Raw genomic sequence first — 107884 nt, forward strand, 5'->3', positions numbered from 1 at the left:
TGGTGGCCGCCTTGGTCAAAGCGACCATGAAGTGGTTGAGTTCAAAATTTACGGTGACAGAAAGAAAAGTGCCACCAAAACCTCATCCCTAGATATGGGGAAAGCGGACTTCAGGCTGCTCAGGGAACTAGTCAGCAAGGTCCCCTGGGAAACTGCTCTTGAAGGCCTCAATGTCCACCAGTGCTGGTCATTCTTTAAACGATGCCTCCTAGAAGCACAAGATCAAGCAATTCCTAAATATCGCAAGTCAGGCAGGCGGGGCAGGAGGCCGGCGTGGCTGACCAGGAACATTCTAATGGAGATTAGGCGGAAACAGAGAGTGTTTCGCTACTGGAAGGAGGGCCAGGTGTCATGGAAAGAATACAGGGATGCCGTTCGTGTTTGTAGGCAGAAAATTCGTGTGGCCAAAGCACACCTAGAGTTGAAGCTGGCTGTGTCTGTGAGAGAAAATAAAAAGGGCTTTTTCAGATATGTGAATGGAAAAAGGAGAACTAAAGAATACATAGGGCCGCTCCTTGATAGGGAAGGTCTCCTCACAGACAATGACATAGGCAAAGCAGAGACGCTTAACGCCTTCTTCGCCTCTGTCTTCAATGCCGATGATGGGCTTCGGGACCCAGGGTGCCCTGAGCTAGAGGACTGGGACGGTGGGGATGACAAACTCCCAACCGACCCTGAACGTGTGCGGGATTTGCTACTCCACCTGGATCCCTACAAGTCCATGGGTCCGGATGGGATTCATCCCCGGGTGCTGAAAGAGCTGGCGGACGTCATCGCGGAACCTCTCTCAATTATTTTTCAACGATCCTGGGAATTTGGAGAGGTCCCGGTAGACTGGAAGCTGGCAAATGTTGTGCCGATTTACAAGAAGGGTCAGAAAGAAGACCCTAGCAATTACAGGCCTGTCAGTCTCACGTCAGTGCCTGGTAAAATCATGGAGAAGATGGTTCTCGAACTTATTGAGGTGCACCTGGGGGACAAAGCAGTCATTGGTCCCAGCCAGCATGGGTTTGTGAAGGGCAGGTCCTGCCTAACTAACCTGATTTCCTTTTATGATAAGATCACCCGTATGATGGACCAAGGGAAACCAGCTGATGTGATTTTTTTGGACTTCAGCAAGGCTTTTGACACGGTTTCCCATAGGATCCTACTGGACAAAATGTCCACCATACAGCTAAATAAAAACATCATACGATGGGTGAGCAATTGGCTAACGGGCAGGGCCCAAAGGGTTATGGTAAATGGGGCTGCGTCAGGCTGGCGGGCGGTCACCAGTGGGGTCCCTCAAGGCTCCATTTTAGGGCCGGTACTTTTCAATATTTTTATAAACGATCTGGATGTAGGAATAGAAGGTATTTTGAGCAAGTTTGCTGATGACACCAAACTTGGAGGAGTTGTTGACTCGAATGAGGGTGGAAAGGCCTTGCAGAGGGATCTGGATAGGTTAGGGAGCTGGGCGATCACCAACCGCATGAAGTTCAATAAGAGCAAGTGCCGGGTCCTGCACCTGGGACGGGGAAACCCTGGCTGCACGTACAGACTGGGCGATGAGACGCTAGAGAGCAGCCTAGAAGAGAGGGATCTGGGGGTCGTGGTTGACAGCAAGTTGAATATGAGCCAGCAGTGTGCCCTGGCGGCCAGGAGGGCCAACTGTGTCCTGGGGTGCATCAAGCACGGCATCGCTAGTAGGTCAAGGGAGGTGATTGTCCCGCTCTACTCTGCGCTGGTGCGGCCTCACCTCGAGTACTGTGTGCAGTTCTGGGCACCACAGTATAAAAAGGACATGAAACTGTTGGAGAGTGTCCAGAGGAGGGCTACGAAGATGGTGAAAGGCCTGGAGGGGAAGACGTACGAGGAACGGCTGAGGTCACTGGGCCTGTTCAGCCTGGAGAAGGGGAGGCTGAGGGGAGACCTCATCACAGTCTACAACTTCCTCGTAAGGGGGTGTCGAGAGGCAGGAGACCTTTTCTCCATTAACACCAGTGACAGGACCCGCGGGAACGGGGTTAAGCTGAGGCAGGGGAAATTTAGGCTCGACATCAGGAGGGGGTTCTTCACAGAGAGGTGGTTGCACACTGGAACAGGCTCCCCAGGGAAGTGGTCACTGCACCGAGCCTGTCTGAATTTAAGAAGAGATTGGACTGTGCACTTAGTCACATGGTCTGAACTTTTGGGTAGACCTGTGCGGTATCAAGAGTTGGACTTGATGATCCTTAAGGGTCCCTTCCAACTCAGGATATTCTATGATTCTATGATTCTATGATCTCTCAGCCTTTCTTCAGAGAAGTGTTCCAGCCTTTTGGTCATCTTTGTAGCCCTTCTCTGGACTCATATGTCCATGTACTTCTTGTGCCGGGGGCCCCAGAGCTGAACGCAGTACTCCAGGTGGGATTTCCTGAGAGCAGAGTAGAGAGGGAGAATCACCTCCCTTGACCTGCTGGCCATGCTTTTTTTTTTGATGCAGCCCAGGATACAGCTGGCTTTCTGGGCTCCAAGTGCGCGTTGCCAGCTCATGTTGAGCTGGTGCTCTGTTGTGATAGTATTTGCATCATGTGTGATACACAAAGATGAGTCAATAAAGGGTACCTGACAAGTTGGAGAAGATTCATTTCTTCCACTTTCTCCTACCAGCTGATCATCCTCTCAGAAGGTTCACATGGGTGAGCACTACTTGTGAACTTAACTATACACAAAGTTGCATTAGAAGAAAGATTACTAAGTCAAGGAATTACATTTGTGAACTTACAAGAGGGATGAATTTGGCCGAGTGTAAGAAGCAATCTTTCAGCAGAATTATGTATTCACTCTTGTTGGCAGTTTTCCGGTAAGAGAAATTTGCAAGAGTAGTTTACATCCCTAAAGGAAGATACTACCATCACTGAAATTACACAAGCTACCAATTTTGTCCAAAGACTGTTAGGAAGAGTCTGACATGAGACAAAACAATATTCTGTAGCTAAAATGTCCTGTAGCTTTGCCAATTCTTGTATTGAAAATTTCTGTATCAGCATTTTAGTTGCTTCTAAACTGGTTTTGTGCTCTCACAGCATAGTAGGAATATGCACAATACACTTGTGCTCTGTATGCCCCTTCCTACTGGCTTTTGATTCCTATCTGTTCCAGTACAAAGCCATCATCTGTGTTTCCAAAAATCTGTGTAACCCACCAGAGAAGGCTTCATGAAGCAGAGTCCAGTTATCATGATGAACAAATGCATTATGACCTTGGCTTATCTTTACCAACAAGCTTTTATGGGGGTGCTGTGAACAAGCTAAATTCATAAGGAAAATGAAAAACAAAAACAAAAAAAAAAAAGAAAGATGGAAAAAAAGATGAATAAAGCATCATTGCTATTAAGACAGTACTAGGTTTCTGATGGATTTGAGAAAAATACTGACAGGAGGTATAAAACCCTGGTGAAGAGTCAGAAAACAGCAATCCAGCAAGACAGAGGATCAATTAATACCAAGAAATACTGGAGGCTTACAATTCCCACATCTGTTTGATGACCAGCTGGCCAGATGAAGCTTTCTAAAAGTAAAGCCTTGTAGCATGTTAGTCATACCTATCTTCTGTGAGCATTAATCAACAAATAATTGTTTTTTAAGGTGTTCAGAGAGATGATTAGGACCCTGGTTTGAGGTTTAGCTAACCAAACAGACTGAGTAGCTATTGGACATGACATGAGACAGTGTAAATATAACAAATAAGAAAGTGAGAAGCTAATATTTACAGATATCAAGATGAGTGATGTCTGGACTTCACAGGTGATTAAGGAGGAGTTATATGGTTACATGATGGCTAAATTCACGGATAATTGGAGGGGAACAACAAGGATCTTTTTTGTGAGTAGGAATTGCAAGCCCAGCAGCATCTACGTAACTGCATCAATAATACCATGTAAAGTCAAAGTTACTTATGTAATGGTATCAGAAATACAAAGGGTTTTTTTTCTTGAGAGATGAAGGGTAGAGAAAGGGTGGGGCCAAGGTGGATGGGGGAAGAACAAGCATGGTAAAATCAAAATTAGGTGTAGTAAAAGGGCTAGTTTTATGCAAACAAGGTGTTGGTCAGAGAGCTCATCTGACTGAGCCCTGCACCCAAACTGCAGACTATTTAAATCTTATTTCTAACTTATTTCTAATCTTATTTCTGCATGAACCTGATCAGCTGGAAAGGAAAAGAAGGATGTTGTTATCTGTGTTTACTGAGTGATGTTTGTGTGTATGTAGGTGATCACTGATACCGTCCTGTATCCATTCCAGAACTGAAAAAAATCCATGATACGATTTACAAGCCTAGCACACATATACCGTACCTGTTAAAAACATATCTTTTGAATAACTCCTGGAAAGGGAAAGCATCTGGGCAAGATGTGAACCTTACATCAATTAAGTGATCTAATAAATTAGATCTGGGTAAATCATTTTTATTAAAAAGATGGATTCCAGCCAGCTGCACAGAGTTCCAGAACACTGGCCAATGCCATTGCCAATACAGTTTGAAAGAATGCAAGCAGCTGCTTCAGAATGCATTCATCACTGTGATAAACTTGCATCCCTGTAGTTTTCCATCTCCCATTTGTTGCAGTTGGAGGATCTGAAGGATCTCAGAAGGAATCTTTTTCTACCATCACTATGGGAACCTGGTACTCTATGTCATTTCAACACTTAAGTCAGAGGAAATTAGCTAAGTATTTTCCTGTATTTTAAAATTAAAGACAGTTTAATTCCTCTTTTTTTTTTTTTTTTTTATTTGTGGACAAAGTTGGCAGACTACAGCTGCATTAAAGATATTAGTACAGGACCACTTTTTTAAAAGCTTTGTGTTCTTACAGAGGGCAAGATTCATAACTGTCATTCATTTCTCAAAATCTCACATTTGTATACCTTGACATCAGTAAAATTAAAAAAAAATCAAAAAAATAATATTAAAATCTAGAAATTAAAAATCTAAAATTAAAATCTAAAATTTAGATATGTGGAGTTGTCCATTTTCATCAATGGGAAGTGTTGAAATTCTTTTTTCTTGAAAACTTAGGTACCTAGGTCAACATGGGCTGAGGAGGCTACCTAGATGTACAATTCCCATAATACAAAAGAGAACTGGGTATTCAAGAACCTTGGTAGTCAACCTGTTTTGAAAATCTGTCTTTTAGGTAAATTGGTCTACCTACAGAGAGGTAAGATGGGGCTGAGAAAGGGAAATACGCACTACTTCTTTTTAGGAGGTTTGTGACGAAAGCTGAGGTGTATGGAGTAAAAATAAACCTGTATTTCAATGCCAGTTTCTTGACATTGCTTGGGAGACGCAGGTCTCGCAGTTAAAATCCAAATACTTATAAAACTGTTGTTCAAGCCGCAGTGTTTTCTGCTTGTCAAATTCTTAATTTTTTATGGCATTCTAATGGCATTGAAGAGGTTAACAATATCTTCTGTCTACCCTTTCATTAATGCCTATCCTTTCATTAAGAAACAACACTCATTAAGAATGGTGTTACAGTTTAATATGAATAACTTTCACCATTCTCTTTTATTTTTAAACAAATAGTTTCATGATATCTGAAAGTATAATTATTTGCTGGGCCAGATAGCTTTCTATGTCAGAACTACTAGAATAAATTATGCCTAGCTCCATTTTCATCAGTCTGAATGTAATAATCTACTCCTTTAACATGCAAAAGATTATCACCTGATATGCAACCACCTTAGCAGTTCCAACAATACAACTTCTTCCTGCTGCAGATATAGGTACATATAAGACATGTTTGGTATCCTCCTCCCAAAACTGAGGCTTACTTCTACAATGTCTTCTTGAAAATCGTTACACAATGGCACTGGTTAAAACCTCTCTTGACTCCTTTGGCTTGTATTCTTGTGGAGTAAGTCTTTTCCGATAGGCAGGGATGCCACCCACTAGATCAGGTTGGCTAAGGCCCCATCCAGCCTGGCCTTGAACACCTCCAGGGATGGGGCATCACTGATTAAGATATTGGAAAACATCAGTCCTCAGAGACGCCTGAGGGACACTACTTGTCACCAGCCTCCACCTGGACATAGAAACATTGACCACTATGCTCTGGTTGCGGCCATCAAGCCAATTCCTTATCCACCAGATAGTCCACCCTTCAAATCCATATCTTGCCAATTTAGAGATTAGGATGTCATGTGGGACCGTGTCAAAGACCTTACAGAAGTCCAAGTAGATGACATCTGTTGGTCTCCCCTTGTCAACTGATGCAGTTACTCAGTCATAGAAGGCCACCAGTTTGGTTAGGCACAATTTACCGTTGGTGAAGCCATGCTGGCTGCCCCTGATCACCCCCTTGCCCTGCACGTGCCTTAACATTGCCTCCAGGAGGATTCGTTCCATGATCTTGCCAGGCACAGAGTTGAGGCTCACTGCTCTGTAGTTCCCCGGGTCTTCCCTTCTACCCTTTTTAAAACTGGGAGTGATGTTTCCCTTTTCTCAGTCACCAGGGGCTTCACCTGACAGAAATGATTTTTCAAATATGATGGAGAGTGGCTTGGCAACTACATCAGCCAATTCCTTCAGGACCCTGGGATGCGTGTCTTCAGGGCCCATAGACTTGTAGTTTTTAAGTTGCGTCAGGAGGTCCCAAACTTTGCTCTTTACTTACAGTGGGAGGGACTCTGCTCCCCCAGCCCCCACCTAGAGGTTCAGAGACTCCAGAGATGTGGGAAGCCTGATCACTAGTTAAGACCGAGGCAAAGAATTTGTCAAGTACCTCTGCCTTCTCCACATCTGTCATTACCAGTTCTCCATCTTCATTTGCAGAGGCGATAGGTTCTCTTTAGTCTTTCTTTTGCCGCCAGTGTACCTGTAGAACTTGTTATTCTTGTTATTCTTTGCATCCCTCGGCAAGTTTTGTTCTGTCAGTGCCTTGGCTTTCCTGATCCCATCCCTGCACATCTAGACAGCATTTCTGTACTCTTTCTAGTGCACATGGCTCTGTTTTCACCATCTGTGCATTTCCTACTTTTGCCTAAGTTTGACCAGCAGGTCCTTATTCAGCCACACTGGTTTCCTACCTTCCCTGCTTGATTTATTACATATGGGAATAGAGAGCTATTGTGCTGCAAGGAAAATATCCTTGAACAGTTGCCAGCTCTGATCAGATCCTCTGTCCCTAAGGACCAGGTCCCATGGGATGGATCTCATCCACTAATTCTTTGAACAGTTGCAAGTTGGCTCTTCTGAAGTTCAGGGTCCTGACTTTGCTCTTAGCTAAGCCCATATGCCTCGAGATCACAAACTCAACCAAGGCGTGGTCACTGCAACCTAGGCTTCCTCCAATCTTGACTTCTTTAATGAGCTCTGCTGCTTTGGTGATTACCAGGTCAAGTAATGCCTCTCCTGTGGTTGTTTTGTCTAATACCTGGATGAGGAATTTGTCTTCAATGGACTCCAGGAATCTCCTGGATTGCTTTTCTTCTGCCATGTGGCTTTCCCAGTAAATATCCAGGTGGTTGAAATCCCCCAGGAGGATGAGAGCCTGTGAGCGCAATGCTTCCTGTAGTTGGAGCAAGGCCTCTTCAAAAGACTCTTCTTGGTCAGGCGGCCTGTAGTAGACCCCAGCCACAACACACTTTGTTGGTCTGGTTCTTAATTTTTACCCACAGGCTCTCAACCTGGTCTTGGTTGTTTTTTAAAGGGAACTCTTCACAATCTATCAGTTTCTTAACATAGAGGGTAACACCCCTACCCTTCCTTCACTGCCTGTCTCTCCTGTAAATTTTGTAGCTCACAAGCTTCACTGCTTGTGATGAGCAGTGAAGACACAGCTCTCTGTTATCTGTGCAGCTGATGATGTTAGTGTTGTGCATCTGTATCTTTGCAGTATGTATTCAGATTGGGTTTTGTTGGACTTGAGAAAAAGAACAACCGCAGACGTATTTATTAGGCTGGGATGAAAGATACCTCATGGATATTAGACTGCACCAAATTTGCCTCTGGTGAACAAAGAAAAAGAAATCCACTTGGTCCCAGGATTCAGCCACTCCTTACCATTGCCTGCCCTCAAGTTCTGTATTATCCCGCTTGCAGACTTCCTGTGCACACTAAAATACATCCAAATAAAAGCACTCCTGTAAAAGTCACATGAGGAAGATCCAACTCACATGTCATTGTCTTGCAAAAACAGTATGGTCTTCAGGGAATTAACAATTAAGGACCCAAATTTGAAATATAGTGGTATTGTATTAAAGCTGGTATTAAGCCTTGAAACTGTCTTCCTGAGGCTGATAGAGGTTGGAAGAAACATTGCTAATTCTGACATTGATGGGGTAGGAAACACCCTACTGCATGGGAAAAGAACATTTGCGGTCAATTAGCAAAGCCAATATTTAAATCAATGATGCTTCTTCCCTGATTGAAATTGGGATAAATAGTTGTTTTTATTGAGGTTTAAATTAGGGGGTTACATTAGTTCACCTTCAGCCAAAACTGGACACAAGCAATTCAAGTCTGGCTAGATTCCCATGATGTATAAAGTGTAACAGTTGATAACGCGACACATCCCTTCACAATAAGTAACAGACATCAAGAATTGGTCTTGGGAAGCCAACAGAAAACCTGTTCCTATTCAGAAATGAATGCTCTTTTTGTTCTTTGGGGGTTCGTATGCATTTCAGTGAAGGCAAGGGGAGGGATATTTCATTTGGGTGAGCAGATTCCCGGGAATCATCTAGGAAAAAGCAACAACTAAGCTCATCTAGGACTACTTGGTACATCTGACATTGATAATGTGAGGAAAAATCTTGGTTATTCTACTTGACAGGGAAAGGGGTCATAGCTGGATCCCAACTCATGAGAAAGAACATTTAAGTGCTGGTGTGGAATAGGAATTGTTATAAGTGGAAGTTTCCAAACTTTACCTTATAATTGTAGCCACTAGATAAATACCTTTGATCAGACTGAAATCCAAAGAGTATAATTATGTACTGACAAAGTTTTTATTTGAAAAATTCTAGTTATTGAACTGTTGCTTAATTTTACCATTTAGTTTCAAATTCATTACTCAAATGAAAAATAACTTTTTAAAAACATTTAGAAAATGGATTGAAAATGTAATGTCTAACATTCTCATATAAAATATTTACAGTTTTGCTTCATATTTTAAAGAAATAAATTATGCCATGGGTTCTGTTTTGCTAACAAACTCACTATCATGAACAATCATTCTTGAATGCTTATCACAATAGCTGGATTCACTGAAGTCAATAACAGCAAGAATGACTGCTGATCATGTGCTGGCTGGGTGACCCACTCTCAAGTTTCTCATTTTCATTCGTATTCTATAAATGGTTCCAAAAGTGATTATGACATTCAGGTTTTTTATGATCCAGGGTGGACCATGGCTTTCTAAAACAAATCCCTATGGGTTTGATTTCTCAAGCACTGTATTTCAGTGTTAGCAGGCTCTAGTTAAACAAAATGAAACTGCTGTATGGCAGATGCTTTAGAAAAAAAATCAGTCATGTATTTTGGTACATGAGGAGCGATTTTTTCTTAACACTGTTAAACCCCACCAGACAAGATTAGTGAGATTTTTGTTATGTATTCCTCAAATGCTACAATGTTTTTCAAAATCTTCCTCAGAAGATCCATTTCTGAAAATTCTGCCTCAGGAATATTTGGCATGAAACCTGTGGTAGACTTTTGGAGACAAAAAGCTGCTCCATTGACCATAATATGTTTTGTGCTATAACCATGTATAACAGTGAAATGGGCTTCCTATGTACTTCTATGTTTTCAACTATGGCAGTGAATTTATTTGAATGTTCAAGCTAGCCCCTGATTGCTTTGGGACTTCTACAGGACACCATGCAACTATTAGCCCAATAGAGGTTCACATCAAGCTCTGGAACACAATGTAATACAGCCATGGCAAATATGGTAAAAAGCCCGGGCTGATTTGGTCCAAGTGCAATGCTAATTAGCCAGTGTATCACCATGACTTTTTTGTTTCTGGAAACTAAGCTAGATCTTTCCATGGCACCCCTTCACCCTGCAAACATCACAGATTATTTGGTAATAACTCAGGCAAGGCTCCACGGTATCTCAGTGGCCTGTATGGACATACCTAATTCAGCACATCTAGGTTGGAGGAAGGGCTTCTCATCAAGTACATATATGAAACAATTTGTAGTGTGAATAAGTTAATGCTACTTATGGTAATCTTCAAAGTTCTTCAGCTTCAGTTCATGTATATTTCACACTAAGTTTTGAAATATCATCTGAAATTCACAACTGCTGGTGTGCTGGTTTTAAGTAACTAAGCAGCTGACTATTTTGATTTTTAAAAAAGCACCACCACCACAAAAAAAAAAAAAAGTAACAAATGTCAGCACAAAATCAGGATCTGAAGAACCTGATCCTGCAGTGAAGCAAACAGAACTATTCAGATGTCATCCACACCAGTAAAAATCTACTTCACATTCAAAGTGGTTTTCTTCCTATAAAAGTTATTTATTATTAATATCGCAGCAGCTTCTATAAGCCTGATCACAAAGCAGGATTCAGTGGTGTTAGGCATGAAACAGAATAAAAGACTGTTATGCCCCAAACACGTTGCAACTAACTGAAGACAATCAGTGTAAATGTGAAGATAAGAACATACAAGGATTTTGGGGATCACTTACACCTACGTTCCAAAAACAACTGAATAAATTTTTGGAAGATAAGGCAAATCTGATGGTGCCATGTAGTGTTATAAATGTAAGCCTTTTGTCTAAACATACCCCCAGCATATTATGGCCTAATACAGCAAGACTTCTTATTCACATCAGGTTGAAGTTCAATGGTTTTCTCTTTCATTTTATCTTCGTGTTCCTTTAAAATCCTGGGAGAAAGAAACAGTACTTTTGAGAAAAAATCAATAAAACCCAGAAGAGATCAAAACAAGAACATCTCCCCGAAGTACAAAAAATATATAAAATTGTCCAAAGTTTAACAGAATGGCATATTTATATGAACTAATAAACAAACAAAGTATAATTATGGTGGCTCCATGAAAAACTTATTTTTTCATTTAGCTAGAAAAATGTATTTGGTGCTGATTGTTAGCATTTGCTATATTAGATAGATTCAAAGCAGTAACTTTCATTTGTTATTTTTGAGGCTGGAGCAAAACAAAAACACAACTGGCTATCTAGATGTTCATCAATTACCTGACTCATTGCCAAAATTTCACTAACTTCAACAATGTTAAAGATATGCCCCTTCGTTAATAGCGTTTTCACCTGTATAAATAGTTCAACAGGGACAGATTTAACAGTAGTTTTACCCCCAGCCTTTATATCACAGAATCACAGAATATCCTGAGTTAAAAGGAACACACAAGGATCATTGAGTCCAGCTCCTAGCTCCACACAGGACTACCTAAAAATTAAACCATATGTTTAAGAACAGTGTCCAAACCTTTCACAGAATCATAGAACGGTTTGCATTGGAAGAAACTTTAAAGATCATTTAATTTGAACCCCCTCCTGCCGTGGGCAAGGACACCTCCCACTAAATCAGGTTGCTCAAAGCCCCATCTAACCTGGCCTTAAACACTTCCAGGGATGGGGCATCCACAACTTCTCTTGGCAACCTGTTCCAGTGCCTCACCACCCTCACAGCAGAAGAATTTCTTCCTTATATCTAATCTAAACCTACGTTCTTTTAGTTTAAAGTTATTACTCCTTCTGCTATCACTGCACTCCCTGATAAATAGTCCCTCTCCTCCTCTCCTGTACCCCCCCCACCCCCCAGCTCCCCACCCCCACCCCCCTTAGGTATTGGAAGGCCAGTATAAGGTCTCCCTGGAGCCTTCTCTTCTCCAGGCTGAACAAACCCATCTGTTTCATCCTTTCTTCAGAGGAGAAGTATTCCAGCCCCTTGATCATCTTTGTGGCCCTCCTCTGGACTCATTCTTATACATCCATGTACTTCTTGTGCCAGGGGCCCCAGAGCTGAACATAGTACTCCAGGTGGGGTTTCAATGAGAGCAGAGTAGAGAGGGAGAATCACCTTCCTCAGTCTGCTGGCCACACTTCTTTTGATGCAGCCCAGGATACAGTTGACTTTCTGGGCTGCAAGCACACATTGCTGATTCATGTTGAGCTTCTTGTCAAGCAACACCCCCAGGTCCTCATCAGGGTTGCTTTCAATCCATTCTCCGCCCACCCTGTATTTGTGCTTGGGATTGTTTTGAGCAAATTTGCCGATGACACTAAACTTGGAAGAGTTGTTGACTCTGTTGAGGGTGGAAAGGCCTTGCAGAGAGATCTGCACAGATTGGAGAGCTGGGCAATCACCAACCACATGAAGCTTAACAAGAGCAAGTCCCGGGTCCTGCACATGGGACAGGGCAACCCTGGCCATATGTACAGGCTGGGGACGAGACGCTGGAGAGCAGCCCCGCAGAGAGGGATCTGGGGGTTGTGGTTGACAGCAAGTTGAATATGAGTCAGCAGTGTGCCCTGGCAGCCAGGAGGGCCAATTGTATCCTGGGGTGCATCAAGCATGGCATTGCTTGTCAATCGAGAGAAGTGATTGTCCGGCTCTACTCTGCGCTGGTGCGGCCTCACCTCAAGTACTGTGTGCAGTTCTGGGCACCACAGTACAAAAAGGACATTAAACTGTTGGAGAGTGTCCAGAAATTGGCTACAATGGTGGTGAGGGGCCTAGAGGGGAAGACATATGAGGAGAGGCTGAAGTCACTTGGCCTGTTCAGCCTGGAAAAGAGGAGGCTGAGGGAAGACTTCATCGCGCCCTACAGCTTCCTCACGAGGGGGAGTGGAGGGGAAGGCGCCAATCTGTTCTCTTTAGTGACCAGCAATAGGACCCAAGGGAATGGTGTCAAGCTGAGGCAGGGGAGGTTTAGGCTGGATATCAGGAAGAGGTTCTTCACTGAGAGGGTTGTTGCACACTGGAACAGGCTCCCCAGAGAAATAGTCACTGCACCAAGCCTGTTGGAGTTTAAGAAGCGTTTCAACTGTGCTCTTAGTCATATGGTCTGAATTTTTGGGTAGACCTGTGTGGTGCCAGGAGCTGGACTCAAAGATCCTTATCGGTCCCTTCCAACTCAGGACATTCTATTATTCTATGATCTCAGAGAACTTGTAAAGTGTAAGGTTGCAGAGGTGAAAATAATGGCTATCTTTAAAAGGGAATAAAGGGGATCTAGAAGACGCTGTATATTATAATACAGTATCTGCAAAAATAATCCAATGAGCTATTTGGAAAAATATGGAAGGAAAAATAGTGAGTAGTATTAGTAAGAATATACTACCTGAAAGGAAGTTGTGGGGAGCTGGGTGTCAGCCTCTTCTTGCAGATAACCAGTGACAGGACTAGAGAGAACGGCCTCAAGTTGCACCAGAGGAGGCTTAGGTTGGAAATTAGGAGACATTTCTTCTCAGAAAGAATAGTCAGGCATTGGAAATTAGAAAATTCCATTGGCAATTGGAAATAGTCAGGCCCAGGGAAATTATGGCATCACCATCCCTGGGGGTGTTTAAGGAGAGGTTGGACCTGGTGCTTAGGGACATGGTTTACTGGGTGACATTGGTAGTAGGGTAATGGTTGGATCAGATGATCTTGAAGGTCTCTTCCAACCTTAATGATTCTATGATTGCTCCAGCTCAGATGCAGGACCTTGTACTTTGCCTTGTTGAACTTCACAAGGTTTGTACAAGCCCACCTCTCAAGCCTGTCAAGGTCCCTCTGGTTGGCATCCCTTCTCTCCAGTATGTCGACTGCACCACGCAGCTTAATGTCATCAGCAAACTTGCTGAGGGTGCACTCAATCCCACTGTCCATGCCACCAACGTAGAAGTTAAATAGTGCCAGTCCCAAGACTGACCCCTTAGAAATTCCACTTGTTACTGATCTCCACAGGGACATTGAGCCGTTGACCGCAACTCTTTTTGAACGTGACTATCCAGCCAATTCCTAATCCACCAAGTGGTCCATCTGTCAAATCCATGCCTCTCCGGTTTAGAGACAAGGATATCATGGGGGACAGTATTAAATGCTTTGCACAAGTCCAGGCAGATGATGTCAGTTGCTCTTTCCTTATCCACCGATGCTTTAACCCCATTGTAGAAGGCCACCAGACTTGTAAGGCAACTTCTCGAACTCCAGTAGGCATGGTGCCATAATCACTTTGCCAGGGAATTTGTTCCAGTGCCTGACCACCCTCTCAATGAGGAGCCTCTTCCTAATATCCAATCTGAACTTCCCCTGACTATGCTATTTCCTGAGTCATATCACTGGTCACCAGAGAGAAGAGATCGGTGTCTTCCCTCTCAGCTCCCCCTTGTAAGGACATTGTAATACTGCAGTGAGGTGAGCCTTCAACTTTCTCTTCTCTAAGACGAACAAACCAAGTTACCACAGCTGCTTCTTTTACATCTTTCCCCTTTAGACCATTCACCATATTTGTTACCCTAGACATAAAACTCTAATAGTTTTACATCCTTCTTATATTGTGGTGCTCAAAACTGCATACAGTGCTCGAGGTGAGGCTGCACCAACACAAAGTAGAGTGGGACAATACAACTTCAAAAATCCACCTCTCAATCTCTTCAAGCCCTGAGGCAGACAACTGCAATGAGCAGAGGAAAGAAAAAAGTACATCCAGTGCTCTGCTTCAGGGACTCAGCAGCTTTCATTTCTCCAAACCTCCAAGAACTTCCTGCAAGAGCTATCACAACACCCAAGACCCTCAGTTTTCCTAGCATCACCTCAGGTGTTTCTGGGTCCATGTAAAGCCTCATTAGTTTACATGAAAATCTGTGTGAACCTGAGTGACTGCTCAGTTGGAACACAACAGGGTCAGGCTACAGAACAATTTAAAAGGAACAAAGAATTCATCACCATAAGTTCCTATCAAACTAATTTAGCAAAGAAAATTCACTCAGTGACAAGGAACAGTCAGGCATGTTTAGAATTCCTAGATTGTATTTTCTTCTTACCTAGCTAAGTGAAGCATAGACTTTTTGGTATTGTGCCCAGAATATGCACTGCATTCATAGAAAATTAAATTGTAGTCCTAGGATCAAAGAGAAAGACTCTTTCAATTAATTTTGCACAACTTCTCACTCACTTTAAAAAAGCCACACAAATACACTGAAATATTCAAATAAACCAAAATACATCATTTTAGAAAAAAAGAAACATCATTTTTATTATACATCTAACAGTAAAGAATAACAAAAGAAAACAAGTCTAAGTGTGCCCCCCCTCCAACTATATGTGTCTCTTAACAGATATTTGTTCTGTACTGTATCCTTCACTGTAAGAACCTGATCTCTCAAAAGCTGAAATGCAAACACACATTGCAAGGTAATGAAGTTTTGAAACTTTTCCTTGTGATGATGAGGCAATTAAATCATCACTGAGTGCCTGAAAATGCAGGTGAAAATAACTCCAGCAATTTTATTTTTTTAATCTCAGAAAGCTTCATCAGTAGCGTTTCTGCACTCAACAGTTTGAGACTAATATTTTCCAGCAGTCAAATGACAAGCTAAAAACCTCAGCAAAAAATAACAACTAATTAATTCTATTGCATTTTTTGTACTTGTGAAATTTTTCTGCACCTTCTTTCCCAGACAGCCTGCACTTTTGGTTTTGCAGCTCGGGGAGCGTTGCCATTAAGATCAGCGGATAAAAGGATCAAACCCTAGCAACATTATCCGTGCTTCGGGTGAAGACTTATCACAATAAAATCAAGAGGTCATCTGCACAAAAGCCTGACCTGCAATCAGTGATGGCAACTGATTTGGGAGGGAATGACAGATTATCCACTTCAAAGCAGGTATCTGACTTCTTGCACAAGATATTATTCTGAAGCTCACCTACCTTCAATGGTATTATTACATGCCCTTTTTATGTATCTGTATTTCCACCTTCTATTCACTTTCCACTTTTCTGTGCATCTTCTTGCTATTTATGACAGTGACTTAAAATTCAAAGTAGTAAGTCAGTAGCTCAGGAAACAAAAATCATGTATGCATATTTTATGCACTTTTTTTTTTGGCTTTCTAACATTGTGGAAACATTAAGTTGAATGCTATTATGGTGATTGACTTGCGTAATTTCCATAACAATAAATATGGTATCTTATTTTAGCAGGTGTAAAAAAGGATTCAGTGTTACCAAATGTCAGTTTCCAATATGTTGTAAATATATATATGGTTTAATCTCATGAACCAAACCTATGACACATAAACCAAACTAATGACTACAAGCGCGTTTAACCACTTATAGTCATTTCTGGGTGGTCAGAAAAGCACAAACCAGGAGAGGAGAGAAATGAAGAAATGTTAGTTCTGAATGTTGACCTGCTCAAATTTCTTACTGGAAACACAAGCAGAAGCTTGAAATCAAATTTACACTCTTTTTTTTTTCTGTAAACTTTCTTTCCTTTTTTTTTTTTCCTGCTCAACTGATAAGAACTCAAATAGAAAAATCACTGTGGTCAGTATCTAACTAATTTAAGTCAATGATGTAGAAAGTGATGCTATTCCTACATCTTTCTTCCCCGCAAACAACAGATTTCACATGAGGAGAACTCTCAGTGATGACACACCTTATGCTGGCATGAATCTGAATGGAGTTTTTGACAACTGCTGTGTGGCAGAGCAATTTTTTTCAGAGATAACAATTTAAACTTAATAGATATTAATTGGCTATTTCTGTCAGTCTGTCAAACAGATCCTTCTCTGGAGGAGAAGTCAGCCTGGAAATGCTAAGTGTCATCACTCAGAATGTAGCAAAAGGCAGGACATATAATTAACCACTGCAGAAATGTCTTCCATCTCCATCTAGGGAGTTAGCCGTTGAACCTGGCAGACCACTGGCAATTAATTAAAGAGCTATACATAAATCAGAAAATATCCAATGAACAAGGAAGAAAAGGAATGATTATCAGTGGGAGCTGGGAAATTTCTGTGCTGTAAATTAATATATTTCCAAGAAGAATATGCCCTTCATTAGCAATATTTGTATACCAATGGTACTGCCAGGTTAATAAAGGAAACACTGTATGAAAACATACAAAATTTTTACAGTGAGGGTGACAGAACACTGGATCTGGCTGCCCAGGGGGGTTGTGGAGTCTCTTTCTCTGGAGACTTTCAAAACCCAACAGGAAGCGTTCCTGTGTGACATGATTTAGGTGTTCCTGCTCCAGCAGGGGGATTGGACTAGATGACCTTTCAGGCTCCCTTCCAATCCCTAACATTCCATGATTCTGAGAATAGTCCTCATCCTATGAAGCTTACACAGTCTGCACAGACAAGACTGGCAAAGGCATTATCATATTGTTTTATAGCTGCGGAATAGAGATACAGAAGGACTTATTGGCCCATTTAAGATAATTCAGGAAGACTGTGCTGGGCCAAAATAAAATCATGCTGCCTGAATGCCTGTATCATAAGCCATTTTATTTGAATAATTAGCAATGATTACACCAATCCACTCAAATAGAGGATTGGCTGTTCTGGGATTATCCATATTATGATCTGAACACACTCTGTATTGTTGTTGTCCTCATATGAACTCTTTCTTGATCAGTGAATCAAGCTAAAGAGAGATTTATTAAATGGAGATTTCATTCTGGATCTTCTATTAAAAAATAAATAAAATCAAATAGACTGGCCGTTTTCTGTCTATTTTTCTTTATACTTGCATTAGCTCTCTCAAGAGAGTTTCAGGTGTTTTCCATCAGGTCAGTCTTGAACTACATGTAAACATTTTGTTTTGTGTCTGTGTCTTTTCCCTGCAAAGTTATTTCTCCTTACCATCATGATACCTATCTTTAATTCATCTAACTACAGATCAGCTTCATCACAGCCTTGTTGTTCCCTACGATACTGTCCAGAATCCCCATTCTCATTCTATTCTCCTTTTCCTGGGGTATCACGCTGCACCTACCAGTCTTCTCAAATGATGAGGAATAGACAGTTCTCCCCTTCACGATGCCATTCTTCCTTTTAGTAATGAACTGTGACACCTGCCTTGCAAAGAAGGTTTGTGACATAAATTGTAATGGGAGCCCTTGGGGTCCTGCCCGAATTTATAGTACACTGACTTGTAAGATCTGGGACTAAAGCAAAGCTTGAGCTAAAACAGCTGGGCAGGAATGGCCTTTGAAAGTACACATTACTCTGACTTCAGAAAAAGTTAGGTAAAAATGATCACACTCTGTGAAACCTTGGAAAAAGTCCATGGAAACTGATGGATTTCTGGGTGGACAAGCTCATCTGATTCTTTTCCTGCATGACCAGGTTCACATAATATCATGATCATTTTCACATAATATGGTTATGCATATTTGTATCAGCTCAGCATCTAGCCCCCTGTATTTTGGGCAAATATTTGTGAGCAATTCATGGAATTATTCATAAAATAAACAACTTAATTGCATTCACTAATAGAGATATTTTTATGTGGTTTCACAAGAATCACACTGCCATTTATCAAGAATTAATATTTCATTAAAATATGTGGTTATTATTAGCTCAGTGAGCACATTGTTATAATTTAATTATGTCTATGCTGCTTTTAAATTAATCAATTGTCATTAATTATTCCTTGCCTTAGTTCCCTCAAACAGCACATTCAAACATTCAGATGAGTCATTCAAATCCACTCATTTGATTATAACCATATTTCAATTGAAAACTATTTTATTTTACTCCAGTAAAATATTCTATTTTCTTGCGTAACACGTTACAATTAATGGCCTGGTGGGCTGCGCATTCTGTATGTTGGAATGATTCATCTTAGTTTCACTTGTGCAATATTTTAAGAGAGTTAAATGACATGTAAGACACCTACTCTGTCCATTTAGCATTTATGTGTCACTTGTTTTTTCACAGAAGTACTCCGTGTTACACTCTGGAATCCCTCCTAGCCTACAAGGTCTCAATATTAACTGCATTTCTATGCTGACAAGAGAAGAAAAGAGCTTTCTTAATGGAAGAAAATTTGATAAATTAAGTTCAAGGCTGATATTGCTCTCCTATATAAACAAAATAATGGGCGTGAACTTAAGAGGTATGCTTGTAAATGGCTGTATGAAGAATCAACATGGGATAAAAAAAGATCTGGCTCTCAATCTGTCAATTGCACAGAGGTGCCTGGCAGCATTCTTTCCTATAGAACAATTCAACTGCATTTCAGAACTTTTTAAATAACTCTCTTGACCACCAGCAAGTAGAGCTGTAAATCTGTTTTCAAAGGAGAAACAAGTACATACATGAAACCCAAACCCAACAGATTGTTTAATTTAGCTATATTCCTACCACTTCAGTTAAATTCTTATGAACACTGATCTGACTTATTTCTAAATAAATGACTACTCTGGAGGCATTGGCATCCAAATTACATGCATTGTATACAGAAATTCAAAAGAAAAACTGATGGGCATAGTATACAGGAATTATAAACAGGTATCTTTGCAGTCCCTCGATGCTATCCATGTGGCCTATGGATAAACCAGTGCTCTCATAGATGCAGACTGTTAACTCTACTAATTTTCTCTCTCTACTGGATGGAAAGATACTAAAAGTAAACACATTTTCTACTCCTACTATCCATGGGAATAACAGATGGTCTACTGTGGTATTACATGAGGTAGGAGGGAGAAAAGGTCCCCAGATTATCTTTCTGTTAGGAATCAATCCACAGAGGAAAGAGAGAAAAAAAAAAGAGAGAAAAATAGAAGGGGGAAAAATAGAGAAAAAGAAAGCACAAAGAAAAAAGAGAGGGGAGAGGAGAGAGGAGAGGGAATGAATTCTTAAATATCTTTGGCACCACTCACCTTTTGTTTTTTCATCTAGATGATTTTATAACTACTATAATTATCAGTACTAACATTACTGACACCTAAATTGACAAGTATTATCAGGTTCCTCATCCTTAAAAATACCTGTCTGATTAAAAATAATCTGTGCTTGTATGAATTTAGATACCTTCAGACTCCATTTAAAAGCCTTCACCTTCAAGTTTTGTAAGGACTTTACTTCTAAGTATAGTACCTTAGCAAGATGCTCTCCCATTCCATTAGGGACCTCCCGTTCCTTTTCATTATCAGTTTTATTACCCAGCAAAAGCACAGGTACATTCTCCCCTGTTCCCTCCTGCAGATTGAAGAATAAATATCAAATGAAGCATTTTCCTTTAAAAAAAAATGCAGACCAAGAGCATAAGAAGAGACAAATGTCACAGTGCAAGAAAAAATTTAAGACATCACATAGTAGCGTGGTGCTTTACATACAAACATATCAGGAATTAGATTCAGATAAAAGGCACAAATAAGACAGACTGCTAGAGATTGCACCAATTTTGCATTTTTTAAAACAGGCCATCATAGAAGCCTATCAGTCTCTATAGTAAAATGAGATAGAGAAAACTATCATGTTACACAGGCTTTGACATTGTTAATAGCCACTGCTTTTCTAATTACATGGATGGGAAACTAATGACAACTGGGTACAGCTACCCCAAATAAATTACAGAAAATAGTACAGAGGTACACAGAATAGGCACAAAAATACCTGGAATAGGCACAAATTAAAACTCAAAATGAAAATTATTAGAATTACCACAACAAATACATTCATATAGTGGTCCAAATGCCACAGCAGGAAATGGACTTGGCTGTGTGTCTTCAACTTAGCACCAATTTGTATAAAACAAAATTAGTCAGTAAAGGTGAGTGAACTAGTACAACTAGGAAAAAAAAAACACTAAGATTTTGACCATAAACTTTAATTTTTCTTAATCAAAAATGGGAGTGCTCCTCTAGCTTTTATCATACTGAACCATAACAGCCATTGATTTGTTAAGATCAGATATTAACAAAGGCTAGCTCTTACAAAATGCATGCTACTACTCTTACCTCAGTAGAGCTCCTCAAATGGGGATTAACTATGCCCATTAGGAAAGATTTGAAAAATTAAGTCCTTAACTTGCAAAAGCACCTACTGGCTTTTAAAGAAAACAGTACATTATACTAGAACACAGGTCTAAATGATCTTGGCAGGCCAATTTGTTCCCTGTTTTTTCAGAAGCAACACTTTACAATGATAGTCACATTTTGTTCTCTCTAGCAACACAGTCCTTAATGGCAGCAGCCTAGGTTTTATTTTTATTTTCCTTTGGCCCTAAGCAAATTCAGCTGCTCACATTCTCCATATGTTTTCTGTGAGCCACAGAAATATACCGAGAGAAAAGAAAGAAAATTAACAGAAGCCACTCTGGCATATGGGCTATGATTTTTACTAATGCAGTTGAAAGGATGATCCCCAGGAAACTGAACTGTCTACTAAGAACCAGTTTTATAGTACTGAATGTAGATACTATATAAACTATGGGTTTATATAGTAACTATAAAGTTTGTAAACTATAAGTTTATAGTTTGTTTATTAAACTGTTAGTGATCAGACCATCATCATTGAAGCAAAGCACCTCCTAGTGTTAGTGATGTGCATCATCAGCTAAATAACCTTTATGAAAAAGTAAAGGAGTCCGTTTTGGACTTTCCCCAGCCCTCATTTTAAGTCCTTAAAATCTTGGAACTGTGATTATTGTTATATATACAGAGTTTCTAAAACAGCTTTATTGGCAATTGTACAGACCAAAATCACTAACAAAAATGTAATTGTTACAGTGCAAGAAACAGACTTCTCTGTGCTTTGCCCTGCTAATCTTCCCTGTCTGAAAGAAGGAAGAGAATAGTGACACCAAAGTTTAGAATTAATGTTATGTCACGTTACCTCAATGCTTATCAGCCACTGCTTGACAGCTGTGAATGTGTCTTTTGCTGTAATATCATACATTACAATGACACCATCAGCTTTTCTGAAAAACTGCTTGGTAATACTTCGGTACCTGCAAGTATGAATCTGTTTATACATCTCTTCAGCAGAAGTAGCAATGTGACAATGTTAGTAAAATTGTACGGTAATTCACCCCCACCCACCACAAAAGGGGGATGTTGCCATACAGTTTCTTCTAATCATTTAGTCTTAATATGGGTTAAAATGACATCAATTTTGTTTACATATTAATTCTAAAATTCCTTAAACTTGAGAAGCAAGGAGCTGTGATACCATTCTTCACTGAAGATACTATTTGAAAGGTGACGCATATCATGAACTATAGTAAGCAATACTATCTTCCTGACTCAATCAGCCCCCTTTTCACATTCAGCAGAAGATTTACAGAGGCTACTACTACCAGAAATGACTGCAACAGCAAATAAGTTCTTTGCAAAAAATATTTCGGAGAGAAGGAGCTTGGAAAAGTACCCTCTGCCTTCTTTAATCAATTCTGGGTTAGTCTGGATAATCAGCTACACATCTTAACTTTCCTTACCCTCTTTCATTTTAAGCATGGAGAAGAAATTTCTCTATCACAAAGTGTTCTGCCTTAAAGTAGACAGATTTCTGTTTGTTTGTTTTCCCACATTTTCCGTAGGAAACTCAAAACGTTATCATCATCCTTGCTTTTAGTAATAGAAAACCACAGAATGCATGAGGAGATACCACTGAAAATTTACAAAACCTTGGAGATCTTGAACCAGAAAGGGATTACTTGAGTGAGAAAAAAATATATATATATATATTATTTATTTAAACTATCTAGGCAATTTCTGCTATAGAAATAATTCCAGATACATTTTAAATTCAGCCTTCCTCCTGAAGAAGTCGTACCATACTACACTTTCAAGAGCTATAGTAAGAATTTCTTTTACAGACTGACCGTGTTTGAATGGATAACTCAGCACCAAATTAGCACATTATTGTTGCCAGGGAAGGATCTAAACTGTGAATTCACTGGCTTTGTTAGGAATAATTTCTATATTTGATCCTTTCATGAAAAGCAGAATTATGTCCATGCTTACTGATCTTTAAACAGATGTTTCAAGGAAGCAAAACATTCTGTTTCTCACCGTTCCTGGCCAGCAGTGTCCCAGAGTTGTAGTGCTACCTGGGTATTATCTACTGTGATGGTTTTCACACTGTAATCCACACCTGTGACAGAAATACACAATAAGTTGTCTCTTTAAATATTCAGTATGACCTTTGAGAACACATTCCAGGAAATAGCAACAATTCCAGAAAGGTAACAACATAAATATCACATTAAAACTTACGTCCATGAACTACAACTAACAGGCAAGAGCTTTTATTTGCTGGAATTTCTTCAGTAATAAAATACTGAATGTTAGCAGAGTAATTTAATTTTATAAAAACTATAAGGTAACTTTCCAAATCAGGGTACATGAGTCAAAGGTTCCCCTGATAGTCCAAAGCAGTCTGAGCTATTTTATTTCAACTCCAGTCTGAGCTGGAATTCATGCTTTATAACTTCAGTAGTCTGAAATTTCATCATTTAGTCTGCATCTAGCCATGTAGACATCTTTTACAGTTAGTGGAAAAACACAAGGTACCACACTGAGGGGACAGTGGAACTTAAGCTAAATGCTGAAGATAGATGGACTGAATATGAAGAGAGGAGGTTCTCCGCAGAATAGAGAAGGAGATGAACTTACTAAGTTAGGTTTTGTCCCCTAATTTTAATGTGGATAAATGGATGTGAGATAAAAATATCTGAAGTTTTAATGAATCTTCTACCAGTTCCTCCATCATCTGATGATCTAAGTACCGTCTCGATATTTATAACAATAACTATAATCTTAATCAGTCACTGCCTCCTCCTAATGACAATGTGCACTCTATTGTATCCCACCGTACTGTATCACAGAATCATAGAATAATTCAGGTTGAAAAGGACCACACTAGGTTCAACAATTTCTTTGTGTTCATCTTCCATATCCATGGGATTCTTTACCACTGCCATTAATGAAGAAGCATCCAAGCCTGAGTTTGTTCAGTGCGTAATCAAGAAATATGGATGGAGGATATATTCATTGCTTGTATCCCAAGGGAAGAAATTTGAACTATTCTGTAGAAATGTCATAAAAACAAAAACGAACAAACAACAACAACAACAACAAACTTCTATCCAGGTGGTTTGCTTTTTAACTGTATTTTCAAAGCCAGATAACAATCTACAGCTGTGAAACTGCTTGACGTGAAAACTAAATCAAAGCTATACTTGCTTGTCATTGCATTTGCATGATCACTGTATGGCAAGCCAAAAGATGAAAATGTCAGGTACATCCCTATGCTTTTTCTCTGAAAGGTCCAGGCAAGTGCACACGGTGTAAGACCTCAGAGTCTAGGAAAGCATATCAGTATTACCCTTTTGGGTGATATTCTGTAGTGTCAAAATGAGTTAAAATCCCCATACTAACATCTTAGATCTTCACTGACAGTAATGTGAACTTAGACATTTAACATACCAATAGAAATTTAAACTCAGATGCCTTTATCTGCCCCATAAGTCAAGGGAACTACAGGAACTGGTCACCTGAATTTTCTTAGCTTGTCACAAATGCAAGATAAATACATTAATTTAAATATATTTTATTGCTAAAAAGTTTCATTTTCTATATCCTGCAGGATAAGTAAGGCATAAATACAGGCTAAATATAATGAACCGCTCATTTACAGTAAGTCAGCTGCATTGCAAAACCCACTAGTTTTTGTACTTTGATTCTGTGTTGGACTTTTGAAAGTTTGTTTTAAAACTTCAGGCAATACAAGTACAACGTAAGCATTTAGCTTTGAAAATATTGGTCTACTATATGTCTTTGGGGCTTTGTATAATGCTAAATCTTTAAGGATAATTCAGATATTTTACTTTCACTTTAAAAGAAAGTCATATTATTTGGATTGATAGAGATGGGATATGGAGGTGGGATAGTACAGTACACCGCAGTCCACAGGACAGGATATCAGTTTCAAAACAATGACATCTACAATGAAATTCTAGCTTCGCTGAAGTCAATAGGATTATCCTACAAAGGCAGGCTGAGAGAGTTGGGGCTGTTTGGCCTGGAGAAGAGAAGGCTCCAGGGAGACCTTAAAATGGCCTTGCAGTGCCTAAAAGTACGCCTACAGGAAAGCAGGAGAGGTACTCTTTGTCAGCAGGTGTAGTGATAGGAGGAGGAGTAATAGCTTTAAACTAAAAGAAGGTAGGTTTAGATTAGATATAAGGAAGAAATTCTTTTACTGTGAGGGTGGTGAGGCACTGGAACAGGTTGCCAAGAGAAGTTGTGGATGCCCCATCCCTGGAAGTGTTTAAGGCCAGGTTAGATAGGGCTTTAAGCAACCTGATTTAGTGGGAGGTGTCCTTGCCCACAGCCAGGGGGTTGGAACTAGATGATCTTTAACAGTAATATAATACTTTTATAACTATTTATTTCACATATTTATTATTTTTATTATTTATAGTATTTATAGTATTTATTTATTATTTTACTCTAATAACAGTAATAATGTTTCTTAGACTTACCTATAGTGGCAGCTGTGCCTGGGAAAAAACGATCTTCACAAAATCGCCTTAAGAATGAAGTCTTTCCGACGCTTGAATTGCCGACAAAAATTATCTTGAATAAGCGGTCAGGGACAGATTTTATTCCCTCCTCCTTCAAATAAGAGCAAAAATTAGTCTTCAACTGCTCTTACTATAAATACTGTTGTCTCCAGTTTGCCTTGTTTTAAAGGCTAACTGGGATGGGAAAAGAAGAGATTTTTATCCTGTCATGTTCTCTGTAACTTATAAAGCAATATTCTGTTTCCTAAAATAACTCAGGGTTTTGGTTGTTTGCTATGCATTATTCCAGATCACTTGAAGCACAGTGATTTGGACCGAGATCTGGGGGTATAGTGAATATATACCTTGACATGAAACTGCATTGAAAAATGCATGAAATCACATTGGCTCAACATTAGCCAAAACAAAATAATTTATGTTTGCCCCTGCAAATCAAAACCCATAAACTTCACAGAACTCTGCTCAGTAGTTTCATCCTATACCAATGACACAGAGGAAACAGCATATCTTCACCTACATAAAAGAAGCAAAGTCATAATTTCTGCATGTGTCATCTACCACCAGACTCTTCTCCCTGCTCTATTATGGAGCCAAGAGCTTCTGCAGAATTACTGTACTTCTACATCTGTTTAAAATTACAGGTGGGGCATGGGGGGAAAGAGATAGACAGGAAGATAACTAGGCCCAGTTAAACAGGTTGTTAACATTCAGCTATGTTTCTGTCATTTAGTTTTTTAAGCAGGAGGAAAAACAATTTGTTCTACCTATCCATGTGCTGCTTACTGCAGGCTAAGCTAAGTGAATCCAGTGACTAGTTGTTCTCTGGCAAGTAGGTCATTACTCTCAAGTCCATTCTTTTTGTACATAGATCAGGAGTTGCTTAAAAAAGAACTGTAACACCAACTGGTTTGCAGGGAGTGCCCTAGCTGGCCTCTTGCCCTAATGTGCGCAAAGATGGGAGGGAGATAATGAGTATGTTCTTAATGCTGCTAAAGAGGAGAAAGGCCTTGGGTGCTTCTGGGTTTTGGCTTGATTGGGAGAAAAGGGGAAAGGAGAGGTCTGCCAGGTATTTGACAGGTAGAATCCCTGAGTCTGCTGATTTGAAGAACACATCAGAACTGGATTCCTTGCCTGACAGTCCTTTCAAACAAGACAATTGAAAGCCTTGCATTGCAAATTTTTTCTACAAATATACTGAAGCCTTACAAAAAAGAAGCAGAAGCAATACATGGAAAAAAAAAAAAAGAGCTGCTGTCCTCCTTTATATGAAAAAATTAATTCACTGCTGTAAATTTTGGGAAATTTATACAGAGATTCTTTATCCACTTCTTTTATATTAAAATGCCAAACTCCACTGCAACTGTAGGCTGCTGGTAATACACTATATAAATGTGCTATTTAAAGCACATTTTCAGCTCTGCTGAAAAACATTCATAGCTTGTAAGTCTTTGTGCTCTGGGAGATAGAACAAGTTAACATACAACCATCAGCTTAGCACCCTTTTCACGGTACTTCTGAGAACAATAACTAAATAAATGTACTATATGACCTGAAATAACTTGTCTGTTGTATGGTCACTTGTGTGGTCATACACTCCTCAGTAGCATTAAGATTCAAAGACCTGAACACTGCGTACAAAGAGATGAGATAGATTATAGTCTACTTCAACAAAGTGCTGATGGGAAAATGGAAGAGCAATAGAATGTAAATTTTCTTCAGATTACAATGCAGTCTGAAAACAGCTTCCCTAGCTGTGTCTTCAAGTGGCCTTCATATAAAGTGTAGCCAGGTCAAGCAACATACCTGGCTTTGTGCAATTTAATACGATTGTGGAAGACAGTACATATAAACACAGTGGTTCATATTCCATATTGAAAGAGCAGAGGGAGAGGAATTGCATCTCAGAGAGAGGCTTTGGACAGAAGGTCTTATTTTAATTTCCATCACGATTCTTCCACATTTCTGCTTATGCTAACTGTAGCTTCTTTTTCACAGTCTTCCATTAGAAACATGCTCTACCTGACTGTTATCTCCCAAAATAAAAGAGCTGTTGCTGCAAGTTCTTAGACATTTTCAGAAACCACTTTCCATAGGATAGAATTGGACTTGTTCATTTTTGAAAGAAGAAAAAAAGTTTACATTGGTTCTATTCTCCCTTAAGATGCAGTAGATCATAAAGGAATATAAGCTAAGTGAATGTGAATGTTTGGTGAATAGGAAGTTTAATGCCAGCAGCTAGGAGCCTGAGTTCAGTATAGTAAAGAATGAGATCATGGAATGCAATAATACAAAGCCATGTAGACTACAAGAACAGATGGCGATGAATTGAAAAATAAAGGTCGTCTCAGGTCCTTCCTCTTCCTAGTGCAAAACAGAGAAGAACTGGACTTCATATCTGAGCGAACTACATACAAAATAATTTTATGGAATCATTTCACCACCACTGCACAAGTATTTCTATATCCTACAGGACTTTAAACTGCAGATCCTCCTGAACAGCAAGACATGAGGGGAGAGAAGGACTGGATGCAGAAGGAAGGAGCCAGTCTAGTTTAAATATGTCCCCGAGACTCACACCTCATAAGTCATGATGCAGCAAGTGGGGATTTACCTTTCTGAAGTTTTCTTGAGCTCCAGATGAAAATTATACACAGAGCTAACCTGAAAAAAGTAATACTGCTCCTCCCAGCCCACTCACTCTGTCAGGAGAGGAAATCAGTGTGCTAGCACTGGATGTAGAAAGATCACTTCTGATGTCTAAATCCCACTGTCAAAGAGTAGTGGGTCCCAAGAGCCATCATTTAGGAAATGCAAACCTGTACAAAAATTAATTAGACTAAAAGTTGTGACATGCAGACACACAGCCTGCAAACTGCTCCAAGCAATGGAATGTTGTCAATTGAATAGTTGCTGGCAGCCTTTCCTCTTCCACTGTATCTGGAGACAAGCAATGTTTCAGGATTGATTCTTTCAGCCTTGTCAGCAGGACAAGAGGACCATGCACATATTTCAGTGCCATACAGAAAAAGAGTTTATCAGAAAGGAATACCCTGATGTGTTTTTCTTTTAACTATCTTTTTTTAAAAGAGCAGCCAAAAAAAAAACCCCACAATCAAATTAAGTATTGGTGTAATGTGTTGACATTTCATAGAAACAAAGCTATAATGCCCAGTTCTAAGCGATCTTTGGAAATAGCCTTCCTGTTTACCCTCACATTGCTTCTTTAGAAACTGAAATTAAATGTTTTCAACAACCAGGCAGGAGACATTTTCTGGTTTCTTATTTTCTCTCCCCCCCTACTTGTTCTCATCCATTTGTGGGATTTTTATTTTATTTTTTAAATAAAGAAACAAGATCTGAGGGAAGGCCCATTTCATACCCATGCTTTCAAAAGGCATGACTGCTAAAACAGAGCAAAATGACAGGTTTGTTCTAGCTGGACTTGATGATCTACCTGGCTTTTGCTATACCAAAGTCCCATGATCCCATACTTTGAAAATGCAATACAAAATAAATCATAAAGCAAGCAAAAAGTATGCGTTGCATTAATCATTTCAAAGGTTGGAGCCCTGTTCTGTGCCCTATTTTATTATTATTATTATTAAAATGTACCACTTAGAAGTTATTATGCAACCATGGCATAATTCTATCATAGTTTTTGAGATACACTTGCTTTTTCTAAAAGAACTATATAATTATGACCAAACATACCTATTTTTCCTATGCCTTAATCTTTTTAATATGTGCTTCAAGAATCTAACAATGAGTAATACTTAACAATGATACTAAACTTAGATCACAAGCACAGCTAGCTCTGAAGCAATAGGAGTGCAACAGGGTTTTAGAATACAAAGAAAAGTACCTTCAAGCATATTGTTTTACAGATTGTTACAGATTGTACAGATTGGCAAATTCATTGTTAACATGCACATAAAATCTAGAGTTGGAAAAAATCTGGATTTCAATTTGCCAATTAAAAGTCTTCTCAAATAATAAATAAAAAGTAAGGATATTTATCTCATCATTTCTCTGGTAATGTAACAGCTACCAAAGCTGACTGAAAATTATCAGATTATACGAAACACCACTTTTTGACCAAAAAAAAAAAAAAAAGAGCAACTTCTCTATTTAAATGTCTAAAAGACAGTTGCTTCATTTTTGGACAACTGCTACCCTTCGGTGGATTTCTTCTGTCATTAATTAGAAGGCTTAACTTCACTTTTCCTAAACAGTCCTTCATAATTTGTTTTCTAATACTCAACAAATCTGTCCAGAAATATGTTACTAGTTTGCTGGCTTTTGCTTTTACAGGCATAAAAAGATATTGCCTACAGTTACCATTTCTTTAGGCCAAGGTTCCCTTCTTTGCACATTCAAAATTAATCCTCAGTACATTTCCATCTCCCTGTTCATGCAATGGCCTAATCTTTTGGACTTTACTTACAAAGAGAAAACTAAACAATTTTAGATTCTAGGAGTAATATGTTATGGTAACCCCTTCAACACCATTTCATTTCATGTTTTCCAAGGTCCTTTGCTCCCTTACATTTGAAAGTGCTTCCTTCCCTGCTGGCTGCCCTCTAGAAGATGGTGGTGAGTGTTCCATTGATGGTTCTGTGTTTTTCTTATCTAATTCCATCTCAAAAGAAGTACTCTCATCTTCTGTCTGTTTGCTCAGCTGCTTATCAAACGACTTATCAAGAAGCTGGGGTAAGTGATCTTCCTCAATTGATATTATTCTTTGGAGATGGGATGCTTTAGACATTCCTCCAGTGGCTCCAGCATCAGGCTCAACAGAGGGAAATCCATTCAATCCAGCAGAATTCATTCTTTTTGATGAGTTATTGAAAACATCATCTTCAAATGAATAGCTAGACAGAGAGAAAAAGTAAGTATATTACAAAAAATATACCGGGCCTAGATTCCTATTGTTTTTTTCCTAGTATAACTGAATTTAATTTCCCATGTTGTTACTACTCGCAGCAGGCATACTTATTTCAGTCTAGCATCTACTGAAAAGTCAGTTCATCACACAAAGTGCATGTATATAGTGTGCTTAATAAGTACAAGTATCACGGGGAAAGCTAATAACTTCCAGGGGAAACCTGAACCAGAATAAGAAACATAAGTTTAGCCTCATTTCTAACCTCATGGAATAGCTACAGTAAATTTCTCTATTGCGATTTCCTCATTCACACACACAAACATCTGCCTATTCTGGAAAAATAAAACAACCACTCAGTCCAGACACTTTCTACGTGTGATTTAATTCTCTCTTTGCAGGTAGGAGGGAGCTGGGTTTGTTTAAAAGGGAGGAGAAAAAAAAAGGCTAAGTGGGGATTTTACAAAAGCAGAAGGGTAGCGAAAAAGAGTCTTCTCAGGTATGTGCAATGACTACAGAAGCAAGCTGCAGTAAGCAGAATGCTGATCGGATAAGGGGAATGACATTTCCTCATGAGACTGGTGCAGCAAGGGAACAAGTTCCCCAAAAGGCTTCTGGAACTCCATGCAGATGTTCAAAACTCAACTGGATAAGGTCCTAGGCAACCTCATCTAGTTCTGGAGTTATTCCTGCTTTGAGAGGGAGGTTGGACTACAGACATCCAAAGGTCCCTCCCCATCTAAATTTTTACATGATTTTTGGGCCATGATTGCTTTTGCCAATCACACTCCACTTCTTAGTACTGAACTTACAAAAGTTAATTTCTGCATCCTGTTTCTCCCTATGTTTCATGACCTTGGGCTTGTGAGGATATTGTCTTAGCTGCTATTTCCAAGTGACACAGCAGTCTTCTTTTTAGCTCCTTTTGCCTCAAAAGAAATATGATAGTATTTCACTGAGATCACCCTCGTGTTCCTCTTGATTTCAAGTTCGCAGTCACACAGATGAGAGCTGATTCCCCATTTTTCACTAGTTCAACTTCCCATACTTTACAACTGGACTACTTACTGGTCGCTTACAATGAGAAGGGAGGAAGCATACACTTTCAAGGACCTCCTAAGGACATTGTACCACATCAGCACTGAGTAATGGGTATGCTTCTGTGCTTCCCATCACCCACAACTGCAGAAGTCTCTTGCCTTTGGAGACTGGACACTTGTTTTAGATGAAAAATTGTCTCTTTATTTCCAAATTTCTTAGAGAGCACATCAATCTTAAAATAAGACACTTTAAAAATACATGCTTTGAAAAGTCCAAATGCTTAGTAATATCGGAAGGAAATAATACTGGAAAAAATTATCCTACACCATTATATAAGCCTAATATACTTAAATAAGAATTAGGGAATAAATGAAAAAGTTCTTACCTATTAGGCAGCACATTGCCTTCTATGTATTTCCCAATGACAGACCCTGTTCTTTGCTTCCAGCTGGCTTTTCGAGCACTTGTTTTGCATTGCTGCACAAATATAGAATACTTTTACTAATTTACTCCTGCTCATTATGGTTAGCTGTCTTCATTACTTATGCTGAAATAATGCAATGAATATGACAGAAAAAATGTAGAAAAAACATCCTAGAGGCATAAATGCTTTAAAATTCTGACTGATAGATAATCAGAACATGGAAATGCCAGACCCTGCAAGAATTAATCATCTCTGCAAACAAAGTGAACCACAATAAAGCTGCAAAATGACATGAAAAATATCAGTAGATCTATGGCAATTTACCCTAGCACATTCTTGTAGGGATAAGAACACAAATAACTGTAAACTAAGTGGTCTTAGTCTCCTGAAGCCACGGTACTTCTGGAACTTCTTAGGGGATCATTCTCTGCTGCTGGATGACAAGCTAATATGATCTGCTCTTTTCCAATACTGACAGATATTCAGGTACCGATTCAAGTACTCAGATGTTGTACTGTTCTGTGAATGCTTCAGATCAGCTACTCTTGACTGAATATTTACCTCAATGTAATTGTTCCATTTTTAGTTTATTTCATCCTCTCATGATTGCAACCCTAGCTTCTTATAAAATAGGTTCATCTTCCTTAAGATAGCTCCACCTTTATAATTCCAAAAATGTAGCTCTTAAAAATTGTTCAGTACATTTAAAAATTATATGCTCACATAAGAGAGAACACAATATAAATTAAGAATGGAGCAAAAAAAGGAGTAGCACAAGTCTATCTCCTTCACAGCCTTTTGATACCCATATTTCAAGGCTGTTTTTATATGTATTTGTTCAACACTGGGATTGAAAATAATAGTATTTACCTGTAAAAATATGTCACGTTCATCTTTGAGATGTTTGTTCCTCTCCCTGCAAAGAAGGAACACAAAAACTGAGGCCAAGTATATAAAACTTCTGGATTTTCTACTCAACATCAACAGACAGACTGAACAGCTGACTGTGTAAAAAGCAAGAAAAATGCACTTTAATTTGGCATATCTCCACCCTTAATCATGCTCTATTTATATTCGTACCACAGTCAGCTCCCTGTCTGGGCTACTGAGTCTTCGGTGGGGCTATACCAATCAAAGCCAGCTGGCATCTGGCCCTCATTCTGTACTGTATCAAAACAAATGCTTTAATACATCAAAATCAGTTCTAGTCAATATGCTTTTACTTACTCTCAATTAGAATATTTAAAGCTTTTCACAGTATACATGACTTCTTAATGAGGAGAGGGTGTAATGAACACCACCTCTGTTCATCTGGTGAGATCTCTGAAGGTCAGTTACATCCCTCTGAAAGTTATAGTTGTGTCTGCCTGGGATGAAACTTTCTCCACAGCAGGCCATATAGTGCTGAGCTTTGCACTTGTAGCCAGAACAGCACTGGTAGTGCACCTATATTTTGTCTACTGCTGAACTATGCTGGCACAGCATGAAGGCTGCCTCTCCAACTCCTCCCAACGCACAAAAGCCAGTAGACTCAGGATGGGCAAGAGGTGGAGAGGGGACATAGCCAGGACAGCTGGCCTAAACTGACAAAAGGTATATTTTGTATGACGTCATGTTTAGTAATAAAAGCTGGAGAAGGGGAAGCAGAATCTGGGGTTCTAGTTATGAAAGTGCTTGTCTTCCCGAGCAACTGCTGTGCATATTGAGGCCCTGCTTCTCAAAACATGGATGAATATCACTTGCTGACGGGAAGTAGAGAAAAATTTTCGTCTCTTGCTTCTGCATGGCCTTCACTTTCTCTTTTTCTGTCATTAAACTACTCTTATCTCAATCCATGGGCTTTTCTTTTGTTCATCATATTTTCTCTCCATGTTCTTCTAAGAGGGGGAGTGAGAGAGCGGTTTGGTGGAGCTTAGCTGCCCATAAGCTTTTTAATCATCACACAGCCATGGAAAAGTCCTTCTAGAAGAACATCCAGCTTCATTCATTATGCAGAAGACATGAAAACATCAAGAAATGTAGACTCCAGGCATTCAGCCAGCTCTGATGAAATCTGACAATACACCTGCTCAGTACATCACTCTTTGTCTCCATCTATTGCTGTCCTGGCCAGAGAAGAGACTGAGGTGCCATTGCAGCCTTGGTGAACTGATAGAATGTTTCTGTCTATTGCCCCTTTACTAGTAACAGGCAACACCATCCCACATGGAGCAGCCTACAGGAAACAGGCTGCAAATTCCTCAAACTTTACCATGGGAGCATTTTAGGTAAATTTTAAATCAGAGCTCCTGAACTAAACGTAGTGAATGAAGGCCTACAGGCAAGTACAATCTATAGACAGTGAACAAACAAAACTAAAATTGCTGCTTATTAAAAAAAGGGTTACAATTGTCTGAACACAACTCCAAACTTTGAAGTCTTTCAATACACAAATGTTACAGAGAAAATTAGCTGGCTATATTTTCATGTAATTTTACAGATAAACATATTTGGGTAAGAGTCTTCATTTTGGCAGTATTTCCATCACTTTAGAAATAACAGAAATTTTTATCAAGCTTCAAGTCTCCAGTGGCCAGGCTCCTGCCACAAAGCCAGCTTAGAACAGTTCATAGTCTTGTTTTGTTTTACATTTTACTTATGGAAGGAGCTTGTCCCAGTTACCAAATTGCCAAAACAAAGAACATCTCTCACATTTACTGTCTTCTACTGCCCTAAGAATAGGGTTTAAAAGCTAGATTGCCTTTTGTACCCATCTTACTACCTTTTGTTTCATTATCTTATGGTGAGATGACCTTGGCTGGTTGCCGGCTGCCCACCTAGGCAGTATCTCACGCTCCTTCCTCAACAGGACAGGAGGAGGACAGAATACGATGGAAAAGCTCATTGGTAGAGATAAAGGCAGGCAGAGCACTTACCAATTACTGTCACAGGCAAAAGAGACTCAACTTTGGGAAAACTAATCAAATTTATTGCCACTTAAAAATAGAGTAGGATGGTAAGAAATGAAGAAAAAAATAAAAACACAGTCCCACACTCCCCCTTCTTTTCAGGTTGAAACTCACACCTCCATTCATGACTCTTCTACTTCTTCCCAAGCACTGCACAGGGAATGATAGCAGGATAATGTGGTCAATCTACACCAGTTCCTCTCTGCTGCTCCTTCCTCCTCACACTTTTCCCTTGCAAGGTGGGGTCCTTCTCACAGGCTAGTCCTTCACAAACTCCTCCACTGTGGGTCCTGTTTATGGGCTATGGTCCTTCAAGAAAAGATTGCTCCAGCATGGGTTCTCCATCAGCTGCAGCTCCTGCTGGAAAATCTGCTCCTGCATGGGGCTCCTCTCCATTAGTCACTGATTCTGCAAGCAGCCTGCTCCTGTATAGGCTCTACATGGACTGTAGGGGAATCTCTGTTCTGAGGCCTAGAGCACCTCCTCCCCCTCTTTCTTCACTGACATTTTGTCTGCAGGATTGTTTCTCACACATCTTTTTTCTCATTCCTCTCTCTACTGCTGCACTTTATTAAATATGCTTTCCAAGGGGTACCATCAGCTTGGCTACTGGGCTCAGCTGTGTCCTGCAGTAGGTCCACTAGAACTGGCTAAAAACAGCTGTGTCCATCAAAGGGAAGGCCCTGGCCTATTCTTACAGAGGCCACTCTGTAGATCCCATTGAGACACATAAACTGAATACATAACCTACTATCATTTCATCCCTTAATGTACGTCTTTAGAATGATGTAAGAAGTTCTTGAAAGTAAGGTTTGCATTACCTTAAGAAATCCAGCTGTTTCAGAAGTCCTGACTTCTCTCTCTCTAAGGTTTCTGTCACACGGTATACTTCCCTGTAATGTAAAGAAATATGGAAAATTTTTCTAACCATGGTAGCAAAATGGCTAAAAACACCTATTGCTTCCCTCGAGGAGTATCCACATTTCAGACTTCAGCTTCTCCAAACCTGTAGACTTTTTTCTGTATGACTGGTTACTAATTTAAGAAAAGAAGTTTATTTAGCATAAGGCACACAGAATCACAGCTGCTTAAGTTAGCAAAGGTAGAAGTAGGGGTTCTTTTTAAAAAAGATAGAGGGTTTATAATTTCTTCATCCAAGGACCTTAATATATGTTGATACTGACACATCATTCAGAGAAGACATACAGCTGAAATCCTTATTCATGGCCACTGAAGACCATGCAACGTTTTACATTTTATCCAAAATTAGAGTTTATCTTCCTGCTGGGACCACAGGTCATGCTCACATCTCCAATCCCTAAAAGTTATTTTCAGTTCTTGACTTAAATAGTTGTACAACCTTAAACATTGAATGCAGAGTATCAGATATTTGTACTATATTTACACCATTTGCTTTAACTTCATGCAGCGGTGTCTGGCCTTAAATGTGTTCTGCTGTTCTGTGAAGTTCTTCCTGTGTGCAGTCTGAATATTACACCTGCTTCAACAACTCAGGTCTTACCAGACTGATACATATGTTTAAAACAACACTGCGGGTACAGTTGAGTAGGGCTGAGATCTGGTTCCATAAACTACTACTGAGTCCAAAGTACTTTGCAAATGTTGTAGTAGTATTCAGCAGTCTGACCACTGGGCTGATTTTCTCTGTAGTTTTAAAACCAGATCATATCATAGTCTTTGCTCTGGATCTGAAAATAGAGGCCTCAAAAAGGAAACAAACCGCCTTGAGGAGGAATATTTCTACTGCCAAATCACACATCAAATATGCAAACCTAAAAATAGGCTTCTAAAAACAGTGCCAGTTTTTAAACAATCATTTATCAACAATGTTCATCATTTATACCTTCAAGAAAAAATAAATTAGTGATAACTAACTAGAGTTTGGCACGATGCTTAATAGAAAAAGAATATGACATTTGAAATGTGCCAAATAGCCACAACTCTGAGTTACATACTTGACTGATGAAATTTATTTCTTCTAGCAAGATATGCACACCACTGTACGTCATCCATATGCTCTCCACTGGCAACAAGAGAGTTTTACAGATCCCTGATCATTTTTGAAAAAACATTTTCTATTAGAAGGCCTCCAATGAACCCTTCTGCAAATTATAACTTCAATGTAATGTATATTTCCCTTTCTGCAGAAGGCTGGAACAAGACAGGTTGATCTGTCACTTAAAGGCCATTTTCACCCTTCAAAATATTAATCATAAGTATTTCTTCTTGAAAAATATTTTTACATTCAGCATCTGAGATCCAAAACATTTCAACAGAACGATGGTTCTGGATCACCACAAAGCCTTGTGTGAGCTTTAATTTAGCAGCATAAGCTGCCTTTTATCTTGCTGGCCAAGCTCCTTGGTCAAAAATGATGTACTAGACTTGCTTTTGATGGACAGAAGAAGTACGTCCTAGTTGTCTCATAGTCACAATATGTTTGGAGAAGTGAACTTCAGATGGATAGAGCTTTGAGGAGTATGGATTAATGTGCCACAACTAATTTTAATTTCACTGGTATTTCAAAACTAAAACATACTTTTAAAACTAGTTTAGGTGATTTTTTTTATTATTCTAAGCAACCTCAAAAAATGGGGGAATGAGGAGAACATTCACATTTTGAAGAAGCAGCAAAAGATTCTGCAGAAGTCAGCATGCTACAACAAAAAACATGCTGAGTTACATGGGGAGATGTGACTAGAACTGGCTTTGTTGATGGTTTCTGCTTATAACACAAGTTCAAATCACAACACTGAGCACCCTGAGAAAGAAACTCACCGGCATGCCAAGCAAAAGCACTAGAACCACAGCAGTTGATGACTTACATTTCCTTTTCCTCGTGTAGCCTTGATGCTTCCTCCTGAAGAACCTGTAACTGTTGTTGAGCCAAGTGCAGATCATGAGAAGTTCTCACTAGGTCATCCAGCAGCTCCTGGTTAGTCAGCTTCAGCTTGGTGTTCTCTACTTTGGTTTCTTGTTTGCCACTGAGAAGTTCTGTACATTGTTGCTCCAACTGGGGTGGAAGAAAAGAGAAGAGAAAGTATTATAACTAACTGAGGCACTTTGGCTTTTCAATTCAAGTCTTAGAAGTTAGCTGAATAGGGAAGCTATTTCTGCCAAAACCATCATGTGAATGTAGTACATATGGTGCTCTCCATAGAGACATAGTTATGCCATACTAAAACAAAACCTTTCTACTCTATCCTTGAACTTCATCCATTTCAAAAATGCACCAGATCAAACTGCAAAATGGTGTAATTAGCTGCTTATCAGAGCTGCAAATCCCTCCCCACCCCCTATTTATTTTAGGTGCAAATGAACAATGAAGCATTTATACAGTATTATACAGTTGGGGGTTGTTTTGTTCTTTATGCCTTTCTTAACAATCCTATCATTTGATTTGCATTTCTGAATGCTTCTGAATGCTGATGTGTTCTTATGGACCTCTCACTCAGATTTCCAAGATTGAACTCCCATCAGCACAGAATTCATCATTTTAAGTGAGAAGCAAAGTAACTCTCCTGCACTTTCCTTGGCTCCCACCTACCTTCTTTACCTAATACAAGTCTCATTACCCTGGATGCTATGCTGGACATGCTCTGTCTCCAGTGCTTCCTTCTGTGTCACATTTGGGAACACTGATGAGAATACCTTGTGCTGTGTCTAAGTTACGCAGTATGGGAGCAAGCTGACAATTCAGGATCATGGTAGCCAGCAAAAAGGCCTAGGGAAAGGAACCTTGGCCTCCAGAAGACCAGTCGATATGGAATCAGATCAGTATTTCAGTCATGTCAGGCAGATGACCCTCAAAGGGAGCCTCCCTCTGGCTAAGTCAGCAGAAACAACACTGAATTCATCTGTAAGTTTCCTTTCACACTTTTGATAATCATTTCCACCACAGGAATAATTTAAATATATTGGGAGATTAAAAAAAAAAAAAGAGAGATTTATTAATGTAGTTTGAAAAAAAAAAAAAAGTATATTCCCAAGAGGTTCTTTCATATAATCAGGTGTGGCAATTTTAATTAAACCATGCTACCATTACCAAGAATAGATTTAATTGTCAAAGTATATTTCCATGCAAGAGGAGGAGGTGAAAGTGACACAGTGCTTTCTGTATTAGGCAAACATTAGACAGGCAGAAGCTAACCTAGCACACATTGATATCTAGATGAATGAAGAGTAATATCAGAAAATGGTGGGGTTATAGTATTACAAAAGCAGATCTGAGGAAGGATGAGAGTCCATCTCAGAGGTGATTATTAGGAATTAGAAAAATACATGTAAAAAACACTGTCTATAACACTGAGTTAAGCATTCAGAGTAGGCAACTATAACAGAAAATAATCAAATACTGATCATACAATAAGAAGCAGAGAATTCCATTTGTACAACATAGACTCCCTTCCATAAAAATGTAATTTTTATAGTAATAGGAAGATCCTGTCCTTCCAAAGCACTTTTGCTGAGACTTAAGCAAATTCATAAGGGTGCAGAGGATATTATAAATAATAGAAAATACAAATAAAATTTACAAACTGTAATACTATCAATAACAATACAATATATAGAAAAAAAGAAACCATAAAATTAGATTAATAATAATAAAGAAAATAACGCAGAATTGTTTTGTTTTCCAAGATATATAAGGTATATATAAGATAAAACTTTTTGATGTTTCATCCAGTGTTATGTGATCAGACCAGGCTTAAAACTGAGTGTAAACATTTGAAGAGTTTCTGTGTTTTTATACCAATTAAGAACACAAACATATTAGACAACCACAGGAAAAGGCTTTTACAGAGCTGCTGGTTGATAATTGAGCTTTAAACATTTAAAAGAAAAAAAAAAAAAAAGGAGAATATTAAAATCATTACAAAATTACAATAAATATTTTCTTATAGCTTTTCAGTTAGCTTCAGACTGAAAATGCCTGATCTGTCCCCACATACATCTTCAAAGGACAGGTTATTCTGCTCTAGTGCTGCAATGTGGCAAATGTTTAAATGTTTGCTCATTTAAATTCCAGTGCTACCTCCTTTTCCCTTTTCTAATTTACTGCCCTTGAAGGGGTTGAAGGGACTTTACAGCAAGTTTACACATGAAGAAATAGTCTGCTTTCCCCAAGCAGGCCATGCACTTTAAGAAATAAAACACAGCATGCTTTTAATAGGGGAACTTGACAAGCTGTTGTCATACAAGAGAACTAATGACAAGAGCAGTGGGCTTGATTTTATTTTCTTAAACACATCCACAAGCAGGCATGCCAGTGGCATTCAAGAAGATGCACTCCTGTAACTATTAGAGAGAGGTGTATCAGGCCCATTTGTTTAGAAGAGAGCATTTCAAGTTTGTAGTGCTGAATCCTCCCAAACAAGCAAAGAAACAGCTGGTACAAGCTTTGAGTAAAGATACAAGCTATAAGAGCCTGTTTCTGAGCTGTCTGGGCATTAGCACATTGCAGGCAGAAGAATTATGTTACATTTCATAAAACTAACCTAGTACCTGAGGAGAATACCTGGATCATTTTTTTTTCCATTTTATTATATAAAAGGAAAACTGCTCTACATATATAGGGTAACATTTTCCTAAGCATACACATAGAAATCTAGCAGCCATAACTCCATTTTTTAAATGCACTCAGGTAGCTACACTCATGACATAAAAGCAACAGAAGGTTACAGTTAGACAGAACCACATCACACCAACTTATATTTTTGGTACCTAAAATGGCACCTAAAGAAAAATCATATTAATAAATTTTAAAAAAAATCATCTTAAAAAAAAAAAAGATAAGATAAAAATTGAGGATATCTGTTAATACCCTTTTCTGGTTTTGAACCAATTGTTCCAGTTCTTGTTCTTTCGACAGGAGCTTGCACTCCAGCTCTTGGCTGTAGGACTGAAACCTCTCTGTGTCCTGCAAAATTCAAAGAGGAAACAAATTAATAGAACAGCACAATTTCATCAGCAGGAAGAAACATAAGGAATCAGCTGTGAAAATAACAGAAAAGCTTTTAGCAGTGAACATGACTAGCTACTGATATAACTCAATTTACGGATGGTATCATACATAAAACTAGACTCTGAGCTTCTGCAAACTGGTGGTGTTCAACAACTTTAATGTCTGCAGTTACTAGAGCAAGCACTGACGGCACATGAATCGGCCTCAAGCCACTACAAAGTGGAAGCAGAACTCTTCTGTCTTGGACACTCAGAGCATATATCCATGAGACTTAGGAGCTTAGCCAACCTAAACCAATGAAGTTACAATATAGCTTCCCGTCTCCAACAACACTTCTTCCTCTCCCACAGTAACATTCATGCTCATTCCTTACAACAGTGAGCTGTTTCAGAGAGCTAACCAAACAGGAGATTTAAAAACATACAAACAAACAAAAGTGAGTAGCTTTCTGTATTTTTGGTTTCCTGAACCAGACAACTGCTGATACAGGAGAGTGATGAAGGGATGAGAATAGAACCAACAGATACAGAACCAAGATGGACCTATTTAAATTGTTATGGAGCCATACTGTAGGTCAAATACAAGGTATCAGGACTGATACAGGAGATAAAGGCTATTGCTGCACAGCAACACAGGTTGAAGTAAAAGAAACATTAACTGCTACCTTTAAAATCTATCACTAACAATTTCTTTTGCCAATATTCCACTGATATAAGCAAGTGATCTGGGACTCAAGCTCTGCAACATATTTAGCAATTATATGAATCTGTCAACTGTTCTGCTATTTAATCATCTTGCAATCACTGTCAATTCCAAGTGCCAATCAAGATTACTCCTTCAGACACTTCTTAGCTGAGACAAATCATCAGGCCACCCCTGAGTAAAATGGGGTCCCAGGCAGTTCATATTAGCTCAGAATCTATCCTATTCCTCTACAGCATGCTTCTACCCCCTAAACTCCTCAGGAAGATGCCTCCAAATAAAAATTCCCACAAGAAGACAGTAAGCACAAGAGTGGTTCCAACATGCTGCTTTATTTTGCCCTTTAGCAGTACATATAAAAGGGTAATCAAATGCATGTAACTGGCTTCTTATGTGGAAGAATATATACCCAAGTGAAAAAGACAGACTAACAGATCTTGATACAGATTTCAGTCAGCAGGGTACTAAGTATCTTAAATAGCTACAATTTGTGCTTATTTGTTATCCTAACAATTTCTTTAAACGTATTCTTCAAGAGATATTCTATATTCAAGCCATAATTCCCTTTTTATATGGCATCAATGCATCTCTCCTGGCAGTACAGTCTTTGTGAGACTTTGCATTAGAGAAATAACTTAACAATCAGATCTCCCCACATTAGTCATGTCAAAAAACAATACTTCTTGAGTATCATACTGATATCAAGTCAGAAGAACATATAGTTCTCTCCCTTATAGAATAATAGAACCAAATTTGAAATATTTCACTATGTTTAGTTAGATATAAGGTAGACTAGAAACTTTATATGTCTAATGCTACCTTACTCTCTCTAAAGAATCAATCTTATCTGTAAGACCATACAGAATTGTATCCCAAGACAGGGGAAAGCGGGGCAAGATAACCTAGGCCTGAAAGATGTGCCTATAAAAAATAGGTGAGGAACTCATGGTGTGCACGAGTCTTTTGATGTGTAAATCACTTAGTTTAGTATGCATGTCTAAGCTGGAACAACAAGATAAGAAAGAACAAGATGGCCTGAGCATATGCAACAACTAGGTTCAAGCAGCAAACATAGTGAGGAAGACTACCGACAACCACCAAAGATCACCAGTGCAAACAAATGTGCATGTCTCAGGAACATTTACATATTTTAACAAATTATGGGAAATAGTATGAATATGTTGATTATTTCTCTGACATCTAATTAATATGCACGTTCTAACTGTATATAACCCTTGTAGCTTGGACGATTCGGCATGCACACAAGATGGAGCGATCTCCTGTGTGCCCAGTGCCACAATCAAAGAATGCCTGCTTTCTAAAACTCCAAACTGAGTATTAGAGAGTTTCTTTGACCGACTTTTACAGTATCAGGACAACCACTAGTGTGAAAGCTGACTAAGCCACTAGCGTGAACATTGACTAAACTGTAAATAGCTTCAGTGGGAAGCTTTAATGGAACAGCTTGAAATAAATGGCTTTGGCTCAAAAATACAACTAATTAGGAGATCCAACGATCATTGCTTACAGAAAGAGTCATATTTTTTTTTTTGGTTGGGTTTTTTTTTTTGGGTGGGGTTGGAGGGTTGTTGGTTTTTATGTTTTAGAATTTTCAACACAACTTCAGTTATGGGGTGTTAATAGGGTATAAACCAATTCTTCCACCAGCAGGCAAAGTTGCAAATACTTGTTATTCTTCAATTGATATGCAAACTTTATATAAAGGTTTCATCTCATCCACCACTGAAAACTGCTCTCAACGTGGAATGTAAAAACTGAAGTTTATGAATCATGTTCTTGCCTTTGAGGCAAATAAAGACTTAGAAGACTTAGAAGATCCTTTAGACAACTGATTAAGACACCTTTAGCTAAAAAAAAAGAAAAAAAAAAACACTTTATACATTTGGACCACAAAAGGATTTCTTTAGATATCATATCTGATTGAGAATTGAGGTGATCTTTGATGAATATCCACTAGTTTGGGCAACATTTTGAGTACCATAGGTTATATGAAAACATATATTGTTTTCATTGATACAAGTGCTTTCAAAAAAACAAAAAGGCATGAAACACTGGCTTACGATTGGTTGTCCCAGAGCTGCTGTGGAATCTTCATCGTTGGCATACTCGAAACTCAACTAGACAAGGCCCTGAGCAACCTGATCTAGTGTGAAAGAGCAGCTGAGGTGCCCACCCAAATGATTCTTAGGTGACTGTTTCCTGCAGCGTATTGGGACTTCTTGTTAGTTTCCTTGTTCGGGGGGGGAGGGTGGGGGGTGGGGGGAGAGAGACGGGGAAGAAAAATCAAAAGAACAGATTATTAAAAGCAATAGGTGAGATTTAAAGTAGACTTTTCAGAAGAAAAGGGAATTCGATGTTAAGTGTTCTGGAGGAATTATGGCACTGACAAAAGAATCTGACATAAGATTATCATGCAAACAGGTGTACTGGTTTCAGAAATTACCATTACTTGAATAGCTGTTGTTGCAGTTCAGTGAGAACTTATCCCCTCCACAAAAGGAGAGCTTGCAGAACTCAACAAGATTAGTGCTGCTGTGAACAACCTCAGAAAACATTTTTGCTAACTGTATCCAGCAGTTGGATCTGTAGAAGCATCGATAATACAATGAAGCAGTAGTTCCATGGACTTTCAAAAGAAAATCAGCTGCTACTGTATGCCAACCACTGAGCACAGTACACTGATGTTCCTTTCATCAAAGTCATTCAGTTGGAAGCTGTAGAGCCTGGATCAGATCAAAAGCATCAGTGAGGAAAATGCTGTTTTTTATAACTCTGTTGTGAAACACATTTTGTGGGCTCTTATTCCACACCCAGAATGAGTATTAAACCACTGGAAATAGGAGCAGAATTCAGGCCAACAGTAACAACAGACACTCACTTTCAAGAGAAACTCCTCTTTCTCCTTTTTGATTTGCTGTTCCATTTCTTCATAGAGATTTTGAATTTCTTCATCAAAAGCTGCAGTTTTTCTAATAAGAGATAAAAGTATACCGAATGTATGTAGCATTACTTTTACCTTTTACTTTTATTTTTTTTACTTTTGTAGCATTACTTCAGGTTACGTCTCACAACTACCAAATAAGCCCTACACATTTTTGCCTTAACATAAGTCCCCAGAGAATGTACTGAGGGTAAGAATATAGTGTGGTGTTCACGTGCAGGAAAGATCACAGATCTAAAAAAAATAACAATCAAACAAACAAACAACAACAGCAATGACTAAAATCATGAGGAAAAAAAAGCTTCAACAGCTCAAAGGTTACATAAAATAAAAAAGTTACACAAAAAAACTACATAAAGCTACACATCTGATGTTTCCATATAAAGCAGCTGTTCATTATGCAGTTTTAATGACTACTAAATCTAAGATTTAAGGAATAGAACTCCCTAGTGACACTAATAACTATACCGGAGTCTAAGTTTGCCAGTTAAAAGCGTTTCCAATGCAACATCACTTTTTACTGTAGGACTGCGTTGTTCACCATTCAAGAGCATTAAATGAGGTACTTCTATCATGACTAAGAAGTCTTGGCTAGAATGGACTTCCTGAAAGTCCTTCTTGAAAGATGCCTTACTTCCTTTCTAAGAGCTTTGCAGAAACAATTTTTAAAGCTCAGCTAAAGAACAGACATAAATATGCTATGCAAATATGTATCTGACAGTAGGAAAAAGGAAGGAAGGACAGAGCTCACTTTTCACCATATAATATAACAATCTCACTGCAGTTTGATAGATGAAGAATTACATCAAGTAGATGCTTCAGTTTGGACCAAAAGAATTAAATAAATAACTACTGAAAGGGCTGTTCCTTTGTTCTGCTGCTATGCTATGCTATGTTATTTTCATTAATCCAGAAACTGAAAACCATAAATCACTTTGCATCAAATTCAGGGCACACCCAAGAGTGATTTTTAATAGAGACTAATAGGATCTTTACATGACATTACTACATAGTTCCCCCTTATCCCTCTTGCTAGAGGTGTTCCTTCAGCAATCTGGAGAATGCATCCATTACAAATAAAGAAAAGAACCTTCTAGGGCATTCACATTAACAAGAGCAATACAAAGAATATACAGTAGGAAAAAAAAATAAAACATTAATTTTTTACTTTGGGGAACCTACTATACTTTTCGTACCTAACGCTTTACAAAGTCTGTATTTTCAATTATAAAAAGCTTGACTCACTTCTCACATAAAGCTGAAAAAATTCAAAGCAAACTGGAAAAAACTTACCTAGGCTAAAAGAAGTGAGAAACTTCATAAACAAGTCTTTCTTTCCCCCTTTCAAATATCACAACACTTGACATTGCCAGCTTGCAATTTTTAGTAACAGATAGAAATGAGGGTGGAAGGTGTTTTCTCAGGATTTACAGCAGCAATAAACGTATATTAACCCATACCAATTTGAAAAAAGAAAAAGAGAAAATTTGCTGTCATCTACATTTGTGTAAACTCAGACTAGATGAGAAAAGCAGCCCAGATGACGGCCTCTTCATGTGACTGCAATGCTCCAAACAGGGAGTGCTGGAAAATCCAGACAATTTATTGTTTTACTTCCCTGTTCTGATCATGTTCTGATCTCAAATTTTATTTTCTTTAAAATAAGAAAATGCTTCATAATAGCATTTTTCAATGACATAAAATTACACATATTCATAAAAATTATTTAGAAAGGTATGGTAGACATGCTAAGATCATAATTTAAAAGATCATATTCATGCAATCACTTTGATCAGAACTAGATTGACTATGTAATGAAAAACCCTGTAACTTTGCACAGGCAGAACATACTGCTTAGAAGTCAGTATTTCCATGACAGCAATAAATACTTTCTTTGCTTCTGTGTGACAGGGAGAATAACTTTAGTCCCATATTAATAAACTGCTGAAATCCTCTCGTGTTTTGAAGCATAGTTTTTGGCAGCACCATGAAAACCGAAGTCACAAAAGTATTTAGGAACAAGATGTTTTTATTTATGAGAAGGCAAGGATAGAGAAAGGGACAAAGGTGGATGTGAAAAAGGAAAGTAGGGTGGATAAATGGCTAAGTCAAGAGGGAGCAATATGATGGTCATTATATTTATCTGGTCAAGCCCTGTGTCTGTTTATCATAGACTATCCTATCCTCTTATTACATCCTATTTCTAAACATTCTCTGTGGGAACTCAACATCTATTCCATGTGGGCGTTAATCATTAGCACACCTAAAGCTAAACTAACCAGCAAGGAGGAGGAGATCTGCATCTGGAAAGTCTCAAGGTCTGAGCTGATGACTGGAGGTACAGGGACTAGGGTCCTGACATGGGCATTAGATGGACGTGAAAAGCCCTTTGCTTCAAGGATCTGTGGTTGTTACAATGATTGTAATCATGAGTGAGCAAATTAACACGTTGTGGTAGCAAACATCAGTCAACGCGAACAGGGCAGTGAGTAGGAGACTCACATCTGGAAAGACCCACGGGCTGAGCAATGGGTAAGGGGCCCAGGATGCAGGCATGGACATTAGGTGGACCTAAGGCCCATGCTACTATTGAAAGGATATGTGGATGCAGGCTTGTTTCTGAATAAAATCAGTGTGGGGGAGGGCAGCATGTGTGTATATTGTCCCTAGTAAAATTTACTCCTGATCAGGAGGGGAGAAACATCCTTCATGTTTATGTGAATGCTGCTTGTGTTTACGGGGGTGCCAGTAGAGGCACTGCTCTCCAATCAGTATTAGTCTGTGTAGCCCCCATGTGTGTATCCGCACATATGTTTATTGAGGACATATATACTCAGCCTCACTACTGGCTGGACCTACAAATGGGAACAGCAGCAGTGTACTTTATCTGTTTGACCAGGACAGGGTAAATAACCTGGGTCTCTTAGATTCAGGTCCCCATAACATGAATAGAAATATGCACGTGTGAAAGCTCCAGAAGAAAAGACAAAATCCAAGGACAAAAGAACGGCATATGTTGATAGCATAGATTGACAGTGCATAAAGATCCCAGTACATGCACGTGAAGGTTCTCAGGAAATCCAGCTCAGAAAAAAAGAAATAAATCTAAGACAAAAGCACAGCCTACATCTAGGAGAGAAGACAAAAGGCTGAGAGTAAACTACAGTATTGCTTAATGACACACAGAGCTGAGGCAGGTAGGAAAAATGAAAGTCCATATTCATTCTCAACTTCCAAAGGGTGCTTATTGTCATCAAGCACAACACAAGAGAGATGATGAGACCTCAATAACCAGCATCTCTTATCTTCTGTGTCCCCATAGTAAATCCTGACCATTCTATGCAGACTTTGTGCTTAGAAATATGTGGGTATAAAAAAAAATCCCCTTCTGTATGGTCTTATCTTGAGCTTTGCTCTTATTTGTGCTTTTTTTTTTTTCCCCCAAGAGAGGTTATTCATACCCACTGTTATCTAAGGCAGCACTACTACTGTGACAGATCTGACTCCTTCCAGCTATTCATTACAAACAAAGCAAGGATTTATGTGCTGACATCAGAGGTGTTATCAGGAGCAATAGGAAGAAGAAATTAATGCAAAACTGTTTTTACTACAAAGACATAAAGATCCAATGCATTTTTAAGGTAGAGATTTCATGTAAGTCAGAAAAGTCATGTGATGCTAATGCTCCATGCACTGCACCTCTGTGATGGTTGCTGCTACTAGATAGAAATATTGATTTATTCAGCTCCCAAACAAACACAGACAAGATTCTAGAAAACAAAAACAAACAAAAAAAAAGAAACAAAAACTACCACACTTGATCATTAACAATCTGTAGGCTAAAACAGACAACATAACTCTCACTATGCTGTTTCCAACAGACAAGGTGTCTCAAGGCTTAAAAATCACGCTTGAAAATTCTGCAATCAGTATCAACTAGTTTGTCTTCAATGGCCGTGTGTTCTTCCTTTTTCTTCCTTCAGAAGCCTTGTCACATTCTCAATATAACAAAAATAGTGATGAAATTTTCAACAAGTATATTTGCCTGTATTGCTCAATGCTTATAAATATATTATGTTCTAATACCACTAATATACAAATGTCAGACAACTTTATCTCAACATATTTTTCAAACAATGATACCGTGAATGAAAAAAGATACTGTGTACAATATCTGCTGGTCCGAAGATTGCTCTCTCTATGAATCTAAAATATTATTGCACTGAAATTTAACAGAGCAGACAGAAAAGCTACTGGAAGCACAGCCTATACTGCTCTGGTTCATACCATATCCCACAAAAGTATTAAAACAATTCAGAAAGTGTAAGAGCTTCCAGATCTGATCTGAAAACCGTGAGTTATTAATATATATGTAAATCATATACATATAAAATTATAAAATTGATATAAATAAAAATTATAGGTGAACTTCAACTATAATCTGCGTAAGTATAAATCTGACTGCCCTCTGGAGTCAAGCTTATTAACTAGATGTGAATTGCTTAGTATTGTCTTAGAACTGCAATGAAGTAAAAGACATCTGCAAAAGAATTTCAGTCAATACAATCTGTTAACAGGAAAAGAAAAGCTAATTTCAGATAGTTCTGCAGTATATATAATTTTACTCTTCACAACTAACAAAACATCATGTTACAGGATCTCTTGTAATTATAGCCGTCAGTTCTCCTCTGAAATACTTCACTTATTTCAAAGGCTTAAATGTAGGTAGGCTAGATGTAATACTACACAAACTGACCAAGAAAGAAAAGCACTAACTTTTTTAGAGCCCATTCCAACTCATTCTTTTCATTATCTGCATCCTGGAGCTGGGAAAAAATTCTGGCCAGGAACTCTTCAAAACTGGAAAGTAAGTGAGATTCATCTTTTCTCAGCTGCAACCAAAGCTGCTTCACATCACTTTCACTGAAACAAAAGATAATAAAAGACTGCTATAAGAGAACATTCCTCAGTCTACAGTAAATGTTTGCCGCATCCTAGTAACGGAAGGGCAGCTTCAAGGCATTACTAGTCAGAACACAAGGCTAATTAAAAACAAGGGCTGTTTAAGCAGACTCAGAATGGAAAAGGATGAGGTAGGTGGGTAATGATAGCAATCACTTTTATTCCAAAATATTGATCATAACATCAGGTCATGCATGACTGCAAGGAATCACAGAAATTGCTTGTTTGTTGGGTGCCTTGTTAGACACTTCATCTAACCAGAAATTGAGAAGAAAGGAGATAAATATCTCATCTGTCTCCTGTGATTAGTACCATCCTATCACTTTTATTAGAAGCAGAGAATTTTCCACCAATCCAGTAGGCAAGGGACAGTGGAAAAGCTAATCAAAAAAATTTTCTCATGACAAATGAATGAAACTCAGGCTCCTAAGTTACTAAGGTACTATAAATTGCATTTGTAGTGTCTTCTTTCATTTTTACTTCATTTTAATTCCATGGTAGTCTGCTAAAAAAAATAATAATAAAAATAAAAATAAAATCAGGACACATCTTAAAAAATTTGAATTAAAGATTTTGAAACAGAATGTTTTCCTTCTGTAACCATTCTCGAGATAAGGGGCGGGGGGGGAATGTTCTACTGTGAATGATACATTTTTTTAAACACTTTGCTGAAATTTCCCTGAATAACTTCTTTTGATTGTTTCTTCCTGAGTCGTTCTCTTCCACATGCACTGTTAGGCTGAACCTAGACAGCTATGAGTGCTATATTTAAAGGACAAAATGAGGATGAGGATAGAAAAAGTACATAACAATCTCTTCATATTGAAAGCCTTTCAGGATGACTGCCAATCAGCTCTTTCCTATAACAGGCAGTCAGGTGAACAAAAGCACTGATAAGCATTTCTATTTCATGATAAGGATCACTGATACATCTCTTAGAGATTTTTATTATCTGTCCAGATTCTCTCCAATTTTTGTCCCTGTGCTTTCTTTGATATAGTACATTGATTGTGATTAACCAATGAACATCAGACCAATGCACAAGAAACTCTTTCAGCAGTGGATGTTTTTGGATTCTTTGTTTCAGAGGACATCATCCTGGTCCTGGAAGAGGTAAGTGTCATCATAGCAATCACAATTTACAAATAAATGCAGAGCAGAGCAAACATTCTTGCTTATGGTTAACTGGTGCACTTTAAACACATTCCTTATCAAAAAAACAACAACAACAAAGCAGTCACCATGTACTGGTTTTGTTTTTGAAATCAGTAGCACCTGTGAATTCTCAAACAACATACTAGTAATTATCTATTTTCAAAATCCATGCTATGTCAGTATAGTTTTCATATGGAACAGACATGTTTCACATGACTACAATGCAATAGCTTTGCTCTTGGAAATTTTGGGCTGAATGTCATTTTATCCTTTCTAACAGCTAAGAAAATTAATTTTTAAAGAGTCACCATGTTAATGAAAGGCCTTATTTCTCATCATTTCTCTTGAGTTCCATTAAAATCAAACCACAGAGTTGAATCATAAAAGATTGTGTAATCCATTACTATTGCTGGGAAAACTCACTCCTCCAAGACCTTTTTTGCTCCAAGCCGATCCATCAGATTTGAGAACTGGAATTCCTCATCATCATCATCTCTCACAGTCTCTTTACTTTTAGGTAGGCAGGCTGTTTCAGCTTCTGATTGTTGCATTTCTTTATTTAAAGCAATCTGCCCCAAAAGAAACTGGCCTAAGATTTAAAAATTACATAGGTTATAAGTTTAGCATTTTCAGAAATCACTATAAGAAGTAATGTCATTGAAGAACATAACAAAGATCAAATTAAACAGTAAATATAATTTTTGAGGAAGGAAAACCCACTTGTTTACGAGCAAAGGGAGTATCATGAAACAACTAAATCATGAGGCCTGACAAGAGGATACCTGAGGTCTGTGCCTGGTTTTGTCCTCAAAATTCACAAACACACTGAAAAAGTTCAGACTTCCATAAACAAAAGACATAAACTGTGGCAACAACCACTTTATAGATGTTCTGGTCTCCTAGATATGCTTAAAATTTCTTAATATGCTTCAAATTCCTGCTTGTAACTGCATATCAAAGCTAGATTTTTTTTCATACTCATTTTTCCCCCATTTGACTCACATGTATTTTAATTCCTCTAGACTTCACCCCTACATTCTTTTCTTCCACCTATTCAGGATATTTCTATTAATAATAGCAAGATTCAGGTATTCCTGACTATTGGCACCACATCATAATCACAAGGGACTTGTATGAAAGTCATGAGACTTTCTCATCAATTATTCACCATCCAGCAACACATCATGTTGAGACAAGGAACAAGATAAAGGATGTTGAATATATAGGTCTTAGCTAACACAATTGTATGTTAATGACACCAAAGATAAGGGAGTAAAAGACTGTATGCATAAGATAATGGAACCAGCAAGAACTGGCTTGACTGCTGAAGTCTTTCAAAGAAAGGAAAGGTCAGAAGTTTAGCAGCAAGGAAGACTTCTGGCCTTCATTAAAAGACCACCGGAGTATGCCAGATGACCACCCAAGGACTCCAGTACGTATGCGAAAAGGTGTGGGAAGCTATGTTAATGATTATTCGCATACCTGATGAATATGCAAGAGACTTACAGGAAATGAAATGAATATGCATATATCCCACTAATATAAACACGCTGCCAGTAAGCCTTGGTGTGTGTGTGGGTTGGGTGGAGCAATCCTACACACATTTGGTGCCATAATAAAGAATACCTGCTTAATAACTTTGGTTATTGAGTTTTCACTGCATCAATGTTACCTTGGATTTGCTCTAGTAAGGGCAAATACTAGAGAAGAACACTATAGAAGAGTTGATTACAAGAAATAACCATGGTTTGACAAATGAGTTGTTTCAGTTTAAATCAAACATGAGTTTAAGCAAGAATACATATTACTGAAGTCAGCTGGGTTGAAAGGCTCAAGTAAATTAACAAACTGTGAAACAGTCTAAATTCTCTTCTCAAAGTGGGAGGGTGTGGAGGGGATAGTATGTAGAAAAGTACTCTGGATCCAGCGTATCGATCTCAAAAAGTAGGGAAACTGAGACCCTACAATGAATACATTAAACAAAAATGCTAGCCACATCTCGGAGATAAAGAGGGTAGATATAAAAACAAGAGAGTGAAAAATCTTAAGAACTGCAAAGACTGCTAAAAAAAAAGAAAGAAAGAAAGAAAAGGAAAAGGGTTTTTTCTTTTGTAGCTTTTTGTTTTGTACCTTCTGCTACATTCATAAAAAGAAAACTAGGAAGACAAGAGGTATAGTAGCTGTACATCAAGCATCATGTGTTATGTTATATTATATGATGTTCATCCACCCAAGGACTCCAGTACGCATGCAAATAGGGGTGGGAACCTATGTTAATGATTCTTCGGAGACCTGATGAACCTATGTTAATGATTATTCACATATCTGATGAATATGCAAAAGAGTTACAGGAAATGAATATGCATATATCCCACTAATATAAGCACACTGCCAGTAACCCTTAGTGCGCGTGTTAAGTGGAAAGATCCCACACGCACCCGGCACCGTAACAAAGAATACCTGCTTAATAACTTTGCTTATTGAGTTTTCACTGTGTCACTGTGCCATGACTTCCCATCTCACACAGGAGAGAAACACCCTGGAGCCCTTTGATGAGAATGAACTTTTGTAGACATCTTATAGACATTGTTTGACCACTTCTTCATATATCCGCTGTATCTGGGGAACAGTTTCCCTGTGCGCATCGTAAGTGTACTGTTAGGATAAAAGATTCAGGTGGAGAGTAAAGAACCCGAATAAGAGTCTATATAGGAGACATGCTTTCCAAACTCACTGAATCCTGTGGTGAACTCCTTTGGGGTAAGTGAGCCATTGCCATCCGCATCCAACATAACAAAAACTTTTTCAAGCTCTTCCAGGCTAAGAGGTAACTCAGGATACAGTCTCTGAAATGACAAAACATGCTGCGACTTCACTTACTACCACAGGATAAGAATGGAAGCTATAAACAAGACAAAAATCCCTGTAATATAGGCCATATAGGCCTTTTTTTTTTTTTACCCAGAAGGAAAATTCAAATACTTCTCAAAGGCTGAAACAACATTAACTTTAGAAGGTATGCTCTTACGACTTCACGATTTGCCTTTATGAATTCTTTACAACAAAAAAGTGAGAACAAGCAAGTCCAGAGAAGGGCAACGAAGCTGGTGAGGGGTCTGGAGAACAAGTCTTACGAGGAGCGGCTGAGGGAGCTGAGGTTGTTCAGCCTGGAGAAGAGGAGGCTCAGGGGCGACCTTATCGCTCTCTACAGGTACTTTAAAGGAGGCTGTAGCGAGGTGGGGATTGGTCTGTTCTCCCACATGCATGGTGACAGGACGAAGGGGAATGGGCTAAAGTTGTGCCAGGGGAGGTTTAGGTTGGATATTAGGAAGAACTTCTTTACTGAAAGGGTTGTTAGGCATTGGAATGGGCTGCCCAGGGAAGTGGTTGAGTCACCCACCATCCCTGGAGGTCTTTAAGAGATGTTTAGATGTAGAGCTTAGCGATATGGTTTAGTGGAGTACTTAGTGTTAGGTCAGAGGTTGAACTAGATGATCTTGGAGGTCTCTTCCAACCTAGATGATTCTGTGATTCTGTGACTCTCCTTGTGAAGCGTATTCCTATCTCACAGGGAAGAATTAGGACTTAAAGTGGAGTCCCAGCAACCTCATGAAATGCCCTGATTATCATGCACTTGGGCAAACCTGCCAGAAGAGCTGAATGCCTGTTTGCATGTCACGGTGTCAGGCAAGAGACTCTCTGACCAAAAACATTAGAGAAAGAATAGTGTCCTAATTAAAGCTGCTTTAAAAAGTATAAATAAAAAAAAAAAAAGCAAAAAAGCTACAGAAGGAAAAAACCTGCTGCTCCTGTAATCACTTTGTTTACCATCTGTCTATTCCTTCAATAGAGCATGCTCATACCAAAGAAGATGAAACTTCATTAAACCACCTTCAAAAAATCACCTATTTTTCCTGAGAATCTAAAGACAGGAAGAAAACAAAACCAAAACCAAAACAAAACAAACACACAAAAAACACTTTTTACTTTAAATTTGGCCCAGCTGGTCTATCTTAGGGCTAACATAATGGTTCTACTGTACATCTTTTAAAAGCACAGACAAATAGACTGACAGAAATAGGAGGAAATTGGAGTGGCATACAACTACAATCCCTATAACTACAATAGCAAGGATTTGCACTGGAAGGCAGCACTAGGAAGAATAAAAACTTTCCTTATCTTGGAAAGCAATATAAACTGGTGAAGTCATCTACTTTGTTAGTATTTTAATTTCTTCCCTGAACTCCTATAGTATATACAATATATTAAAATTGCAAGTTGATAAAATTAATCAGAGCAAAAGTCCTACTCTGTTCCACTGTGGAAAGGGCTTTAGGCACAAAGAAAGTGTCTCCTTTAATCCAAGAACAACAGAAACTGTTATCCAAGGTAGCAGGCCATGCAGTCAAGGTAAGGGATGATTGTGTTCTTTAACTAGGTCTTCCCTGCTTGCAATGAAGGGTTTATGGTATAGATTATAAACCTGTACAAGCTGAAGTAAAGAGCAGTAAAAGGAATTCCAAAGTGATTCTGAGAAGGTAAAGCAACAGATCTTCTAAAGCACAGAACTTAATCAAAGATACACCTGACTTCTCAACAGTTTATTGTATAAACACACTCATCTTCACAAAGCTTTAGACTTTTATCACCTAGGTCTAAATGGAAAATTAAAACTTAGCTTCTTCTGTAAAATCCTAACAGCCTACTTGGCACTGATGAGGGTGGTGTTTCAGACTAATTACTCTTTTAACTCTCAGAAAGAACAGAAACTCAGCTCCTATTACCAGATTTGGTACCTATTACCTCCTAAGGACCTGATAAATGAGTGCTTCTTGAGAGCTGTCTGGCCTCTACTGTTAACTACAAGAAAGATGCCACAATGAGAAAGCTGTCCAAATCTCCAAATAATCATTTTTTTTTTTAAATTACTGGAACTAATGTATAAAACTTTGGCTTATATTTTTTATTCACTGTTACTGTATCACTGTAAAGTCAAACAGAGATGGGTCTCAATGCAGCTTTTTGTCAATGGAGTTGCATTGATTTCAGCTGATTTACTCCTGATTTACTAAGGTGTTGACTGGTACAATGATAATCCCAGTATCTTCAAAAGGTCTGTACTTGTAGCTTTATATTTAATTGAATCATCAGAAAATAAAAGCAAACTTAGAGAAATCATCTCAAATGTTCTGAGCATCCGTATTTCTGTATTTAAATGAACCAGACACATACGCACAGAGGTTGTCAGATATAGAGTAAACAAAAAATCAGGGTGAAATAAAAGAAATACACTGTATCTGTTCTTTTCAACTCTTTTTCTGTTGCACCTTTCGCAACATCTGTTTTAGAACCTGCAAGTACAAATTTACCTACAATCCAAGCATAAAATCCAGAATCAAAGAAAGAAATGTCTTCACAGTCCTTGCAAAAACAGACATTAAAACTTTATATATATATAAATTTATATATATATATTACTAGGTGAAAATATATGCCATTCAGTTTTGGAAAGACAATAAAATGAGAATAAAATAAAGGATGTTCTCTGTGGATTGGGATTTACCAAAATTACCGCTAAAAACATAGTTATTACTTTGCATTCAGTTACTTCAATGAGATAATATATATTGGAAAACCCTATAGCACAGCAAGCATCTGCACTCTTATCTTGCTCAGCTTCACAGAATTAGCACAAGTCTTCACAAAATTCAGCAACACAACTGGACAGAAAGTTATTGACAGGTACTATTGAGCAGTCTACTGTGAGGTTTTTGCTTTTTCAACACAGGCAGTTAAAAGTCTCGCACTTGCATATACTCAGACATGTTTTTGTTTCTGAGAATATGGAAAGCTTCTTTACCTCATTTTAGATACTTCAGTTCGTTGTAGTTTGTAGTGAATTTATTTTGCTACCGCTCCTCATTTCTATTTCATCTATTAGTACTAAAGTAAAAATGGATTACCACAATGAAATTATGCTTTGCATGTCATGCATGAGTACATTCATGCTTTTTACCATATTTTTTTCATTGTTTCTACCTTCCCTGCTTTCAAGTCTTTTTTTCAAGTCTTCTTATGATTTTTGCAGTGTGTTTTAAAAAGATTTTGTTGTGTGGTTGCTTCTTTTCAACAACAACTTTAGAAAATCTTCATTTGGCCCCTCAGATTCTACAATTATTTTAAGAACAACTTGATTAGTTTATTTTGAACACTGAATAATGCTAAAATGCTATTTCTCTACATTTCCTGCATGTATATGTGATTCAACTGAGAGTTTCACTTGTCTGAAATGTGAAACCAAAGTGAAAGACCCTATTTACAGAATTTGGCTGAAAACAAACAACAACAACAACAAACAGAAAGGTAAAATTAGTGGACAGAATATATTGTTGATATGGGGGCAAACTGCAAAGCAATGAATTTGCTGGACTTTCAACTTTCCCAAGAATGGAATTCCTGGGACAATTTTTTAAACTGCACTTACTTCAGCTTTCCATTTATTTGTTATTTTTTCTGTGGAAACAATTGCAAGGATTATCATAAAACCACAGAATCACAGAACAGCACGTAAGACTTCAAAGAGATTACTTTAAATCCTATGCATCTCTTTAACTTATCAGGAGGGTATCCCATTTTCTAACTCTAAATTAATTGGTCTCAACTCATTAAATGCATTGGGAGTTTCTCTCATTGTACATTCCACATAGCCAATTTTGTTTTACCTGCATGTCTTGGCAAGTGATGAAGCCTTTGCCTTCCACATCACAAATCTGAAAGAACTCATGTGCTTTTCCCAACACAGTTGGTCCTGGGTCCTCTTCTCCAGTCCTGCTCTTCTCTGCATCGCCTGAGGGCACAGGACTGGCACAGTCTCCTTGCATTCTGTCCATTGTCAGAATCTTGTCACTGAATATTTTGGGATGCTGCTATCCCATTTACTCACAAATTCTGGTCTGAACTCTGTGCATGGAAGATAAGAAAAAGAGCAAATTAGACTCTCTTAATTATACTTTCAACAATCTCTTAGCAACCATCTCTTTAATTAGGCACAAAATCTTAGAAGAAGAAATAGCTTTTTGAAAATGCATGCTTGCACTAAGGCTGCACTAAGCATACTGCAAATGGGATGGTGAATGAGGAGGGGACAGTCTGAGTGAAGGACAAGACAAAAAGTATCCTAGTTCTGAAAAAGAATCTCAAAGCAAAATCAGACAGTTTAATAAGAAATACAGACAATCAATTAACTGGAACAAAAAGAAAACACAAGAAAAACATATTAAAAAATATTTAAAGTTACTACAGTTATTCAATTGATATGCTTGTGACTGATCATCTTAACACCACATTATCACAATTTGTATCCAGTGCTTTGGAGTACAGTATGTGCACATGATAGCTAATGAATGAAAAATGATTGATGACTGATGGAATCTGATGGATGGATCACTTGTTTGAACTTATATTTTAAATCACTAAAATTAAGAGAAAGCTAATGTATTATGGAATTCTGAAACATAACTTAGGTGTTTGACTTTCACCTGTGAAACATCTAATTGCTAGTGAGCTTGGTGGAAAGACTTCATAAATTAAACACATTCCAGAGTCTCTGTGAAAATTTGTTAGACCCCCTTCATGAAAATACTTGTGTGTAACTCATGTTTGCGTATAATTTTATCTTAAATTCATTCTGGGAATTCTGATGGAAATATTTTTCCCTCTCCAAACTTATTCTAAATTGTACAACATGCAGTAACAATACAAAAGAAGCAGGCTTTTCCAAACTTCAAATGAGTTCAAAGGCACTATTGAATATCCATCTTTTTCCATGGCTCACCTTATGTTTGGTAAGACTCTCTGTATGACCCTAACTCATTATCATGTGGGTAAATCAAGTTTATAAAAAGTCTCCTTCGCTGGAGTACTGTGTAATTGTGACAGCCTAAGAATGTATACAATTACCAATGCTCAGATGACATGCAGCAACTTGACTTTATATCTGTATCTTGGATTCGTTTTTCTATTTTTCTAAATAGGTCTATCTAAAGTAGCCAAAAATTTGTCTGATGATTTTTAAGAGAGAAATATATTTTGAGAAGCTTTTCATATGAAGGAACAAAGCCTGACTGGCACAATCTGGAATAACTCCAACAGAGGCCAGTGAGAATTATTTGAATCTGAAATGTATGTCTGTAGTCTCCAGACTGCAGGCCTGGGCATTGCATGGATGTGAAGGTAGAATCTAAGAAAAATAGAACTTCTGCTTTTCTACTCTGTTTATTAGGTAGAAAAGGCTCTGATCACACAGAGTAGGTCAGCCAGAGTCTACTCAATTCTGTGCTTGAGTTCTAACAGGCAGCGCTTTATCCATCTTTAAACATACCATCTTTCAAGACATTCTTAGATGTACAGTTCCTCACACCTGTGGCTTGCAACGGCTTTCCATTAAATTCTGTCCCTTTTCAAAGTGATTTATCTATATTGGCTATGGACCAGGCTACTAGACTTTGTATGCTGCAGGTAAGTAAAAAAGCACTGTAAACTAGCCTTGGACTTCCATCCATTTTCGGATTTTGATGAGCAAATCACTCTCACACTCTAACTCCATTTGGCAAAAATCTGCAAACCTTTGATACTGAGTCAGAAGAACATATAGTTGACTAATTAGTCAGTCTTATCTGTAAGACCACACAGAATTGTATCCCAAGACAGGGGAAAGGGGGGCAAGATAACCTAGGCCTGAAAGATGTGCCTGTAAAAAATAGGTGAGGAATTCATGGTGTGCACATGTCTTTTGACATGTAAATCACTTAGTTTAGGATGCATGTCTAAGTTGGAACAACAAAACAAGAAAGAACAAGATGGTCTGAGCATATGCAAGAACTGGGTTCAAGCAGCGAACATAGTGAGGAAGACTACTGACAACCACCACAGACCCCCCGGAAGACCACAATCAAATGTGGTCAAGCAAATGTGCATGTGTCAGGAACATTTACATATTTTAACGAATTATGGGAAATAGTATGAATATGTTGATTATTTCTATGAAATATATGAATATGTATGTTCTGATTGCATATAACCCCTGTAGTTTGGACAGTTTGGCACGCACACTAGGTGGAGAGATTCCCTGGGTATCCAGCACCACAATTAAAGAACACCTGCTTTCTAAAACTCCTAACTGAGTATTAGAGAGTTTCTTTGACCAACTTTCATGGTATCACCTTGGTAAATCTAGCACATTCTGATTTAGCTTCAGGCCTCTTCCCAATGGAGCTGAGCACGCAGTTCTCAGAACTTTTTTCCTCATGCTCTCCTACAACTCTGAGCATCCCAGTACTGCAGTTCAAATACTCTCCAAAGCTGAAAATGTTTTAATGACCAAAGAACTTAGCTGTCAAAATCTTTCCTAAGCAGTTATAAACTTAGACATTTCCCAAGACAGTCCTCACGTGATGGAGCAGCAGAACAAAAAACTTCCTGAGAGCAGGCAACAGTTGGCTATATACACTACCAGCCTGTTTTAGGAAACTTCTTGTAATGGGCCTGACTTCAGTTATAACACACGACATACAGGGGTGCTTTACAAAGCACAGAAATCAGATGCTTATACAAAGCATGCGCACAGCAGACTGACCTACTCATTTCCGTAGCGTGTGAGCCCTCTGGTGGGCTCACGGCACTCTACACCCCGAAAGTCACCAAAGCTTGTCATTGCGCCTGCGGCGTTCCAGCAGGCCCTGGAAAATGAACAAGGTTAGTAAATGTTGTCACGGGCATTTGACTATTACACCTGCCTGGTCAGCTATACTCCTTCTCTTATTACGAAAATTTCTAGCTTAGGAAGAGTGACCAACCACTGTGGGAATATACACTAAGGGAAAGATCACTCCCGAATTGCTCTCTCTCTTTATCCCTTTCTTGAAATTTCTAGTATTAGCCAGTCTCAAAAATACAATATAATCTAGGTGAATCTTTGCTCTGAGTCTACATAGCCACTCTCACAAATGAATTACATGGAAATTCCCCAGCAAGCCAGACTTAGACTACGATGGTGTAACAGTGTAGATGAGATTCTCCTTTGACACTGCTTTTACACACCTAAACTTCATTTAATTCAATAAAGCTCATTCTTGGCTGAAACCAGGGTATGAGGTAACTAAAATCAAGCCATCAGTTTCAACTTCTCAGTGACAGTAATATAAAATCGAGTTTAATTATATCAAAATTCACTGGAACAAGTGAAGCCCAAAAATGATCTTGACAAGATCTGTCTCAAATTTCAAGGGTACTAGATAAAATCAAACTTTTCTTTTTCAAATTTCAGCAATTTCACAAAAGACCACAACTGCAGGAACAGACCAGACTAATCATAACAGTATATGCTGCTAGTACTGTCCATTATTAGATTTTCTTAAGAAAAAGGAAAACTATCCAAATAATAGATAGCCAATTGCATATGAAAGAATACAAATATGAAACCAGATTAAAAAAAAAAAAAAAGTGGAATAAAAAGGCACTATGTACTGCTTGATAAAGTTATTTAGATTTAGTAAACAGCTCAGATATGATTCAGAAAATATCACCATGTTTTCTAAATACTACAAAATGAAACAATACATCGTGGGAGCCTCACTTTCTTGTAAGTTGCCCCGCCTTTCATACACGACATAAAAAATTACATAGCAACAGTACATAGTACAGAAAAAAATAATAGAGAATGAATTAATATTCTTAACCATCAAGGCAGCTTACACAGCAAGTAGTTTTTCTTAATTCCTAAAGTGTCCTGATACTTTACAAATGCTGGTAATAACATGCAAAATTAAAACTGCAATTTACCCTATGTTACTAGATCAGCAATGCAATTGTTCCAAGGCTGGTTTTAAATAAAATAGGTGGTTCCTTTCACTCATCCATCCCCTTCAGAAACTCAATGGTTTACAAATTCAAAATTCTGTTAAGAAACCCCATGTCCATTCCTTTAGCTACAAAAAAAAATTTCACCATGTAAAAACACATCATATCACAAGCTGATGAAAATGAGCATAGCTCCAAATGATACTAACCAAGGATGTGGGCTTTACGAGATTTTTACAGGTTATTAACCATGAGGTATTTTGGGACTGGTCTTCAAAAGGTAGGTCATTGCTGGTATTTTGATCATGATTTTTCAATCTGGTATACTGTAAATCACCAGGCTCTTGAATTGCACAGCAGTGCTGATGCACAGATTTCACAAGTCATGAGGTGTGACAACCTCATTCTCCCTAACTGTGACAGTTAAAAACTTACCAAGCTGTTTTACCTGCATTTATGTCTCTGAGTTTCTAGGTTTCAGTAAAATATTTTTTAGCATTTGTCTACAGGTAAAAACTTTTTGCCCTATCTTTTAAGTTTAGAAGACTTTTTCCACACTCATACAAAGAAATAAATAAATGATTATGAAATATTATATTGCTCACAATAGAAAAAAAAATTAAAACACCAATATCATCCAGGGATACAATTTACAAGCTGATAGTTTATTGCAGTCATAACTCCATATATATATATATATATGTATATATATACACACACACATACTTGCACACACCCACACCCATATATATACTTAGGACATTTATATATATATGTATTTGCTGCACAGAGCTTGACTGAGGAAAGCATCCTTCAGCTGATAGATGTAACACCCAGCCCTGCACATCTTGAAGCTAATGAAAACAGTTAAATTCTACAGATTCTCTGAAATTAGATCATTTACTCACATGCCTGCATACAGATCGACTAGCCCTGCTTTAGCCTCCTTTAAAAAAAAAAAGGTAGCAGCGCCTTTTACAGTCACTGTGCCTAATTTTTCAGACTCTTATTTTTGAAGGAATTTCCCTGTTAAGATCTACTTTATAAGTCACAGCCACACCCTGTCAGTTCTGCAAACATTGACACAAATGGCTGCTAGTGTATGGCAAGAAAAAAATCAAATACAACATTCAGGAAACTCTTCACATATTTTTCTTTAACCTATACCCCTTGTATTCAGGTCTGTGCTAAACACGAGAGAAACAGAATATCTCTCTTTGGCCTTTAGCAGCACACTTCAAAACACAAATCATCAGAAAAAAAAGTGTAGTAAGTTTACTTAATACCACGGTTACCATAGATTTATACAAAAAATATTCTTATGAGAGGCAACATTTATGTTTTACAGATATTGGAAGATAAAAACAACTTTCCCTACAACCAAACTATCATTTTCAAAATAACCTTTGCTATTTTGTCAGCTTCTGTAACCTGATTGACATATGAACAGGGAGATCTTCAGAACTGACTTAGTGTCAGAGTTATCTTTTAGCATTATGTTGAAATTTTTCTAAAGCTGATAAAATGTAACACCATAATTATTTTAAGCTGACATAAGCCTGCTAAAAGAAGACATTCTCTTCCCTATCACCATGCCCTGGCCTTAGAATCATTAAGGTTGGAAAAGACCTTGGTATACATTACATTTAGTCAAAATCTGTTGTATCAGTATATATAAAAGTATCTTGGTAGCAGTAAATATCCTTTTTAACTATAATTTACTGTCATCATAGGCATTCAGTGTGAAGACCCTGAAGGCAGTCACCAGTCACAACTTCAATTATCTTTTGTATTTGCAGGGAAGCATACAACGAAAATCAACTAGGCAGCTCTAGAAGTATGCAGGACATAAAGTGATTTTGCTGTGACACTGTTTTTCTTGCCCTAGTACATGAAGACTGTAGAAGAGCCACTACAAATAGTATCAGTTACAGCACTTTTGGGCACCACATTTATGAAATATTCTTTATGTAGAAGGAGTTACAACACCTGGCAGTCCAGTACACTCAGCTGTCAATCCAATTGCAAGCGTCTCACCCCTTTTTGCCTTAGTACTGGTACCAGTATTACACAGAGATGTAAAGCAAGGCAAAAAGAGCTAAAGCAACTTGCTCAAGTTCACGACAGCAGACAGTGCAGTAGCAAATGAAGCATTTTTGACAACTACTGTGGTTCTAATCCTGCTGCCTTCCAGCATGAGTGTTAACAAAAGGGTGAGGGGCTGCGAGTGCTGTATGCAACACTCACAGCGGCTCCAGAAACATCCGTGTGCCACCTCTGTTCCACTGTCAGCACGGCAGCCACACACCAAGCAAACAGGTGGAGGTGCTTCTCCTCCCACAAGAGCTTTTCCAAGTTCCTTCCCAATAGGTGCCTCCCACACATGTTGCAGGAGTCTATACCGTCAAGGTGTGCAGCTCATAGCTCCGAGAGAATGGGCAGAAATGTTGATTGGCACTTGGGGACAGGAAATGTACTAATAACGGATATCACTTGCGGGCTGCCCTGAACCTCCTAAAACCCTGCCCAGGCCCGACAAAATTGCAAAAGCAGTGTTCTCATGCAGACCTCCCTCACAGGAAGCAGAGCTTGCAACAGGAGGAGCACAGAGGAAGAGCAGAGCACTGTTGAGACATCAGGGAGAGAAAGGAGAAGCAGCTGTCACTTTGTGCATTTCCTCCAGCAGCATTGCTAGGGGGATGATCTGGCTCTGCACGCTCTTCTTGTCTTTCCTCTCCTGACACTTTAGGCCGAGGATACCTTCCCCCAACTCACCTCCCGCAACTTCCTGCAGGCCCCCAGGCGAAGGTGCAACACGAGCCCTGCGCACTGACTGATGAAGTTCCACACACGCCTCAGGGTGGAAGTAAAAGTGCAGGAAGATTTAAACAACTTTCTAAACTTTGTTCAGGTACGAATAGCATAACCCGGTGACGAGCAGGCTGCGCCCCGGGGGCGGGACAGTGAGGCAGTCCGGCCTCCCTCCGCCCACAGCCGGCCCTTGCCCACACAAAGGGGGCTGTGCAGTCAGAGTACAGATCACACCTCGCCTCTGGCAGGTCTAATTCCGAACCAGCAGTAAGTCAATTCGGAGAGCCAGGGGAATTCAAATTTGCAATACCCTCCTTGATGCCTACTGCAGCTAGGACTAAGTATGTGATGGCTTGCTTTCTGGGGTAAGCAACCTGAGGGATGTCACTTGTCACCTGAGAAGAGAGACCAACACCCTCCTCACTGCAACCTCCTTTCAGGTAGTTGTAGAGAGCAATAAGGTCTCTCTTGAGCCTCCTCCAGACTAAACAACCCCAGTTCCCTCAGCCACTCCTCACAGGACTTGTGTTCCAGGCCCTGCACCAGCTTCATAGCCCTTCTCTGGACATGCTCCAGGGTCTCAGTGTCTTTCTTGAAGTGAGGGGCCCAAAACTGAACACAGTACTCAAGGTGCAGCCTCACCTGAGCAGAGGACAGGAGAACAATCACCTCCCTGGTCCTGCGTGCTACACTATTCCTGATACAAGCCAGGATGCTGTTGGCCTTCTTGGCCACCTGGGGACATTGCCAGCTCATGTTCAGGCAAATGTCGACCAACACGTCCAGATCCCTTTCCTCTGCACAGCTTTCCAGCCACTCTGTCCCAAGGCTGTAGTGTTGCCAGGTTTAGTCAGGATCCGGCACTTAGCCATGTTGAACCTCATCCCACTGGCCTCTGCCCATCGACCCATGCTGTCCAGGTCCCTCTGCAGGGCCTTCATGCCCCCTGGCAAATCGACGCTTCCCCCCAACTTGGTGTTGTTTGCAAACTTACTGAGGGTGCACTCATGCAAATCATCAATAAAGATATTAAAGAGGATGGGCCTCAACACCGACCCTAGGGGAACACCACTGGTGATCGGTCTCCAGCTGGACTTCACTCCATTCACCATTGGGCCCAGCGGTCCAGCCTGTTTTTAACCCAGCAAAGAGTATACCTGTCCAAGCCATGGGCTGCCAGCTTCTCCAGGAGAATACTGTGGGAGACTGTGTCAAAGGCCTTGCTGAAGTCTAGGTAGACTACCTCAACAGCCTTTCCCTCATCCACCAGGCAGCTCACCCAGTCATAGAAGGAGATAAAGTTGGTCAGGAAAGAGTTGCCTTTCATGAACCCATGCTGGCTGGGTCTGATCCCCTGGTTGTCTTGCACATGTTGTGTGATTGCATTCAACATGACCTGTTCCATCACCTTTCCTGGCACCAAGGGCAGGCTGACAAGCCTGTAGTTTCCTGGGTCCTCCTTACAACCCTTCTTGTAGATGGGTGTCACACTAGCAAGTCTCCAATCATCTGGGACCTCTCCGGATGACCATGTGTAGTGGGTTTACGTGGCAAAGTTTTGGTAGCAGGGGGCCATAGGGGTGGCTTCTGTGAGAAGAATCTAGAAGCTGCCCCATATTAGGTAAGGGCCCCACTGCTGACCAGAGCTGAGCCAATAAGCGATGTTGTTTTGCACCTCTGTGAGAGCATATTTAAGACGGGAAAAAAAACGCTGCACCACACAGCAGCTGAGAGAGTGAGAGGAGTGAAGAACAGTCTTGCAGGCACCAAGGTCAGTGAAGAAGGAGGGGGAGAGGTGCTTCAGGTGCTGGAGCAGAAGTCCCCTGCAGCTTGTGGTGAGGACCATGGTGAAGCAGGCTGTCCCCCTGCAGCCCATGGAGTACCACGGTGGAGCAGGGTTCCACCCTGCAGCCCATGGAGACCACGGTGGAGCAGGTAGACCTGCACCGATGGAGGCTGCGGCCTGTGGAAGACCCCCACCAGAGCAGATTCTGAGCCAGACCTGTAGCCCGTGGAGAGGAGACCACGCAGGAGCAGGTGACCTGGCAGGAGCTGCTGCCCATGGGGGATCCAGGTTGGAGCAGTTTGCTCCTGAGGGATGGACCCCGTGGTACAGACCCATATCTGGAGCAGTTCTTGAAGAGCTGCTGCCTGTGGAAAGCCCACACCGGATCAGTTCAGCAAGGACTGCATCCCGTGGGAGGGACCCCACAGCACAGGGGATGAGAGTGACCAAGAAGGAGCGGCAGAGAAGAAGCGCTATAGACTGACCATAGCCCCCATTCCCCCTGTTCCCCTGCGCCGCTCGGGGGGAGGAGGTGGAAGAGGGTGGATGGGGGGGAAGGTGCTTTTGGTTTCTTTCCTTTGTTTCTCGCTTCTCTAGCTTGTTAGTAATAGGTAATAAATCTTACTATCTCCCTACAGTGAGTCTGTTTTGCCTGTCACGATAATTACTGTGTGATCTCCTCATCCTTATCTCAACCCTTGAGCCCTTTTCATCATATTTTCTCCCCGTTCCTCTTTGAGGAAGGGGAGTGAGAGAGCGGTTGTGGTGGAGCTCGGCCTCCCACATGAGTAAAACCACCACACCATGACCACTGACAGATGATGGAAAGCAGCCCAGCAATCACATCCGCTAACTCCCTCAGCACCCTCGGGTGCATCCCATCGGAGCCCATAGATCTGTGGGTGTCTAGCTTGCCTAAATAACCTCTAACATCATCCTCTTCAACCAAGAAAAAGTCTTCCTCTCTCCAGGTTTTCTCTATTGTTTGGCTCGGTAGTGCATGGGGGCTAGCCTTAGCAGTGAAGACTGAAGCAAAGAAGGTGTTTTGTAACTCTGCCTTCTCTGTATCTGCCATCACCAAGGCACCCACCTCATTTAGCAGCACACACACATTTTCTTTAGTCTTCCTTTTGCTGCTATGTCTTTGAAGAAGCCCTTGTTGTTATCCTCGATCTCTCTTGCTAAATTTAATTCTAATCGGACCTTGGCCTTCCTCATTGCATCCTTGCATTCTCTGAAAATGTTCCTATATTCCACCCAAGTGGTCTGTCCCTTCTTCCACAACATGTATGCTTTCTTCTTCTGTTTAAGTTTTCCCAAGAGCTCCTTGCCCATCCACGCAGGTCTCCTGCCCCCCTTGCTTGACTTCTTTCTCGTAAGGATGCACCGATCCTGAGCTTGAAGGAAGTGGTGCTTGAATATTAGCCAACTCTCCAGGGCCCCCTTTCCCTCTAGGGCCCTGGCCCAGGGGATTCCTCCAATTAGGTTCCTGAAGAGGTCAAAGTTAGCTCTCTTGAAGTCCAGGGTTGCAGTCCTACTTTTTGCCCTGCTTTCTCCTCGCAAGATCTTGAACTCCAACATCTCGTGATCACTGCAGTCGAGACTGCCCTCAACCTTCATGTTTCCAACTAGACCGTCTCTGCTTGTTAGTACCAGGTACAGCATTGCCCCTCTCCTTGGTGGTTCACCTGCCTCCTGTGTAAAGAAGTTATCTGCAATGTTCTGCAGTAACTTCCTGGACTGTTTGTTCTGGGCTGTGTGGTCTTCCCAGCAAGTATCGGGGTGGTTAAATTCCCCCTGAACAATCTTTGGGCTAAGCATTGCCACTTCTTCTCCTCCCAGATGTAGGACCAGCAAAGGGTAATAGTCTGAGGGATGAACCAAAGTGGGAAGTCTCCTGCTGATGTCTTTAACCCAGGCCCAAGGAAGGCATCAGACTTCCCTTAGAGGAGGATCCCTTCTACGTACTGAAGTCTTTTCAGTTTAATCTGCAAACTCATATTTTATCTAGCTTTGCTAAGGCCAAGCGGCCCTCTGTTCCCCCTATTGTGGAATCACCCACAACTAAAACATGACTTTTTTTCCTCCTCCCAGTGGTTGCGATACTGGGGGCTGGCCTTTCTGACCCTGGCAATATCTCTGGTGGAGAGGAATCGTCGCCTTCTCCATCCATCTATTGCCTTTCAGCCTCCAGGGTCTCACACCTATTGCTCAGGGCTACCTGATAGCATGAGACAGATGAAGACAAATTTCTCCTGCCACCTCGAGCCTGGATTTGTTTCCATCTGTTCACATCCTTGAAACTTCTGCCTTGTGTCTGCTGGGGAATGGATACTGCATTCCCTTCTTGTTGGGGAATTTCTGGTGCCTCTTCTTGTTTGACAGAGGCCAGAGCTTGGCACCACCCTCTGAATCCCAGATGCCCCTCAGTTTTTCCACTTCTTCTTGTAGCTCAGCTACCATGCTGAGCAGGTCTTCCACCTGCTCACATCTCACGTAATTGTTATCTCTGCAGCTGCCCAAAGATGGTGTGAAGCTTTGGCACTCCCTGCAGCCTGACCTCTGGATGGCTACATGCTTTTTCAGAAGCTCAGTTTGGGTCCCCACCTCCTTTTTGCTAAGCATGGATGTGGCCTTCCGCCAACTGTTTGCCATGACTTGTTTGCCATGAGCTTGCTGCTGCACCCTGCCTGCGTGCACTGCCGCACAAACTGCCATGCCACACCCTGACTGCTGTGCCACACCATGTTTGCCTACCCTGTTTGCCATGGTCCTGGTTGCTCGTGCTCCCCAGGGGATGCCTGTGTACGATGGAGGGGGGGGGAGAAGGAGGGGGGGTGGGTCACTCCTGGCTCAGCCCAGGAAACGAACTCTGTTGTAGAATCCTTTCAGTTTAATTTGCAAACTCATATTTTATCTAGCTCTGCTAAGGCCAAGTGGCCCATTGGGGAAATACATCAAAGCAAAATCTAAAAGTGAAAAAACAGGTCCTACAGAGAATGAAAGAAGAGTGGGACCTTTAAGCCAAAGAGGGCATAATAACCATCTTAATTTTCCTCTCCCAAATGATAGCTTCCTACATAGATGGAGAAGAAAGTTGCCTGCCTTGCTTCCTGATGGTCTCTGTGGAAGCAATAAGCAAAATCGTTTGTGGATTAAAATTGAGATGCTCAAAGGTAACAGAAGTAAGCAAGGGAAGCAGATAGATTCATTTACTTCCCAGTCTGATCCTTCAATATAGAAACACTAATGAAAAACAACTAATGTGCAGGCAATAATAATCACAGAACTTCCTATTTCCTTTCCAGCACTACCTTCTCTGATTTTTGTTCCCTAAATATTAATAGTTCTTAGGGATCCATACTGAAAAGGCAGAGTGAAGTTAAATGAAACTACCCAGTGCTGTTAAGCTCCTTGAGAAATAAAGCTACTGTAAGTAGTTAGGTTTTTAGTGAAAATGCACCTTTTCCTCTTACATCATGGCTTTGAATGCTTTATTCTTAACTGATTTAAAAAGTGTTTGTTATCATGCTGGGAGCCTGGAAGTTCTGCTTATGTGGAGAATTAAGAAGGGCAGGGCGCAAGAAGCAGCAATAATATTCTCTCAGTAATTCAGTACCTCTAACTCTCTGATTTCTTGGTATAGTAATCTGAGAAAATAAGTATGGCAGGATATTGGACAAAATTCCACTTGCACTGGAAAGTCTAACTAAAAACCATTAAACTTTATTCCAGCACCCCAACAAGGAAACTATCAGAAGGAATGACTGTTTCACAGTGGCCAAGTAGCAACGGTACTACTATTGCTAATAACAAATCACAGATCACAAAAAATACTATATTAACCTTCATGTTTCCAACTAGAGCATATCTGCTTGTTAGTACCAGGTCCAGCAGCGCCCCTCTCCTTGTTGGCTCACCTACCACCTGTGTCAAGAAATTATCCGCAATGTTCTGCAGTAATCTCCTGGACTGTTTGTTCTGGGATGTGTTGTCTTCCCAGCAAATAGTGGCCCTACAATCACATCTGCCAGCAACCTCAGCACCCTTGGGTGGATCCCGGTATAGGCTTCTTAGCATAGGCTTAAAATTACGGTAGTAAGCAGAATGCTTTAAACTATTCCACCATTTGTAGAAGTCCAAAATTGTCCTCACTGAAGTCTAGGTACACACTCATTTGATTTTCTTTAAGGACTAAAACAATACTAAGATCTTTTGAAAAGTCCCAGGGTGCAAAACACATTATCCAGATCTGGGATCCTTCTGAGTCTATGCTTAAAGTAAAATGAGTTAGAAACTGGATGACAGTCTCAATCACTGGGTTATGCAAATGCCAGAACTACAAACAGCAGCAGGTGCTAGGCAGAAGACTGCTTGCAGCTTTAAGTCAGGAAATGTCAAGAGCAATATAAAAATAAAACCCCCACCCTTGAAATAAAACAAACTGCACTTCACAGTTTATTTGTGGTGATGGGTTTTTATTTCAGTCTGGAGAGCCATCATACTGTTCAGTTGCAAGGAGTAGTTTTCTTCTACATTTATGCTGTCATTAACAGGCCTATTTGATCTTTCCACACTGATACAGCCTTTAATTGCACCACCCTGGGGGAACTTGATAGTAATATTCAAATTGGTTGCCAAAATTGGAATCATAAACACAATGCAAGAAATTTACAGATTGACTATAAAACAAATCATAGTAACTGACAGGTAGGAAACTACAGGTCTTCTAGCTTGACCTGCTCTTGAGTCATCTCACTTGCCAAAATAAAGGAAATACATGTTTGACTTTATGCTATTGTGATCTGCACTAGTATAAATTCGATTGTGCTATATAAATAAATAAATAAATCTCCAATATATATAAATAAAGTAAAACTTTTTCAAAAATTTTTTTCAAAAATTTAATCATAGAACGGATCTGTCTGTCATCTGTTTCAACCTACTGCTCAAAGCAAGGTCAGCTAGAACAGATTGCTCAAGGCCTTGTGCAATTGGGTTTTGAAAATCTCCAAGGATGGAGACTCTAAAACCTCTCTGAGCAACCTGTTCTGTTGTTTGACTGTTCTCACAGTAAAAAAGCTTTTCCTTATGTTTAGATGGAATTTCCTGTATTTCAATATGCGTCTGTTGCCTCTTGTCCTTTCACTGGGCAGTACTGAGGAGTCTTGCTTTGTATTTATTACCTCGCAACCACGTATTTATGCACATTGATAACATTACCCCCACAATCCCCCCAGCTTTCTGTTCTTGAGGCTAAATAGTCCTAGCTCTCTCAGACTTTTGTTATATGTCAGATGTTTCAGTCCCTTAATCATTTTAGTGACTGTTTGCTGGATTCACTCTATAAGTCTCTCTTTTACTGTGAACCCTAGAACTCAACACATCACTCCAAATGTGATCTCACCAGCACTGAGGTGGAGGGGAAGAATGACCTTCCTCAACCTGCTGGCAATATTGCTCCTGATTGTGAGTCACTTAGCTATGACATTAGCTAGCTCCCTCACCTCTCACGGATATATCCCATCAGGTTCCAAAATCTTGTTTATATCCAGTTTGTTTAAATGTTTCCTAACCCTCTCCTACTCTACTGAGAGTAAGTCTTCACTGCACCAAACTTTGCCACTTGCCTCAGAGGCTTGGGAATCCTTATGGCAGATCTTACCAATAACAAAGCATTGAGTACTTAAGCCTTTTCTGTGCCCTTTGTCACCAGTTCCCCTGGCACATTCAGCAAAAGGGTTCACAGTTTCCCTAATCTTTGTTATTGTTCTTTGTAGATGCCCATTTTTTGCATGTCTTGCCAGATTCAATACCTGGTTGGTTTTTGCTTTCCTAAACCTACATGTGCATAGTCAAGACAGTGTCTCTTTATTCCTCCCTGGTCACCTGACCATGCTTCTACCTCATGTATGTTTCCTTTTTATGTTGGAGTTTAGTCAGCTCTTCATTCATCCCTGCAGGCTTGCTGCCACTTTTGCTTGAATTTTTGGGCTCTGGGATGGACCATTCTTGAGCATAAATGTATAAAAATAAAAGAACTTATAAATATTTCTTTCCATATAACTTGCATTAGAAATGTTTTTCTTAAATCATAGATAGCTCAGCATTGGCACATTCTATTGTTTGTAATCAAAGCTGTTGCATAAACTGGCACTTCTTCCAGTAAGGCAATATCAACTCAGTAATAAAGTGTGAATTAACACGTTGAAAAGCTTGAAAATCAGCAGTCCAAAAGAAGACGAAAGATCTACATTAGTTATTTTCGTGTCCCTGAGGAGACAGTATCCAATATTCTCCTCTCATTATTCATCACCCATTGTAGTTCAGTATATTCTACCTTATGTGGCTTTCAAAGCAAACCATATTAGCTATCTAATCTACAGTGACATATTTCTTCTGCTTTAACACTGGAAGTACAGTCTTTGTGCATTCTCAAGTCTGTCTAACAGTCCCTTTCCCTCAGGACAAAGCAAGCCCACTTCTGAAATATCAAAAACCACAACAGTCCCAGGGGGACCTTCAAATCAGCTCTTCATGTGGATTTTTTTATGTTAAGTGAGGTAGAGAGCAATAAGCATGTGGCTGCCTCTACCATCTGCTCTGGCCCAAGACTGCTCCTGTTGGGCTGCTGGGGCCCAGACCAATGCCTGGGGACATCCCCCAGCCCAGGCTGGGGGTTGCAGCTGCCACTTTCCCTTTTGCTGGTTTAGCCAGTAGCAAAACTGAGCAAGTATCCTAGAAACACACAGACAGAGAGAGACAGACAGACAGACATACAGACAGAGAGAGAGGACACTGACATGACTGGTCACACAGGCTGCCCCAGTGAAGGACTGCCTTCAACAGCAGTTACACACAGGACTGACATAAAACAGACATAGACAGCCTTTTTCCTCTCCAGCTGGTAGAGATACAAGTTCACTGTTGAAGACATGCACACAGCATATTCACAGATCCTCTGAGTACCAGGCATGGCCTCTCTGTTTGTCTAGCACCCCCCACTCAGATCCTCGAGTACCAGTGCAGCCCACAGAGGTCCACCTAGCATCCCTGCCAGGATACTGGGCCCCTTACCCACCTATTCACCAGCTAGTCCAGCTTGAAGTTCACATGCACTCACACACTCGTCCCTCAGGCATACCACATTCACAGGCCCCTTGGGCGCACCAGCATGGAGCCCCTGCCTGGATCTGAGGCTCCTGCTACTTGCCAGCTAGTCCAGCTTAAAGTTTGCTATTGAACAGACATACACAATAGGTCTGGGGATGATACAGCCACTCAGTCCCTTGAGCAGCTGGCAACAGGCACACAGACTGCAAGCCACGGCCCTGCTCCAGCTGATGGTGCAGAGCCCTCACCCGCCTCACTCACTCCGGTCCCCCCTCAGAAGCTGGTTTGGGAAAATATACCACTCCAACCCCATGGCTGGGAGTAGAAGACCCCACTCGCTCCAGTAGCTGGCACCACAGGCCAGGGACTACTGCACCCCAAGTCTGACTCCAGTAGCTGGCACTTGGTTTGTTCACACTGGTCTCCCCAGCAGTTGGTGCCCTGGGCTCAGAGTTTGTAGGATCCCTTTCAGATCCAGGCAGCTACAGCCCCTCCAGCTACTGATACTAGGACCCCTACTTGCTCCAGTAGCTGGCAATAGCTGGAGCCACCTGTACAGAAGATGAAATTCTCTCCAAGTCTGTGAAGTATCCCCATGATACTGCTTTAATTATACTCAAGACTCCAGTTTGCTGAACCATAAACAACCAGACTTAAAAACATACTGCCATTAAGGATCTTGACCTACTTTCCCAAAGAAAAAATATCCTGGCTGATATCCACCGTTAATTATATACTAACTAAACAAATACCCCTGCAGTTATACAGAGGAGGTAAATTGTGTATTTTTATCCACAACCTGGCAATCTTTGAAGAAGTGTTCTATAGATTCCATCCCAGGAACTGCTGAAGTGCACTAATAGCTAAAAGCTCTATTTTAGTCACATCTCTTCCACCCAAAGCTTTTAACAAGGTTAAATTTAAATGAATATTGTCTTCCATAATGCACATTTCATAAACAGTGTAGAATACTGTTCAGTGAAGGACTTTATGCATCAGAGGAAAACTTGTAGGAACTAACTCTTATGTAGAATGTTTGATATAAACCTGTTTTATGCAAAGAGACAGAGAAAGATCATATTGTGAGATCAGTCATTCCACCATACTAGCTAAATGCCAAGAAAAAATGAGATCTATTGCAATAAGTAGTATATGAACACAACAGCTGTCCATGCTTCATAGAACAGAAAGATTTAGAGTAACATTTTCTTCTCATATATTACTATAATAAAGAACATTTTTTTTCTCCTGTCGCACTGGAGTGTTCAGTTAAGTATAGTAATACTGATTTCACACACTTGTCATAGCAAGAGATACAAAGACAAGATGTATGCAATATCACTGGTTTGGGGATATTCTAGGAGGCATGCTGGCCCTGTGAGAAGCCAGTCATGCTTATAGCAGCTCGGTATAGTTGACCAGTGACAGCAATACTTTGCTATCCCCTCCCCACACTTCTCACAACAGTCCTTAGAAGAGATACTATACCGAATGGGATGTCTTTCATTTCTGGCTCTGTATCATTTACATACCAGTTCTGTAAGTCCACCCTTATCACAAAGTGACAAGAGAGATGAAAATTTAACGGACTCTCCATCCCATGCTCTGTCCCACTGGGAATACATAAGGTTGCTGAACATTCAAGAAGATGATCAGCATGAAAACTGAGTTTAAGATTTGTAACTGACAGATGTAAAGCAGTAATATTTTTACATTCTCTCCTATTCTTGCTTTCATCTCCCAGCTCCTGTATACATATAGACAAATGCACCATTTCACTTACATAACCATTTTTCTTACATTTATATTTTTTTGCAGATTTTTCTTTTCTTGTCCCTGTCTTATCCCATAGCTTTGGGTCATATTCCTTATACTAAAAAAAAAATCAAAAACATAAAAAGAATCAGTCTGGAGCTGCTACTTAAGTCACTCTCATACACATCCAACAGTTACTTGATGTTTTTTGACAGAGATACAGTATTCTTAATAGTTTTGTTAACACAACACGTATGATGCAAGTATTTGGGTCAGCCAGCCATTTCATGAAAAAAAACTTTAAAAAGTAATCCCACTGGTTTATAGCACAATCATCCCTTGAAAGCCTAATTTTCACCAACCTTTCTCAGGCAGAATTACTTTCTAGGACAACTCTCAGCTTCCAAAAGCTAGATACTGACTGAAAAAACACTTACATGTACTAGCTGCTTGGTCACCACTGGGTGTGTAACCTACCTCAGTTTATTATAATGGGCATTTGGAGGTGCTAGCCAAGCTCAGCTGCAAGCTGCACTCCATATGTGTTATGAACATACAAGAAGGGATGAAATGGGGAAGTGAGGCATAGAAAGGTGAATAATTAGCTTGAAGCACAAATGCTTTTTATAACTACTGCTCCAACTCCTATACCTTAAGCCCTATACAAGGCTACTAATGTGGTCAAAGTTGGCTTTTTCACAGAATGTTTGAGGTTGGAAGGAACCTCTGGAGGTTATCTAGTCCAAACCCACTCCTAAAGCAAGGCCACTGAGAGTTGGTTGCCCAGAACCAAGTCCAGATGGTTTCGGAAGATCTCCAAGGAAGGTGACTCCACAACCTCTCTGGGCAACCTCTTCCATTGCTCAGTCTTCCACACATTAAAAAAGTGTTTCCTGATGTCCAGACAGAACCTCCTATCTTTCAGTTTGCGCCCATTGCCTCTTATCCTGGCACTGGACACCACCGAACAGAGCCTGGCTCTGCTCTCTTTGCAGCCTCTTTCCAGCTGTTTATAGACATTGAAAAGATCCTCCTAAGCCTTTTCTTCTCTAGGCTAAACAGTCCTAACTCTCTTAGTCTTTTCTCATAGGAGAGATGCTCCAGTTCTATAATCATCTTTGTGTCCCCTCTTTGGACTCTTACCAGTTTGTCCATGCCTCTCTTGTACTGTGGAGCCCAGAACTTGACACAGTACTCCAGGTATGGCCTCACCAGTGCTGAACAGAGGGGAAGGATCACCTCTCTTGAACTGCCGATGATACTTTTTCTAGTGCAGCTCAGGATATCATTAGCCTTATTTGCTGCTCTAAAGGCACATTGCTGGCTCATGTTCAATTTGGAGTTCAGCAGGATCCACAGGTCCTTTTCAGCCATCCTGATGTCCAGCCAGGCAGCCCCCAGCATGTACAGGTGCCTGGGGTTGTTTTTCTCCAGGCACAGGAATTTGCACTTCTCATTGTTGAGCTTCAAGAGGTTCCTGTCAGCCCATTTCTCCAGCTTGTTGCAGTCCCTCTGGATGGAGGGATTCTATATATTAAAACATATATAATTACCTAAAACTGTAATTATGTAATCCTTCTAAGGACTAAATCTTTAAATTAAAAAACAAAAAAAAAAAACTACTGTGACTACAACAACAGTCATTGTCATCAGATGAGTACAGCTGTAGCCCTTCAAGTCTTCCTGCTTTAGCCTGATGGCCTTCTGACAAAGTTTGAGGGGACAGTTTTTCATTAAAGCTGACATTGTGTCACATGCAGTGCACCATATATTGAATCTACTTCCAAAGCCACACATCTCTCGTTCATGCCACATTTTTTTCTTGACCTTCTGCTCCCATTCACCTCTGTGTTTTGTCAAAAGTAGATGTCTATATTTGAGCATTACTTTATTTATGCATTAGTGTGATAGACCAGAAAAGAGAACTGAATGGCACTATAACTAAGCTGAACCATCTTTCCCATGCCAAATTAGTTTTAAACAAATATTCAGGTGTTTCATCTAGTTCACTTTATGACTAAATGAATGCAAACAGAGCATGGGGAACAGAGAGATGCGAGCAGGCTAAGGCCTTCTGTTGCCTTATATTGTTCATGAAACCAGGACATGGGTAAGGTAATCACCACCTATAATTTGTTTACATATTAGATTTCTTTATTAGTCAAAAGGAAGAAAAACAAATCTGAGGACAACCTGAGAAAAGAAAAGAAACGTATAGGGTTGTTCCTTTTAGTGTCAATATGATTTCATTCCCTTTAAGTAAAATTTTGTTACTTATTGGCTAGCAGACTGAAACAGGAAATTGTCTAAACCTTCTTGGTTTCTAACAAGAAACAATGTAATTTCCATTCTCTGCCTTCTGACTGGCACCCTTTCAGCCCATGGACTAAGCAGTTTTCCTAAATGCTGAAATATTGTCAGATTTCTGTTTTCTTATCGATCATAGAATGTCTCAGGTTGGAAGGGACCTTAAAGATCATCTAACTCCAACCCCCCTGCCATAGGCAGGAATGTCACTCACTAGATCAGGTTGACCAAGGCCCCATCCAACCTGGTCTTGAACACCTCCAGGGATGGGGCATCCACAACTTCTCTTGGCAAGCTGTTCCAGTGCGCCACTACCCTTACAGTGAAGAATTTCCTCCTAATGATCCAAATCTATCTAGATCTAAATCTATCTACTTTTTGTTTATTCCCCCTTGTCCTAACATTATCTACCTGTGTAAAGAATCTTTATCTTTTTTTTTTTTTTTAAGACCCCTTCAAGTATTGAAAAGCCTCAATGAGGTCTCCCCGGAGCCTCCTCTTCTCCAGGCTGAACATCCCCAGCTCTCTCAGCCTTTCTTCATAGGAGAGGTGCTCCAGCCCTCTGATCAACTTCGTGGCCCTCCTCTGATTGTTCTTTCATCCCTTTCTATCTACAAATTACACTCTTCTAAAAAGAAAATACTGAAACAAAAAGACCTCAAAAGCATCCCAATGCAGCTAAAGTATAAAACCAGAATTTAATGATATTTCCAGTTAACAAAGTCAATAGCTGAAAAGGGCATAACTTTAGGCAGTCGTTTCTAGGAGTGGAGTTCTTCGTCTAGCCAGTTACAATCTCTTCCACAAAAGACTCTAAATGTAGTAGGTGTGAAAGAAAACTTTAAATGTGATAACAAGTCTGCAAAATGCCAGGACCAGCTGGTTTACTGTACTTAATATGACAATATCAAACTCATAACAACTCAAAGCACACCAGGAAGAGAAACTCATTTTATAGTATTCTATGGAATTGATTAATGTCTGCATCAGCAGACATATTTTGTTTGAATGTTGCATCAGATAGTCCTTTTCCTATACTGTACACACTCTCTTCATTACACTGCAAATTCTTTCTTATTTCACTGCACAGCAAATGCTCTCCTATACCTACACATTCAAGTGGGTTCTTTAAACAATAATCTGTAAGAATACATGGAAGCAGTGTTTGCACCTTTAAGGATATCTGATCAAAGACTTTTCCAATGTAACAAGGGATAGTAAGAAAGGGAGGAAGCCATAAACAAAAAAACATACAGGGACCAAACCTGACTGACACAGTAAGGGAGGCCGCGATGAAAACAAATCTGGTCAGTTGCACTAACTGGCACATGAGAGTGTGAGACTGCTTATCCCAGTCAGGTTACCTGAACAGGGATCCTGTCAGTTGGAAAACTAAGGGAAAATGAGAAAACTGGAAACAAAGTATACAGAGACACAGACCTAACAAAACAAACATGGAGACAATGACAAGAAAGAAATCTCACTAGTCACGTAAATTGATTAAGAAACTACAGGTGCTGCTTCCAGGAAGATCAGCATGGACTGTGGCGCCGGTAAGATGAAGGAACAGAGCGGGTTTAGACAAAAAAAGGTACAAAAGTGGCTGGTCATGTGTAAAACAGAGATGGTCAGTATGTTTGTCTGGCTGAGCCCTGCACTTGATTGCTGCAGACAGTCCAATCTCATTATATCTTCTTATTAAACCTTTCCTTAACTATCCCTGTGCGCAATCTCACCTTCTATCCCATGTGTATGCATGCCACAAGGGCTAAGTGCCAGCTACCGGCAAGACCTGTATGTGTGTGTCTCCAGCTACTGGATTGGGAGAGTGGGCATATCTGGTCGCTGGTGCCAGCTACTGGAGTGACTGAGTGTCCTAGCCTCAGTAGTTGGAGGGACCATAGCTCTCTGGATCTAGGAAGGGTCCTACAGACTTTGAACCCAGACTGCCAGCTACTGGAGTGGAGTGGACTAGGTGCCGGCTACTGGAGTCAGACTGAGGATCTAAGCACACCCAGCCTGTGGTGCCAGCTACTAGAGCGAGTGGCAGTCTTAGCATCAGCTATCGGAGTGAGTGAAGGTCTTTAACTTTCAGCCACTGGTGCAACAACAGTGTGTGCCCCCAAAACTGGCTGCTTCGGAGGACTGGGGTGAATGAGGGGCTCAGCACTGGTGCCTGGTGCAGGGTCACATGTCACAGCCCACGTGCTTGGTACCAGCTGCTGAGGGTAGGCCAAGCATCTGTATCTTCATAAAATCTGGTGTACATAGGTCATGTGTATGTATACACTAGCAAACTTCAAGCTAGATGAGCTGGTGAGTAGGGGTGCCTCAGGTCCAGGCCAGAGTATCAAGTGGGCAAGGGCACATTCTGGTATTCAGGAGGGACATGAGTGAGTGGCACCTGTGGGATGAGTGTGTGAGTGCTGCGCGTTTTCAGTAAGCATCAAGCTGGACCAGTTGGCAAGTAGGAGATCCAGGGGACAGGTAACAGGGCTCAGGATCCAAGCAGGGGTGCCAGACAGACAGAAGGATTGCGCCAGTACTCAAGGGATCTATTAATGTGTGTGTGCTTGCGAACCTAAATATATAATGGCTGCATTAACACCCTTCTAGCATCCCTACCAGCTTTTGTTTTAGGCAAGTCCTACGTGTAGGTGCTAATGAAGGCACTACTTTCTGGCAGTACGCTGTGTGGGCCTGTGGCATACATACTTGGCTTCACTACTGGCTGAACCTACAAAGGAAAAATCATCAGTTACAGCCCTAAATCTGGACAGAGACCCCAGGTTCCTGGGATGAGCTCCAGCAGCCAGGGAGGAGGGAGTCCTTGGCTGGAGAGGCTAGGAGAGGTAGCCACACAACATCCTTTAGCACTGCTTCTTAATTTAGAGTCAGTGGTTTTCTTTCTTGTCATCACCTTGCACTGGCCATGAATTTCATTCTCTCTTGCCCTATATTCATTTTATTTGGAAAGGTTTGAGTATCATTCTCCAGAACTAAGCCTAGAAAAAGCAAAAAATGCACAAGGATACCATCCCCTGTGACCAAGCTATTTGCTATGAATTGTGTTTTTCACAAAAAGCATTCACCTCTAATGTAGCTTGCTGACAAACTTTTCTACCCTATAAATGATAGAAATCAAATCAGTGAATTCATGAGCAATGTCAGTGGATTCTGTCTTTGTTAAACAAAGACAAAAGAAATACAATCAAGCAACAAAAATATTATTTTGGCTGCTCAGAGATCATGCCTCTCTCTAAATTCCATCACTAACTCTCCAGGGTTGTGACACTGCAAAAAAGGCAAGAGAAGCATGGAGGAAACACAAAACACTTTACAAAGTCTCCCTCAGTTCTCTCAATTTTTTGGTGTCTTCTAACAGTAGAAGAGTATAGTGGATGTATTGGGTTTATGTGGCAAGGGCTTGGTAGCAAGGGGGCTGCAGGGGTGGCCTCTGTGAGAAGAGTCCAGAAGCTGCCCCATGCTAGATAAAAGCCAGATTCAGACAGCTCCAAAAGGGACTCACTGGCCGGAGCCAAGCCAATAAGCGATGTTAGTTGTGCATCTGTGAGAGTATATTTAAGAAACAGAAAAAAACTGTTGCACAGTAGCAGCTGGGAGAGAGGAGTGAGAAACAGCCCTGCAGATACCAAGGTGAGTGAAGAAGGAGGTGAAAGAGGTGCTCCAGGTGCTAGAGCAGAAGTTCCCCTGCGGCCTGTAGAGAGGCCCATGGTGGAGCAGGCTGTACCCCTGCAGCCCATGGTGTACTGTGGCAGAGCAGACCTCCATGCTGCAGCCCATGGAGGAGCCCATGGTGGAGCAGGTGGACTGGGCCTGCAGGAGGCTGCAGCCTATAGAGTCCTCTCTGGAGCAGACTACAGGATGGACCTGTAGCTTGTGGAGAAGAGACCACGCAGGAGCAGGGGGTCTGGGGAGAGCTGCCATCTGTGGGGGACCCATGCAGGAGCAGTATGCTCCTGACAGATGGACCTTGTGGTACAGACCCATACAGGGGCAGTTCTTGAAGAGCTGCTGTCTGTGGGAAACCAACGTAGGATCAGTTTGCAAAGGACTACATCACATGGGAGGGACCCGACATTGGAGCAGGGGCAGAGAGTGACCATGAAAGAGTGGCAGAGACAAAGTTTTACGGACTGACCACAACCACCATTCCCTGTTCCCTACGCCACTTGGGGAAGAATTTATAAGAGGGTGGATGAGACAGCGGGTGTTTTCAGTCTGCTTTTAGTTTCCGACTGTACTAGTCTGCTAGTGATAAATTATATTAATATCCCTATGCTGAGTCTGTTTTGCTCATGACAGTAATTGTTGAGTGATGTCCCTGTCCTTATCTCCACCCTTGAGCCCTTTCCATCTTATTTCCTCCCCCTTTTCCTTTGAGGATGGGGAGGGGGAGTCAGAGAACAGTTGTGGTTGAGTTGAGCTGCCCAGCAGGGTAAAACTGGAAACTGGAATAGACCTGATTTTGGTGAGTATGCTATTTTGGACAGTACCTAACAACCATTACAATTACAGCACTGATCAACATACCAATCAAAGGAATTTTAAGACTAACGCATGTTTATCAGATGTAGTCTGTATAGGTAGCCAATTAAAAGCACACTAATTACTGACAAATCTTCTTCCTGAAAGTAATAATCTCTACCTGTGCAGACTGCATAAGGTCACTTTAGCCTTTCCGCTAGGATCTTGTTTGCTGATGACAGTTTAAGATGGATCAGCCCTGTCCTCAAACCACCAGCTAAACTAGCATCCAATGTACTCTGGAATTTAAGTCATTAAATATAGTTAGTATATTACGCATCTCACATCTAGGTTAGATGTGAGTGTACAAGGCACTTGGTACTGGGACAGCTTCTATACAAAAAAGCTAAATTCTTTTCGTTTTGCAGATTTTAACTTAAAAGTTTGCACAAACTGCCTCTGTAAATGAACTGGAATGAAGATCAACGCCTAAACTGCCTTGGATGAAATGAGGCAATTCAGCATAACTGAGTACACATCCATTCTAAAAAGCAAAACTGGAAGGGGAAGCCCAATATGATATAGAAATAAGATCAGCTCAAATTGAAATGTTATGCCCACATGAAAACATTCTGCCACAAAAATAATTTAATAAGAAAATTTTACCTCAGTTTAAGGCACATAAAAGAACACACAATAATAATAATACACAGCAGCTTTTGTTCCCCATAATCTGACCAAACCCCTTTTCATTTCTTTAATGTTCCTTAATCCAAAAATTATTCTCCTTTCTTCCTTTTCCTCTGTCCTTTTTATTAAGTCCAACTATTTTTTGTATTGGTTACCATTACCATTCTGGACTTTGCTTGCACTAATTATCTCTCTCCTTGCCAGCAAGAAGATGGCTGCTTTGTGGATATGTGCAGTATCAAGATTCATCAGCAAAAAGATCACAAGGAAGAGAACAGTACATTAAAAGAAGAGCTGAAAACTACAATTGTGCAGTGATATAGTGAGATTAAGATTCAGCAATTCAATTTCTTTAAGTAGTAAACAAGAGAACAGAATACAAACTATTAGAAAAGATACTAAGATCAGTATAGTTGATAATATTTTGTGTCCATGAGACATTAAAAACCCATTCAGTTTCCTTAGCTAGAAAGGTCAGTTGAGACCTCTGATGAAATAAAAGAACAAATCAAAGTAACAGCATGTGTATTTGTTAGTTTCACGAAATGTGTGTTCTGTAGACTACTGGTTAAGAATAAAAAGGAGTCAGTAATGCAGAAGCTCCCCACGATTTGCTATTTCGCACAATGTGGGAAACAGTGTGCCCTTGGCATAGCTACCATATTAGTGAATCAAATGTGAATCATGCTTGGAACAGTAGGACCTAGAGATTTCAACTGTGATCAGAGATCATAGAATCATTTAGGCTAGAAGAGACCTCTGAGATCAAGTCCAACAATTAAGCTAGCACTGCAAAGCCTACCACTAAACCATGTCTCTTAGCACCACATCACACATCTTCTAAATACCTCCAGGGTTGATGACTCAGCTACTTCCCTGGACAGCCTGTTCCAATGCTTCAAAACCCTTACAGTGAAGAAATTTTTCCTAATATCCAACCTAAAACTAAAAGTTGAAATTGTAGTGCAATTCTATAATCTAGCAAGTATATAGTTGAAGCTTACCTTCAAGTCAAACATAGCAGCTTTGGTGAACTGTAGGTCCTTTATCTGTTGTCTCCAGATGGATTTCTTTTGCAGGTTTAGAATTCAAACCAAGAGACCTCCAAATGCAAAGCAATGTGTACTACAGAACACAGACATACATACACATAGGAAAAGTCACCTGAGTTTTGCTTTAAGTTCTACAGACGATCTTTATAAAAGGTTAGTTTCATCATATACATACTGTATAGGAAACATAGTTCTACCACATGAATAAATACTTGTAATATATTTTTATACATAAATCTTGTCTTTGAAAACTTACCAATGCACAATGTATCTAAGGCTCACTAAGCACTTTCAGATTTGTAGTAGTTGCTACATCTGAAAAAGGCATTAGTAAAGTTTGTTTCACAGATCTTAACAGGTGGACAACCTCTCAAACTTTCAATAGCTTCCCTCCTCCATAAACATATGCTAGCTTTTCTTTCACCTCCCTCCTTTTACACTTCATGTTTTTATATTGTCGTCTTTGAAAAAGGAACAAAAGTATCAAGAAGACAAACAAATATTCAGTTCAGCACCTTTCGGACTTAACAAAATTCTATTAAGTACTCAGGGTAGATTTGGTTGGCATCGAAGATAACAAAGATCTTTGGGTTCCAGGTATTATCCACACAGCTGTCATACAAGTTCACAAAACTTCCATCTTTTGAAGGAGGTCTCATGTATTTTGAATCACCATTAATATAGTCACCAGTCAATACGCGAGCAAGAAACATGACTTTATCTGGTCTATGTGGATGAGGCTGCAGATTCACACCATGAATCTGAAAGGTATTTCCATGATTCATGTCCTCTTTGCAGAAACGACTGGAATATGATGCATCTCTTGCAAAATAGGTCCCTTGAAAATTAAAAAAAAAAAAAAAAAGAAAAAATAATTATCTGATGACATTCTTATTGTGACAACTTAACTGATTCAGGTAATGCATGGATATAGGTATCAGAATAATGAAAGATGTCTGTCCATTTATGTTCAGCAGCAATCACTTTTTTCCCTAAATTGTTAAAACTACAGTAACATGAACAAATATTTAGTGTGAACTTTTTTAATAGGGACACTGACCTTGTAACCAACATTGCTTTGCTGTTCATCTGTCCCCCACCCCAGCCCTAACAGCCACTTGCACCGATTACGTTCTTTATTGTATCCTAACTTTCTTAATTATACTTGATGTAAAAGCAAAGCTACATTAAACAGCTCCCAGAAAAACAAAGAGTGCAAAGAACATTCTATAGGGAACATGTAACAACGTTGAACTAACTGTTTGGATCGCCAAACTGCTGTGTGTGACAAAAACACTTACCTTTTCCATATACAGCAGCATGTATCCCATTTATTCTCCAGTCAAAATTATGAATACATATTGCTTCTACAAATTCATTACTGGTGCCATGAAATAACATCTGCTCGTTAATAGTTGGGACACCTCTTTTCTTCTTCAGTTGAGCTTTTTTCCTAAAGAGAACACACAATACAGTATTACAAACATTCACACAAACAAATCAAGTTTCTACGCTGAAAACACTGCAGGGAGAACAGACCTAAAACACTTCATAAATTCCACTTTTGCAAGTGTCTAGATGATTACAGCTTTTAAAAGAGATCAGAATTGTTTAGGTACATATTTAGATATTGCACATCTGTATGTTGTAGACTATTTTCAGAAGTAATCTACGTTTAGGAAAAAAGGTATTTAAAAAATTTTATCAACTTTGTTCACGTGACGTTAGTTTCAATACAGTCATTTCCTGAACATACATTTTGAAAATAAAAAGCGCTGTTCTCCTATTTTGTGTTTTTCGTTCTCTTCATCTGCTTAAATAGTATGGTTGGAGGGATAGCAATGTTAGTAGATTATTAAGAGTAATTATCCTGGTAAAATAGCAAAAACCTTAAAAATAAAATTACCTTAGTGTTCAGGTAGAATTTCTTCAACATGATCATGGTTTTTTGAATTTATGGTTCATATACTTTCTAAAGAGCTACGTCTTGTGTTCTATCATTCTAGAATTTTGGTGGAAAAAAAACACTAAACTTTTATACTACAGGTGAACCTGTATTACAGATTTATGGGCAGAAAGCCATATAACACCTACAATTAAAGAACAAATGTATTTTTCATCAACCTTTTTTCAAGCGACTTTCTATCAACTGCATTTTCCTAAGATCCCTGAAGAACTGGACTGTGGAGCCACATCTAAATCACTAAGCTGTTTATAGCTATGATCCCTTGACTGTCCAGACAAGGATAAGCTGAAGTATATCATAGCTTTGTCCTTGCTTATGTACCTGAATTTTCTTCCCATAAAAACCACAGTGCCTGGTGCAAGAGAAGGCACATATTTAGGTTTATCAAATTAAGTAATCTGCTTATAAATCTGCTTCAAGTCTGTAGTACAGACTTGAACTGGGGAAGCATTCTCAGGGACTACAGTTTGGAGAATTCAGTCAGTTCTATCAACCAAGTCCAGGGAAAGAGACAGGCAGCGAAGATTCGAAGATTCTTCATTGTATTAATGGCGCTATATTTCAATTATTCTGGATTTATAAATAAATACATTTCACAGGATTGAAAACCTTGCAGTATTTAGCTATTAGTATTTAGAAAGATATGTTTATTTTGTTTTACTGTTCAAAAGTAATGTATACTTCACAAACAACTGTGACAGCAAGATATTACATATCAATTTATATGCAACTTCTTGGATTAGAACAATACTTTAAGATAAATTCCAGCATCTTTCAATGCATGTTTCATCTGTGCTACATTTATATCTAATGCATTTAAACAAGTATTACAGTTCTGCACCTGTAGAAGTTAAGAGTCTTGAAAACAGAACACACGCAGAAGAATGACAGATGAGCAAATGAAGAAAAAATTGTTAAAACTAACACATTTTAATTAAATAACAATAAAAGCAGCTAAACATTTTCCTACTGAAAGCCTTCAAGATTTGCTCTGTTAACAACTGTAAACCTGTTGGCTTTAAAAATAATCTCACCTGCAAAAAAACTCCCATAAGTCTAGATTTTGTATTCTCTTAATCCTTTTAATTCGGTGGCTATCCATTGTTTTTCCAAAGAGACCAGAAACTTCAATATATTCATTTGTTTTCTTTTGCAAAGGAATAAGCTGGGGAAAAAAAAGAGGTTAGTACATTTTCAATATGAAGTATTATTTCATTATCATGTGGTTTTGTCCAACTTGTATACCAACTCTTACCTGATATGGCTCCTCAGGATTTACATTCTCCCAGTGTGAAGGAACAGGGATAGCTTCATTGTCACAAATGACGCTTCAAACAACCAAACAAAAAAAGATAAAAACACATCACATCAAGGAAAAGAGTTATTTTCTTCCTCCAGTCAATCTCCTGCTTCAAACAATACAGTAAGCAAAAAAAAAAAAAACCTTACACAAAATTACTTAGGGTTTTAATTCAAACAAAGCCTGTTGTCAACAAGTAAGGTCAAACACAAAGGTCTTACTTCGTATTCAAATTGTGCTTTAGCTTATTATAAACAAACCATGGTAATGAACAATTTTATTACACCATCTATCCAATAAAAGATAGAAATTTAAATCAAAAGAAACGATCATAAAGGTCTGCAACATCTGGAGAGCAACACTGATTTAGAAATGTGAGAGTGCACATACAGCCCAAATGTTCCAACGAATCAGGAAATAAAACTAGTCCAAACCTCTGAAAATCAAGCCCTCATTTGAAGTATTTAAAATCATCATGGTAGAAATACACACTTGAAAAGTTTGGTTGAATTTGGTCTCACAACATCAATAAAAATGTATTTTAGGCAAGTACACCACATATGTAGTATCTTTTAAGCCCAAAAACAGGGACAAAAGGAAGCAATCAGAAACTAAAGAATGGTGTCAGCATGTGAAAAAAGAATATTTTGATAAAGTATTGGATGCAATTATTCAATAAACAAAAAGTGAAACAGAATTGCCTCATTATTGGATGTACACTTCTGGGAACATCCACTGAAAAACAGCTGATACTTCAAAAAAAAAAAAACAGCCCTCTCCTGAATGTCAGTTTAAAAAGTTTGCTAAGAACATTTCTTACTATAAATGCCAATTTTCTTTTTGAAAGAATAATGAGACAACATTCAGAATTAAAGTTATTTCTAAGTACTGTTTCGGAAAAAAATAACCCACAATCCAGATAGTCAATTTTATCTGCAATAGTATCACTGCATATTTACCATTTATTGAATATCAGATTTACATCACCAGAGCTTTACATCCAATCACTGATCAAAAAGTAAGAAACTTGCAATCTAAAGCAATTAGATTCATTAAAAAATCGTGTCATTAGGATGCAATTTCTGGTCATTTCAAAACATTTTAGAGTAAATGATTAAAACATGTAGGCAAGAAAATATAACTTTTTACTGTTACAATATTCCTTCTAAATAATTTATGAAGTCATGTTACAATGGACCAAGCTACTCCACTTTTTGCTGCTGTTTCTCCAGTTCTCTAATCAGCAATTCTGATTCAACAGGTACATTCAACAGCAACAGGTACATTCGACAGCAAGTGCCTCCAGTAGCTAAAGTGTGATATAGATTTAAGAATCTTGCCAAATGATATCAGTATTCAGTATGCCTTGCCTCTCCTACTACAAGTTCCTTACTTTCTAAAAAAAAAAAAATACATATATATAAAAGAAATTTAAAAAAAAATTGTTACTCTCCCTCTAAAATTTTTCACTTGACTTGCTCTCCCACTTTAGTCCGCCTCTCACACTGATGCAAAAAGTAAATAAATATAAACAATACATATAAAACATTTTTCTTTAATTTTACTTAGAAAAATCTGGACTAAAATCAAAATAAGGAGGCTTCACTTTATTTCCTTACCTGAAAGCACTGATAGAAAAGGGAGCTCGCTTTATTGGACGTTGTTTAAGGGTAGTTAGGTTGGTTTGTTTCATCACTGAGAATAAAACAAGAGTTAGGATGAATGTTTCTGGGATTCATAGGGAATGCATATAAAGCATTTACTTTTTTTTTTTTTTTTTTTTAAATAACACTACTACACCAAAAGTTGCTTGACAGGAATTCCTATTTCAGCAATTAACAAATATGCATTTTAGATAAACTCGAAATACTGGCCTCAGAATCTCTGCCATTTATGAGTTGACAAAACTTGCAAATACTATACAAACCAAATGTTTATTGTTAGAACACTGTTCTAACAGCCACTATTCAGACCCATTAAATCAATGGCAAAAGTTAGACTGACTTTAACACTACTAGGATGACTTAAGATTGTTCTTAATGCAAAATTTCATGATCTACAAACAGTACAATAGAAAATGTCATTTAACATTTGCATTTAATGTTGCTTTTATTCCAGATGTGAAACTTTTTTTTCTTTAACAGACATTTCAACATAAATAAACATCAAACTCCTTGTACTGTTACATGCTACTTTATTCCAAGTACATCACTGTTTTACCCACTCCCTTTTATCCGTATTTGAAATACTGTTATTTTCTTTGATTTGGAAGAGGCTCCTATTTAAGCACACAGCTGTTTCAGAACTTATTCAGAAGATAAATAATGTACTGATGAAAAAGCTAAAAAAGTCATTAGAACACATTTTTAAATAAAGAACACAATAATTAGATATATATATTAGAATTCAGTAATTTTCTGTACTTTACAAACATGACATTATTAAGATCTACTACAGCCTACTATAAGATCCTTTTGGCTATCTCCTTGTTATTTCAACAACAGAATTGACTTAAAATACATGCCACATTAAAAAATCACTTTATTACAAATATTTTGCAGAAAGCTTCCTTCATATCATTTATTATTCCTCTAAATGGGAGAGGTTTTTCAAGCCTACAAGCTCTGTTGTGTGTTAAAAAAAAGTTCAAATTTCACAGTCCCAATAAGGTAATCAATAGTAACACCACTGACTCCTAGTAAACACAATGTTCTACTTTATTTGTGAACTACACTAGAAAATGTAACAAGGCAGGGACCTCTAAAAATGCCTGTGTACTTTCCCATAAAGACACTTCCTATCACAAGTGCAGTAGAGATGAGGACAATTATTTCCTCAATTAACAAATGAACTCATCTATCTGACACCTCTGTTATTTAAATTTACTCAATGAAGATACATACCTGAAAAATCTAGCATGTAGTTAAATTTTGCAGTAGTAAAAGAAAGAGAACCATGTGGATTTGTTCTGAAGCTTCTTTCAATATCTTCACTGCTAACTGAGCAATGACTGTTTGAATCGGTCTTCAAAATAAATGAAAAAGCACATTTAGACAAATTCAACAACTGGTAGTTTGACATACAGAAATCATAACTAATATAACTTCTTATGTAGTTACCTGAAACATATGCCATTTACCACACTCAGCCAAATAAAACCAGCCCCACTGGGTATCAGAGGTATCCATCTCTTCAACTGAACTTTCCATCTTTCGAAAGAGTTCTTCAGATGTTCTTTGAAGCACTTCCTGAAACATTGACATACATAGTATCATGAAAAAGACTTTTCCCAGACCTTGCTATGCCTGAACACCTTTAGGAGCTGTCTGGGATTGTTCTTTCTTTTTCAACAATAAAATCTTGAAAACTCTTAAAGTACTTGACTCTACTACATATATGCAACCCAAGCAAGTCTATGATTCTATGATATTGCCTAACATGGCACCTCCCCACCAAACAGCAAAAATGCTAAGGGGGCACGGGGTAATTTTTCAGAGAAAGAGGCATGACCTCCTCCCAAAAAGGGTTAGCAATTCATCTTATCTAACTGCTTAATCATGACAGGCACTCTTCCCAACAATTTCCTAAACTAAACTTTTTCTTCCAAGAAGCAGAACACTTAGCACAAATAAGTCAAATAGAGTTCACTTAATCTCCTAGATGTTTCAGTTGTTTCCTGGACACTTCAACCCACAAAAAGGTAGAGAGGCCTGAAGAAGGCATATATGAGAAACTAGAAGTAGGTAACAACTGGCCAGTACTACTGGGACAGGAGTTGAGCAGAAAACTTACCCTAGGGCTATTGTTCTGCCTTATTTTTTTAGAAACCTCTTCATGGCAACAGCTAAAGACCATATTTCAAAAAAGGAACGATCCCTTATCATCAAAAGCTCTAGAAGGCTATAAAGACATAAATGGAAAAAAAGGAGAATTGGTGATAGACCTATACAACATCTCTAAAATACAGAATTTGAGGGCAAACGTACTTTAGTAGAAATGAGAGCCTGCAAGACTAACTACATAGATAGCTGCCTCAAGTTCCAGCAAAATTATACCACAGGTACATCAGCTGCATGACAAAAATATTTTTCAAGAGTAAGCAAAATGTCCTTTATTACAGAGGGCATCTACCAACACCTCTTCCATTCTTCACACCAATACAAAATCATAGAGCCTGTATTCACTTGGTGTTAAAGCACAACTGACCAAGATCTTTTGATGATAAACTTCCACCTTCAACTTGATTCTTCTGCTTACATTAGTATTTGACCATGTTCTCTCCTACAGGCTGACATACAGTAGCCTACACTTTTTTTTTTTTTTAACAGCTAAGAGGAAAGCAATTCAGGCTTTTTTAGTAAACTTTAGTTTCCTCATGTTTCTGCCAAAATGGCCAGACACCACAACTCCATGCCAATGCTAGTTCAGGGCTTTGAATCTGATCATTCAAATCAATAATGGCTTTCAAACAAGTTACAAACAGAGAAGGCATATCCATCTATGCCCTATCAACACATCTGTATGCCTTTGGGAGCTACACAACCTCCAGAATAATTTATCAATGAGACAGTTATACCCATAGCTTTTGAAGCTACAGTAAGCCACGAAATCTAAGGTAAACAGGTAGATTCCAGGATGGTATGTATGGTAGTATGGAAGAACGACCCAAAGCCAAAAAAACAACAAAAGAGCTGTTCTCAAAAGTGATACAAAGCCAAAATGCTTGAAGAAAATTATTCAATTTACTGATGGATTTAAAAACATATTCACACCACTTATAAGGAACAGGTAGCTTTTTGTCCAAAAACTCTGAATGTACGCACAGTGAGCAGAAAGTACCCAGTGGGTTTTCTGGATGACAGGATGTCAAATATTAAAGACACAGCAATGAGAATTTTATTAGCAATGCTATTGCTAACAGAAGTCCTCTCAACTTCCACTAATACCACTGTTTTTAATGGTCCCATATTGACCAGGAACCTTTTAAAGCCAACACAATTACTTTTGACAGCAAAAACACCCTTCTAAAGAGAATGAATGCTCATTTGTGTGTTGTGCTATGACTACATGTGTTTGTGGTTGTTTCTTAATTACTGTTAATGCATGGTCTCATTTACCTAGCTGCAATTTTAAGCTTGAATAAGCATGCATTAAGGTGCATCCTGATGCGTTGCTTTCTTATACTCTCCATTTGGTGGATTGTGCTTTACTGCTGAAGGCTGTTTTGCCTATAAATAACGTTATCTAGGGCCCTGATGGGAACACAAGCAGCATTAAAGGACTCTCTGGCCCTTCCTTAGCAAACAGGGTACCTGATCAGGAGACTTGAAATAATTCAGGGCTGGAAAGGGGAAGTGAGAGGGAAAATTACATTAGCACAAGCACACACAGGACAGAGCAGATGATATCCTCCACAGCTATACCAACACTTCCCCCTTTACACTACAGAGGACCACTGCTGTAGTCACCCCGCTTTACCAACTCCCCCCAGAGACGACTCCTTTATAGCTCCAGGGCACGGGAGGCGGGGGTAGTAATCCAACCACAGCACCCCTATCGCCACCCCCACCTCCACCCCGCCTCCCCCCAACCTGCCTTCCACGCTTCCCCCAAAGATGGTGCGGCCTGCGCCGCCACTTCCTCCTCCCCAACGTAGCAACACGGTCGCCCCCCCGACTGCCAGGGGCGGGGCGAGGCGGGGCGGGGCGGCCCGGGAAACGGCGTGCGGCCCGCGGCGCCGGGAGGCGGGCGGAGGCAGCAGCAAGGCGAAAGGAGGGGCCGTTTCCCCCGTCCCCCTCCCGCGCGCACTCACCGCATCCGCCGCCCACCCCGGGCTCGCTCCCCACATGTTGGTTGGAGGACGGGGAGGAGCGTGTGTGTTGTGGGGCGTGGAGGGGGGGGGGAGGACGGGGAGGAAGCGAGCCAGGCGCCGCAGCTCGGGTCACGGCACTGCTCAGCGTCCGGGCGCTTCCGTTACCGACGGCAGGGAAAGGGGAGGGGCAGCAGCCGCTAGGGGTAGCACTGTATCGGTTCGTCACGGGGGGGTGGGGGGGGGTGAGGCCTGGCATGCAAATTTCCAGCGGGGGTAGGCGGGGCTGGCGAGGTAGCTGGAGGAGGAGGTTGATTACGAGGGATGGTGATGGTGATGATGATGTGTCGTGCCCGAGAAAGAACAGTGAAGATGCACAGCGTGCCTCTGCCTTGGGCCGTGGCTGGGCTGGCTGGCTGTGTGGCAATCTGCTGACCTCCCCGAGGAAGCCGTGTGACAGTCACCTGTCGGTTCTGTGGGGTCTGGCAGTCTTTTTAAGTGTCCGTCTGGGGTCATTTCTCTGTACCTCACAAATTTGTTCTTTTAATTATTGGCTGCGTTTGTGGGTAGTCAATGGGCTTCCTCTCTACAAAAGGTTTTCGTAGTCTATGGTTTTCCTCACGGGCCACATGAACCAGTACATGTATTTAGGTCTTTATACATAGCATTTTAAAGAATTTGTACCATATTAGCACCAGGTCAGGCTGCAAAATTAACAGTTTTAAGAGATTTATCTAGTGCAAATATCAATAAAAACTCCAGTCTATTGCAGGCATTCATCAAATAGACCTTCAGGGCTTAAAAAATGAGCACTCGGTGGGCAGCTTTACACTATAGTTGAAATCTAGAAGCATCAGCAGCCATAGGAAAGACTTCATGGTAAGAGTATGTAGTCATGAATGTAGCTCATCCCAGCCTTTCAGTGGAGAGACTCTAAGATGAGAGCTGCTGGCTGGAAAAGCAGGCAGTGGCCAATCCATAGCAGCCTGCTAAATCAGGCTGCAGTCACTTGAGATTGAGCTGGAAACTTCCAGATAGGCCATCATCATAAAGTTATGCAAAGCCAGTAAAGTACATCCTGCTATGAAGGATCTTCATTGAGCAGCTGTTGTGGTTTAACCCTGGCAGTCATCCAAGCACCACACAGCCACTCACTTCCCTGTAGTGGGGTGGGGAAGAGAACTGGAAAGGTAAAAGCTTGAGAACTAGCAGGTTGAGATAAAATGTCTAAAAGACATTTTGACAGGTAAAGCAAAAAGTGTGTACAGAAGCAAAGTAAGATTACTTCATTTACTATTTCCTATTGGCAGGCAAATGTTCAGATGTTACCAGGAAAGCAAGTTTTCATCATACATAACGTTTACTTTGGGAAGAAAATGCCATAACTCCACTACCACCACCCCACCACCCTCTTCTTCTTTTACCCATTTTTTACTGCTGACTATGATGTCATATGGTATGGAATATCCCTTTGGTTGGTTTGGTTCAGCTGTCTGGCTGTGCCTACTCCTAGTCTCTTGTCCACTCCCAGCCTGCTCACTGATGGGGCAGTGTAAGAAACAGAAAAGTCCTTGGTGTTGTGTAAGCATTGTTCAGCAATAGCTGAAACTTCAACACTGTTTTGTTCACAAATCCAAAACGTAGCACTATAGAAGCTATGATGAAGAAAATTCACTCTATCCCAGCCAAAACCAGTACAAGAGAAAGCTAAAAACAAAAACAAAACAACTACATCAACAACAAAACAGGTGGATTTAAAATGATGAGCTTCTCATATTCTGAGGGAGTGTCACGCAGGACAAGTATAGATTCTGGCTGAGTTTACTTCACCTCTCAGTGCATAGGTAGAAAAGGTTATTTTTCTGAGTTAAAAAGTAGAACAGCATCCAGTGAATTGCTGAGGGTATTTCACTACCATGAACATGATGCTTCAGGCATGAAGCAATTTTCCAGAAGTAGGGACATCTTTTTCCAGACGTGATATTCATGTTGACATGGTTCAACAGCCATAATGATTGTGGGGACATGTCCTGTCTGCGTGGCCTAGCTTTATTAATCTGTACATGGATAGAAGTAAGGGAAGATGACCACCACAGCTGTTGCAGAATGCATTTTTTTTTTCCTTGAAAAGATGCTGTCAATTATTTTATGTCTAAAATATATACCTTTTCTATGTATACAGACCTTTTCTAGGTTAACAAAGCCATGTACCATTAAGTGCAGCCCAGCATAATGACATTAAAGTCAGAGTCAAACAGCTGAAACACAGTGAGACAGAGCCAGGAAATGAGATAACATCAAGAACAGAGAGGCTGCCAGCACCAGTGCAGTTTCTCAAGTATGACACAAACAGCTGAATGGGGCTGCTGCCTGTTTTAATGACTAAACTTTGCTCCTCAACCTGTTTTCCTTACAGTGTGTGTACTAGAGTTTTTCTGTGCTCCAGTGTGCATATCATGTCTGCACTGAACTCCATTGTGGTGGTTTTACCTTGCTAGGCAGCTGAACTCTACCACAACCACTCTCTCACTCCCCCTCCTTAGAAGAGGAGGGAAAGAAGAAAAGGAAAGAAACAACTCACAGGTTGAGATAAGAATAATTTAATTAAAGGAAAAATAATTATGAAGGGGAAAATATTATTAATATTAATAATTAATATTAATAATATTAAGTAACATTAAGTAATTTAACTAAAGGGAAAAGGAAAAGAGGAAAAGGAAAAACAAAACAAAACAATAACAACAAAAAAGCAAAGGCCATGTGGAAGTGCAGAGTAAAGAAATTAATCTCTACTTCCCACCGACAAGTGATGCTTGACCACATCGTTGAAGCAGGGCCTCAACGCACGTAGCCGTTGTTTGGGAGTACAGACGTTTTCATAACGACAGCCCACCCCTCCCCTCTTCTTCCTTTTTCCACCTTTTATTGCTGAGTGTGACTTCATATGGTATGGAGTATCCCTTCAGTTGGTTTAGGTCAGCTGCCCTGGTGATGTTACTTCCTCACCTCTTGCCCAACCCCAGCCTGCTGGCTCTGGGGGGGGTTAGAGGAAGTCCTGATGCTGTGCCAGTATTGCTCAGCAGTAGACACAACACTGGTAAAATACCAATGTTGTTCTAGCTACAAGTGCAGAGCACAGCACTGTATGGGCCACTGCAGGGAAAGTTAACTTCATCCCAGACAAACCCAATACATTCATCAACCTGAGATTTCAATACAAAGATTAGTTCCATATATAGGGGGAAAGAGGCTTTTCTACAGCCTGGTGCACTTCTTTCCTACTGTTCATTGCAGTACCCTAGGAAAAGGATACAGTAATTACTAGCAACTTGTTCAATGACCTGTCCAGCTCAGCTCTTAGTGTTCTTGTAGGAAGTGGCCTATTTGTGCAGCCTCTCTGCCTCTGTTCACAATGCTGAGCAAAGATTTTTCTGAGGAGAAAAAATCTTTTGTGTCCCAATAGACTAGGCAGCAGAAGCAACTGTCAGTAGTTACTTCCCAGCCTGGGGAATGAAGTGAGCGAGACTGAGATGACCAGAGAAAATCATACACTACAAACTGTGGGATTGGGAGCCTGTGGTTGTCTGGGAAGTCAGGAAAGGAGCACCATCCATAAGAAGAGGCAAAATTACATCCCATGTCTATGTATGTCCTCATGGAATCTCTTTCCTCCAACACTCAAGTGACATAGAAGTGTGTACTGGGTCTGGCTGAGATGGAGTTAGTTTTCTTTGTAGCAGCTTGTAAGGTGCTGTGTTTTGGTTTTGTGATTAAAATAGTGTTGATAACACACCAGCGTTTTGGCTGTCGCTCAGCAGTCCTTGGACAGTGTTAAGGCTTTCTCTTTTTCCTGCTCACGCCCTGCAATAAATAGGTTGAAGAAGTTGAGAGGGAACGCAAGCAGAACACCTGACTCGAACTTACCATATGAATATTATATGCCATATAAAGTCATCCTCAGCAACAAAAACTAAGGGGAAGGGGACTTTGGGAAGGTAGCTCAGACTGGCTGGTAGTTGGTCTCTTTGTGGGAAGTGGTGAGTGATGCTTTTACATTATTTTTTGCTTTCTTTTCCCCTTCCTCTTTCCTTTGCTTATTCAACTATCTTTATCAACCCATGAGTTTTCTTCACTTTTGCTTTTCCTATTCTCTCCCCATCATGCTAGGTTGGGGGTAAGTGAGTAAGTGACTGTGGTGCTTAGCTGCCAGCTGGGGTCAACCCACCACAAAGTGAGAAAGAAAAACCTCCAAAGTCCCTCTGCTGTTCACACAGTCCGGCTTTCGCACAGCTCTTACATGTTCCAGTACTCAAGTGTGTGCTCGTACAAATGCATAGACCCTGCCTGCCAGCTATGGAGGATTCATGTCTTTTGAAATTGCACAGGACTATCATTCCTTACTGTTCCCTGCCAGTCTACCCCTGTCATATTTCACACTCTTTACCTACCTTGCCCATCCCCAACATGATTTGTCCATTATTCTGTCACACATCTCTGCCTGTATTATGTGCTGCTGATGCCACAGGTACTCCCTGGAAGGTCTTTTATCACAATACCCCCACTCCTCATGGTTATTCCATCCTTCTTAAACTAACAGACAGAAACATCAGAATGGGAGAATACATAGCCCTCAACAAACTTTTCCCTGAGAGTAACTTCTTACTTCCCCATGTACTGGTACAAGTTACCTGGGGTGAAGGAAGCCAAGTAGCATTCAGTGGTTTATTAACTGGAAGTGGCAAGGCAACTAACAAGAAGCCATGTGACTCAGCTACATGTTTTCAGTACACTGTGTCAAGGTACACTGTGAGTCAGGTGATAAAGTGATGATCAAAAACCTCCCATGCAAACAGGATCTATGTCCACAGCACGGTCTTGTACCTGAAAGGGGAAACTCTTTTTCCTCTGGAAGCTCAAGGGCAGCCTTGGCTGCAGTGACCATGAAATGGTGGAGGTCAAGATCCTTAGGACAGCAAATTCACTGTTCTAGACTTCAGGAGAGCAGGCTTTGGCCTCTTCAGGGATCTGCTTGGTAGAGTACCATGGGACAAAGCCCTGGAGGGAAGAGGGGCCCAGAAAAGCTGGTTAATATTCAAGGATCACCTCCTCTGAGCTCAGGAACAATGCATCCCAACAAAGACAAAGCCAGGCAAAAACACCAGGTGGATGAACAAGGAGCTTCTGGACAAACTCAAACTCAAAAAAGAAAGCACACAGAGGAAGGAAGCAAGGACAGGTTGCCTGGGAAGAATACAGAGAAATTGTCCAAGCAGCCAGGGATGAGGTTAGGAAAGTGGCATTCCTTAGGGATCGGTATTGGGACTGGTGATGTTTAATATCTTTGTCAGTGACATGGACAGTGAGATTGGGTGCATCCTCAGCAAGCTTGCAGTTGACAGCAATCTCATACCCATCTGAGAAAAAAGGCAAGGAAGAGGATCCAAGGAACAGCAGACCAATCTGCCTCACATCGATCTTTGGAAAGGTGATGGAAAAAACCCTCCCATGAACCATAGATATTTCTAAAGTTATTAAGGCAATTGGTAGTTGTCCACATGGATTTGCAAAGGGTACATCATGCCTGACCAGCTTTCTGCAGTGAGATAATTTGCTTGGTAAATGAAGGAGGAGCAGTAGATGTTGTTTATCTTGACTTTAGTAAGGCTTCCAACACCGTCTCCCGTAACATCCTCAAGCTGATGAAACACTAGCTAGATAAATGCAGTGAGGTGGACTGAAAACTGGCTGAACTGCTGAGCTCAAGGGTTGTGACCAGTGGCACAAGGGTCATGCATATGATTAAGGGATTAGGGCATCTGACATATAAAGAGAGGCTGAGAAAGCTGGGATTGTTTAGCTGTAAGAACTGGAAGTTTGCAAGGGTAAAGTACACCAATTTGTATAAATACCTGATGGTGGGGACAGAATAAAGAAGACAGAAGTAGACTCTTAGTAGCATCTATTGAAAGTACAAGAGGTGGTGGGCACACATGAAAATACAGGAAATTCCAATTAAACATAAAAAAAACTTAAGAACCCTTGCTTTACATATGAACAAGCACTGGAACAGGTTGCCCAGGGAGGATGTGCAGTCTTCATCCTTAGAGCTATTCAAAATCTTACTGGACAAGGCTTTTGCTTTGAGAAATGGAGTTGGACAAGATGATTTCCAGATATCTCTTCTAACCTCAGTAATTCTGTGAAAACTGCTCAGCACATTCTTGAAACTACCCCTGAATTCTTCCTCTTCTTTTGCTGTCCCTGTCCTTTACATGTGTACTAAGGAGTTGGTGTTCCAGAGTTGGTATTATCACATTCTGCAGCCCAACTTTCTCTTTGGTATTTCCACATAATAAGGACTGCAGCCTCTCTCCTGCTCTCCAGCTTCCCTTGTTGTAGAAGGCTTTGGTGCCTTTGCTCTTGGTTCCATTTGTGCAGTGGAATGTGCTCAAGGTACCTTAAACTACCACCTAGTGATCCCTCTTCCGAGAGTCTTGTCAGAACCTCTGGCACAAATCAGTGCACATTAAGCACTTCTTTACACACCCCTTCTCTGCTCCTACTCAGAGGAGTCATTTAGAAACACCTTCCTCCCCGCAAGACCCCTCTAGGCTGCACCAAAAGTCTACCTCCCCCAGGATCCTGTTTTGTAGCTCTGAGTCTTGCAGGGGGGAACAGAAGCCACTTTAGTTCATGTCCACCTGGGGAAACCGGAGAAAACTGGAGCAGCTGGTGGAGCTGGCTTCAGCTGATACACCTAGTACAGATGCACTGGCTGGTTGTTGGATGTGAGGGTTTGATCCACCATGGCTTGGAATATTATTGCTCAGCACTGTGTGGCCACACCAGTGAATAACGTGACTGGGCATACTCACCATTGTCAGCTTCTTCGCTTTCCTTTCCTCATAGGAAATGGTTCAACCTGAGGTTGGCCATAATGATGGACAGTATCCTGGGCATATGGTTATTGTTAATCCATGTTATTTTTTCCCCTCCTATCCTGGGGGTTCTGCAAGCCCTCAGGTTCAGTGTGAATTTCAGCACCATTGAATCCAGACTAGTGGTAACTGTGTGTGACACACCAGTAAAGGGGTGTTCAGGATTTCTTTTTTATTCTGAGACTAATCAAGCAATTGTTCACAAGAAATGTCAATCAAGGAAAAAAAAAAAAGCTAAAAAGAGAGAAAAAATGTTCTTTCCTGCAGCTAGATAGTAGTTACAATCTGTTGACTCAATAAGGCCTTTCTCCAAATAATGCAGATGCATGAAGTATTGCTCTCACCTATGTCCTATGAGCCACCCCTCCAGTATCACTTTTTCCCCAAATGCCCTCACCACTCATGATGAGCTGTGTGGGGTTGACTCATGTCTTCCCTGGCAGTTAGCATCAGGGGCATTCCTGCTGATTCATAGGTTGTTGTTATTCAATACTTGCATTCTTTGCTTCCCTTTATCTCTGTCTGTGTGAGTCTGTGTGTCACTGGAGAACCATGGGGAAGACCACCATGGTCATGGTCAGACTTTGGTCAACCTGCACAATGCAGTTATTCAAGCTGTGACATACCATTGAGGGCACCCCAGCTCACTCTTGCTGGGCTCTGCCATCATGAATCCTGCCCTTTCCTGTTCAGCACCTGTCTTCAAATATAACCTCCTCAAAGAACAAGCAGGATCCATTGTGATGTGTAGGAAGCCTACTAGGCCTGGCAGAAGCAGAGAACTGTCTGAGATTGATAGCACCAAGGAAGCGCACAGAAGGTAGAACTGGGGCTACTCTGAAGGAATAGAGCCATTGCCTGAGTATGGTGGGGTGGAATCTCGAAAGCCCAAAGCCCAGCTGGAGTTGAAGCTAGTGAGGAATGTAGAAAGCAATATTATCCTGGTTTTGGCTGGAATAGAGTTAATTTTCTTCGTAGTAGTTGATATGGTGATGTGTTTTTGATTTAGGAGAAAAATAATGTTGGTAACACACCAATGTTCTAGCTGCTGCTGAGCAGTGCTTACAGAGAGTCAGGGACTCTTCTGCTTCTCATGCTGCCCTGTCTGCAAGGAGGCTGGGGGTGCACAACAAACTGGGAGGGGATAGAACCAGGACAGCTGACCCAAACTAACCAAAGGGTATTCCATGCCATATGACATCATGCTTAATAAAACTGAGGGGAGCTGGCTGGGGGGAGTGCCATTGCCTGGGGACTTCCTGGGCATCAGTTGGCTGGTGGTAAGTAATTAAATTGTGCATCACTTTATTATTATTTTTGTTGTTCTTCTTATCTTTATTTATTTTCTTTCTTACTAAGCCATCCTTATCTCAACCTGTGAGTTCTTGCACTTTTACCTTTTTTATTATTATTATTATTATTCTCTCCCCTGCCCCACCGTGGGGAGGAGAGAGGGATGTGCAGGTGAGTAAATAGCTGTATGATGCTTAGCTACATGCTGGGTTAAACCACAACATCAAGGCTTTCTGTGAATACATTAGCAGTACAAGGGAGACTAAGAAAAAGCGGACCTCTCCTAAATGGGGTAGGGGGCCTAGTGACAAAGGACACAGAGGACTTTCTGAAATAGGCAGTGCCTTCCTTGCCTTGGTATTTACTCCTGTAAGGTCTGTTCTTAAGCCTTAGAAGCTGTCCTTAAGCCTGTCGCTGAATTTAGTCACAAAATCTGGCAACGTGGAGGATTACCCACAGTAGAGCAAGACTACATTGGAGACCAAAAGGCAAGCTAGATATACACAAGTCCATGGGTCCACCTGGGATGTGTCCAAAGGTGCTGAGGGGGCTGATCAAAGTCATTGTGAAGCTGCTGTCATCCTTGAGTAGTAATACTGATCTGGGGAGGTTCCTTATGATTTGAAGAGCCATATAGTACATCCTTTATCTCCCCAAAAACCAAGAAAGAACATCCAGATAACTATCAGCCTAATCTCACCCCCTTGGAATAACATACAGCAAATCCTCGTGAAAGCTACTTCCAGCTATATGAAGGACAAAAAAAAAATAAAAAAAAAATCACGTCTAACCAGTCTGATAGCTTTCTACAGTGAGCTGTTTCACTTGTATGAGTGGAGAGCAGTGAGTGTCCTGGACTTGAGCATTTTTACCACAGTGTTCCATAGAAACCTTGCAGACAAATAGTTGAGCTACAGTTTGGCTAAGTGAAAGATGAGGTGGGTGAAGAACTGGATAGACTTGATATGGGTACAATATTATTTAATGCCTTCTTTTTATTTTTTTTTTTTGACAGCAATTCAGGAGACATGCACTTTATTTGGTTCTGCACCAGGACTACTGTGTTTGGTTTTGGGTTTCTCAGTGGAAGAAAGACATGGACATCCCAAATTAAGTTCAGGAGAGATCCACTAGGATCATTTGGGGGAGTGGAATGTGTGATATACAAGGAGAATTTGAGAGAACTGGACTAGTTATTTAGAGAAAGAGAGTTTAAGAGGGTGTGTGACCTGGTCTCATTGCTGTCATCAGGTACTTCATGGGTGGCTGGTTGTTAGTGGCCCCCTTTGGATGTAGGTACTGGTACCAACACTGTTTATTGTTATTAACCACCCGGACAGTGGGATGGAGTGCCCCACAGGAAGTTCATGGATGATATCAAATGGGTGGGAAGGTGATCCATACACTGGAGTGAAGGGCTGCCATGTAGAGAGGCCTCAACAGACTGGAGAAATGGGCTGACAGGAATTTTCTGAGGTTCAGTAAGGACAAATGAAAGAAATACTGTAGCTAGGATGGAATAAGCCCATTTAACAGTACAGGTTGGGGGCCAATTTGATAGAAAGCATCTTTGCAGAAGAGAACATGAGAAATCTCATAAACAAGTTGAACATGACTTAACAGTAAACCCTTGTGATGAAGAAGCCAGAGCGTGTATCAGCTGGTATTAACAAAAGTGTAGCGAGTGAATCAAGGAACATAAAGTATTCTACTCCATTAGGTGTTTGTGAGACTGCATCTGGAAGTGGACTACTGTTCCCAGTTTTGGCCTTCCCAGCAGAAGAAAGAAAATGACATGCCAGTGCAAGTCCAATGGCATGCCCTCAAGATAATTTGGGGGCTGCGACATTTGTGAAAGCTGAATTTGGTCTTAGGAAGAAAAGGGGGAAATCTCACTTGCAGTCTTCAGTTAACTAAGAAGAAAGTATAGACAAGTCAGAGCCAGGCTTTTATCACATGTGTACAGTGAAAGGATGAGAGGCATTGGACTAAGTCAGAGCATGGAAATTTCCAGTTAGCTATAAGGAAAAGAATGTTTGTTATTAATGTTGACAAAGGCTAGAACAGGTTGCCCAAAGAGGTTGTAGACTGTCTGTGATATTAGTCCTAGCTTGACTGGCTAAGGCCCTGAGCAGCCTGATGTAAGTTGGAAAGTTTTACTAAGGTGATTTCCAGAGGTCCCTTCCACCTTAAAATTATTATTATTATTATTTATTATTATTATCATATGCAAATGTGCACCAGTGTTTTCCTGGCTTCACTGAGTTGTAGACTTGGTCTCTGATGATCCATCTCTGTCCCTCTTGAGGGGTCTAGGAAGTACCTTAATCTACAGTATATATCAAGAGTGAATAAATATAAATTGATGCACTTGAACAAGTATCAGAAGACAAAGACCTGAAGGCACATTTATTTTTGCTCCTCTGAAGACAAGGAAGAGCATATTGTCTAGTGAGAAAAAAACATTGCTCCAATGCCTATAAACATAAGTGTACTCTGCATTCACCAGCGTTCTTCTACTCTGTCTCCTACATTCTTTGTCCTCCAATGATAGTGTATGTTCTCCTAGGGTTCTTTTAACACCTATGCTTTTTTTCTTGGTCTCTTTGAGTTTACTATCTGCTCTGTTTGCATTCTTTCTGTTTTCGTTCTGTTTTTTCACCTCTCCAAGGACACTGTATGCTGTGTCTCTTCCTTGGCTACTTTTATCCACCTTTCTGAATCTACTTTCTGTTGTCCTTAACATTTACAGGCTTTATGCTATTTTCTTACCTTTTCTGAGACTTCACTGAAGTTCTTTCAGGCTTTCTTTTAGACTCTCAGCTTCTGCAAGGCTACTCTGTGTTCTCTGCGACTCTTTCAACCTTTCCATTTCTTCCCTGGCTTTTCAGACTTGCTATGGCTCCTTTTCAGGCTTTTGGTCTTGTTCTTTCCTCTCTGTAAGATGACTGGAGCACTTTCAGTCTTACTGCAGTTTCTTTTTTTTTTTTTTTTTTTCCACTTTCATGAGGTTAATCTGGGTTTTCTGGGGCTGCTTCAGGCTGTCTTTAAGGTTCTTGGAATCTCTGCAACTACTCTTCATTCTCCAGGAAGAAAGCCAGCTTCTTTCTTCTCTACTCCAAGGTTATTATTCTCTGTCACTCTTTTAGCCTCTGTTCTTTCTTAGCAGCTGTAGCGGTACTATGTGTTCCCCTAGTGCACTTTCATAATCTCTGCTGCTTTCTTGTTATATCTGAGGTCTGTGGTATATTCCCCATAGTTCTTTCAAGCGTTCAACTATTTTTTTCTGCTTCTTTGAGGCTACTCTGTACGCTCTGAGACTTTTACAGAACTTGACTCATTTTATTCTTCTTTGATGCTACTCTTTTGGGGTACTATCAAACTTTCTGCCTTTTTACTTTTTTTTTGTGTGTGTTTCTTTTCTGAGGTCACCTTTGGCACTGCAGGGTGCTTTGAGGGTCCTTTAATCTCTCTGATACTTTACTGTCTCTGAGGCTCTTCTTTATTCTCGGGGATGGGAGGTGAGGGGAGGTGTCCTTTGGTTTGTTGATTTCTTTCTTGGCCTCTCTGACACTGCAACAATTTATTCCCTCTGGCACTGACAGGCTTTCTTCCTTTCCTTTAGGCTACTTTATTTTCTCTGAATTTCTTGCACTCTTTGTTCCTTTGTTGGCTTCTGCTTGGTTCCACTGTTTTGTCCGGGGATCTTCAACACCATCTTCTACTTTGCAGTAGACGTTTGGAGGACTATTCTGTGCTCTTCATCTGTCCTAGTATTTCATCAGTTTTCATGGTTCCTTTGAGTTTTCTCAGTGTCTTACAAATGTCTTTAAATCTTTCTACTACTTTGTCCTCTCTTAGGCTATTCTGTATCCTCTGGGACACTTACTTACACATTCTTTTCTATATTGCAAGGCTCTCAAAAACAATTCTCTTATCTTTGTGGATCTTTCAGACCTATTTTTCTTTTATTAGAACACTCTATTGAAGGAAGATGAGAGAAGACAAGAGAGAGAGACATTATATTCTCAGAGATGCAACAGCTTGAAGAGCTCTGGACCTCAGTGGAGATGTAGGCAAAGTCTGTCCATAATAGAATGGTAACTGCAACCTCTGTAGAAGACAAAGAATGGAAGCTGGTGGCCGCTGGCACCAAGAGGAAGGTTCTGCTCCACCTAAAGGCTTACAACTGCAAAATAGGTTCACTGCCCTCAAAATTGAGGAGGAGCTGGTTGTGCTTTCAAGTAAAGCATCTGGACCAGCTCACTCTGAACCACCAGGAAGAAGTGGCAAGTAATAGCAGTGGGCAACCCCTTTCTGCGATGGACAGATACCCATCTGCTGACCTGGCCTGTCATCTAGAGAAGTTTACTGATTGTTTGGAGCCTGGATCTGGGACACTATTGGGAGAATTTGTCCAACCCTGTGGCTATTACACCCTCCTATTCTTCCTTGTGGGCACCAGTGATATTGTCAGGGGCAACGTGGACAGTACTAAAAGTGATTACAGAGTGCTGGGGCATGAGTCATGGGCAGAGTCAAGGGCATGGGGGGCCCAGGCATTGTTCTCCTCAAACCTGCTCTTGAGGGGAAAAAGAATGTAAGGAAGAAGGCACTGATACTGTGTGTCAACAGTTGTTTGGGGAGCTGGTGTCAGCAACAAGATTTTGATTTCTGTGACCACCGGAGCCTGTTGGGGAATCAGTATCTGCTTAGGAGAGATGGGATCCACCTCACTAAGTGGAAAAAAGGTATCTTTACCAGTAGGATAACTGAGCTGATAAGAAAAGCTTTAAACTAGGAATGATGGTGGAGGGAGAGAGTCACCAGCAGCCCTATGAGGGAATGGTGGACAGGGCTGATGAGCAAAGGGCATGGGGTGATGTGAATGTAAGGGAATACAAAATCAACAAATCGAGGCTTAAGCGGGGTCACCTCAAGTATCTGCATGTAAGCAAGGAAGTGGCTACAAGGCACCATTATGGGAAAACAAACATGCAAACAAAACAAAACAAAACAAAACCACAGACTTGTTCTGGCACATCAACACCCTGATGTGCCTTTCTGAAGTGCCTGCACACTAATGCATGCTGTATAGAAAATAAACATGAGGAATTAGAGTTGTGTGTGCAGTTGTAAGTCTACAATTAACACAGGGTTCACAGAGAGCTGGTGGGATAGCTCATATGACTGGACCATTGCAAGGGAAGGATACAGGCTCTTTAGGAAGGACAGGACAAGAAAACCAGGAGTTGCCTGGGTGAGAGAGCAGCTGGAGTGCATGGAGCTCTGCCCAAATGATAGAGGAACCAATAAGGAGATGTGCTCTACTGAGCCTCATACTCATCAAAAAGGAAGGGAGTTTGAAGATTAAAGTCTGTAATGATCACGAGATGGAGGACTCCAGGATCCTGACAGGGTACTGCAAGGCAAAAAGCAAAATCATAACCCTGGACTTCAGGAGAGTAAATTTTTACCTGTTCAGGGATATCTTTGGAGGAATCTCATGGGATATGGATCTGAGGAGTGGTCCAGTAAAGCTGGTCAATATTCAGGTATCACCTTCTCCAAGCTCAAGAGTGGTCCATTCCAATGAGCAGGAAATGAAACCTCTTGACATCAACTTGTGGACTGACTTCCTGGCTTGACCTTAGCCCTGTCTTATCAATACGAACAAGCCTGGCAATCACTGGACTTCATTCTAACCCTGACCTATTGATTGACTGAGGTCTAGTTTAGCCTCAGACTTGCATCATTATCATGAACTTTTATCATGGAACATCTAGTTCCAACCCCTTTGCCATGGGCAGGGACACCTCCCACTAAATCAGGTTGCTCAAAGCCCCATCCAACCTGGTCCTTGATCTCTGGGTCAGCATAAGGTTTGGGTTATGGTTGAGTTATCTGCAAGTACAGCATTGAAGTTGCAGTAACCTGTCAAAGGAAAGTCAGGGCTGCAAAGGAAATCTTTTCTGATGATTATGGAATCCATGGAGTTAGGTTAGAATTGAAAGTCAGACAAAGAAGACCGCAATAGTGACTCAAACAGGACTGCCAAAAGAAAAGCAATAGCTACAAATAAAAATACTCGGAGGGAAACCGAGTTTCTGGCACAATTGGGGTCTTACTAGAGCCTACAGGTTAGTGTTGACAGAAAGAGGAAAGCACAAAGCTATAGTTAGAGTGGGACTGAAAAAGGCCTGCTAATGAAGAAAGACAGGATTTGGAGAGAGGGGTCCCTGGCCCCTAAGGCACTTAAGGTTTAAGAGAATATGGAGTGCTACATGTGCAGTGGGGCTAGCAAGGGACTGTACAAGATGATACAGACTATAATTGGAACTCATCTATGAAGAGCTCTTGAGTCTATTCAAGGTATGGGGTCTTTGGACTGTGGGCCAGTTTGGATTCTGGTTAGGGTTGACAGAAAGAGAAAGCACAGGATGGCTGGAGTGGAGTTGGGAAGGGGCTGCTAAAACCAAGTGAAAGCTGCAAAGAGAGTCTTTCTCTGCAGACTGTTGTCTCTGAAGGGATAGAGCTGCCCTCAACACAGATATCCTCTTGCTTTATTAGTCTTCTTCCTCTTATCTTACACTATTTTGTACCTTTTATCTCTCTTTCCCTCTGAGCATATACCCTCCAATGCCAGCCTTGTCTCTGTCCTAGACACACGCCCACTTTCTCCTGGTCTCACACTCTCCACATACAGAGCCTTTTCTACTTGAAAGTCCATTTCTCCTCCTCTCAGCACACATGGATTCCATACAACTTCCTCTTTCTCCATCCAGTTTTAATCCTCTCATTCGGACTGCATATACTTTCCAGCTCCAGGGTTCTCAACCCTCCCTTTCACCTCACATATTTTCCCCAACTCTAGCCAAGTATGAAGTCTAGCATGTAAGTTGAGTGGAAGAAGACTAGAGCTGGAAGCTCTGGCTCCCTTCCAATCCTTGAATTGCAAGACACAATCATTTTTTCTCTCAAAGCTTCCATTCTACTAGCTTCTATTCTACTATCTTCCATTCACTTAACATACAGATGCTCTAAACCATTCACTCCCTCTCTGTTCCTATGTGGCTTCAAAATCTAGCCCTCTCGTGACCCCCTACATCTCCACTTCAATGCACATACTGTCCAGCTCCAACCCTTTATCTCAGTGACTATCCATCCAG

General features: G+C 40.1%; 2 protein-coding genes across 16 annotated transcripts; both read right to left on the reverse strand.

The window, feature by feature from the left end:
• Positions 1-2971: 2971 nt before the first annotated feature.
• Positions 2972-83477, reverse strand: CRACR2A (calcium release activated channel regulator 2A). 10 transcript variants are annotated; one of them, XM_080577214.1, is made up of 19 exons: positions 83362-83473; positions 60185-60287; positions 57273-57510; positions 53285-53396; positions 50974-51139; positions 49210-49356; positions 44371-44461; positions 40629-40724; positions 37630-37817; positions 35605-35676; positions 32706-32751; positions 31797-31888; positions 30035-30359; positions 25447-25579; positions 22976-23057; positions 21798-21912; positions 20058-20159; positions 14988-15064; positions 2972-10864 (listed from the first exon to the last, which is right to left on the reverse strand). In XM_080577214.1, the coding sequence occupies exons 3-19, from the start codon at positions 57438-57440 to the stop codon at positions 10774-10776; spliced, it is 2103 nt and encodes a 700-aa protein (XP_080433340.1). In that variant the 5' UTR covers positions 57441-57510; positions 60185-60287; positions 83362-83473; the 3' UTR covers positions 2972-10773. The 10 variants fall into 10 exon arrangements, with proteins under 10 accessions (XP_080433340.1, XP_080433335.1, XP_080433339.1 ...); XM_080577209.1 differs by lacking the exon at positions 83362-83473 and adding an exon at positions 64183-65089; XM_080577213.1 differs by lacking the exon at positions 83362-83473 and adding an exon at positions 63655-64172.
• A 55-nt stretch (positions 83478-83532) lies between these two features.
• PARP11 (poly(ADP-ribose) polymerase family member 11) lies at positions 83533-104136 on the reverse strand. 6 transcript variants are annotated; one of them, XM_080577435.1, is made up of 10 exons: positions 92488-92674; positions 91793-92016; positions 90468-90575; positions 89795-89923; positions 89579-89699; positions 88295-88370; positions 86631-86703; positions 86410-86540; positions 84711-84862; positions 83533-84247 (listed from the first exon to the last, which is right to left on the reverse strand). In XM_080577435.1, the coding sequence occupies exons 3-10, from the start codon at positions 90528-90530 to the stop codon at positions 83934-83936; spliced, it is 1059 nt and encodes a 352-aa protein (XP_080433561.1). In that variant the 5' UTR covers positions 90531-90575; positions 91793-92016; positions 92488-92674; the 3' UTR covers positions 83533-83933. The 6 variants fall into 6 exon arrangements, with proteins under 6 accessions (XP_080433561.1, XP_080433560.1, XP_080433562.1 ...); XM_080577434.1 differs by lacking the exon at positions 91793-92016 and having other exon boundaries at positions 92488-92673; XM_080577436.1 differs by lacking the exons at positions 91793-92016; positions 92488-92674 and adding an exon at positions 92271-92394.
• Positions 104137-107884: the final 3748 nt, after the last annotated feature.

The sequence above is a fragment of the Anser brachyrhynchus genome, assembly GCF_964034855.1.
Source record: "Anser brachyrhynchus genome assembly, chromosome: 1".
NCBI classification, from domain to species: domain Eukaryota; kingdom Metazoa; phylum Chordata; class Aves; order Anseriformes; family Anatidae; genus Anser; species Anser brachyrhynchus.

Bases quoted from the DNA above. Each gene is read 5' to 3' on its own strand.
- CRACR2A (XM_080577217.1), bottom strand. From the start codon at position 57,440: ATGGACAGAATGCAAGGAGACTGTGCCAGTCCTGTGCCCTCAGGCGAT. The intron at 40,725-44,370 runs GTGAGTGTCTGT...TGAATTTTGCAG, and splicing joins AAGAGGAGTTTCTCTTGAAA to GACACAGAGAGGTTTCAGTC. The intron at 37,818-40,628 runs GTATTAACAGAT...CTTCCACCCCAG, and splicing joins TGGTTCAAAACCAGAAAAGG to TTGGAGCAACAATGTACAGA.
- PARP11 (XM_080577435.1), bottom strand. From the start codon at position 90,530: ATGGTCTTTAGCTGTTGCCATGAAGAGGTTTCTAAAAAAATAAGGCAG. The intron at 89,924-90,467 runs GTAAGTTTTCTG...TCAATGTTTCAG, and splicing joins GGCAGAACAATAGCCCTAGG to GAAGTGCTTCAAAGAACATC. The intron at 86,704-88,294 runs GTAAGGAAATAA...GGTTGTTTGAAG, and splicing joins TTTTCTATCAGTGCTTTCAG to CGTCATTTGTGACAATGAAG.